The sequence below is a fragment of the Oncorhynchus mykiss genome, chromosome 16 (assembly GCF_013265735.2).
Source record: "Oncorhynchus mykiss isolate Arlee chromosome 16, USDA_OmykA_1.1, whole genome shotgun sequence".
Classification (NCBI taxonomy): Eukaryota; Metazoa; Chordata; class Actinopteri; order Salmoniformes; family Salmonidae; genus Oncorhynchus; species Oncorhynchus mykiss.
The window spans coordinates 16,337,866-16,482,044 of NC_048580.1; the positions used below are offsets into that span (position 1 = coordinate 16,337,866).

At 42.7% G+C, this 144,179-nt stretch overlaps 2 protein-coding genes, 1 long non-coding RNA gene and 1 pseudogene across 9 annotated transcripts; 1 reads left to right on the plus strand and 3 right to left on the minus strand.

Moving 5' to 3' along the window:
• Window positions 1-4,290: 4,290 nt before the first annotated feature.
• Window positions 4,291-6,441, minus strand: rasd1 (RAS, dexamethasone-induced 1). Its single transcript, XM_021564919.2, has 2 exons — window positions 5,567-6,441; window positions 4,291-5,340 (listed from the first exon to the last, which is right to left on the minus strand). The coding sequence occupies exons 1-2, from the start codon at window positions 5,838-5,840 to the stop codon at window positions 4,814-4,816; spliced, it is 801 nt and encodes a 266-aa protein (XP_021420594.1). The 5' UTR covers window positions 5,841-6,441; the 3' UTR covers window positions 4,291-4,813.
• A 10,057-nt stretch (window positions 6,442-16,498) lies between these two features.
• On the minus strand, window positions 16,499-97,839 carry pemt (phosphatidylethanolamine N-methyltransferase). 6 transcript variants are annotated; one of them, XM_036946305.1, is made up of 8 exons: window positions 97,578-97,839; window positions 81,560-81,667; window positions 59,574-59,689; window positions 47,858-48,003; window positions 41,328-41,439; window positions 23,873-23,966; window positions 21,988-22,062; window positions 16,505-17,012 (listed from the first exon to the last, which is right to left on the minus strand). In XM_036946305.1, the coding sequence occupies exons 2-7, from the start codon at window positions 81,659-81,661 to the stop codon at window positions 21,991-21,993; spliced, it is 642 nt and encodes a 213-aa protein (XP_036802200.1). In that variant the 5' UTR covers window positions 81,662-81,667; window positions 97,578-97,839; the 3' UTR covers window positions 16,505-17,012; window positions 21,988-21,990. The 6 variants fall into 6 exon arrangements, with proteins under 6 accessions (XP_036802198.1, XP_036802202.1, XP_036802200.1 ...); XM_036946302.1 differs by having other exon boundaries at window positions 97,573-97,832; XM_036946304.1 differs by having other exon boundaries at window positions 97,565-97,818.
• On the plus strand, window positions 97,772-108,741 carry LOC118939513. 2 transcript variants are annotated; one of them, XR_005036453.1, is made up of 4 exons: window positions 97,773-97,890; window positions 102,466-102,517; window positions 108,047-108,079; window positions 108,684-108,729. It is a non-coding gene; the product is annotated as an uncharacterized LOC118939513 (long non-coding RNA). The 2 variants fall into 2 exon arrangements; XR_005036454.1 differs by lacking the exon at window positions 102,466-102,517 and having other exon boundaries at window positions 97,772-97,890; window positions 108,684-108,741.
• Window positions 108,742-123,970: 15,229 nt separating this feature from the next.
• On the minus strand, window positions 123,971-137,467 carry LOC118939490 (annotated as a pseudogene).
• Window positions 137,468-144,179: the final 6,712 nt, after the last annotated feature.

The window sequence follows — 144,179 nt, forward strand, 5'->3', positions numbered from 1 at the left end:
CCCCCAACAGTACACATTCATATTGTAACCCTGGTCCTCCAGTACCCCCAACGGTACACATTTATATTGTAACCCTGATCCTCCAGTACCCCAACAGTACACATTTAGATTGTAACCCTGGTCCTCCAGTACCCCCAACAGTACACATTTATATTGTAACCTTGGTCCTCCAGTACCCCCAACAGTACACATTTATATTGTAACCCTGGTCCTCCAGTACCCCCAACGGTACACATTTAGATTGTAACCCTGGTCCTCCAGTACCCCAACAGTACACATTTATATTGTAACCCTGGTCCTCCAGTACCCCCAACAGTACACATTTATATTGTAACCCTGATCCTCCAGTAACCCCAACAGTACACATTTATATTGTAACCCTGGTCCTCCACTACCCCCAACAGTACACATTTATATTGTAACCCTGGTCCTCCAGTACCCCCAACAGTACACATTTAGATTGTAACCCTGGTCCTCCAGTACCCCAACAGTACACATTTATATTGTAACCCTGGTCCTCCAGTACCCCCAACAGTACACATTTATATTGTAACCCTGGTCCTCCAGTACCCCCAACAGTACACATTTATATTGTAACCCTGATCCTCCAGTACCCCAACAGTACACATTTATATTGTAACCCTGGTCCTCCAGTACCCCCAACAGTACACATTTTTATTGTAACCCTGATGTCTCCACTACCCCCAACAGTACACATTTATATTGTAACCCTGGTCCTCCAGTACCCCAACGGTACACATTTAGATTGTAACCCTGATCCTCCAGTACCCCCAACAGTACACATTTATATTGTAACCCTGGTCCTCCAGTACCCCAACGGTACACATTTATATTGTAACCCTGATCCTCCAGTACCCCCAACAGTACACATTTATATTGTAACCCTGGTCCTCCAGTACCCCCAACAGTACACATTTATATTGTAACCCTGGTCCTCCAGTACCCCAACAGTACACATTTATATTGTATCCCTGGTCCTCCAGTACCCCCAACAGTACACATTTAGATTGTAACCCTGGTCCTCCAGTACCCCAACAGTACACATTTATATTGTAACCCTGGTCCTCCAGTACCCCCAACAGTACACATTTATATTGTAACCCTGATCCTCCAGTACCCCAACAGTACACATTTAGATTGTAACCCTGGTCCTCCAGTACCCCCAACAGTACACATTTTTATTGTAACCCTGATGTCTCCACTACCCCCAACAGTACACATTTATATTGTAACCCTGGTCCTCCAGTACCCCAACAGTACACATTTAGATTGTAACCCTGATCCTCCAGTACCCCCAACAGTACACATTTATATTGTAACCCTGGTCCTCCAGTACCCCAACGGTACACATTTATATTGTAACCCTGGTCCTCCAGTACCCCCAACAGTACACATTTATATTGTAACCCTGGTCCTCCAGTACCCCAACAGTACACATTTATATTGTATCCCTGGTCCTCCAGTACCCCCAACAGTACACATTTAGATTGTAACTCCAGTCCTCCAGTACCCCCAACGGTACACATTTTTGTTGCAGCCCCGGACAAGCACACCTGATTCAACTTGTCAAATAATCATCAAGCCCTCAATGAGTTGATTCAGGTGTTTTTATCTGAGGCTATAACAAAAATGTGTGCTGTTGGGGAACTAGAGGAGTCGGGAACCACTGTAATATAGGGCAGTTAGAGAACAGAATTGTCATGAATAACAGCTGATAAGAGGTGTTAAATACTATATATTTTACAGATTGTATGGTTGTATTTATGACATATTGTAGAAATAAACATTCTCATTGTAGGAATATTTTTTTTCTCCTCAGTCATGTATGCTATCTGAAGTATTCGCTGATAACAATGATTGATAGACACACCAAAGCAAATTCCTAGACAGGCCTAGCCCATTGAAGTATCTTTATTGTCCAAGTGCTGTACTGTATGCGCAATGCCTGGAATTCACACCCATCCACATTTACAATGTGACACTGGTGCCTTCTGTCATTTCTGTACAAATGGGGGTGGGGGCTGTGAATTTCATCCCAGAATTGTTCATATTGTAATGTTACATTTTGGGACACTGTGGTCTTTGGAAAATTTCAGTAAGATCTATTTAATACAGGATGGTACATGGCCTATATTGGTTCTAGGCAGTTGGCCAATAGTACAACCTGCTTGTGTCCTATGATAAGGCGTCATAGAGCACTAAATAATATTGGCAAACACAAAGCAGTCACCTGCCAAGAGAGAACTGTGCATATTAATCAGCGTCGTAATAATGCATTTCAGCGATTAAACCAGAGGGACAAACAGAATGTTACAGAAAGCAGGGGGATTCTTTTGTTGGAACGGTTCTAGAAGATCTTGTCCCAGTCTTCGTAGGATAATCAAGACATGTCACCGTTCTTGTGTATGAATTTACAGGATATACATATAGGCCTAGGCCCCTAAAATTCAACTCTGGACCTTGAAGCCAGTTCCACTCTTTTTAAAAACGTGTTCCCCTCTAATAAGGGACTTATTTAGAGCTGGGACACCAGGTGGGTGCTGCTCAGGTAGAACAAGGCCAGCAGGATCCAGACCTCGTTGGGTAAGAGTTGAATAACCCTGTTCCAGGCTATACATTATTTACATGCTTTATTGTGTGACGTTTCACACGTTTGTGTCTGGCACCAAGGAGAGAGACATCTGCACACTGCAAAGTTTGAACTCAGAAGTCTTTAAAAAAGATTTATTTATTGTAGTATGTAGGCCAAGAAAAAACAATAGTGCAAAAGGTGAAAAGGCTGAGATTGTGCATGTCCCTTTAAATACACAAAAACAGGTGTGGACACCCATTCAAATTAGTGGATTTGACTATTTCAGCCACACCTGTTGCTGACAAGTGTATAAAATCGAGCACACTGCCATGCAATCTCCAAAGACAAACATTGGCAGTAGAATGATCCGTACTGAAGAGCTCAGTGACTTTCAACGTAGCACCACCTTTCCAAAAAGTCAGTTCGTCAAATTTCTGCCCTGCTAGAGCTTCCTCGGTCAACTGTCAGTGCTGTTATTGTGAGGTGGAAATGTCTAGGAGCAACAACGGCTCAGAGCGAAGTGGTAGGCCACACAAGCTCACAGAATGAGACCATTGAGTGCTGAAGCACGTACCATGTAAAAATCGTCTGTCCTTGGTTGCAATGTTCACTAGCAAGTTTCAAACTGCCTCTGGAAGAAACATCAACACAAGAACTGCTTGCCGGGAACTTCATGAAATTAGTTTCCATGGCCGAGCAGTCACACACAAGCCTAAGAACACCATGTGCAATGCCAAGTGTCGGCTGCAGTGGTGTAAAGCTCACAACCATTGGACGGTGGAGCAGAGTAAAACACATTCTCTGGAGTGATGAATCACACTTCACCATCTGACAGTCCAACGGACAAATCTAGGTTTAGTGGATGCCAGGAGAACACTACCTGCCCGAATGCATAAAGACAACTGCAAAGTTTGGTGCAGGAGGAATAATGGTCTGGGGCTGTTTTCATGGTTCGGGCTAGGCCCCTTAGTTCCATTGAAGGGATATCTTAATGCTACGGCATTTAATGACATTCTAGACAATTCTGTGCTTTCAACTTTTTGGCAACAGTTTTGGGAATGCCCTTTCCTGTTTCAGCATAAAAATACCCCTGTGCACAAAGCGAGGTCTGTACATTAATGGTGTGTCCAGATCAGTGTGGAAGAACTTGACTGGCCTGAACAGAGCCCTGATCTCAACCCCACCGAACACCTTCGGAATGAATTGGAACACTGACTGCGAGCCAGGCCAAATCGCTGAACATTAGTGCCTGACCTCATTAATGCTCTTGTGGCTGAATGGAAGCAAGTCCTAGCAGCAATGTTCCAACATCTAGTGGAAAGCCTTCCCAGAAGAACGGAGGCTGTTATAGCAACAAAGGGGGGGACCAACTCCATATTAATGCCCATGATTTTGGGATGAGATGCTCGACTTTTGGCCATGTAGTGTATGTTCCATCACTGGGTAGTTATAGTTCTGACATCAATTAGGCTGCATTCTTTATCAATCACTAAACATGTGGTGTGGTAGGGGGACATTTGGCTAGCAATTGTCTTACTGCAGCTACATCATTAATTCATGCTTTGATGTTTAGCCTAAGTAGTTTCCCTGGATCTCTAGGCCTACTGCTAGGTAGGTGTATGGAGTGATGAGTGAAGTGTGGGCCATTTCAAAACACTTGTAAGAGAAGAAAAACATGAAGAAACAGAAGATTCAGATTATGTGTATTTATTTTTTTCAGTTTTTTTTTTTTTTTTGCAAAAGTTGACTGACACAAAATATACATTCACAATATTAAATGTTTCAGGTTGCAACAATCAAGTATTAATTATCTGTTATAAAATGTGTTACAAAATGTAAAACTATTCTCAACATTGCACAAGCCAGAAGTCTCTTTTCTCGCCTGTCTGTAAAAGCTGATGTCAAAACAATACATTTTACGCATTTGTGAAGAATATCACAATATTTTAAGCCACATCACAAAAGGCTCTTAACAGAACAAAGTAACATTCTTAAAAGTCTCGTGGACATGCGCTTCCACGTGTGCGGAGTGTCTGAAACTAGTCAGTGTCATTGCGCCCGGAGCACATCCGCTTTCGGCATCGCTGTCTCAAGTGTCCTCACTACGGAGCGACGGTAAGCGGCATGGGCAGCTTTTCGCGCCCAAGCCCCGTCTGTCAGGTGCATCACAAATGAAGCACACCCTTTTTGGTTTCAAGATCTATAAGATTAATCTCAGTCTTAACTGATAGTACATCTCTCTTTATCCTTTCCCTGTCCGCCGATCGCCTTCTCCTTTATGTACATCAAATCACTGTGGACGCTCGGGCGCCGGGCGAATGGTGCCACGATGCCGTAGGCGTCTCCATTGTCCTTCTTGTTCTTGTTTTTCAGGGACTTACTGCGAAGCATGTCGCAGTACTGCACCGAGACCTTACGGTGGAGGTCCGGGCTCATCTCATTGGGCAGCTTGGCCATGGTGAATAGGGTCTGGAACATTTGATCCACGTTGGTGTTGCGCTTGGCTGAGATCTCAAAGTATGCGCACTGCTCGTCTCCCGCCACCAACTGCTCAATCTCTTCCTTCTGCACCTCCCGGTAAAACTCCCGGTCGCCCTTGTTTCCGCAGATAACAAGAGGAACGTCAATGTTCTCCTTTGTCTTGTTTTTCAGGCACGACTTGGTCTCAATTATCTGTTGCTTGAGCCTCTGCACCTCCTGGAAAGAGTCTCTGTTGTCTAAGCTGAAGACCAGGATAAAGACATCACCTGAAGGGAAACAAGAGGAGCAACGCATTTAGTGTCTTAGCTTCTACGAAACACATTGACATAGGCTACAGTATTTACATGCGTAATGGCACCAGTGGCGCGTTGTGCAGCCAATGCAAAATGCGCGCACAGTACATACACCCTTGAGCCTACAAAAATGCACGACTACAGATTTCTATTGGACATGTACTCTTTGAGTCGCATTAACTAGAGATGGAATATTTACCTGTCAGTATGGATAGTCTCCTCATTGCAGGGAACGGGTGGTTGCCTGAGGTATCCAATATGTCCAGTTGGTATACATCTCCCTTAATGCTATACAGTTTCCTGTGAAAGTCCTCGATGGTCGGCGTGTACTGCTCCTCATCGAATCTTCCGTTCAGAAACCGGGACACGATGGCTGTTTTGCCCACCTTGGTGGATCCCAAAATCACCATCCTGCAGCAATTCTTTGCCGGGATATCGAAATCGTTCTCTGAAGGAGACATTTTCTTGATCATGATTCTAAAGTAGCCTAAATAGTTGCCTAGAGTGAGTCAAATGTGTTCGGACACTTCGTTTCGTTTGATAGATTCAGCCAAAGTTGGATTTAACAGTAGGCTACCGTTCAATAGTTCTTAGTGTGCTCTGTTGCGTCTGTCTGAACTACAGTGAGCGCCTGATATTTAAGGTGAAAGCGGAGCCCTCCCTCTCCCGACGTCACGGGTTTCAGTGCTCCATTGAGCAGAATGTAAAATAGGTGCCCACTGATGCATCAGTCAGTTCCAGTCTGAGACTGAGAACGGCTGACCAACTAACTACCCTGGGGACTGGGACAGCAAAGCATTGTAGCTTAAAGCACATGAGAAGACGGAGATAAACAAAGCATTGACTCGACTTTGACAGTTGGGCATCCGCATATTTATCTTCATCTATTGTTAGTAATATTGTGCGTAATGCCTGCTTTCTGCAATATTACATTGTTAATAAATTACACCATTTCCGTCATTTAGACTACTCTGGGACATTCTGTTTGGAATGATGATGGACCTTGGACAACTTTAGTAATAGTAAATCTACAGAACGGAAGTGAGGACTTGTGACTCAAAATAACACTCTCCATACCAGCCAATTCCTATGCGTCAGAGCAGTGGGCCTACACAATCTGTCCTTTTACTATTTAACTGTGTCAGATCGTTTGTTTGATTAAAAGGAAAACTGCCCATGCACATTCAGACAGGTGGAAATGAAATTGTCATTCTAGACATGAACTAATTTAATTCAAGTGTAACAAAATGTAGCCTTGTATTATTCAACAGTGCACTTAGTTGATTCCTATTAAGCTAACACGAATATGTTTTGTTAAAGGGACATATTGGTTTCCTACCCTGTAAGCAGTCTATGGATAAGGTATGACAGCAATCCATGCTTTGGTTTTGTTTACCTGGGCACTGTTTCAATTGCTAACTGCTTATTGGCATTTATGGCACAAATCCAATGCAAGTCAATGGTACCTATATTAGTATTTTTGCGCTTCATGCCCAATCAATTCTAAAGTATCTAGAAATTAGTAGTTCTTAATTCAAGGCCTGTCAAAAAAGTGTTGTTGTGCACGAAGAACATGTGTATTTACAAAGCCTACCACAAGGGGGCACTCATGTTATGACCCATACATGTGCCTTAGCAAACATGCTTTGTGTGATTATTAGCCATAGACACAGTATTTAGAGATGGTTCCCTCAGTGTGTGGCTGCATAATGCATAGCCATTGTGTGTACACATATCTGCACTTACATGTGTTCCGGTACGCGTATTTGTCCTGTTTCACTGCATGTACAAGTATGAGGTGTGAAATGGAAATGTGTTTTTTTGCATATCCCAAAACCTGTGAGACTAGGGTCACAGCCAATGGTTGCGTGCCATGTCATCAAGTATGTCATCGACTGACAGATTGCTATAACATATAATGTGGTTAGCTGCTACATGAGATAGCTATCCAGGCATTGTAAGATCAAGCACACGTCAGCTACGCCTGGGCAGAGGAATGCACCCAAAGCATGGGCCAAATGTCCCCTCTCTGTTCCGAAATTCAAAATATGCGAACAAAGTTCTTCGATAGTCGTCGTATCCAGATACCTTCCTTTTACGTGCGCCTGTCCACGAGAGACTAGGTATAGGCTAGAGGCAAGGCCCCCCACATTTTGTAGATAGCCCTATCCAAGGTAGAACAAAACACAACTGTGTTTTTTCACATGCCTAATAACCATATATGAAATGGATGGTTGTGTAGAAATATTTGACTGCAAAAGTGGTTAAATTGATATTGTGACACACAGTCAAAAAGTACAGAATATGCCTGGCTGGAGGGGGGATTAGCAACATACATTCATGTAACCCATTAGTGCTGATATTGCTACATTTGGACTAGTGGAGTGGGCCTATCGAGGAAGGTGTTTTTGATGATTGGCCACTAGCCTAGTAATCAGTATGTAACTTCAACCCTCCCTGAGGTGGAGGGTGGCAGAGGCATCCCCGCTGGCTGACTCACTGAAGTGGACTTCCAAGTGGGACGTGTGCCGGCCTCTCAGCGAAACCACTGGTGGGTTATGAAAGAGAGAATCCAGAGGTACTGTGACCCAATTTACCCACAACCTGTTTATGATGACTTACCCAGGGTCTCTCTGACCCGGAGCCTGGTGCACAGGTAATATTAGAAACAGGTCAATAATATACCATGATGAGTTTGATTGATTGGAGAAAAAAAATCACCACTGTAAAGCGTCAAGCAGCTACTGGCTTTGTGTGGTTTCGCACCACAGGGCTCCTCAGTGTCCCCCGCTGCTAAATAGCTTTTGATTTTGCCTGGTCCCCAGAGGCAGCCGGCCAGCCTCGTGGTAAACAGGAAAAAGAGTTGAGCACAGCTTGTAAGAAGAACGGGGAAAAAGGAATTGAACCTCTCTTTCCCTGCAATTTATCCTCTTGTTCCCTTTTCATCGGTCGGTAATGTATTACTCTGGTCTGCAGTAACAGCTCACTAACTGCTCTCTCTCTTTTTCTTTGCGGTGTTTGCTGAGGAGAGGTAGCTTCTGTACAATGCATTCAGAAAGTATTCAGACCCCTTCCCTTTTTCCCACATAGTTTGTTACTGCCTTATTATAAAATCGATAAAATATAGATTTTTCCTCACTTTACCCCATAATGACAAAGCGAAAACAGGTTATACATTTTTGCAAATGCATTAAAAACAAAAAACTGAAATATCACATGGACATACACCGCCGTTCAAAAGTTTGGGGTCACTTAGAAATGTCCTTGTTTTCCATGAAAATGTGCATGAAATGAGTTGCAAAATGAATAGGAAATATAATCAAGACGTTGACAAGATTATAAATAATGATTTTTAATTGAAATAATAATTGTGACCTTCAAACTTTGCTTCGTCAAATAATCCTCCATTTGCAGCAATTACAGCCTTTGCAGACCTTTGGCAGTCTAGTTGGCAATTTGTTGAGGTAATCTGAAGAGATTTCACTCCATGCTTCCTGAAGCACGTTCCACAAATTGGATTGATGGGCATTTCTTACGTATCATACGGTCAAACTGCTCCCACAACAGCTCAATAGTGTTGAGATCCGGTGACTGTGCTGGCCACGCCATTATAGACAGAATACCAGCTGACTGCTTCTTCCCTAAATAGTTCTTGCATAGTTTGGGTCATTGTTCTGTTGTAGGAAGAAATTGGCTCCAATTAAGGACCGTCCACAGGGTTTGGCATGGCGTTGCAAAATGGAGTGATAGCCTTCCTTCTTCAAGATCCCTTTTACCCTGTACAAATCTCCCACTTTACCACCACCAAAGCACCCCCAGACCATCACATTGCCTCCACCATGCTTGACAGATGGCGTCAAGCACTTCTCCAGCGTCTTTTCATTTTTTCTGCGTCTCACAAATGTTCTTCTTTGTGATCCGAACTCCTCAAACTTAGATTTGTCTGTCCATAAAACTTTGTTCCAATCTTCCTCTGTCCAGTGTCTGTGTTCTTTTGCCCATCTTAATCTTTTATTTTTATTGGCCGGTCTGAGATATGTATTTTTCTTTGTAACTCTGCCCAGATGGCCAGCATCCCGGAGTCGCCTCTTCACTGTTGACGTTGATACTATTTAATGAAGCTGCCAGTTGAGGACTTGTGAGGCGTCTGTTTCTCAAACTAGACACTCTAATGTACTTGTCCTCTTGCTCAATTGTGCACCGGGGCCTGCCACTCTTCTTTGAGCTGTTCTGTGAAGGGAGTAGTACACAATGTTGTACGAGATCTTCCGTTTCCTGTCAATTTCTCGCATGGAATAGCCTTCATTTACGTTTCTTATTTTTAATACATTTGCAAAAATGTCTAAAAACCTGTTTTTGCTTTGTCATTATGGGGTATTGTGTAGATTGTGTAGATTGTAGATTGATGAGGGGGAAAAACAATTTAATCAATTTTAGAATAATGCTGTAACATAACAACATGTGGAAAGTCAAGGGGTCTGAATACTTTCCGAATGCACCGTATATTCACGAGCGCTCCAATGTATACATGCTTTGAAAGCTTAAAACAAGCATTTCATAAATGTAAATGTTCCTATGTTGTATTCCTATGACTAGCGAAATATTGGTGATGAGATAATATTTTGTAAAAAGGTTGCCTATTTTAGCACGCACATTATCTGGATCTTCCCTTTTTCTACTGCAGCTTCATTTTAGTTGAGTCATTTAGCAGTTACTCTCATCCATCACTCTTATAAAGAGTGACTTATAGGAGGATTTAGCGTAAAGTTCCAGATTTTTTCAAGTAGTCTGCTTGGGATTTGAACCAGTAGCCTCGGTTATTGGCCCAACGCTTTTAACTGCTAGGCTACCTGCTGCTCTGTAATAGACTGGTAGTATGCAGTCAGCTAGCTAGCTATACATATTGCCAGCCATACATATTGCCAGCCAGCAAATAAATAATTTAGCTAATAAAAGCAGAATCTAATTTGTGTTAATAAGCTAACCCCATCCATTTTTTGTCATATGATAATGGTATTTGGTCCTATTATTATGGCAGGGGTCAAAGACAGGCAGTAGTGAGAGTGAGAGAGCGTCACCCATGCTGAGGCAGGGAGAGGACGAACAGATCGTCAGGTGAGAATTTCAATTATAAGGCACTATCAGTTCAACTCCTCATCTTTGCTGACTAAGTGCTATAACAAATGTTGCCTACATTCGGATTTAATTTGGTTGTCATGGTAGGGGCCAGAGTGAGAGGGAAGCGTGGTGAAGGGTACACAAAGAATAATTGTTTTTGACATTAAAGGGCTCAAATCAATCAGATCCGCTTTAGCCAACATCTGCATAGAGCTGGAACTGGGTTAGAGGTGTCAAATCCACAAGTGGCTCCTGGCATTACACCTAAAGCAGACATTGCCAGAAATCCCATGCAGCCTGGTTTACGAACACTTGATTAGGATGACACAAATCCTAATTATTATTATTATAATAATGATTTCCTTTATGATTTTTCAATTTGAGCTGAATTATTTCTATATAGCCTACACTTTCTCGTTCTAATAACAGTGGGTGGGGTGGATGTAGCTTCGTGACAATGATCGCGAGAGCAGCTGCTCACCGATTGGACGGCTCCAACTTCTGACAATGCCAAAACATCCGACACTGCCAAAATATCTGGGTGTCTGCTATTACTGGTTAACGCTTGACCTGATTGAATCTAGGCCTAAATGTATAAAGATGGGGTGTGGTGGTGACTTTCTGAAATGTTAAAGAGATTCTCCAGAACTTTTTAGCCAGTAGTTCTGCAAGTAGCTCTCATGAGCCAAAACTGGTCCCTGAAAATTGCGTACTGAGTCACATTTGTTCAGATATGTGCACCAAGTCACTGCTCGCTCTCTCACTCTTCTATGTGTGCATCTTGCTAGCTGTCACTCAAATGGCGAGGGGCTGAAGCTCATTGGCTGAAACTCGAATTGCTAGGAGGCTGGCCTACATGGGGGAAAATATAGGGAAAATGGCGCAGCACAGCTTCCAGAAAACAGTCGCTTTACAACTAGGGATTTTGTGGCTATTTGAGGTAAAACAGTAATTCTGCTCATATATTATGCATGTACTGTATGAACTTAACATTGACACATCCAACCCAAAGTCTCATATTTAAAAAATATTTACTCGTTGACAAAGTTCCGGAGCATGTCTTTAAAGACTCAATGCAGCCGTTTTTATATCAGTGTTACAATTAAGTACCTTAATGTAATACTTTTCTAATAAAATTGACTAAATTTAACACAAATTTTTTAATAAAAAACTTTCTCAAGCAAGAATTTTGCTAGGACTGTCTGGGAGTGGTCGATACTGGTGATGTCACCAGGCAAGCCAAAAGTACAAATGACAAAAAAAAATGTCTCTATTCAATCTGTAAAGCTAAAACGTTGCAGAGTTCAAAATATACATTTTAAGTTAATTTGTGATGGAACCGACATATGCAGCGTTTATCGTGAATACCGTCTCTGCTAAAGCAGGAACATTGCCTTCAAATTTAAATCACGCCGTAAAGCTGAACTTCTGCAATGCAGATTTTATAGAGCCCTTAGTTGCACCAGCTGTTGTATAACATTATACAAAATAAAGGAAAACATAATTTGGGCCTTTTAAGAGTAAGGGGAAAGAGGGATACCTAGTCAGTTGTACAACAATGCCTTCAACTGAAATGTGTCTTCCACATTTAACCCAACCCCTTTGAATCAGAGAGGTGTGGGGGAGGGGGGGGGGGCTGCCTTTAATCGACATCCACGTCTTCGGTGCCTGGCGAACAGTGGGTTAACTGCCTTGCTCAGGTGTAGGACGACAGATTTTTACCTTGTCAGATCTGGGATTCGATCCAGCAACCTTTTGGTTACTGGCCGAACGCTATAACCACTAGGCTACCTGCCACCTAAGAACACAGTAATAGTAATATAGAAAAAAAATTGGTATTTCAGTTGTGATTGGGGTATATTCTTGGATGTCAACCCCCCAATATGCAATCAAAAGTTACGCCCTTGTCTCTAAAGCAATACAGGCACATAGCAATGGAACACACTCAGGCCAATGGCTCCACGGAAACAGCAGAAGAAACTGAACCTTTTAATCATGATGCATTATGCATGTTTTTTCACGCAATAGACTAGAACAAACAATCGACTGTATAGATATGACATTGTGTGCGAGAGAGGCTGCAGAAGAGACAGTCAAGCAGAGCTAAATAAAAAGAGCCCTTTCCGATAGCATGGCGAAGGATTTCTAAGAAATGACAGTGAATGCAGACAAGATATGACACATTAAAAAGGAGTTAAAATAAAAAAAAATTAAAAAACGTATAACCGGTTAGGTAGCGGTGGACACAAAGGGCCTTTATTACAGAGCTTAAGGGATGAGACAGAACATTGACACAGAGAGAAGGAGAGGTGATCTCTCTTTAACACTGTAGGAGGGAACCAGGGAAGGAGACAGGACCCTGACATGAAAGACAGGGTTCAATTTCCCACTGTTGTATCCACCCATCCTTCACCTCCCTCGTTCCACATTACCAATGAGAGGAAGAAATGACATTCACTTTCCCTGTGAATGTGAAAAAAAACCCTGCAGGGAGCGAGACCACAAAACACACATAGGAAAAAAAGATGACCATTGGGCCATTTTAATGTCAGATAACGATCTGTGATAGGAGAAGACAAGGATGCAGGTAACTGGTTACGGGTCCAGAGGCGATGGAGGAGAATAATGTGGAACACAAAATGTACAAAGCAAATAGAGGACATCAAACAGCCGGGTTACAAAGGACTCTGGATGTGTGGGACAGAGAGAAGCAGAGGCAGGCAGGGGACACACAGCTTGGTGCATCAGCAGCCATGCTGGGGGATTGCTACACAGACGGTGATGGGAATACAACACTCATACTGGGAAGTTGCCCTGTACAAACACGGTTCCCACAAGCTGCAAAACATGGGGTGTCCAGAGTTCACTTAACACTTAACACTGGCCAGCTGCTGGATGCAGGAGGTGTGTTGATCTGGTGTTTGAGACAGTTTTTTGTAAGCAGATGTAATTCTGTAAGTCACAGGGCTCTCCAACCCTTTTCCTGGAGAGCTACCCTCCTCTTATACGTTTTCACTTCAACCCCAGTTGTAACTAACCTGATTCAGCTGATCAACCAGCTAATTATTAGAATCAGGTGTGCTAGATTAGGGTTGGAGTGAAAAAGGTTGGAGAGCCCTGGTGTAAGACAAGTTACACAATCAGTTTTGTAATGTTCAGTAGATGCCACTAGTTTCTAATATACCTTCTCTGCATTCACCTCTTCCAGACATGTTCAAACACCGTATGGCCATTGGTGAAGTGAACGTTCATGTATCTGGTAGTTTCTAGTGTGTGTTTATACCTTTTTGGTCATTTTTTTTGGTCATTTTTAATGGTCTAGTTAAACATTCCTTGCAACCACCCATCCCTTCCAGTCAAAACCCCAAACAACGACTGAAGGCATACTAGTATATATCTGGTAGTTTCTAGTGTGTAGTTATACCAAGTTTGGTAGTTTTTAGGGTCTAGTTATACCTTCCCTGCACCCACCCATCCCTTCCAGACAGAACCCCAGACCATGACTCATGGCAGAGCTGCTGTTCCATCAATGTTTATTAAGGGTTTGCATAGCAACAAGTCTGACTGTGTGTGACTACCTGGTCCCATCATAACCCAGTTAACTAAATAACAAGCAGACTTAATAACTACATACTATTATTCAAATAATAGCATCAGTCAAGCAATCAATCTGGCAAGTGTGCTTAAGAGCGTCTGGGAGAGTCTTCATTGGTCAGATTTCCTGGTCTGATTGTAAACAGACTGGGTAATAAATGGTCTGGTATACTTGTTTTCGGCAGCGTAACTGTGTTGGAGCAAATCAGTGAGCAGCTGCTGTTACGGTCATTGTCACTGAAACCACACCAGTCCGTCCGTATATCCCACCCACGTCAGAAGTTCAGAACGACTCAGTGAATACAATGGCAATGTCAACTCCCCCCGGGGACACAGTGCTGCACCGCAGGGGAACTTACAGCTCTGTAAATGGTCCATGTACATTTTCTCCTCCCTTTCTCTCCCTCCCCATCTTTCACTCTCTCTCCCAGAGTGAGCCTGATTTGGCCACAGTAAAAGTTTCTGCATCCATAACATGAGAAGAAAAAAGCAAAAGTGTCTGTCTGACCAATAGACCACACATCTATTGATGTGACTTTCCCCAAGCCTTTAATCAGTGGCTGCTTCACACAGGTCCATTTAAAACCCCAATGAGTAAGTGTGCTTCTCATCTGAACCTAGGATAGTTATGCTAAATACAGTGGCTTGCAAAAGTATTCACCCCCCCCCCCCTTGGTATTTTTCCTACTTTGGTGCCTTACAACCTGGAATTAAAATAATTTGTGTGTGTGGGGGGGGGGGGGGGGGGGGGGGGGGGGGGGGGTGTATCATTTGATTTACACATCATGCCTACCACTTTGAAGATGCAAAATATTTTTTTATTGTGAAACAAACAAGAAATAAGAGAAAAAAACAACACTTGAGCATGCATAACTATTCATCCCCCCAAAGTCAATACTTTGTAGAGCCACACCTTTTGCAGCAATTACAGCTGCAAGCCTCTCGGGGGTATGTCTCTATAAGCTTGGCACATCTACCCACTGGGATTTTTGCCCATTCTTCAAGGCAAAACTGCTCCACCTCGTTCAAGTTAGATGGGTTCCGCTGGTGTACAGCAATCTTTAATACCACAGATTCTCAATTGGATTGAGGTCTGGGCTTTGACTAGGCCATTCCAAGACATTTAAATGTTTCCACTTCAACCATTCGAGTGTTGCTTTAGCAGTATGCTTAGGGTCATTGTCCTGCTGGAAGGTGAACCTCCGTCCCAGTCTCAAATCACTGGAAGACTGAAACAGGTTTCCCCCAAGAATATCCACGTATTTAGCGCTATCCATCATTCCTTCAATTCTGACCAGTTTCCCAGTCCCTGCCGATGAAAAACATCCCCACAACATGCTGCCACCACCATGCTTCACTGTGGGGATGGTGTTCTCGACGTGATGAGAGGTGTTGGGTTTGCGCCAGACATAGCATTTTCCTTGATGGCAAAAAAGATCAAATTTAGTCTCATCTGACCAGAGTACCTTCTTCCATATGTTTGAGGAGTCTCCCACGTGCCTTTTGACGAACACAAAACGTGTATGCTTATTTTTTTCTTTAAGCAGTGGCTTTTTTTCTGGACACTCTTCTGTAAAGCCGAGTGGTCCTATGGACAGATACTCCAATCTCCACTGTGGAGCTTTGCAGCTCCTTCAGGGTTATCTTTGGTCTTTTTTTGCCTCTCTGATTAATGCCCTCCTTGCCTGGTCTGTGAGTTTTGGTGTGCGGCCCTCTCTTGGCAGGTTTGTTGTGGTGCCATATTCTTTCTATTTTTAAATAACAGATTTAAATGGTGCTCCTTGGGATGTTCAAAGTTTCTGATATATTTTTAGAACCCAACCCTGATCTGTACTTCTCCACAACTTTATCGCTGACCTGTTTGGAGAGCTCCTTGGTCTTCATGGTGCCGCTTGCTTGGTGGTGTCCCTCGCTTAGTGATGTTGCAGACTCTGGAGCCATTCAGAACAGGTGTAAATATATTGAGATCATGTAACATATCATGTGACACTTAGATTGCACACAGATGGACTTCATTTAACTAATTATGTGACTTCTGAAGGTTATTGGTTGCATTGGTTGCTTCATAGCAAAGGGGGTGAATACATATGGACACACCACTTTCCTGTTTATATTTTAGAATTTTTTTAAACAAGTAATTTTTTTTTCATTTCTCTTCACCAATGTGGACTATTTTGTGTATGTCCATTTCATGAAATGCAAATAAAAATCAATTTAAATTACAGGTTGTAATGCAACAAAATAGGATTTTTTTTTTTGCAAGGCACTGTATAAGCAACAAAGGTCTCTGGTCAAAAGTAGTGCACTTAATAGGGGATGTGGTGCTATTTAGAACATATACTTCAGTTATAATGTTGATGGTGTGTTAATCAACAACACAGAACACAAGACAGACAGACTGGTAATGAAACAACAGTTCAGGTAGTTATGGGATCAGATCTGTATTTACAGTTTCATTAAGATACATGGGACTCTGCAAACATAGCCATGCAGAAGATATTATGGAATGATTGTCATTGGCTTTTGAGATAAAAACTACACGACTAAATAGTGTGAAATATGAAAACTACAGAGCATTCAATTTAAAAGCTGAAAACGATTGATCCAGCCCTTGCATTGTTAAGACTTGCTATTAAAATACTGCAAGCAGGGATCAAAGTTTTTATAAAGAGAAGTAGAATATCTTGGAATTGGGCCAGGATGAAGACTGTGTACTTGATCTTTGCCAGAATACAAAAACACCCTCCATCCCTTCTCTCTCTAGCCCACCTCTCGTGCTCTGTGTAGCAGGCTGACGTGGTGTGTGGCCTGGTAGTCAGTCTGGTAGTCTCTGATCTGTAGGTATGATCCTCGGACAAACACAGTCCATCCTTCCTCTTTATTTGTGCTTGCAGCACTGTGCTCTCTGTCGATAGATATCCTCGGTGAAAGGTCTGTAAAAACCAGAGAAAAAACCCCACATAAACAGGAGAAGAGAGTATTACTGTTCCTCCACTGTACCAACCCGTGCCTGGAGCCCCGTGTGTGTCTGTAAAAGGTGTCCCTCATCCTGCATGTTATCCATTGATGTACACTTTTCTGCACCATTGAGCCTCCTTCTAAGGCCACGTCCTATACAGAAATTTGACTGCAGGGCCACTCTCCCTCCCTACCGATGGACTGGCAATAGGTAGGTGGAGACTGGGGAGGGATATGTTTTGAGTGGGAAGGACAGGGACAGGTACAGTAAACAGAGCTACCTATTATTTTACTAGTCTGTAAAGGAGTGGGAGGTAGGACATCAAATATTGAGGGATGTTTGGGATGAGAATTGAGCTTACAAATGTATGTTAACAATAACGCTTATTTAAATTCAATGTGAATCAACAATATCTGTGAACGCCTTGAGAGGGAATACAATGGCATAGAAATGTAATCTCATCCTAGTTCTGCAGTGCACTGGCACCCGACTGAAATAGAACACGGACTTGATTGACACACACTTAGTTTCATGTAGAGTGATTGTGAATGCAGTATCAGGGAAATGCAATCTCAGCATCTTCTGATGCATATCTTCTTCCCTGAGTCTCCTTGATGTTTATTTTGATAGGTGAGTAAATGAGTATGTCTTTATGTGTCCCTGTGTTGATGACCGGTCTGGTGTGTCATCCAAAGACAGGCAGCTAACAATCACCTTTCTGTTGTCCATCACTGGGGGTGGTGATGTCTCTTGCTCACACACCCACATGCTCCATCGACAGCACGCACGCACATACCACACCCACAAGCTCCCCCAACCATACGCGCACACACACGCTCCCCCGACCGCACACACACACGCTCTCATGAGGACTGCCACTGCAAAGGAAGACCCAGAGTTACCTCTGCTGCAGAGGATAAGTTCATTAGAGTTGCCAGCCTCATAAATTGCATTCAAAATAAATAAATGGTTAACAGAATTCAAATAACAGACATCTCAACATCAACTGTTCAGAGGAGACTGGGTGAATAAGGCCTTCATGGTCAAATTCCTGAAAAGGAACCACTGCTAAAGGACACCAATAAGAAGAAGAGATTTGTTTGCGCCAAGAAACACGAGCAATGGACATTAGACCGGTGGAAATCTGTCCTTTGGCTCCAACCGCTGTGTCTTTGTGAGACGCAGAGTAGGTGAACGGATGATCTCTGCATGTGTGGTTCCCACCGTGAAGCATGGAGGAGGAGCAGTGAAGGTGCATTGCTGGTGACACTGTCTGTGATTTTTCTAGAATTCAAGGCACACTTAATGAGCATGGCTACCACAGAATTCTGCAGAGATACGCCATCCCATCTAGTTTGCGCTTAGTGGAACTATAATTTGTCTTTCAACAGGACAATGACCCAACACACATCCAGGCAGCGTAAGGGCTATTTGACCAAGAAGGAGAGTGATGGAGTGCTGAAATCAGATGACCTGGCCTCCACAATCCCCCAACCTCAACCCAATTGAGATGGTTTGGGATGAGTTGGACAGCAGAGTGAAGGAAAAGCAGCCAACAAGTGCGCAGCATATGTGGGAACTCCTTCAAGGATATTGGAAAAGCATTCCAGGTGAAGCTGGTTGAGAGAATGCCAAGAGTGTGCAAAGCAGTCATCAAGGTAAAGGGAGCTGCTTTGAAGAATATAAAATATATTTTGATTAACACTTTTTTGGTTACAACATGTGTTATTTCATAGTTTTGATGTCTTCACTATTATTTCACAATGTAGAAAATAGTCAAAATAAAGAAAAACCCTTGAATGAGTAGGTGTGTCCAAACTTTTGACTGGTATTGTACTAAACTAAAAATATAAACGCAACATATAAAGTGTTGGTCCCATGTTTCATGAGCTGAAATAAAACATACCAAAAATGTTCCACACAACCCCAGGACCTCCACATCCGTCTTTTTATTTATTTAGCCTTTATTTAACTAGGCAAGTCAGTTAAGAACAAAATCTTATTTACAATGACGGCCTACCCCGGCCAAACCCTCCCCTAACCCGGACGACGCTGGGCCAATTGTGCGCCGCCCTATGGGACTCCCGGTAACGGCCGGTTGTGATACAGTAGTAGTGATGCCTCTAGCACTGAGATGCAGTGCCTTAGACCGCTTACACACTCGGGAGCCCTGCCGGATCAGAGACTTGTCCCAAAGCCATTCCTGCATCGTCTTTGCTGTTTGCTTAGGGTTGTTGCAAACTCCTAGTCTGCTGTCATGTGCCTTTTACTGAGGAGTGGCTTCCGTCTGGCCACTCCACCAGAAAAGGCCAGAATGGTGCAGTGCTGCAGAGACGGTTGCCCTTCCCCAGATTTGTGCCTCGACACAATCCTGTCCCAGAGTGCTGACATGCTCTATAAACTATTGGACCTTATTTAGGCAGGTGCCTTCTGGAACGTTCCTCCATCTCTGACACTCTCCATCCAAGCTTGTAGTGTCATACCCAAGAAGACTCAAGGCTGTAATTGCTGCCAAAGTACTGAGTAAACGGTCTGAATACTTGTGATATTTTTGCTTTGTCATTAGGTTATTGTGTGTAGATTGATGTGGGAAAAAAATAACTTCATCCATTTTGGAATAAGGCTGTAACGTAACAAAATGTGGAAAGGGTCAAGTGGTTTGAATACTTTCCGAAAGCACATAAATACAGTGTATGTATGTGGACCCCCATTCAAATGAGTGGATTGGTCTATTTCAGCCACAACCGTTGCTGACAGGTGTATGAATGAAATCGAATACACAGCCATGCAATCACCATAGACAAAACATTGGCAGTAGAATGGCCTTACTGAAGAGCTCAGTGACTTTCGATGAGGCACCGTCATAGGATGCCACCTTTTCAACAAGTCAGTTTGTCAAATTTCTGCCTTGCTAGAGCTGCCCTGGTCAACTGTAAGTGCTGTTATTGGGAAGTGGAAACATCTAGGAGCAACAACGGCTCAGCCGCGATGATGTATGCCACACAAGCTCAAAGAACGGGACCGGCAAGTGCTGAAGCATGTAGCCCATCCTCTTTCTATTCTGGTTAGAGCCCGTTTGCTCTGTTCTGTGAAGGGAGTAGTACACAGCATTGTACGAAATCTTCAGTTTCTTGGCAATTTCTCGCATGGAATAGCCTTCATTTCTCAGTAGAAAGTTCTTTGTTTCTGGCCATAGTCTAAAAGCCAGTTTTATTGCTTCTTTAATCAGTACAACATAAATGCAAAAGGGTTTTCTAATGATCAATTAGCCTTCTAAAATGATAAACTTGGATTAGCTAACACAACGTGCCATTGGAACACAGAAGTGATGGTTGCTGATAATGGGCCTCTGTACGCCTTTGTAGATACTCCATAAAGTAAAAAAAAAAGTTAAAAAAAATAATAATCTTCCGTTTCCTGCTACAATAGTCAATTACAACATTAACAATGTCTACACTGTACTTTTTATCAATTTCGTGTAATTTTAATGGACAAAAAAAAATAGCTTTCTAAGTAAGCCCAAACTTTTGAACGGTAGTGTGTGTATATATATAAAAATGACCCATCCACCTCTTTGGAGGATAAAAATAAACATTTTGAAACATTTATTTTTATGTCTCATCGCATATTACCTACAGATACTGAACCTGTCTGCTCACTCCATCTCTCACTAATATAACGTTTAAGAACGCTTGCTGGGGAGTTTGATCAGGGACAAGAAGACAAAACCTTTCTCTTTATCCTCACTCAACCCTTTCATGTGTGCAGCACGAGGGAGTGTGGATTTGTATGGGCTTGATGTGACTCAGCATTGAGACAGATGTTGGTCTGCTAACAGTAACAACTGTTATAGAAACACTTCTGTCACTCGGAACTAAACTGTGACTGTAAAGTTAAACTTCTGTCATTGTAAAAACCGAGGGAAAAACCCATAGGGAGGCTGGATTGTGATCAGCCTATTGGGCTTTTTTTTTTTTTATTCAACTTAGTCATCCCACATCATCATGATTAAAATCACATTGATCTGATGCAACACATGCTAAGAAACAACCAAACTTAACAAGGCCAAGGCCAATCAAGGAGATCAACATGTAACATTATTTATGTTAATTTTAGTCATTTAGCACAGTGGTTCTCAACTGGTTTTGCCTCGGGACCCAAATTGAACCAGTTTGTTTCATTCGCGACCCAATATTTGAATCGCAAAAACAAATTGACAAAATACATGGACATTTTTGTTTATGCTATATTGATAGTAAATGTAGCAATTATATGACAAGAGAACAACATCCCCACCTCTTTCATTGTCAATAATACAATTTTGCTCATATTTTTGATGAATAATGTTAAACTCACTGGCTTGAGACCATAAAATCAACCAAAATAGTGCTGCTAATAGCTCTATATTGAAAATGCTGTGATTGAAGAAACATTTTTCAGATATTAAAGTATAAAAAAATGTAAGTTCATTATCATTTCTACTCACTTTCTACCTGGTTTAAGTTGTTAACGTTCAGACTGGAGTATTTTTTTCACCATATTTTTTATAATCATTTGTAACTCAAGATACCGGCGACCCATAAAAAAAATGTGGGTTGTGACTCACCACTTGAGAATAGCTGATTTAGCAGACGCTCTTATCCGGAGCGACATATAGGAGCAAACAGTGTTAAGTGCCTTGCCCAAGGGTACATTGACAGATTTTTCAACTAGTCAGCTCGGGAATTTGAACCAGAGACCTTTTGGTTAATGGCCCGACACTCTTACCTAGGCTACCTCCTGCCCTGTACGTGTCAGTCCATTTAACTGGATGTGATCTGATAGTGTCTGCATTGACGGAGCCAACTTGTTCAGCGCCTCACAAGGCTACGAACCCTGTTCACCGCTGAGACAGAAGAGTGTGATAAGATAGCCACAGTGAACAGACAGAAAACAAGAGAGATGCTTACCCCTCAAAGATGATGGCCACTTGGTATGATATGGCTACCACTGCTGTCAGCACCAACCCCACCGGACTGGCATTCCTGGAGGAGGGAGAGGAGCATTATAATATGTTCACAATATGTACATTTATTCATAAAGTAAATATGTTATTCCACTGGCAAATGATACAATCTGATTATGTAGGTCAGGGGTGGGGAACGTCCGGCCTCCGGGCCGTATACGGCCTACGAGACCGTTTGATCAGGCCCCCGAGCCAATTCATAAATAAAAAATAATTTAATAAAAAAATCTGTTTTACCACAAAAATAAAACGTAAAAAGAAAATCCACCCACACACCTCCCCCAAAGCTTTGGCGGTACCAGACAGCTCGTCATCATCGAGCACCTGTAGATCATAAAAATGACTACAGTAAAGAAAAGAAAAGTAGATGAGGAGTGTCACGCTTTCCAAGACAAATTCATATTTTTTTGTCGAAGTGAAAGGCAAACCTGTATGCCTAGTTTGTGTGGATGCACTTGCAGTAGTGAAAAAGGTGAATTTGGAGCGTCAAACATGCTAAACTGAATGAGTTGCAAGAACAACTTCGCGTGGATAAAGTCATTGCTCTTCAGTGGGGCGTGGGTGCCCACCAAGCCGCCTTTACGAAACCTCATTTGGATGAGGAAAATGTTATGCAAGTTTTGTGGTGAGCGAGCTTATCGCAAAGAAACTGAAGCCTCATCTGGAAGGAAAAAACATTGAAGGACTCCGCAAGACATTTCTTTGGCATGTGAAGAAACGACTGACAACAAAAAACGCCCACTTTGCAGTTTTTGTGCGTGGGATTACCGCTGAGTTTGACACAGGGGAGGAATTGCTGTCTTTGGAAGCCATGCATGGCACCACCAGAGGTGCGGACTTGTTTGAGAGACTTGGCTTAAGCAAATTTGAGCTACGGTTTGAAAAATTGTGTGGCCTTACTACAGATGGAGTGCCAGCCATGGTTGGCTCGAAAAAGGGGTTAACCTCATTAGTGAAAAAAGACATGAGTCGTCTCAATCTGGATCCAAGTGTATGCAACTGCATCATACATCAGAAAGTCTGTGTGTACAGTCCCTAAAGCCGACCAATGTAATGGCAACTGTAGTGTCGACCATTCATTTTATCAAAAGCAAAGGGCTGAACAGCCGGCAGTTTAAGGAGCTATTGAGTGATCTTGAATCGGAGTATGGTGATCTGATTTACCACTGTGAGGTGCGATGGTTGAGCCGTGGAAACATACCCGTGCGGTTTTACGGACTGAAGGAGGAAGTAAAACAATTCATGGAGAGGAAGGGGAAACCTGTAGTGGAACTGAGTGATGACAAGTGGATGTGTGATTTGGCCTTCATGGTGGACATGACTTGAACGTCAAGATTCAAGGGCCGAACCAGCTTCTCAGCGATCTGCTGTCAAATGTGAAATTGTTCGAAGCGAAATTAAAGCTGTGGCAAGTCCAACTAGAAAGGGGTAACACAGTTCATTTTCCTACTCTGCAAGGACAAGAGCCTGAGATTATGTTGGAATATGCCGGTGAGTGTGGAAAGCTCGCAAAGGCATTTTGCTTAAGGATTTTGTTTAAGGATGTGAAAAGTAAACAACTGGAGTTGAATATATTTGCAACCCCGTTTAACGTCGAACCAGCGGATGTGCCGGATGGCCTACGACACAAAGTCATTCAGCTGCAAAGCAATAACGAGCTCAAAGCCAGGTACAACAACCTTCTTCTCCTTGAGCTCTACAAAATGTATGTTAGCGCTGAGCATTTTCCTGTTCTGAGGAGACATGCACTTAAATTTGCATCTGTGTTCGGGACGACCAAACTGACTCTTGCAAAGACTCGATTCTGCTCAAGACTAACTGACACAAACCTGGAAAACCAGCTGCGAGTAGCGTCGTCTTCTCTGCCAGCTGACATCAAACGCCTCAAAGATAAGCAGTTTCAGCCATCGCATTAGAGGTGAGCTTGAACAAGTAATCATAATAACAACAACATTATTTACAATACTAATATTTATTTAAATAGGATTTGCACTTTTCTAAATACTCAAGGACACAAGAAATGTCATAAAAGTCATATTTAAACTATAAAACCAATGTCAGTGATTAAAGTCACATTAAAACATGAATAAAGCAGAAAATAGCACATTTTAATATGGCCGCTGAATTAATTTATAAATATCCAAATGGCCCTTGATAGAAAAAAGGTTCCCCACTACTGATGTAGATGATACTTTCATGATACTAGTTGATTATATACAGTGTTTTTAAAGGGGGAGTGTGAATGAATGATGTTGTGGGATCATTGGGATGACAAACAACAGGAGATGATCAGGCTGGATTCAAGCCATGTGTTTTGTAATCGGATGTCAATTTCAGGCGCCTGTGTTATCGGCAATTATAGTAATTATAGAGGATATGGACAAAGCTGAAAGAAGTTGTACCGAGCTGGACAACAAGAGAAGGAGAGAGAGAAAGTTACTAGGGCTTACATATCCTCTATGTAAGGGGAACAACTGAAGACTATTTCTTTTCTGCACCAGCGATTACTAAGGGAGCAAATGACCACTCTGCTTTCAGATGGAGTCTGGCCACGCTTCACGTGGACTCAATTAGGCACTAATCACATACATATTGAGCAGCAGTAGCATTTACAGTGAGGGATGAGATATGGAAGGCTTTTGGGAACGAAATGGAAGGCGCGCACACACACACGCACACGCACACGCACACACACACACACACACACACACACACACACACACACACACACACACACACACACACACACACACACTTGCTGCCTAAGGTCTGCTGGGGGGTAAATGAAACATGGGCATTGCTGGTCAAAGTGCCCTTTTCCATTGCATTTCATTCAGAGACAACTGAATGTTAATTGTAAGAAAGCGTCACCTTGAGTAATCGAGCCTAACCAAAACAGCTGTCACCATTTATCAAGTGTTATGCTTCTGTGCAAAGTCTGTACTCATTATTTTGCAGTGGGTTTCAAACATAGCGAGAAGTTGGAACAAAGGTGAAATAAAGGTGAAGTTAAAGGGATACTTTTTTCAACGAGGCCCTTAACCTACTTCCCCAGTGTCAGATGAACTAGTGGATACCATTAGCACATCTCTGTGGATACCCATAGACTTCCAGTCATCGCGCTAATGCTAGTTAGCATTGGCTCGAGAAACTACCTCGTCAAGGAAAGTGCAAACAAGGACTTGTTGTTGGACTTTTCTGTTACCATCTGGTGCAAACATATAATAAGTAAATACCTTATTCAGCACCAGATCCCGAAGTGAGCCACATTCATTATACAGATCAAATAAATATCTATTCTATGCAGCTGACAAACCCACTCGATAATATGGGTCACTAGCTATATTTTGACATCCCCATTGCCCTACATCCCTACATCCCACACTGTCCTATGTTATATGAGCCGTGAATTGGCCGTGCAGAGCCAGACATGTAAAGTACTGTAACTAGAGCTTTTCACTGACTCAGAACAGCAGCATGTGTCAGACTCACCCAGTCTGGACGTGACTAAATGCCACACAACATGGCCTGCATATTAGTATGAGCTGTTTGTAGGGCCTCTACTACAGACCGTGGCTACATGTCAGATGACATTCCTTATGGTGTACTACTTTTAGGCTATAGCCTTATGTGACTTTGGTCAATTTTATAGAGAGTAATGTGTAGTGGTTTGGTGCTCTAAGATCTGTATAAAATCTTTAGAAACCTTTTGCCTATTGTTGTCATACCATACCGTCAGAGTTATGGTCAAAGTTGGCTAAAACACATATATATATCTGGGGTGCATAGATTACCAAAGTATGAGTCATAATACCCATAAAACCTAGTAGTCAAACAAGGAAATGTTTCCAATTGTTTTCCCACCATTCATTTATCCCATATGGGATTTTAGAAACACTTAAAATAAGGGCTGTGTTTCATGTAGGCTTACGTTTGTGTGACGTTTTGATAAACGTGAAAATTCTCTATAGGAAAAGGTGACTTATCAATCAACCTGTATTTAACCCCCAAACATGAAATGCTAATTAGCTATCATAAAGAACTACAAATGCCATGATGATCTGGACGAGACTGCCAAATTGAGGCAAAGGTGAGAATCTCTAGATTAACTAATGTTAGCTAAATTTTGAAATTAATAAATTGGCAAAATGTAATTAAATTGACAATTCTGTGAACTGTCTTGTACAAGTTTTAACTTAACATAGTACCTGTTAGCAAAGGTGTCAGCAAGAGATGATGTGCAGATGCTTGCAGGGATTTGTAGTCTTGCATGATGTCTACTTTGATGCTAATGATCATTTTCTGATCTGAGAGTAAATAGTGCCAAATATATTGATAGACCTGTCACCTTGTCCGAGAGAGATTTACACGGTTATCAAAACATCGCCAGGGTAAGCCTTATATTAAGTGTTTCTAAAATTCCCCATGGGAAAAATGAACAGTGGAAAAATTATTGAAACCATTTCCCTGTTTGACTGCTAGGTTTTATGGGTATTATGACACTGTGGGGCTCTATTCAAATAAAAAAAAAGTTTAATGACTTCATTATTAAAGTGACCAGTGTGTGTGTGTGTGTGTGTGTGTGTGTGTGTGTGTATGTATGTATGTATGTACAGTGGGGCAAAAAAGTATTTAGTCAGCCACCAATTGTGCAAGTTCTCCCACTTAAAAAGATGAGAGAGGCCTGTAATTTTCATCATAGGTACACTTCAACTATGACAGACAATGAGAAAAAAATTCCAGAAAATCACATTGTAGGATTTTTTATGAATATATTTGCAAATTATGGTGGAAAAATAAGTATTTGGTCACCTACAAACAAGCAAGATTTCTAGCTCTCACAGACCTGTAACTTCTTCTTTAAGAGGCTCCTCTGTCCTCCACTCGTTACCTTTATTAATGGCACCTGTTTGAACTTGTTATCAGTATAAAAGACACCTGTCCACAACCTCAAACAGTCACACTCCAAACTCCACTATGGCCAAGACCAAAGAGCTGTCAAAGGACACCAGAAACAAAATTGTAGACCTGCACCAGGCTGGGAAGACTGAATCTGCAATAGGTAAGCAGCTTGGTTTGAAGAAATCAACTGTGGGAGCAATTATTAGGAAATGGAAGACATACAAGACCACTGATAATCTCCCTCGTTCTGGGGCTCCATGCAAGATCTCACCCCGTGGGGTCAAAATGATCACAAGAACGGTGAGCAAAAATCCCAGAACCACACGGGGGGACCTAGTGAATGACCTGCAGAGAGCTGGGACCAAAGTAACAAAGCCTACCATCAGTAACACACTACGCCGTCAGGGACTCAAATCCTGCAGTGCCAGACGTGTCCCCCTGCTTAAGCCAGTACATGTCCAGGCCAGTCTGAAGTTTGCTAGAGAGCATTTGGATGATCCAGAGGAAGATTGGGAGAATGTCATATGAAACCAAAATATAACTTTTTTGGAGGACAAAGAACACCATACCTACTGTGAAGCATGGGGGTGGAAACATCATGCTTTGGGGCTGTTTTTCTGCAAAGGGACCAGGATGACTGATCCTTGTAAAGGAAAGAATGAATGGGGCCATGTATCGTGAGATTTTGAGTGAAAACCTCCTTCCATCAGCAAGGGCATTGAAGATGAAACGTGGCTGGGTCTTTCAGCATGACAATGATCCCAAACACACCGCCCGGGCAACGAAGGAGTGGCTTCCTAAGAAGCATTTCAAGGTCCTGGAGTGGCCTAGCCAGTCTCCATATCTCAACCCCATAAAAAATATTTGGAGGGAGTTGAAAGTCCATGTTGCCCAGCAACAGCCCCAAAACATCACTGCTCTAGAGGAGATCTGCATGGAGGAATGGGCCAAAATATCAGCAACAGTGTGTGAAAACCTTGTGAAGACTTACAGAAAACGTTTGACCTCTGTCATTGCCAACAAAGGGTATATAACAAAGTATTGAGATAAACTTTTGTTATTGACCAAATGCTTATTTTCCACCATAATTTGCAAATAAATTCATTAAAAATCCTACAATGTGATTTTCTGGATTTTATTTTCTCATTTTATCTGTCATAGTTGACGGGTACCTATGATGAAATTACAGGCCTCTCTCATCTTTTTAAGTGGGAGAACTTGCACAATTGGTGGCTGACTAAATACTTTTTTGCCCCACTGTATGTATGTATACACACACAGGTCACTTTAATAATGTTTATGTACAGTTGAAGTTGGAAGTTTCCATACACTTAAGTTGGAGTCATTAAAACTTGTTTTTCAACCATTCCACAAATTTCGTGTTAAACTATAGTTTTGGCAAGTCAGTTAGGACATCTACTTTGTGCATGACACAAGTCATTTTTCCAACAATTGTTTACAGACAGATTATTTCACTTATAATTCACTGTATCACAATTCCAGTGGGTCAGAAGTTTACATACCCTAAGTTGACTGTACCTTTAAACAGCTTGGAAAATCCCAGAAAATGATGTCATGGCTTTAGAAGCTTCTGATAGGCTAATTGACATGATTTGAGTCAATCGAAGACCTCAGATAAAAAACTGTAGACCTCCACAAGTCTGGTTCATCCTTGGGAGCAATTTCCAAACGCCTGAAGGCACCACGTTCATCTGTACAAACAATAGTATGCAAGTATAAACACCATGGGACCACGCAGCCGTCTGACCGCTCAGGAAGGAGACGCGTTCTGTCTCCTAGAGATGAACGTACTTTGGTGCGAAAGGTGCAACTCAATCCCAGAACAACAGCAAAGGACCTTGTGAAGATACTGGAGGAAACAGGTACAAAAGTATCTATATCCACAGTAAAACGAGTCCTATATCGACAGAACCTGAATGGTCGCTCAGCAAGGAAGAAGCCACTGCTCCAAAACCACCATAAAAAAACAGACTACGGTTTGGAACTGCACATGGGGACAAAGATCATACTTTTTGGATAAATGTCCCCTGGCCTGATAAAACAAAAATAGAACTGTTTGGCCATAATGGCCATCGTTATGTTTGGAGGAAAAAGGGGGAGGCTTGCAAGCCAAAGAACACCATCCCAACCGTGAAGCACAGGGGTGGCAGCATCATGATGTGGTGGTGTTTTGCTCCAGGAGGGACTGGTGCACTTCACAAAATAGATGCCATCATGAGGTAGGAAAATTATGTGGATATATTGAAGCAACATCTCAAGACATCAGTCAGGTTAAAGCTTGGTCGCAAACGGGTCTTCCAAATGGACAATGACCCCAAGCATACTTCCAAAGTTGTAGCAGGAGGTATTGGAGTGGCCATCACAAAGCCCTCAATCCCATAGAACATTTGTGGGCAGAACTGAAAAAGCGTGTGCAAGCAAGGAGGCCTACAAACCTGATTCAGTTACACCAGCTCTGTCAGGAGGAATGGGCCAAAATTCACACAACTTATTGTGGGAAGCTTGTAGAAGGCTACCTGAAACATTTGACCCAAGTTAAACAATTTAAAGGCAATGCTACCAAATACTAATTGAGTGTATGTAAACTTCGGACCCACTGGGAATGTGATGAAGGAAATAAAAGCTGAAATAAATAATTCTCTCTACTATTATTCTGACATTTCACATTCTTAAAATAAATTATCCAAACTGACCTAAGACAGGGAATTTTTTATAGGATTAAGGTGTATGTAAACTTCCAACTTCAACTGTATATACTGTATTCTAGTCAAGGTCATCCTATTCAACTATTGTTGTATATATACTATTCTATCCACGTATTCTTCAGATAAACTATATAGTATATGCACAGAAATAGTTGAAAAGGATGGCCTTCACTAGAATACAGTATATACCCATTTTCATATGCAAAACAGTATTTAACATTATTAAAGTGACCAGTGTTCCATGTCTCTGTACATAGGGCAGCAGCCTCTAAGGTGCAGGAATCAGTAACCAGGTGGTAGCCGGATAGTGACAGTGACCAAGTTCAGGGCAGCGTACTGGGTGGAGGCCGGCTAGTGGCAGTGTGGACTGCCTTGAGAAGAAAGCTGTTTTTCAGTCTCTCAGTCCCTGCTTTAAAGCACCTGTACTGACCTCGCCTTCTGGATGACAGCGGGGTAAACAGGCTGTGGCTCAGGTGGTTGAGGTCCTTGATGATCTTCTTGGCCTTCCTGTGACACCGGGTGCTGTAGATGTCCTGAAGGACAGGTAGTGTGCTCCCGGTAATGTGTTGGGCTGACCGCACCACCCTCTCAAAGGTGCATCTGTAAAAGTTTGTGAGGGTCTTCGGGGCCAAGACAATTTCTTCAGCCTCCCGAGGTTGAAGAGGCATTGTTGTGCCTTCTTTGCCACACTGTCTGTGTGGGTGGACCCTTTCAGATTGTCAGTGATGTGTACGCAGAGGAACTTGAAGCTTTTCACCTTCTCTACTGCGGTCCCATCGATGTGGATAGGGGCATGCTCCCTCTGCCGTCTCCTGAAGTCCACAATCAGCCTCTTCATTTTGTTGAGGGAGAGTATTTTCCTGGCACCACTCCGCCAGGGCTCTCACCTCCTCCCTGTAGGCTGTCTCGTCATTGTTGGTAATCAGGCCTACCACTGTTGTGTCATCTGCAAACTTGATGATTGAGTTGGAGGCGTGCATGGCCACGCAGTCATGGGTAAACAGGGAGTACAGTAGGGGGCTGAGCACGCACTCTTGACGGCCCCTGTGTTGAGAAACAGCGTAGTGGAAGTGTTATTGCCTACCTTCACCACTTGGGGCGGCCAGTTCAAGACCCAGTTGCACGGGGCGGCCAGTCAGGAAGTTCAGGACCCAGCTGCACGGGGCGGGATTCAGACCCAGGTCCCCGAGCTTAATGATGAGCTTGGAGGGTACTATGGTGTTGAAGGCTGAGCTGTCGTCAAATTGCAGTGGGTCTAGGGTGTCGGGTAAGGTGGAGGTGATATGGTCCTTAACTAGCCTCTCAAAGCCCTCCATGATAACAGTGAGTTCTACTGGGCGATAGACATTACGTTCAGTTACCTTCGCTTTCTTGGGTGCAGGAGCAATGGTGGATATCGTGAAGCAAATCAATTCACCTCAATGTTTTGCTACGTTGCGTGTTGGTTTGTACTGAACAACACATTTCCCCGAAATGGTGTGCACCCTTCTTCAACAGCCTTTGGGGGTCACCATTTGAAATCGATCTTCCTATTGCTTTTCGACCCTTTTCCCCAATCTCCGCCCAGAGAAATATGACATTTGTGATGTCAGGTAAAAAAAAGGTAATCCTTTATCTCTGGTGTAACTTTGGGGTTATCGCTGGGAGGACATGACAATAGACATTCTCATTCCCACCTATAGGAAAAGGGGATTACTTTTTGTCCTTCTCCATTTTCAAAGTTGTATCTCAGGGCAATGTGTTACATATACTGTACATATACAGTGTGTGGGTCGGATAACAAACAACGTACAGTATTCTTTCCATTATGAAAGGATACATTATCATTGCTTTAGACGGTAAAGGAGGACCTGGCCTGGTATGGCTGCCACTGTAGCAGACGCAACCAGGCCGGTAGATGTAACCAGGCTGGCTCTCACCCAAGGGAGGATCCCTCCTCTGCATTTCATTGAGGACCATTCATCTTTATATCTCCTGTTATCTGATTACCTTTCTTAATTGGAGCAGTGGGATCAATGTTAATTTGATTCCCGCTGTCCTGTTCTGGGCCAGGAGAGAGGTGGATGACAGACCGAAGGAGACTAAATAAGAGGGAGAGAAGATGAGAGTGAATGAAAGTCAGTGGGTAAATGAGGAGGAGGTTTGGATACTTGGGTCAAGGTGACCACGACACACCTGAAGGACACTCTTTGTCTGATGACGTGACCAAGCCACCCACCTCTGGAATACAACAAACGTGTATACATATCCCCACATGCTCAAAGACGGCGAATTCATGAGAACACCCACAGACACTCACACAGAGGTAAATTCAGAATAACTGTATGAGAACAGTGACTACCTGGGAATTGCTTTGGTCCTCTGTTTTGCTTCACAACCTACTGAAGTTATCCATTGTGTAAAAACATCCTGAACTTATTGTGCCAAAATGACAAAGATTATAGATTCAGAATTCAGCACAAGAGCTAATCTAACAAACGCCTTTGCACATGTATTATCACTACTGAAAGGCGAGTGCAAACACTGAACCCCCCCCCCACACACACACACAACTCCCCCACACACACACATAATGGCCGTCACCTAGGGAAAGTGTCATCTCAAATTGAACAGCAGAAAGTGGGTCAATGAGATTCCGTCGAAGGGAACAGGGCGACAGGTTGTCGGTGTTGTCGCTGCAGACCAGATCGCTGGGTGGGTGACTCTTCCTAACGCTCTGCTCAATACGGAAATGTTTTCCATTCTGTTCAATACGTGTCCATCCGCCATGCATGCAGGGTGGAAGGCCTCAACGTCATGGCCCTAGGATGACCACAGGAGAGAGGAGCGGATAGGAAGGAGGAGAAGGTAACAGAGGGATTGAGACTTGAATAGAAGGGCAAACCTGGGGGAATTGAGACCAACATAAAACCTAGATGATATGCTACGGGGTTTGAGACCAAAATAAAACCTAGATGACTTGCTGGGGGATTTGAGACCAAAATAAAACATAGATGACATGCTGGGGGATTTGAAACCAAAATAAAACCTAGATGACTTGCTGGGGGATTTGAGACCAAAATAAAACCTAGATGACATGCTGGGGGATTTGAAACCAAAATAAAACCTAGATGACTTGCTGGGGGATTTGAGACCAAAATAAAACATAGATGACATGCTGGGGGATTTGAAACCAAAATAAAACCTAGATGACTTGCTGGGGGATTTGAGACCAAAATAAAACCTAGATGACATGCTGGGGGATTTGAAACCAAAATAAAACCTAGATGACTTGCTGGGGGATTTGAGACCAAAATAAAACATAGATGACATGCTGGGGGATTTGAGACCAAAATAAAACCTAGATGACATGCTGGGGGATTTGAAACCAAAATAAAACGATATGCTGGGGGATTTAAGACCAAACAAAATCATTTACATTTGTATTTGTCATACGCTACATAAACAACAGGTGTCGTAAACTAATAGTGAAATGCTTAGTTACGGGTCTTCCCAACAATGCAGAGACAAAAAAAGAGAAATAATTTAAAAAATAACAGCAAGGAAGAAATACACAATGAGTCGATGTCCAGGGGTACAAGGGTATTTGTGTTTAGATATGTATGTATACTGTAGGTAGGGGTAAAGTGACTAGGCAACATGAGAGATAAACAGTAGCAGCAGCGTACGTGATGAGTCAAAAGAGTTAGTGCAAAAAAGGTCAATGCAGATAGTCCGGGTAGCTGTTGGTTAACAATTTAACTTACTATTTAGCAGTCTTATGTCTTGGGGGTAGAAGCTGTTCATGGTCCTGTGTGCAATAATAGTGCAATAGCAATGCTTAACATGATTTTTGAATGACTACCTATCTCTGTACCACACACATACCGATAATTGTAAGGTCCCTCAGTCGAGCAGTGAATTTCAAACACAGATTCAACCACAAAGACCAGGGAGGTTTTCCAATGCTTTGCAAAGAAGGGCACCTATTGGGACATGGGTAAAACAAAAAGCAGACATTTAATATCCCATGAAAAATGATTATTACCTTTTGGATGGTGTATCAACACACCCAGTCACTACAAAATAAAGGCGTCCTTCCTAACACAGTTGTCAGAGAGGAAGGAAATCGCTCAGGGATTTAACCATGAGGCCAACGGTGACTTTAAAACAGTTATAGAGTTGAATGGCTGCGATAGGAGAAAACTGAGGATAGATCAACAACAACAACATTGTAGTTACTCCACAATACTAACCTAATTGACAGAGTGAAAAGAAGGAAGCCTGTACAGAATACAAATATTCCAAAACATACGTCCTGTTTTTAACAAGGTACTAAAGTAATACTGCAAAAAATGTGGCAAAGCAATTCACTTTTTGTCCTGAATACTGAAAGTCCTGAAAGTGTTGTATTGATTTTATCCCAAACAACACAATACTGAGTACCACTCCATATGTTCAAGCATAGTGCTGGCTGCATCATGTTATGGATATGCTTGTAATCATTAAGGACTTTGGAATTTTTCAGGATAAAAAAGAAACGAACTATGCACAGGCAAAATCCTAGAGGAAGACCTGGTTCAGTCTGCTTTCCACCAGACACTGGCAGGGGAATTCATCTTTCAGCAGGACAATAACCTAAAACACAAGTCCACATCTACACTGGAGTTGCTTACCACGTAGACAGTAAATGTTCCTGAGTGGCCGAGCTACAGTATTGACTTAAATCTACTTGAAAATCTATGGCAAGACGTGAAGATGGTTGCCTATCAATGATCAAGGACCATTTGACAGAGCTCGAAACACAATCCAGGTGTGGAAAGCGCTTAAGAGACTTATCCAGAAAGACTCACAGCTGAAATCACTGCCAAAGGTGCTTCTACAAAGTATTGAGAGTTGCTTCTACAAAGATGTGTCACTTTTCATTATGGGGTGTTGTGCGTAAATTCAATTGATTGGACATGATTTGGAAAGGCACACACCTATCTATATAAGGTTCCACAGTTGACAGTGCATGTCAGAGCAAAAACCAAGTCATGTGGTGGAAGGAATTGTCCGTAGAGCTCCGAGACCAGATTGTGTCGAGGCACAGATCTGGGGAAGGGTACCAAAACATGTCTGCAGCATTGAAGGTCCCAAAGAACAGCGGCCTTCATCGTTCTTAAATGGAAGTTTGGAAATACCAGGATTCCTAGAGCTGGCTGCCCAGCCATACTGAGCAATCAGGGAAGAAGGGCCTTGGTCAAGGAGGTGACCAAGAACCCGATGGTCACTCTGACAGAGCTCCAGAGTTACTCTGTGGAGATGGGAGAATCTTCCAGAAGAACAACCATCTCTGCAGCACTCCACCAATCAGGCCTTTATGGTAGAGTGGCCAGACAGAAGCCAGTCATCCTCAGTAAAAGGTACATGACAGCCCGCTTGGAGTTTGCCAAAGGCACCTAAAGACTCTAAGACCATGAGAAACAAGATTCTCTGGTCGGATGAAAACAAGATTCAACTCTTTGGCCTGAATACCAAGCGTCACGTCTGGTGGAAACCTGGCACCATCCCTACAGTGAAGCATGGTGGTGGCAGTATGGGCAGCAGGGACTGGGAGACTAGTCAGGATCCAGGCAAAGATGAACGTAGCAAAGTACAGAGAAATCATTGATGAAAACCTTCTCCAGAGTGCTCAGGCTGAGGCAAAGGTTCACCTTCAAACAGGACAATGACCCTAAGCACACTGCTAAGACAAAGCAAGAGTGGCTTAGGGACAAGTCTCTGAATGTCCTTGAGTGGCTCAGCCAGAGCCCGGACTTGAACCCGTCTCTGGAGAGACCTGAAAACAGCAACGCTTCCTATTCAACCTGACGGAGCTTGAGAGGATCTGCAGAGAAGAATGGAAAAACTCCCCAAATACAGGTGTGCCAAGCTTGTTGCTTCATACCCAAGAAGACTTGATGCTGTAATCGCTGCCAAAAGTGCTTCAACAAATTACTGAGTAAAGGGTCTGAATACTTATGTGAATGTCATATTTCAGTTTACATTTTATTTATAAATCAGCAAAAATGTTTAAAAAAAAAAGAAGTTTTTGCTATGTCATTATGTGACATTGATGAGAAAAAAAAAACGATTTAATCAAATTTTACAATATGGCTGTAACGTAACAAAATGTGGAAAAAGTGGGTGAGTGTGTGGAGGTGCTTTGCCTGGATGAGCTAAGGAGAGCAAGGGAAGCAGAAATTGTAGCCTACGTGAAAATCTATTTTGTGGCAATGGAGACAGAGAAGTGGTTAAATCCCTAAAAAAAACTAGGCACCAGGCACCTGTTAAGAATGATCCCAGGAGATGAAGCCTCATAACTGTTGAACAGTCATGTGACGTTAAGAAATTAATGAACATGCAGTAATGCAACATCTCCAGTACTGTATCAGTCTGCATCATTGATACAATGGTGCAGTGCTATAGTTTGTGTGACTAAACAGCCTTTCGAAACCAATATCTGACCACTGAGCCACACGTGGGGGTCACACATGTGGGGGTCACCAGTTCACATATGAGTGGCCGGCGCACCTCATGGTCCGACTGTAGCCCTTTCATCCCTGGGGTTACTGACGCTCGAGCACGGGGGGATGCTGGAACGGCACAGGGGCGATACCGCTGCCTAGCAACTCAAACGATTTGAAAATGGAGGGAAAGAAGGAGTGCAGGGAGAAAAGTAGGGAAAAAAGGGAGCTGCAGGAAAGAAGGATAATAGGCTGCAGTAATAGGCTGCTCTCTCCTGCTGTGTCTGCCTAGCAACAGTACCAAGCCACTCACCAGTGGTTTGGTCACTGTTGTCATGGAGACCACACACACATACAGTTTTCCGCTCCTGAAGGAGAAGTGATTCGAAACTCATAAACAGCAATACACAGAGTGACGTTTGACATTTGTAGTGCTCGTCATTGTTCCCCAGCTCCAAAATTATAATCTAAATGAGTCTTTATTTATACAGATTAGACGCAATTCCCTCAAGGTTTTGCATCCCTATGTTTTATCATGTACCGAAATGCAATTGTTTCTTTGCTGCAGGTAGAGTTTTTTTGTGTCCTGCATGAACACTCTGAAATAAATCAAATCAAAGTTTATTTGTCACGTGCGCTGAATACAACAGGTGTAGACCGTACAGTGAAATGCTTACTTACAGGCGCCATCCAATAGTGAAAAAAAGGTATTAGGTGAGCAATAGGTACAGAAATAAAATAAATAAAACAACAGTAAAAAGACTATAAAAAGACTATAAAAAGTAGCAAGGCTACATACAGACACCGGTTAGTCAGGCTGATTGAGGTAGTATGTACATGTAGATATGGTTAAAGTGACTATGCATATATGATGAACAGAGAGTAGCAGTAGCGTAAAAGAGGGGTTGGCGGGTGGTGGGTGGGACACAATGCAGATAGCCCGGTTAGCCACTGTGCGGGAGCACTGCTTGGTCAGCCCAATTGAGGTAGTATGTACATGAATGTATAGTTAAAGTGACTATGCATATATGATAAACAGAGAGTAGCAACAGCGTAAAAAGAGGGGTGGGGGGGGGGCACAGAATGCAAATAGTCCGGTTAGCCATTTGATTACCTGTTCAGGAGTCTTATGGCTTGGGGGTAAAAACTGTTGAGAAGCCTTTTTGTCCTAGACTTGGCACTTCGGTACAGCTTGCCATGCGTTAGTAGAGAGAACAGTCTATGACTGGGGTGGCTGGAGTCTTTGACAGTTTTTAGGGTCTTCCTCCGATTCTGCCTGGTACAGAGGACCTGGATGGCAGACAGCTTTGCCCCAGTGATGTACTGGGCCGTACGCACTACCCTCTGTAGTGCCTTGCGGTCGGAGGTCTAGCAGTTGCCGTACTAGGCAGTGATGCAACCAGTCAGGATGCTCTCGCTGTTGCAGCTGTAGAACCTTTGGAGGATCTCAGGACCCATGCCAAAACTTTTTAGTTTCCTGAGGGGGAATTGGCTTTGTTGTGCCCTCTTCACGACTGTCTTGGTGTGTTTGTACCATCCTAGTTTGTTGTTGATGTGGACACCAAGGAACTTGAAGCTCTCAACCTGCTCCACTACAGCCCCGTCGATGAGAATGGGGGCGTGCTCGGTCCTCCTTTTCCTGTAGTCCACAATGATCTCCTTAGTCTTGGTTACGTTGAGGGAGAGGTTGTTATTCTGGCACCACCCGGCCAGGTCTTTGACTTCCTCCCTATAGGCTGTCTCGTTGTTGTCGGTGATCAGGCCTACCACTGTTGTGTCGTCTGCAAACTTAATGATGGTGTTGGAGTCGTGCCTGGCCACTCAATCGTGGGTGAACAGGGAGTACAGGAGGGGACTGAGCATGCACCACTGGGGAGCTCCAGTGTTGAGGATAAACGTGGCAGATGTGTTGCTGCCTATTCTTACCACCTGGGGGCGGCCAGTCAGGAAGTCCAGGATCCAGTTGCAGAGGGAGGTGTTTAGTCCCAGGATCCTTAGCTTAGTGATGAGATTTGATGGTACTATGGTGTTGAACGCTGAGCTGTAGTCAATGAATAGCATTCTCATGTAAGTGTTCCTTTTGTCCAGGTGGGAAAGGGCAGTGTGGAGTGCAATAGAGATCGCATCATCTGTGGATCTTTTCAGACGGTAAGCAAATTGGTGTGGGTCTAGGGTTTCTGGGATAATGGTGTTGATGTGTGCAATTACCAACCTTTCAAAGCACTTCATGGCTACAGACGTGAGTGCTACGGGTCTGTAGTCATTTAGGCAGGTTGCATTTGCGTTCTTGTGCACAAGGACTATGGTGGTCTACTTGAAACATGTTGGTATCACAGACTTAAATCAGGGACATGTTGAAAATGTCAGTGAAGACACCTGCTAGTTGGTCAGCACATGCCCGGAGCACATGTCCTGGTAATCCATCTGGCCCCGCAGTCTTGTGTATGTTGACCTGTTTAAAGGTCTTACTCACGTCGGCTATGGAGAGCGTGACCACACAGTCGCCTGGAACAGCTGATGCTCTCACGCATGCCCCAGTGTTGCTTGCCTCGAAGCGAGCATAGGAGTGATTTAGCTCGTCTGGTAGGCTTGGGTCACTGGGCAGCTCGCGGCTGCTTCCCTTTGTAGTCTGTAATAGTTTGCAAGCCCTGCCACATAAGACGACCATCGGAGCCGGTGTAGTATGATTCAATCTTAGCCCTGTACTGACGCTTTGCCTGTTTGATGGTTCGTCACAGGGCATTGTAGGATTTCTTGTAAGCTTCAGGGTTAGAGTCCCGAATCTTGAAGCGGCAGCTCTACCCTTAAGCCCAGTGCGAATGTTGCCTGTAATCCATGGCTTCTGGTTGGGGTATGTACGTACAGTCACTATGGGGATGACGTCCTCGATGCACTATTTGATAAAGCCAGTGACTGATGTGGTGTACTCCTCAATGCCACAGGAAGAATTCCGGAACATGTTCCAGTCTGTGATAGCAAAACGGTCCTGTCGTTTAGCATCTGCTTCACCTGACAACTTTTTTATAGACTGAGTCACTGTTGCTTCCTGCTTTAATTTTAGCTTGTAAGCAAGAATCAGGAGGATAGAGTTGTGGTCGGATTATCCAAATGGAGGGCGAGGGAGAGCTTTGTACGCATCTCTGTGTGTGGAGTACAGGTGATCTTGAATTATTTTCCCTCTGGTTGCACATTTAACATGTTGATGGAATAGTTAACATCCTAATGACAAGAGAATGAACCGTTTATACCATCATCAAACTAATTCCATATAATGAGAGTACAAGACAGTGTGCAGGAAGGAACAACAGCGGAAAGAGCAACAGCAGACAATATGTTGTATTTTACACTGTGAGTACAGGCTGATTTGGAGTTGCAGTCTAGGCTACCAACTGAGCCCTAGTGCACACTGAGACCTCCATTAGGGGTAATTCTGGCCTTCCTGTTCTGTCTGATGAGTGGAGAATATGTAGCCCCCACCATCTCATGTGCTGTCTGTACAATTGTCATGCATTTACATTTTAGTCATTTAGCAGACGCTTAAGAACATACATTTACATACTTTTTTCATACTAGTGGAACCCGCAACCCTGGCGTTGGAAGTGCCATGCTCTACAAATTATGCTACATGGGACTACACCTGGGGCCGCATGGCAAATGGCCCAGGAACACAAGAACAATACTTGAGGGCCAGTCAGTCCTCCCCCTGTCAAGACGAAAGAAATCTCTCAAGGAAAGACGCAAGCAGGTTTATCAAATCAAGCACATAGCCATGTAATCTCCATAGAGAAACATTGGCAGTAGAATGGCCTTACTGAAGAGCTCAATGACTTTCAAAGTGGCACCATCATAGGATGCCACCTTTCAACAAGTCAGTTTGTCAAATTTCTGCCCTGCTAGAGCTGCCACGGTCAACTGTAAGTGTTATTATTGTGAAGTGGAAACGTCTAGGAGAAATAACGTCTCAGTTGCGAAGTGGTAGGCCACACAAGCTCACAGAACGGGACCGCTGAGTGCTGAAGCACGTACTACCAAGTTCCAAACTGCCTCTGGAAACAACGTCATCGGAAGCTTTATGAAATGGGTTTCCATGACTGAGCAGTCACACAAAAGTCGAAGATCACCATGCGTGATACCAAGCATCAGATGTAGGTGTGTAAACCTCGCCGCCATTGGACTCAGAAGCAATGGAAATGCGTTCTCTGGAGTACTGAATCACACTTCTCCATCTAACAGTCTGACGGAAGAATTTGGGTTTGCCGGACACCAGGAGAACGTTACCTGCCCCAATGCATAGTGCCAACTGTAAAGTTTGGTAGAGGAGGAATAATGGTCTGGGGCTGTTTTTCATGGTTTGGGCTAGGCCCCTTAGTTCCAGTGAAGGGAAATCTTAACGCTACAGCATACAATGACATTCCAGACGATTCGGTGCTTCCAACTTTGTGGCAACAGTTTGGGGAAGGCCCTTTCCTGTTTCAGAATGCCAAAGCGAGGTCCATACAGAAACGGTTTGTCGAGATTGGTGTGGAAGAACTTGACTGGCTTGCACAGAGCGCTGACCTCAACCCTATTGAACACCTTTGGGATGAAATGGAACGGCGACTGCGAGCCGGGCCTAATCACCAAACATCAGCCCGACCTCACTAACGCTTGTGGCTGGATGGAAGCAAGTCCCTGCAGCAATGTTCCAACATCTAGTGGAAAGCCTTCCCAGAAGAGTGCTTCTACACCTGCATTACTTGCTGTTTGGGGTTTTAGGCTGGGTTTCTGTACAGCACTTTGAGATATCAGCTGATGTACGAAGGGCTATATAAATAAATTTGATTTGAGTAGAGGCTGTTATAGCAGCGAAGGGGGTACCAACTCCATATTAATGCCCATGATTTTGGAATGAGATGTTCGATGAGCAGGTGTTCACATACTTTTGGTCATGTAATGTATGTCCTACGGAGCCATTGTACCGACTTCCTGTTATGATGAATATTACTTCACTACAAAGTGAAGTGCTGTCATTATGTCTGGCCAATCAGACAGTGTGAGTGGGTCTGGGACCGGAGAATTATGGGTTTTCAGCTAGCCAAACAAACAAACCAATGCACACACACCTAGCACAAACATACACTCAAACACGCTCTCTCTCGCACCCACAAGCTCTCTCTCTCACACACACAGACACGGACACACAGACTTACATGAATGCGAGTCCCAGATAGTTGGCAGTGCTGCCCCAGTACATAGGGTTCTCAGTTACATTGAAGGGGAAACCTTTCACTTTCTCTTCCATCAGGATCCCAAAATAGTCACCTGGAAGAAACACACGGACATAAGATATTCAATACATCACACTACAGGTGACCAGATACACTACCCTCACAAGGCACACTGATAAGCTTTAGTATTGCAGATAGATTGTGGCTCTATTAATGTTGTTGTCTGCATCATTTCCAATCACCAATATACACTGAAAAAAATATAAACGCAACATGTAATGTGTTGGTCCATGTTTCATGAGCTGAAGTGAAAGATCCCAGAAATGTTCCTTATGCACAAAAATCTTATTTCATAAAAATAAAAAAGTGGCACAAATTTGTTTACATTCCTGTTAGTGAGCATTTCTCCTTTGCCAAGATAATCCCTCCACCTGACAGGTGTGGCATATCAAGAAGCTGTTTAAACAGCATGATCATTACACAGATGCACCTTGTGCTGGGGACAATAAAAAGCCACTATAAAATGTGCCGTTTTGTCACACAATACAATGCCCCAGATGTCTCACTTTTTGAAGGAATGTGCAATTAGCATGCTGACTGAAGGAATATCCACCAGAGCAGTTGCCAGAGAATTGAATGTTAGTTTCTCTAACATAAGCCGACTCCAACGTCATTTTAGAGAACTTGTCAGTATGTCCAACTGGCCTCACAACCGCAGACCACGTGTAACCACACCAGCCAAGGACCTCCACATCCAGCTTCTTCACCTGTGGGATCGTCTGAGACGAGCAACCTGAACAGCTGATGAAACTAAGGAGTATTTCTGTCTGTAATATAGCCCTTTTGTGGGGAAAAAAACGAATTCCAATTGGCTGGGCCTGGCTCCCAAGTGGGTGGGCCTATCCCCTCCCAGGCCCACCCTAGGCTGCGCCCCTGCCCAGTCATGTGAAATCCATAGATTAGGGCCCAATTAATTTATATCAATTGACTGATTTCCTTTTATGAACTGTAACTAAGTAAAACATTTAAATTGTTGCATGTTGCGTTGATATATTTGTTTCAGTATATTTCTTTGTAAATATATAGTAAATATATTATTTTAAATACTGTACATATATTTTTAAACAACCCCCTCCCCTAATTGGAGTAAACTAATGGACAACAATACTTCGCCCAGCTTATAAATACTATATACATTTTGCAGACAGTATATTTTACATCAGTTTTATTATGTTTGTTTTTAGTCTGAGCCGTCAGCTACCCTTAACCCCTCCCATCTATCTCTTAAGACCATCCGGTTTTGATTTCTAACTGCCATATATGTATTTTCCACTCTGTGATGTTTTACAAAGGTTCTGAACCTTTATATGCTCATCGTTTCTACAGATTGCAAATTAAATCAATATTTTTGCTAAGAGTTGTATTATATTACTGATTGATTGACTATGACTTTTCAAATCACCCAGAAGCGCTCTTTTCAGAGTTAGCTCCTAATAAATGTTGCTATTTTTTTTGACCATTCCTGAACCTTCGACCAAAAACAAGCTACATATGGGCAGTATCAAAACAAGTGATCTAATGATTCTGTCTCTTCGCAGCAAAATCTGCAGAGCTGGGATGGTTGTATCCCCCATGTATATAAATAAAATTTTATTGATTGCAAGAATTTGATATAATAATTTAAATTAAGTTTTGAATCCAGCGTCGTTCTATGCATCAATTCATGAACCATATGCCATGGAATCGGTACATCGAAAATCTCCTCCCAACTATTTTGCAACCTGTATGGCACAGCTGTACATTTTTTGGTCCTTAAATAAAAAAGTATACCAGTTTTATTTATCACAATCTTTAACCAATTTTGGTCTTTAATGCAGGACAGACAAGTTCCTTATCTTCTCCCCCTTCCACTTGCCTCCTCCATTTTTGTGGTAATGCTGCAATCAGTTGGTTGTAACTTCGGATAGAGCAGAAATGTCCATATATTTTGTTAACTGCATGTGACATACATGAACTCCACCAGTTCGATTTATGATAAAAAACGTATCTTTGTCAATTTATTTTTAAATTCTCAAAAAATCATGTTTTTTAAAATCAATTTGTGTGTTTGAGATTAACCATAATATTTGTTCTGTCTTTTCGGGTGGAATAAAACCAAAAAAATGGTTTTAAAAATAGCAATATTTTGGAGATTCATTCATTTTCAAAAGGCCATTCTTGAACACTGGGTGTGCCATTCTTGCTAATCTGCTAGAGAACCAGTTTGGATTTAAGTATAGTTTCGTATGACTGAAGCCTTTAGCGAGAGGTCTAATGCATGAATATTTAATCATTTCTGCCCTCCGAATTCATATTAATTATATAAATAGGCCCATTGAATTTTGTCTGGCTTGCCATTCCAAATAAAGTGGATTTTTTTTTGCTCGTGTAATTGAAGTGATCATTCATACAAGTACGAATGATTATATGAATATAAAAGTACAGAATATGTTCACTTTCGTATCAGGGTGCTAATGGCTAAATATTTTGGCTTGGTGGATGGTTATAAAATGGAGGAAGGTGGAGGGAATGCATGAGTGAGGCTGGTGGCAGGAGTCTCTGATCTGGGGCATAATTCAGTGAGCACCTGGCTGCCGACTGCATAACCTGCCAGTGGGAGCTCTCCCACCATACACAGACGACACAAAAATGCACTATTATGGTTGGTTTGGCAACATCTCTGGATTTTTGCATTAGGGTGAGGAGGGGTATACTATGGAGTTACAGTTGAAGTCGGAAGTTTACATACACTTAGGTTGGAGTCATTAAAACTTGTTTTTCCACCACACCACACATTTCTTGTTAACAAACTATAGTTTTGGCAAGTCGGTTAGGACATCTACTTTGTGCATGACACAAGTCATTTTTCCAACAATTGTTTACAGACAGATTATTTCACTTATAATTCGAGGGGTATACTTCGAAGCAGGATAGAGGAGCTAAACTAAATTCAGAGTTAAACCCTTGGTTAACATAGAGATTCTGGGAACATCAGAAGGTGGGGGAAAATGAACTATATTCTGGTAATCTGACCAATTGAACATATGCGGTGGTACTTAATGAATATGATGTCACTTCGGTTGTCATCTGAGACCTTCTCATCAATGATAAGATGACATAAACTCTACAGTGGAAAGTCTACACATCAGAGTTATCGGATTCACATGGAATTGTTGTTCAATTTAAATGTTTGAATATGAAATTATTCGTGAAGGGATGAAATGTGATTTTAGCTTCTAAAATGTGAGATTTGGGTTTTCATAAAGTAGGGCTCTGCTTAATCAGTGGCCCGCCCCTGTGACCCCACATGGGCTATAAAACTTTTCAAACACGCCCTCCTCTCCCTTCCTATATAAAGCCTTGACGACAATATAACCTCCTGTTCCGAGGATGTGGGGACAACGGTCCGATGTCAGAATGGTTCAGATAATAACTACAGAACGAAGTCAACATCAGCGTGAGCTTTGGCTGCGAATGGTATGAACTTTGAACTCTTATTCACTACAGAAGTGATACCTCCTAGCTGTTGAGTTAGCAACAGCCGCTGCAAACGAAGGTTAGGAAGGAACAGACAGAGTATCCCGTCTACCACACAACGGCGTTACTACAACGTATCCAATTGACAACCAGAGACATTCTTCAAAGGACAAAGGACTCGGTTGGACAACACGGCCTTCCATATACCACCAACCTACCGAAGCGCAGCTCAGAGTAAATATTTATTGCATTTTCCTTTTCCAAATGGGCGGTAATTTAGAATGTATAAGACACTGTATTTACGATAGCACAGCTTTGCCCTTTGTTCTTCAGTCTTCCCACTCTTTCACTCAAACCCAGCCCTTTTCTTTTGTGTAGCAAGCTGTCATATCTGTTCCGCCCACTAGGTACGTTTTCCTTTATGACGTAATTTGTAATCAAGTTATGATTTAATTATGTGTAATTCTGTGTGATTAGTTAGGTATTTAGTAAATAAACAATTAAACCCAATTTTGTATTGCTGATTCAACTTGTTAGCCAGGGTTCGTGCAGATAACCAAGAATGTACAACTTTCAGATGAGACTGAATTAAGATGACGATTAATGTTGACTGCGATTGATGTAAAATCTTATTAGGTCTTTTAAGAGTTTATTCGGAAGATAACAGCTCTATAAATATTATTTAGTGGTGGCCGACTCTCTAGTTAATTACTTAATTAACAGAGGTTACACTAAAGTAAGGTGTAGGCTGAGGCATTGCTCAGTGTAACTGGAGAACCCGCATGGCTTCGACTGCAGTGTGAATTATTTTCCATACAAACAGTACCTCTCTCTCTAAGTAAAACAGACAAGTTGATATTTTCTAATTCACACAGATGGCCATTTTCATTTTCTCTTTAAAATGCCAAATGTAAGAGGCAGGTAAATACATGTTTTTATATATAATGGGTTACATTATGTAGTCTGTGTGATAGACTTACATCAACAAATCTTTGCTGAATAGAAACCTGGCTTTTAGGGGGTCATAACAAAACCATGGTAAGCTAAATTGACTTTCTCTGCGTCACTTTAGAAGATAACTATATTTTTCAATTTGGTTACGAGACTTCAAACCCAGATTTGTTGACAAATGACCAAAGTCACTGAAGGAGGGTTTCTTTACAGTACACTACATTATCTAGAGACTCCAAGCCCCCCCACCAAACTGATGTGGCTCTGCTTTATGTATTCTTTGAGTATTAGAAATACCGGTCTCTTGACGTAAAAAAAAAACTAATGACACTCAGCATTCACATGATGGCTTAAAGGTGAAAAATAGAAGTGGTAAGCTCATGTTCTCTGTCTACATGATAAAGAAAGTTTCAGAGAAAAACATGAATGCAAGAGCTGTGGTATATGGACAAAAACCCATTAGAATGATACGTTTATAACAATAATGTGCACCTCCGTTACTTTTTTACATTACCCTTAAAACTACTACTAATTTGAATGGCATTGCTATCAACGTACCCATTAGCAATTGGCCATATTAGCAGACTTAATTCATTTCAAACATCACATTTCCGTATAGGTAACTATTTATATTTACTGACATCCTCGGTAAGTGGTCAGTTCGGTCGTCACGATAATTTTCTGTTTATCATCCCCGCTCTTATGAACACAATTTCGAAAAAGGTGTAGCTGCACGCACCCAACATTATCTTTTTAGAGGTTTGGAGGCCCCACAAACACTTACTCTCTTCGGAATCACCTCAAAACACACTAGTCAGTTTACCTCCCCTCATGTCAACTGGTTTGTTATTCGTCCTAGTCTACCCACCTAAACCTCCAACTTCACCCGTTATGAGGATAAACACTAACTTCATAAACAGCCATCATTGTTCACTTAGCTGCTCCACAGCCAATGGGCTTGGTATCACTTTAGGAGCTATGGCACTGTAGCTCATTCTAAATCACAGTTACCCACTCACACCTTATGGCAGTAAACACAAGTAACCGCTGCATGATTTGATTATTCCAAGCGTAATGTTGACACCTTTATCTTCCTTCAGGGCCTATTGACCTCCGCAGTAGAAGACATAAAAAGAAACATAGAAACTGACAGAAGAATTGGACCCAGGAGCTTCAAAACATTGTGGGATTCAGAGTGAGTCAACATTGAGTTATAGTTATTTTTAAACAAGCTCTGAGGCAGGGAGAAAAAGGGACCTGAGCAATACAAAAACATTGAAACAACAACAAGAGGCCTTAGGAGGACAACAGACGGAGCGTGAACAGAGGCTGAGTAAGCAGCTGAGCCCTATGGGTGTTTGATACCAAATCATAGAGCGGCGTAAAACCACAGGGCAGCATGTAGCATAGCGGGCCAGTAACCGAAAAGTCGCTGTGTTATATTGAAAGTGGCTAATATTGCGTTGATTCGATCACAATTCCAACAGTAGAGCGAAACATTGATGTTGTTAACTAAAGGGGGAAACTCTAGAAAGTTGAGTGAAGTTTTAATTTCTTCTGTGCGGCAGTCTGAGGGGAGCTGCAGGCCCGCAGTCTAGAGGTAACATTGGTAGTAGTTGCCAGGCGCACCAGTTTGAGTGTGTCAAGAACTGCAATGCTGCTGGGTATCAAGAATGGTCCACTACCCAAAGGACAGCATTGAAGTTGAGATGGGGCCCTGTGGAATGCTTTCAACACCTTACAGAGTTCATGCCCTGATTAATTGAAGCAGTTTTGAGGGCAAAAGGGGCGAAACTCAATATTAGGAAGGTGTTCCTAATTCTTTGGACTCTCAGTGTACATGTATTAAAAGAAACTCCCCACACACTGCACTTTTTAAGTCTTATGTATTTACTGTGCTAACGCCAAGTCTCACAACCTTTCTGCGAGAGCACAGCATTTGCACATATGTCACCACAATAAAAACAAATGAAACACAAATTTAAGAAAAATAATAGGTCTATAATATATTCTGAAAAGCAGTGGAGAGAAACTTTAAGACCCACCCAGGAAGGTCCCGGTGAATCCGAGAGCCAGGAAGCTGGTGACCACCAAGACAGAGCCCAGGGCCATGAGAGCTGCCCCCGCGTAGAACACCTCTGGGCTGGCCATCACCTCCCACCTCGCCTGGGCCTTCATCGCCACTGTCATACTGGAGAGAGGGAAAGGGCGTGGGGGAGAAGGGGAGGATTAAGGGATAGGAAGAGGTAAAGATGCAGATGGAGAGGAGGAAAAGAGGAGATGAAAGAACAGAGAGAAGCGAAGGGAGATGAGAGAGAAGTGGAGAGAGAAGAGAGAACAGAAAATAAGGGGGGAAGGGGAGATAAGGCTAGAAATTAGCAGGCAGCCTGGTTTTTGTTAACATAATCATACATATGAAACAGGAGAGATGATTCAATGTATGTCAATGAAGTACGCAAAGCTGGCCTAGTTTCTTAAGGTCAACACATCACTGAAATTAAACTTGGGTTAATGTTTTGCTGAGAAGAGCAAGCACAAACAATTTAAGCAATGTATCTGATAATGATGGCCAAATGTAAACTTTCCCAGGGGTTTGGATTGAAAAACACAGATACTGTGTATACTCTGAGCCCTCTACGCACAGTACCCATAACATGTTTAGAGTTTCATGATAAATGATCAGGGAACACCAGCGATATAACGCAGAATGATCTTGATTACATTTAATATCAAAGTACACAGTAAAACTTTGAAGGACTCCCAACTTAACCCATGATCTGATAAGAAAACGTTTCCCATGACTTTATTTGGTTGTGATTTATTTGCTGTTGTCATGGAAACTATGCAACAGGCTCTCACAGTCTCTTTCATCTACTTTGTCCAAACATTACATTTCGAAGTTGGTTGTTGCTCCCACTGTTCTGTATCATTCCATTTCTCCAAATGTAAACATTTTTAAAAGTTAAGGCACTCATTCTGAATGGGTAAGGTAAGGGTTAAGGTTTTGGATAGGGTTTAAACAAAAAAATTAAAAGCAGTTTCCACGACTGGGATCATGTACCACCCCCATTCACAACGCCCTAATAAAACCAGAGCCTACTTGATGGAAATAGCTCACTGTTGCCTCTAGTGGCCGGTTTTGAAAGCATTTCCCGACATCCTCAGGACATGGATAGACATCCAACTTCGACGTCAATCTTGAACTATCTCCCTGAGTTGATGTTAACTAGACAGAGTTTAAAGGTGACATTCATTTTTCTTGTTATTTTCACACACAAAAAGCTGGTGACAAATGACAGACAGAAACCTACCTTCAACTGAAGCAAAAATAATGAACAATGACCAATGAAAATGACAGTAACAGAGAATTACAAAAACAGTGAGTTACTCCTCCCCTTCCATCTCAAATCACAGCTGCCACAGTGAGTCTTCGGCAGCAGGTTTTCCTACCAGGATCCCAGCACCCACACACAATTCCTGGTAGTCTGCCTTTGAAGTTGAATGCAATGCAACAGAAATGTGCACATCACAACAACACAGACCCTCCTGCCAGCTTTGCTAACCTAGTTTTCTTCTGATACCAACCTAGTTTCCCCTTATGGTCTGGAAAATAGTTTTCCATACATAATGTACGCATGCACAAACAAAAGCTATGCGCGCACACACATGCAGGCCAGGGATCTACGGTAACCTATTTGATTTATTTATTATTTCTATATTTTATTTTTTTACAAAGAGCACGTTTGCAGCTAAGATGAAAAATGTAAGTGCACACAAAGACATGTAGGAGCACAATGAAAACATAAAAAATATGTCAGCGTTACCCACCACCATCAACAAAACACCAAATGATGGAATTCCTTATGGAAGAATGGTGTCGCATCCCTCCAAGAGGTCCAGACACTTATAGAGTCTATGTCAAGGCGCATTCGAGCTGTTCTGGCGGCTTGTGGTGGCCCAACGCCTTATTAAGGACCTTTATGTTGGTGTTTCCTTTAAGAACAGAAGGAATGACGAATCTCCAGATTCGTAGAGAAGAGTCAGCCGGGGTGTAGCTTCAATCTCATATTTTCTAGGTCTCTGGGTCACTATGTCAGCTAGGAGTCATTATGAATAAAAAAGTGAACTAAACCCACTCCAAACCCTCTTAGAACACAGGCAGAGACAAGATGTCCGACAACACATACTGTATGAGTTTTCATCGACATGTAGCATGTTTTCACTCTTACTAATACACAGCTATAGAACACAACAGACATGATGAATAACCAGACAACCGAAGCAAATTCTTTAATTGAAAAGGGACCTGTTTTCGTGCAGTGCATTGATTTTCATCGCAACTGTTTTTGTCCTTGAAGAAAATATCAGAGCTGGAAAAATTTACTACTACTAATAATAATAATAATAATAATAATACTAGTGGGCCATTTTCCCTACACACTGAGTGTACAAAACATTAGGAACACCTTCCTAATATTGAGTTGCACCCCCTTTAGCCTTCAGAAAAGCCTCAAATCGTCAGAGCATGACTCTACAAGGTGTAGAAAGCGTTCCACAGGGATGCTGGCCCATGTTGACTCAAATGCTTTCCACAGTTGTGTCAAGTTGTCTGGGTCATGAAAATTGAAGGTTTTGGCTCATTCATTCATATTGCTCTCTCCTCTGCTGTCCCACTTTGGGTGGTGGAGCATTCTTGATACACACAGGTAACTGTTGAGCATGAAAAACCCAGCAGCATTGCGCTTGGCACCAACTACCATACCCCTTTCAAAAGGCACTTCAAATCTCCTGTCTTGTCCATTCATCCTCTGAATGGCACACACACACAGTGCATATGGAATGTATTCAGACCCCTTCACTTTTCCACATTTTGTTACGTGGATGAAATTGTCCCCCCCCCCCCCCCCCCCCCCATCAATCTACACACAATACCCCATTATGACAAAGCAAAAACAAGATTTCAGACAAGTATTTAAAAAAGGAAATATCACATTTATTTAAGTATTCAAACCTTTTACTCAGTACTTTGTTGAAGCACCTTTGGAAGCAATTACAGCCTTGAGTCTTCTTGGGTGTGACGCTACAAGCTTGGCACACCTGTATTTGGGGAGTTTCTCTCATTCTTCTCCACAGATCCTCTCAAGCTCTGTCAGATTGGATGGGGAGCGTCGCCGCAATGCTATTTTCAGATTTCTCCAGAGATGTTCAATTGGGTTCAAGTCCGGGGTCTGGCTGGGCTACTCGAGGACATTCAGAGACCTGTCCCAAAGCCACTCCTGCATTGTCTTGGCTGTGTTGGAAGAACCTTTGCCCCAGTCTGAGGTCCTGGGCGCTCTGGAGAAGGTTTTCATCAAGGATGTCTCTGTACTTTGCTTTGCTCTGTTCATCTTTCCCTCGATCCTAACTAGTCTCCCAGTCCCTGCCGCTTAAAAACATCCCCACAGCATGATGCTGCCACCACCATGATTCACCGTAGGGATGGTGCCAGGTTTCCTCCAGATGTGACACTTGGCATTTAGGCCAAAGAGTTCAATCTTGGATTCATCAGATCAGAGAATCTTGTTTCTCATGGTCTAAGAGTCTGTAGGTGCCTTTTGGAAAACTCTAAACGGGCTGTCATCACATAGTTTTTTTTGGGTATCTGTACTTTACTTTTACTTCACTACCATCCTTGAGAAAATAATGTACATTTTACTTCATACATTTTCCTTGACACCCAAAAGTATTCATTGTGAATGCTTAGCAAGACAAGAAAATGGTTCAGTTCATGCACTTAAGAGAACATCACTGGTCATCCCTACTGCCTCGGATCTGGCGGACTCACTAAACACATATGCTTTGTTTGTAAATTACAGTACCAGTCAAAAGATTGGACACACCTACTCATTCAACGTTTTTTCTTTATTATGACTATTTTCTAAATTGTAGAATAATAGTGAAGACATCAAAAACAATGAAATAACACATGGAATCATGTATTAAGCAAAAAACTATATTTTATATAAGAGAGTCTTCAAAGTAACCACCCTTTGCCTTGACAGCTTTGCATACTCTTGGCATTCTCTCAACCAGCTTCATGCTTCAAATAAACCACTATTAAAGGACACCAATAAGAAGAAGAAACTAGCTTGGGCCAAGAAACATGAGCAATGGACATTGGACCATTGGAAATCTGTCTATTGGTCCGATGAACTCAAATTTGGGATTTTTGGTTCCAACCGCCCTGTCTTTGTGAGACGCAGAGTAGGTGAACAGATGATCTCTACATGTGTGGTTCCCACCGTGAAGCACTGAGGTGGTGTGATGGTCCTTTGCTGGTGACTGTCTGTTACTTAGAATTCAAGGCACATTTTACAAGCATGGCTACCACAGCATTCTGCAGCGATAAGCCATCCCATCTGGTTTGCACTTAGTGGGACTATCATTTGTTTTCAAAAGGACAATGACCCAACACACCTCCAGGCTGTGTAAGAGCTATTTGACCAAGGAGAGTGATGGAGTGCTGCATCAGATGACCTGGCCTCCACAATCACCTGACCTCAACCCAATTGATATGGTTTGAGAGGAGTTGGACCACAGAGTGAAGGAAAAGCAGCCAACAAGTGCTCAGCATATGTGGGAACTCCTTTAATACTGTTGGCATTCCAGGTGAAGCTCGTTGAGAGAATGCCAAGAGTGTGCAAAGCTGTCATCAAGGCAAAGGGTGGCTACTTTAAGAATCTCAAATTATTTGTTTAACACTTTTTTGGTTACTACATGATTCCATGTGTTATTTCATAGTTTATGTCTTCACTATTATTCTACAATGCAGAAAATAGTAAAAATAAAGAAAAATGGAATGAGTAGGTGTGTCCAAACCTTTGACAGGTACAGTATATTTAATTTTTCTTCCACTTTGACATAAGAGTAGATTGTTAATAAAAAATGACAATTAAATCAATTTTAATCCCACTTTGTAAAACAAAATGTGAAGAAATCCAAGGGGTCTGAATACTATTGTAAGGCACTCGATACTTTTACAAGGCACTCTCACAGCTTGAGACTCCTGTCACTTGGTTGACTGAATAGGGTCTCCTGAGGCACAGAAAGTTGTCATGGTACCTTAGGTGTTAAACATAACAGATTTGATAAACATACGCCCCACTCAAGAGAGTGAGTAATCATACTGCAACAATTTGTGACAGTTAAAGAGTTAGACCTGATTATAACAGCATCTTGAAGCAGCATCTGAAGGAAACTGGGATGTCGAGAAGGTGAGTAGTGAACATTTTTTCTCTGACATTGAGATACATACAGTACTTTCAACAGTTCAAAAGAACCTTAAATTCTTCGGTCCCATCATGAGAGACTGAGAGCGAGCATAGCATAGAGCATAGATGTGAATGAACAGAGGAGATCAAAATAAACGTTATCCTATGAAGGAAGGGATTTATTGATTACTTTATTGATTTATCATTTCTCGTCAAACGTTTCCTGTGAGTGGGAGAAATACAGAAGCCGTAATAGCCAGGAGAGGCTGAGTCTGGGGAGTTTGGGGGGGAATACCTTCTATTGAGGACAGCAGGGTTTTCATATAGACACAGAATGCTGTGGACGGTTCATAATAATGTCCAGAACAGAGCGAATGGAATGGCATCAAACACTACCGCGAGCTCGTCCTACCCAGGTTAAGGTGCCAGCAACCTCCTGTAGTAGGATGTGATTATTGAACCTCATATGATGTTAAGGGCCACAGAAGAAAAATACAAAAAACACTGTCAAACACTGAAGCATCTACAAACACTATTACAACCCGAAGCCAAGCCTCTATGCAACTACTACAACTATTGCTTCTTATAACCAGACCCTTGAATAACTTCATTTAAGACAGCTATACCTGTATACACTATTGAGAGAGGTGGATGGGGGACTAGTATACTTAATGGAGGCACAAAGACCACTCGGAGGTGTTATGTGACGTAGTGTTGTATCCTTGCACATGCACAAATAGACGCACACGCGAACATGCGTTGCATTACACGGTGCCTTCGGAAAGTATTCAGACCCCTTCCCCCATCTAGATTAAATCATTTTTTAAACCTCAATTTACACACAATACCCCATAACGACAAAGCAAAAACTGTTTTTTTAGACATTATTGCAAAACTTTTAAAAATAGAAAACAGAAACACCTTACCACGCCGGACGAGATGTCTGCCTTTTTACGGTCCTCTAACAAATTGTGCTATTGTATGCGTTTTTTTCGTGTTATTGGTAACTTATTTTGTACATAATGTTCCGCCACCGTATCTTATGACCGAAAAGAGCTTCTAGATATCAAGGACAGCGTTGGTGTCTAGTGGCCTCCTTGTTCGAACACGCCTTTTCAGTTCTGCCAACAAATTTTCTATAGGATTGAGGTCAGGGCTTTGTGATGGCCATAAGCTATTTTGCCACAACTTTGGATGTATGCTTGGGGTCATTGTCCATTTGGAAGACCCATTTGCGACCAAGCTTTAACTTCCTGACTGGTGTCTTGAGCTGTTGCTTTAATATATCAACATAAATTTCTTTCCTCATGGTGCCATCTATTTTGTGAAGTGCACGAGTCCCTCCTGCAGCAAAGCACCCCCACAACATGATGTTGCCACCTCCATGCTTCACGGTTGGGATGGTGTTCTTCGGCTTGCAAGCTTCCCCCCTTTTCCTCCAAACATAAATGGTCATTATGGCCAAACAGTTGGAGTGGTCTTTGTGCCTCCATTAAGTATACTAGTCCCCCATCCAACTCTCTCAATAGTGTATATTTTTGTTTCACCAGACCAGAGGACATTTCTCCAAAAGTACGATCTTTATCCTCATGTGCAGTTGCAAGCCGTAGTCTGTCTTTTTTATGGCGGTTTTGGAGCAGTGGCTTCTTCCTTGCTGAGCGGACTTTCAGGTAATGTCGATATAGGATTAGTTTTACTGTGGAGACAGATACTCTTGTACCGGTTTCCTCAAATTCACTCAAATGATGTCAATTAGCCTATCAGAAGCTTCTAAAGCCATGACATCATTTTCTGGAATTTTCCAAGCTGTTTAAAGGCACAGTTAACTTAGCATATGTAAACTTCTGACCCACTAGAATTGTGAGACAGTGAATTATGTGAATATAATCTGTCTGTAAACAATTGTTGGAAAAATTACTTGTCATGCACAAAGTAGATGTCCTAACCAACTTGCCAAAACTATAGTTTGTGAACAAGAAATTTGTGGAGTGGTTGAAAAACACGTTTTAATGACTCCAACCTAAGTGTATGTAAACTTCCGACTTCCACTGTATATCCTACCAACGGGACATTAAAAACTGTAATATCTTATGTTTCACCGAGTCATGGCTGAACGATGACATGAACAACATACAGCTGGCGGGTTTTACAAGTTTTCGGCAGGATAGAACAGCAGCCTCTGGAAAGCCGCCTACGTATATTTGTAAACAACAGCTGGTGCACAAAAAGTCTCAAGGTTTTGCACGCCTGAGGTAGAGTATCTCATGATAAGCTGTAGACCACACTATTTACTAGAGGCTGATTAATCAGAATGGCCGATTAATTAGGGCCTATTTCAAGTTTTCATAAACAATCGGAAATCGGTATTTTTGGGCGCCGATTTCCGATTAATTTTTTAAATATATTTTTTAATACCTTTATTTAACTAGGCAAGTCAGTTAAGAACACATTCTTATTTTCAATTGACGGCCTAGGAACGGTGGGTTAACTGCCTTGCTCAGGGGCAGAACGACAGATTTTCACCATGTCAGCTCAGGGGATCCAATCTTGCAACCTTACAGTTAACTGGTCCAACGCTCTAACCACATGTACTCCACGAGGAGCCCGCCTGTTACGCGAATGCAGTAAAAGCCAAGGTAAGTTGCTAGCTAGCATTAAACTTATCTTATAAAAAACAATCAATCATAATCACTAGTTATAACTACTAATCCAAACAAGTTTCTTTGGTCTGATGATACCAAGATTGAACTGTTCAGCCTGAATGACAAAGGTCACGCCTGGAGGAAACCTGGCACCATCCATACAGTGAAGCATGGTGGTGGCAGTATCATGCTGTGGGAAGGTTTTTCAGCGGCAGGGACTGGGACACCAGTCAGGATCGAGGGCAAGACTAACAGAGCAAAGTACAGAGAGATGCTTGATGAAAACCTGCTCCAGACTGGGGCGAAGGTTCACCTTCCAACAGGACAATGACCCTAAGCACACAGCCATGAAAACGCAGGAGTGGCTTCGGGACAAGTCTCAATGTCCTTGAGTGGCCCAACCAGAGCCCAGACTTGAACCCAATCGAACATCTCTGGAGAGATGATAAAAATAGCTTTGCAGCGACGCTCCCCGTCCAACCTGACAGAGCTAGAGAAGCTCTGCAGAGAAGAATGGGAGAAACTCCAAACACAGCTGTGCCAAGCTTGTAGCGTCATACCTAAGAGGACTTGAGGATTACTGAGTAAAGGGTTTGAATACTTATTTAATTGTGATATTTCAGTAGTTTTTATACATTTGCAAACATTTCTAAAAACCTGTTTTTACTTTGTCATTATGGGGTATTGTGTGTAGATTGATGTGGGGGAAAAACGATGTTATCCATTTTAGAATAAGGCTGTAATGTAACATGTGGTAAAGGTCAAGGGGTCTGAATTATTTCCGTATGCACTGTAAATGTTTATAAAAACTTGAGAGCACTCTGGTGCCAGTACAGCACAAAGGGTCCCTCATCCTCGTTTGAGCTTTTAGGGCTCATAAACTGGTAAAGTCCTAATAATCTAGACACTTCAATTGAGTCATCATCAAGGGAGTCTAAATCAAGAGCTCTTAGAGAATTATAGTGCTGTTCAAAGGCATTGATTCATTTTTTATACACTACTGTTCAAAAGTTTGGGGTGACATAGAAATGTCCTTGTTTTTGAAAGAAAAATGACATTTTTTGTCCATTAAAATAACATCAAGTTGATCAGAAATACAGTGTAGACATTGCTAATGTTGTAAATTACTATTATAGGGGTAAACTGCAGATTATTTTTGGATTATCAACAAAGGCATACAGAGGCCCATTATCAGCAACCATCACTCCTGTGATCCAATGGTACGTTGTGTTAGCTGATCCAAGTTTATAATTTTAGAAGGCTAATTGAGCATTAGAAAACCCTTTTGCAATTATGTTAGCACAGCTGAAAGTTGTTGTTCTGATTAAAGAAGCAATATAAAACTGGCCTTCTTTAGACTAGATGAGTATCTGGAGCATCAGCCTTTGTGGGTTCGATTACAGGCTCAAAATGGCCAGAAACAAAGACATTTCTTCTGAAACTCTTCAGTCTATTCTTGTTATGAGAATCTCATCCCTAAAGGTCAGAGGGAAAAATCATTCACAAACGTCTTCATTAAAAATGCTAATTTATGAAGTTCTCCATGGCTCGGTTAGTGTTATTGTTGTTGACTGGTGCCCACAGGGAGGTGGTGACAAAATAGCTGTGGCGTTGCGGGCAAGAGGGACTGGCATAGCTTTTAGAAGATTAGCATGGCATTCATGCAAATATTCACAATCTTGTTGCGTGCGTGTGTGTGTGTGTGTGCATGAGTGCGAGCGCATGAGTGTTTATCTTCATATAAGCTGTGCATGTCCGTGGTGCTTGTGTGTGTACACAGACTAACTTTCTAACTCTAGGATACTCAGAGCTCAGACGCACCATGCTGGGACGGACTAAGCCACGAGGTGAGCTAGCGAGAGTGTGTGTGTTGTGCAATTGAAGAGGTCAGGTCACACTACTCTAACTTAAGGGTTTAACACACTGCTCCATCTGTCAATCTCTGTTCATTCAGTACGTCAGAGGTTAAGGCAGGTTATAAATACAAGCACAAAAGCTGTGTTCCACATCCCTTCTACTCCCCACACCTCTGAGAGCTGTCATTATGTCTAAATGGGCTACCAGACAGGGAGAGATGGGAGGGTGGAGGCTGGAAATTGAAACTGTCAGATAAATTGGTGTTGGGTACTTTCGGAATACGTCTTTCAAAACCAGCTCTGCCTACCAGGAAAAGGGGCACACCCTCCACCCCTACTCACCCCTCACGACCAGGTTAGTGCAAGGACAGTCTTGGGGTGGGAAAGCCATCCATTCCAGGAAACTAGAAGTAACTTGTGCAACATTTAGTTTCACTAAGTAAAAGTGGGTCTGTCTGTCTAAACTGATGGAGTAAGTCAGACAAGTAGCTCTCTATGAATGGATAGTTACTCCTCACAAACACAAACAGGAAAATACCAGAAGCAGTAAACTGTTGGTCATTCTGTCCAAATATGGAGAGGAGCTGAGAGGTCCATTCATTTCAATGAAAGTTGTATATTTTCCAAAGAGCATTTTCCACTTCAATCATAATGGCCAACTATGCGAATGATTTGGAAAAAGAGAATAGACAGTCACTTCTTGGGGAAACCCCTAAAGGTCTCTCCAGTTTGTGCTAATACTATGTTTTATGTGATACTTGACAAAGATAGATATGGTATTAGCTATAACTTAAGATCACTTTGTCTTGGGAGCCACAGCCTTGAGCTACACTTGTACTCCAACATACTGCAGAAACATACAGCGATTTAGAACTCAAATGTGCATCGCCACGATGGACATTCTGCAGCAGTTACAGGTCACCAGTACAAAAAGTTACCGTTGTACAGCCTTCAGCCATAAGACTGACCATAGTGTGGATTCGACATGACTGGTCACAGCGGAAATTGAAGTGTGAAGAGTGTAACGAAGGAGAAGGCTGTTTTTCCCTTCACTATCAGAGATAAATACAACATAACCTTGATCTACTACCACTCACACAAACGCAAGTAACCACCCCCCCCCTCCCTGTCTTTAAAGTAAACAAGGAGGATAACAATCACCTGGAGGGAGGGAGAGAGAAAGCGAGCGAGTGAGAGCGCAGAGAGAGAGAGCGAGTGAGCGCAGAGAGAGAGAGGCAGAGAGAGAGCTAGAGAGAGAGAGAGCGCAGAGAGAGAGTTAGAGAGAGAGAGCGCAGAGAGAGCGAGAGACCGCAGAGAGAGAGCGGCAGAGAGAGAGCTAGAGAGAGAGCGCAGAGAGAGAGCGCAGAGAGAGAGAGCGCAGAGAGAGAGAGTGCAGAGAGAAAGAGTGCAGAGAGTGCAGAGAGAGAGCGGCAGAGAGAGAGCTAGAGAGAGAGCGCAGAGAGAGAGCGCAGAGAGAGAGCGCAGAGAGAGAGAGCGCAGAGAGAGAGAGTGCAGAGAGAAAGAGTGCAGAGAGAAAGAGTGCAGAGAGCGCAGAGAGAGAGCGGCAGAGAGAGAGCTAGAGAGAGAGCTAGAGAGAGAGAGCTAGAGAGAGAGTGAGAGAGTGCGGCAGAGAGAGAGCTAGAGAGAGAGTGCGCAGAGAGAGAGAGAGAGTGCGGCAGAGAGAGAGTGAGCGAGAGAGAGTGCGGCAGAGAGAGAGTGAGCGAGAGAGTACGGCAGAGAGAGAGTGAGCGAGAGAGTGCGGCAGAGAGAGAGTGAGCGAGAGAGTGTGGCAGAGAGAGCGAGAGAGTGTGGCAGAGAGAGCGAGAGAGTGCGGCAGAGAGAGCGAGAGAGTGCGGCAGAGAGAGCGAGCGAGAGCTAGAGAGAGAGCGCAGAGAGAGAGCGCAGAGAGAGACCTAGAGAGAGCGCAGAGAGAGAGCTAGAGAAAGCGAGCAAGAGAGAGCGCAGAAAGAGCAAGTGCAGAGAGGCAGAGAGCGCAGAGAGATGGACACCAACCTGTGACTGCGGTAGACATTGAGGAGGATGATGAGGGTGCCTAGGCAGTAGCAGGCCAGATAGGGACCCCCAAACAGTCTGGTCAAACCTCTCGTACGATGCTCCCAACGCGCCACCTGCAACACAAGTTTTACTTCATGAATAAAGTGCCTTTTTGGTCATAGAATATAACTAAATATGTAATATAACTAAAATAACTATTTATTTCAACATTGTTATAAAAAGTATAGGTTCAACTTCATAACAAACATGTTTTCCCATCTCCAGAGATTAAATTTAAAAAATGATAATAAAAAGGTGACAATTAAAGTGACTGGGTTGACCGTAAGAGGGTGGACAATGTCACCTTAATAAATCTGCCATGAATCCCCAAGTGACAGGGGGAATCGAAGATTGTTGTGTACAACAGGAAGTGGCAATTGAATGCAAGCTTAAAACATGTCTAGCACATCTATGGGCAACAGGGTTGACGTGTCATGCTCGACAGTCAGTTTTCCACCACAAAACAGAAAATAAATAAATATATCTTCAGAAATGACTTTGTCAAAGCAAAACAACAACTTGGGCTTAACAATTACAGTGCCTTCAGAAAGTATTGATACCGCTTGATTTACTCCGCATTTTGTTGTGTTACAGCCTGAATTCAAAAAGGATCAGCAAATTCTCACCCATCTGCACACAATGCCCCATAATGACAAAGTGAATGTTTAGACATTTTTGCTAATTTATTTAAATGAAACACAGAAATAATCCATTTACATAACTATTCCCACCACTGAGTCAATACATGTTAGAACATATTTTAAGTATATTTAAAATTACCTAAATTGGAACAATTTTAAATAAATGTAATGCATTTAATGTTCATTTTATTAGCATTTAAGTATATTAAATACATATAAAATCTAAATTGAGACACTTTTTTGTACTTAAGTTTATTGTTATTATATTAGATACAGAGCAAAAAAGATATAATATGAAATACCATTTTAGTATATTTCTATATTTATAAGTTGTATTTGAATCAGAATTCCTGTATTTTCTTTACAAAAAAAGTGCATTTATAATGTGTTTCATGTATACTTCTACTCATTAACGACATTAGTTACTGTATTGAGCCATGTAAAGGTTACCTTTACAATTAACACTTATGAGATATATGCACCATTGGGATTTCAAACTTTAGTTGTTCACATACATTTTTGGTAATAAATGATAATTTAAAAAAAATGTGGAATGTATATGTAATTAAAAGTACTACATTATTCAGTTATAAAATGAATATCAAAATATTTGAATAAGCTAAATATGAGAAACAATATCATATTATAAATCAAAACATCAACTGCAGAAAATTATGCTGGGGAATAAGCCAATGTTTGTGCACATGCATTTCTTTGAGTATGCTTCAAATATATGTATGTATATATGTAAGTTAAATATACGTTTTTGAAAGTATACTTAAGTATATTTTCTTGCAATATGAAAAAGTATACTCTCAGGAAGCATGTTCCTCAGCTGTGTAATATCATTGTCACCTTTCTCTGCACTCTTCTGAACAGGAATTCAGAAGGTACTTCAAAACTCATTGGCACTGAAACTACAGTGCCTTGCAAAAGTATTCATACCCCTTGGATTTATTCACACTTTGTTGTCCTACTGAAAGGGAAATTTGTATCCCGGTGTCTGTTGGAAAGCAGACTGAAATAGGTTTTCCTCTAGGAGTTAAACTATTCTGTTTCTTTTTATCATAAAAAACTCCCTAGTTGCAGTCTAAGGCACTGCATCGCAGTGTTTGGGCGTTCGGGAGTCCCATAGGGCTCACAATTGGTCCAGGGTCGTCCGGGTTAGGGGAGGGCCATTATTTGGTTCATCGCACTCTAGCGACTCCTTGTGACAGTCTTCAGTTGAACGGTGTTTCCTCCAACACATTGGTGCAGCTGGCTTCATGTTTTGGAGGACGCATGACTCGACCTTCTCCTCTCCCGAGCCCATTGGGGAGTTGCAGCGATGAGACACAAATGTAACCACCAAAAAGGGAGTAAAAATGTGCAAACCCATAACAGGATGCAGCCACCATCATGCTGGAAAATATGAAGTGGTTCTTAGTGATGTGTTCTGGATTTGGATTTGTCTCAAAATAACACTTTCTATTCAGGACTTTAAAAAAACAAAATGGCCACATTATTTGCAGTTTTACTTTAGTGTCTTATTGCAAATAGGATTTGTTTTATTCTGTACAGGCTTCCTTCTTTTCACGCTGTCAATTAGGTTCATATTGTAGAGTAACTACAATATTGTAGAACATAAGTCCACTTTGACAATATGGGATATTGGTTGTAATAGTGATAAAAAAATATCTCGATGTAATTCATTTTAAATTCAGGCTCTATCACAACAAAATGTGGGAAAAAGTAAATGGGTAAATACTTTCTGAAGGCACTGTATTTTTGCAATAAGGCACTAAAGTAATACTGAACATTTTTTAACAATAATAATAATTATACACTTTTAGGCCTAAGTGCAAAGCCTTATGTTAGCGGCAAATCCAACAACACATCACTGAGTAACTACCTCCTTATTTTCAAGCATGGTAGTAGTGGCTGCATCATGGTATGGGTATGCTTGACATCGGCAAAGACTGGGGAGTTTTTCAGGATGAAAAGACATTGGATGGAGCTTAGCACAGGCAAAATCCCAGAGGAAAACATGCGTCAGTCTGCTTTACAACTGACACTGGGAGAGGAATTCACCTTTCAGCAGGACAACAACCTACAACACAAGGTCAAATCTACACTGGAGTTGCTTACCAAGAAGACAATGAATGTTCCAGAGTGGCCAAGTCACAGTTTTGACCTAAATCTGTCTGAAAATCTATGGCAAGATTTTAAAACGTCTGTTTAACCATGATCCCCAACACCTTGACAGAGCTTGAAGAATTATGAAAATAATCAAATGGGAAAATATTGCACAACACAGGTAGCTTATGAGACTTACTTACCCAAGACGACTGTTGTTGGTATTTCTAACATGTATTGACTCAGGGGGTGAATACTTATCTAACCAAGGTACATTAGCATTTAATTTTTCATCCATCTTTAGTCAATGTTAGAATTTACTTTCACTTTGATATTACAGAATATTTGCACCTTGTGTCTGGAACTCTATCGGAGGGATGCGACACCATACTTCCACAAGAAATTTCACCATGTAGTGTTCGGTCTCAGGCAGCGCTCCAGAATATCCCATAAGTGATCAAATGGGTTTACATCCTCATCAAACCATTCAGTGACCACTCGTGCTCTGTGGATGGGGGCATTGTCATCCTATGGGGGCATAGCCATGGTATCCAAAATAATGCCCTGCCCAGCAATTTTATACATGCCCCTAAGCATAATGGGATATGAATTGCTTAATTAACTCAGGAACCACATATGTATGGAAGTACCTGCCTTTAATTCCTTTTGTATCCCTCAATTACTAAGTGTTTCCATTATTTTGGCAGTTAACTGTACCTTATATGCTTTATGACAGAAGATACTATAAATACACAGGTAGATCAAAACTTTACCACACTGTGTGAATGCATTCTGTGCCAGCACCATTCACAGATTCAATCAAGGCTTAGGTAACAGCCTGGACAGGCCACTCCATTCAGTTACTTACCACGGGTGTATTTCAGACAACAAGGTCCTGGCTCGTCTCTGATATGATGCATTAGGAGCTCTTAAATGTGTTTGTGTAGGCTCTATTACAGAGGTACTGAGTGTCTTAGTGGGTGCAGGCTCAGTCCCCCGGGGCCCGGTTCTCTGACAGGGCCTTAGAACCAGCCTAATCACCACATGAGATTCATGCCCCGTATTAATGCACGGCCGCGCTCCGTCCCTGTCCCCAGCCCAGGGAAACAGAGGGAACAGAACATGCCCTAATCACATGCATAACTGGCTACACATTAGAACTCCTCCTCCCCTCCTACAGCTATGCTATTTACTGTTTAACCATTTCAGAAAATGAAATTAGAGCATCTGTCTTAGATCTTCGATTAGATCCTATTTCTATCTCATCTGATCACACAGACTATACCAGAAATGTCAGCCTTCAACAGTTAGCCTAGATGCACAGTTGATATATAACTAAACAACCAAAAGACAAAACCATTACGGTCTTGTCTAAAAAGCGATACTAATACCTTCTCCCATGTCAAGGTGAACCTCTTCTATAGCACACCGTGGCCGTTGTTCCACTAGACATTTATATTTCAGTCATTTAGCAGATGCTCTTATCCAGAGCAACTTACAGGAAGCCCTGACTAGTCAAAGCCTTGGGGAAAATAATACATGCAGGGTGCAGAGAAAAGCCAGAGTTTAGAATTCTAGACAAAATGGTTATGAAACACACACACACACACAGAGAGCGAGACAGAGACAGAGAGAGCGAGAGAGTGACCTTATTCCCACTCGACGAGACAGAAGGGCTGAATCCTATATTGAAATTCAACGCTACAAAACCAGCAGCAATGGTTTCCATGCAAACCGTTGTTTGTGCTCCTACAGTCTGACTCCACTGGCTATCGTGAGGACGAATCAGCTATGGAGACAAACAAACATTGCCTTATTTGAGCAGGAGATCGAGACTATCAAATCGGTTATCCATCCATAATCATTTTAAATCAAGAGTGAAATCATGAATCTAAAGCACTTTAATTCTAAATATACACCACCGGTCAAAAGTATGGACACACCTACTGATTCCAGGGTTTTTCTTTATTTGTACTATTTTCTACATTGTAGAATATAGTGAAGACATCAAAACTATGAAATAACACACGGAATCATGCAGCAGTAACCAAAAAAAAAAAGTGTTAAACAAGTCCAAATATATTTTATATTTGAGATTCTACAAATAGCCACCCTTTGCCTTGATGACAGCTTTGCACACTCTTGGCATTCTCTCAACCATCTTCATGAGGTCAATTAACAGGTGTGCCTTGTTAAAAGGTCATTTTTGGAATTTCTTAACTTCTTAAAGCGTTTGAGCCAATCAGTTGTGCTGTGACAAAGTAGGGGTGGTATACAGAAGATAGCCCTATTTGGTAAAAGAACCAAGTCCATTTTATGGCAAGAACAGCTCAACCAAGCAAAGAGAAACGACAGTCCATCATTACTTTAAGACATGAAAGTCAATCAATGCGGAACATTTCAAGAACTTTGAAGGTTTCTTCAAGTGCAGTTGCAAAAACCATCAAGCGCAATGATGAAACTGGCTCTGACGAAGACCACCACATGAAAAGAAGACCCAGAGTATCTTCTGCTGCAGAGGATAAGTTCATTAGAGTTACCAGCCTCAGAAATTGCAGCCCAAAAAAATGATTCAGAGTTCAAGTAACAGACGCATCTTAACATCAACTGTTCATGGTTGAATTGCTGAAAAGAAACCAATACTAAAGGACACCAATAAGAAGAGACTTGGTTGGGCCAAGAAACACAAGCATTGGACATTACACCGGTGGAAATGTGTCATTTGGTCTGGAGTACAAATTGGAGATTTTTGGTTCCAACCGCCATGTCTTTGTGAGACGCGGTGTGGGTTAGCGGATGATCTCTGCATGTGTACTTTCGACCGTAAAGCATGGAGGAGATGTTATAGTGTAGGGGTGCTTTGCTAGTGACAATGTCTGTGATTTATTTAGAATTCAACACACTTAACCAGCATGGCAACCACAGATTTCTGCAGCAATACGCCATACCATCTGGTTTAGGCTTAGTGTGACAATCATTTGTTTTTCAACAGGACAATAACCCAACACACCTTAAGGCTGTGGAAGGGCTATTTGACCAAGAAGGAGAGTGATGGAGTGCGGCATCAGATGACCTGGCCTCCACAATCCCCTGACCTCAACCCAATGGAGATGGTTTGGGATGAGTTGGACCGCAGAGTGGTCCAAGGACAAGCAGCCAACAAAAGCTCAGCATATGTGGGAACTTCTTCAAGACTTGTTGGAAAAGCATTCCAGGGGAAGCTGGTTTTTTATTTCACCTTTATATAACCAGATAGGCCAGTTGAGAACAAGTTCTCATTTACAACTGTGACCTGGCCAAGATAAAGCAATGCAATGCGACAAAAACAAAGACACCGAGTTACATATGGTATAAACAAACGTACAGTCAATAACACAATTGAAAAATCTGTATCCAGTGTGTGCAAATGAAGTAAGGAGGTAAGGCAATACATAGGCCAAGAGTGGCAAAGTAATTACAATTTAGTAATTGTGAGTGATAGATGTGCAGATGAGAATGTGCAAGTAGAAATACTGGTGTGCAAAAGAGCAGAAAAACAAAAAGAACACAAATATGGGGATGAGGTAGGTAGTTGGTTGGATGGGCTATTTACAAATTGGCTGTGCACAGCTGCAGCAATCGGTAAGCTGCATTGACAGCTGATGCTTAAAGTTAGTGAGGGAGATATAAATCTCCAACTTCAGTGATTTTTGCAATTCGTTCATTGGCAGCAGAGAACTGGAAGGAAAGGCAGCCAAAGGAGGTGTTGGCTTTGCGGATGACCAGTGAAATATACCTGCCTGAGCGCATGCTACGGGTAGGTGTTGCTATGGTGATTAGTGAGCTGAGCTGAGATAAGGCGGAGACTTAGCAAAGACTTATAGATGACCTGGAGCCAATGGGTTTGGCGACGAATATTTAGCGAGGGCCAGCCAACGAGAGCATACAGGTCGCAGTGGTGGCTGGAATATGGGGCTTTAGTGACAAAACGGATGGCACCGTGATAGACTGCATCGAATTTGTTGAGTGTTGGAGGCAAATTTGTAAATGACATCGCCGAAAGTCAAGAATCAGTAGGATAGTTAGTCAGTTTTACGAGGGTAAGTTTGGCAGCATGAGTGAAGGAGGCTTTGTTGCGAAATAGGAAGCCAAATCTAGATTTATGCTGCAGTAGTTTATGTGTTGGGGGGCTAGGGTCAGTTTGTTATATCTGGAGTACTTCTCCTGTCTTATCCGGTGTCCTCTGTGAATTTAAGTATGCTCTCTCTAATTCTCTCTCTCTCTCTTTCTCTCTCTCGGAGGAGGACCTGAACCCTAGGACCATGCCTCAGGACTACCTAGCATGATGACTCCTTGCTGTCCCCAGTCCACCTGGCCGTGCTGCTGCTCCAGTTTCAACTGTTCTGCCTGCGGCTATGGAATCCTGACCTGTTCACCGGACGTGCTACCTGTCCCAGACCTGCTGTTCTCAACTCTCTAGAGACAGCAGGAGTGGTAGAGATACTCTTAATGGCTATGAAAAGCCAACTGACATTTACTCCCGAGGTGCTGACTTGCTGCACCCTCGACAACTACTGTGATTATTATTATTTGACCATGCTGGACATTTATGAACATTTGAACATCTTGGCCATGTTCTGTTATAATATCCTAGCCACCACACTTCTACACCTGCATTGCTTGCTGTTTGGGGTTTTAGGCTGGGTTTCTGTACAGCACTTTGAGAAATCAGCTGTTGTACAAAGGGCTATATAAATACATCTGATTTGATTTAACTTTGGATTGGAGATGCTTACTGTGAGTCTGGAAGGAGAGTTTACAGTCTAGCCAGACAGCTAGGTATTTATAGTTGTCCACATATTCTAAGTCAGAACCGTCCAAAGTAGTGATGCTAGTCGAGCGAGCGGGTGCAGGCAGTGATTGGTTGAAGAGCATGCATTTCATTTTACTAGCATTTCACCCTTTTCACCCCGTTCCAAATATTTCTAACGGTCGCCCCAGAGTGAGTTATTTTATGCACGTGATGTTAGAACATTCTCTCCATTCCAGAATGTGATTGTTACGCAACAGTACATTTAATCCGCTCTGCCCTCAAACCAAGGCACGCAGCCTGTTTTTATTTATAGGCTGTTTCAACAACTTCAATTTAAAATGATTTTCAAACAAGTTTTTATTTTCTAAGAACAGTTTGAATTGGGGTGTGTTCCGCCTCCTCATTCATTCACAGAAAAATTGTCATTTTTACTTCTGCGGACAATTCATTTTTGGGACATTTCTGACCCGGACAAAATTCCCCTACACACTTCCCAATTGTTTGCATGCATTCCAATTACTGCATTTTTTTGTAGGTTGTACTGATTATGATGAGCTAAGATAATTCCAGCTGTGTGTATCCATGTTTGTTGACATACAATGCATTCTGGGTTTCGTCTGTTGGACCAAAGATGTTATAACAAAATGAGGTGAGTAAGGGTTCACTCATTTTTTGAGGACTTTTGGAAATGAATGATGGGATGTCGACAATATTGGACGACACCCCCCACCTCCCTTGAACATGCATACTATAAACAGACCAAACTCATCTTGTCTCCTCTTATAATCTATGGTTTCTGTGAGGGAAACAAAAAGCATGGCAGTGCGCAAAAACTACCCATTGTCCGGATTTCTAGAGAGTGTTTTACTCAATTATTTCGATCCATGGTGAGCTCACCCGTGATGTGATTAATTATAGTCATTGCTTTCGGCTAATTCATATTGTACTTTGTCAGCGAGAGTTATACAAATATGACCGCTTGTGTTACGTCAATTTTTCCTCAGTTAGCGCTAGGACAAATGTAGACTACATTTTTTGTGGTTTGGATGATTGTGTTATGCTGTAGATACTTTTGTGAATGTCTGAAAATTGCATCCAAAAATAAACCTCACATTCTGGACATAACTTTGTAAGGACTGTGTTTGTGCAAAATGTTTCTGAAAAAAGTGTGGGCAACTCAAATGCTGATTGTTGCATCATTCGAAACTGGCCGTTCTAAATAAGCGTTCTAATCACACCGGTTTGATCGTACGCTACAGGGACCATTGTAGGATGATCACACCCGTGTGTTGGTACGTGTGAAAAGGTTAACCTTTTTGGGATAGGGGGCAGCATTTTTACTTTTGGATGAATAGCGTGCCCAGAGTGAACTGCCTCCTACTCTGTCCCAGATGCTAATATATGCATATTATTATTAGTATTGGATAGAAAACACTGACGTTTCTAAAACTGTTTGAATTATGTCTGTGAGTATAACATAACTCATATGGCAGGCAAAAACCTGAGAAAAATCCAACCAGGAAGTGGGAAATCTGAGGTTTGTAGATTTTCAAAGCTTGCCCTACCGAATACACAGTGTCTATTGAGTCAAGTTGCACTTCCTACGGCTTCCACTAGATGTCAACTGTCTTTAGAAACTTGTTTGAGGATTCTACTATAAAGGAGGGGCTCATGAGACCTGTTTGAGTCAGTGGTCTGGCAGAGTGGTTTCATGACGAGCGGTCACGAGAGAGTGGGCTCTCGTTCCAGTGCTTTTCTTCAGACATAGGAATTCTCCAGTTGCAACCTTATTGATGATTTATGTTTAAAAACATTTTAAAGATTGATTCCATACATCGTTTGACTTTCTATGACCTGTAACGGAACCTTTCGAGTTTGTCTGGACAAAGTGCTCGCGCCTCATGAAGATGGATTACTGGGCTGAACACACTAACAACAAGGGGCTATTTGGACATAAATGATGGAGTTTATGGAACTTTATTGAACAAATCAGTCATTTATTGTCGAACTGGGATTCCTGGGAGTGCCTTCTGATGAAGATTCTAACTTCTAACTTCTGACTCCAACATGGCGGATATTTCTCTGGCTGGATTAGTCTCTGAGCGCTGTTCTCAGATTATGCTTTTTCCGTAAAGTTTTTTTGAAATCTGATACAGCGGTTGCATTAAGGAGAAGTCTATCTTTAAATTCTGTGAATAATACTTGTATCTTTTATCAATGTTTATTATGAGTATTTCTGCAAAAATCACTGGATGTTTTGGAATCAAAACATTACTGCACGTTACGCGCCAATATAAACTGAGATTTTTGGATATAAATATGCACATTATCGAACAAAACATACATGTATTGTGTAACATGAAGTCCTATGAGTGTGATCTGATGAAGATCATCAAAGGTTAGTGATTCATTTGATCTATTTTTCTGCTTTTTGTGACTCCCATCTTTGGCTGGAAAAATGGCTGTGTGTAGCTGGGACCCTTGGTTCTGCAAACAGTGGAAGATTTTCAAAAAGTAAGTGATTATTTAAATCGCCATTTGTGATTTTATGAAGCCTGTGCTGGTTGAAAAATATGTTGATGTGGGGCACCGTCCTCAACATTTGCATGGTATGCTTTCACTGTAAAGCCTATTGTAAATCGGACAATGCAGGTAGATTACAATAATTTAAGATTTTAAACGATATAAGATACTTGTATGTTCAGAAATGTTTATTATTACAATTATTTATTTGAATTGCGCGCCCTCCAATTTCACCGGATGTTGTCAACAGGTGTCCAGTTGACAGGACGCCTAGCCCTAAGAATTAACCTCTACATCACCAGAGGAACAGAGGAGGAGTAGGATGAGGGTACAGCTAAAGGATTTAAGAACTGGTCATCTAGTGCTTTGGGAACAGAGAATAAAAGGAGCAGATTTCTGGGCTTGGAGGGATAGATTCAGGGAACAGTGTACAGACAAGGGAAAGGTAGGGTGCGAGTACAGTGGGGGTAAACCTAGGCATTGAGTGACAATGAGAGAGGTTGCATCTCTGGAGGTGTTAGTTAAGCTAGGTGCAGTCTCTGCATGTGTGGGGGTGGGACACGGGGGCTATCTGAGGCATGTTGAGCAGGACTAGGGGCTCCACAGTAAATTAAAACAATGAGCTGCCCTAAACAACAGTATACAAGGCATACGGACAGAGAGAGGCATAAAGCTATCACAGGTGTTGATTGGAAGAGCTAAGACCACGGGTGAGACAACAATGGGTAAACAGCTAAGACAACGACGGGTAAATGGTGATAAATGGGCAGTGAGGGTCAGTTAGCTACATACAGGGCCTGAATTCCAGGCTGGGGCCGACAGATAAAAAAATGAAGTACCGTGTTAATGAACAGTCCAGCAGGCATCAGCTGTGTAGCCGTGTGATTATAGGGTCCAATGAGCAGCAATAGATGAAACAGGGAGCCGTTCCGTAGTGAATTGCTACGCTAGGTGAGAGGGAGACAGTTTTCATGAAGCTAGCGGGCCGGGGCTAGCAGATGGATCTTCACCACATCCACGATGCTTAGGCCGGTTGAGAGCACGTCGGCCGAATTACGTCAGCAGATCAGCAGACCAGTAATGATGGATCGGCGGGAGGATTGGCAAGCGAGGCATTGTAGTTGGTGTACTTCGCTTGCTAGCCGGGAGATGGGCCTAACTCGAGGCTAACTGGTGCATGCTTCTGGACAAGGGTGTTAGCCACAATAGCCACATGGTAGCAGCTAGCTAGCTGCGAAGATCCGGTGCAATGGTCCAGAGCTTGCGGCAGGAATCCGGTGATGTAGTGGAAAAAAGTAGCTGTCCGATATGCTCAGGGCTGATATCGCACTGTGCAGACTGGCAGGTATTATCCGGGCTAAAGTGGCTGGTGTCCGTGCTAAAGGTAAAGACCACTAGCAGTGGCTAACAATGACTAAATAGCTAGTAGCTAATTAGCTGGCTAGCTTCTGATGGAGGTTCCAGTTATTAGGTCTAAAAAATATCAGATTCGTACCACATTGTGCGAGGCAGGTTGCAGGAAGGTATATTTACTTCGAAAATGGTAAAAATGAGATTGAAATATAATGAAATGTATACCAGAAAAACGAAAAAAGACTGAATATTTACATGGGACAAAAACAAATACGTCTTACTGATGCGAGAGAATGCCAAAGGTGTGCAAAGCTGTCATCAAAGCAAAGGATGACTATTTGAAGAATCGAAAATCTATTGTGATTTGTTTATTGATTTTGTTACTACATGATTCCATGTGTTATTTCATAGTTTAGATGTCTTCACTATTTTTCTACAATGTATAACATTTTAAAAAGAAAAGAAAAACTCTTGAATGAGTAGGTGTTCTCAAACTTTTGACCAGTAGTGTAAGTAATGCAGATTCTCAAAATCTCCGAACACTTATTTATTTCACCTTTATTTAACCAGGTAGGCAAGTTGAGAACAAGTTCTCATTTGCAACTTCGACCTGGCCAAGATAAAGCAGAGCAGTTTGACACATACAACAACACAGAGTTACACAAGGAATTAACAAAACATAGTCAATAATACAGTAGAAGTCTATATACAGTGAGTGCAAATTAGGTTTTGAATTAATGAACACCTGAGTTGGGCATTGAGGCTACCATATTGAATCTGGCCTTTAACATTGTCTTGTTTATCCAGGTGAATTTCAAATTCATAGGAAACCCTGAAAAAACAAACAGTCTAGCTCTAAACCCACTGCAGCTGGTTGTAGGACATATGAATGTTAAGTAAAAATGCATACAGTGGTTCGTCCTTTGTGGCGTACCTCGGCGCAACTTACATGGTGCCACAAAATTCTGTGCAAATTAATTACTTAAAAATCATACAATGTGATTCTCTGGATTTTTGTTTTAGATTCCGTCTCTCACAGTTGAAGTGTACCTATGATAAATATTACAGACATGCTTTGTAAGTAGGAAAACCTGCAAAATCAGCAGTGTATCAAATACTTGTTCTCCCCACTGTATATATTTTTTATTGCAGGAAATTGGCTGTAAAACACAAGATGGGGGCCTGAAAAATGTTCTTGCCCGGGACCGAATTCAGCCACGCCAACGGGCTGACCATGGTCATTGCCACGACGCCGCTACGCTCACCACTTAAGCCCCTTTTTGAGCCAGGAAAAAAACCTGTGGGTGTGCATGCATGTGTGGCTGGGTTCGGAGCTAACTGCAAAAAATGTGAGTGTACACACACACGCGCTCCATAGTTGTCATATCCAAAGGAACGCTAAACATCCAAGCTAATAAATTAGGCTAAATATAACTAATTACGATTAAACGTAAGATAAGATCATGGTGGCCCAATTATATGCAAAGGGCTGTATGGTGCAGCAGCTCATAAGAATATAATTTTGTGATTTTATTTATGGACTTTAAAATTAATGGTATATTAAATGGTATTGATGCTGCAGATTATAATTTCTAAATGCCTTGTGAGATCAATTATTGTATCCCATAAAAACCCAAAATATAAGCTTGTTTACCCCATAACTATAACCTAAAATAATAACTCAAATCTAAATAAAACACCGTATAGTCTCAAAACATGGTTAAAACTATAATTTTGATCTCATGGATAGTCAGACAGCGGTGTGAATGCAAGGACTATGAATTTGAGAGTGATTACATTTCTCCAGCCCCATCCCTCAGCCTCACGTCCCTGGTCCACTTGACAGTCTGAAGTAGTAACAAAGTAACCTTGGCAATAATAACATTAATAGATTGTTATGTCGGCAGCCAATGGAAAGACATGGAGTAGCTACCATCTAAGATGAAGAGTTGCCCAATGTTGCTTTATAGTGAAAATTCTGAATTCAAACTATTCATTCAGATGAGCAAAGGTGGAACCTTGAATACCAGACTACTACACGTGAGGCTTCATGCAGAATCCCCATCACGTTTCTCTTCACTTTGTTTCACATTTTTTGCTTCCCTTTCATGATGTGCTCCCTCACCCTTATCTCCCCTCCATTTCAATTTTCAATTGAAATGAAAAGTAATCTTACTTCCTTTCTATTCCACCCTGTAAAACATATTTTTATGAATTATTTTTTACCTGCCCAAATGGTCAGTACATCTCCCTGCTAGACTTTTATTATATTGTGCTTCTCCTCTCATCCCTTCACCCCTCTTTTCTTATCCTTTGTCAGCTAGTTCTGCTAAGCTCCTTTCATTCTTGCTGACTCATGGTCTGGTTGATTGTTCTGGGCTGGGCTCAATAAAACACCCGAGGGGTGAAAAGGGGTCCTTCGGCCCTGCTGGCTAATGGGCTGGCACCCATTCTACATCAGTTGCATTTTCCACCTCTTGGCCTGAGAGGCTGCTTATTAAAACGGGCATAGGAGTGAGGCACCTGTAGTGTTGGTGAGTGTGAAAGGTGGATGGGAGCGAGGTTTGATTGCAGTTTTTCCTTCAACACCGATTGATAACTCCAATGGAACCACCGCCGCCCACCAACTTACATCAAGCCTCCTCATTCACCTCGGAGAATGAGTGAAAAATGTCATGTCAAAAACTCAACAATGCTATTGTGTTAGGGAGGTGTTGGGCACTGTGTGGGTGAAAAGGCATGCTGTACCAGAGTGTATGTTGCCATTTCAGAATCCACTGTATAAATGAAGAGGGTCTTTTAGGGTGATGTATTGTTTAAATATTTTGCATTACTCATCTCATATGTACAGCTGAAGTCAGAAGTTTACATACACCTTGGCCAAATACATTTAAAACTTTGTTTTCCACAATTCCTGACATGTAATCAAGGTAAACATTTCCTGTCTTAGGTCAGTTAGGATCACAACTTTACTTTAAGAATGTGAAATGTCAGAACAATAGTAAATGAATTATATATTTCAGCTTTTATTTCTCTCATCACATTCCCAGTGGGTCAGAAGTTTACATACACTCAATTATTATTTGGTAGCATTGCTTTTAAATTGTTGAACTTGGGTCAAATGTTTTGGGTAGCCTTCCACAAGCTTCCCACAATAAGTTGGGGGAATTTTGGCCCATTCCTCCTGACAGAGCTGGTGTAACTGAGTCAGGTTTTGTAGGCCTCCTTGCTCGCACATGCTTATCAGTTCTACCAACAAATTTTCTGTGGGATTGAGGTCAGGGCTTTGTGATGGCCACTCCAATACCTTGACTTTGTTGTCCTTAAGCCATTTTGCCACAACTTCGGAAGTATGCTTGTGGTCATTGTCCATTTGGAAGATCCATTTGTAACCAAGCTTTAACTTCCTGACTGATGTCTTGAGATGTTGCTTCAATAGAGCCACATAAATTTTCTATCCTCATGATGCCATTTATTTTGTGAAGTGCACGAGTCCCTCCTGCAGTAAAGCACCCACACAACATGATGCTGCCACCCACGTGCTTAACGGTTGGGATGGTGTTCTTCAGCTTGCAAGCCTCCCCTTTTTCCTCCAAACATAACGGTGGTCATTATGGCTAAACAGTTCTATTTTTGTTTCATCAGACATGAGGACATTTCTCCAAAAAGTACAATCTTTGTCCCCATGTGCATTTGCAAACTGTAGTCTGGCTTTCTGATGGTGGTTTTGGAGCAGAGGCTTCTTCCTTGCTGAGCGGCCTTTCAGGTTATGTCGATATAGCACTAGTTTTACTGTGGATATAGATACTTTTGTACCAGTTTCCTCCAGCTTTGCTGTTGTTCTGGGATTGATTTGCACTTGTTGCACCAAAGTATGTTTATCTCTAGGAGACAGAACGCATCTCCTTCCTGAGCGGTGTGATGGCTGCTTGGTCCCATGGTGATTATACTTGCATACTACAGTTTGTACAAATGAACGTGGTACCTTCAGGCGTTTGGAAATTGCTCCCAAGGATGAACCAGACATGTGGAGGTCTACAATTGTTTTCTGAGGTCTTGGCTGATATACTAACTGTATATACTATATTCTATCCTACTGTGTCTTAGTCTATGCCACTCTGACATTGCTAGTCCAAATATTTATATATTCTTAATTCCATTCCTTTAACTTTAGATTGTGTGTATTGTTAGATATTACTGCACTGTTGGAGCAAGAAACAGAAGCATTTCGCTACACCCGCAATAACATCTGCTAAACCCGTGTATGCAGCCAATAAAATTTGATTTGAATTTGATATCTTTTATTGTCTGTACAGGAGCCGTGTGCAGCATGTGCAGGAGCAGTTCGAGCTTCAACTTGGTGGGAGAAGCTGTGCTGTTACTGTGTGGCAGCGTTTCACAAACTCGGTCCTATAATAAAGGTGAAAAAAATAATATTACACTCAGGTTATAATGTCAACCAAGCTAGATTCACGACCTAGCATTAGACGATGTTGCCCTTTGCACCAAAATTACTTTCTACACTGAAATGCAACAGGGTTTTTCCAAACTCTGTCCCCGGGACCCCAAGTGCACGTTTTGGTTTTTGCCCTAGCACTACACAGCTGATTCAAATAATCAAATCATGATGATTAGTTGAATCAGCTGGGTAGTGCTCAGGGAAAAAACAAAAATGTGCACTTGGGGTCCCGGGGACAGAGTTTGGGAAAACCCTGTTGGCCAAAGGAAGAATTGGTTTTGGGGGTGACCAGTGAGATATACCTGCTGGAGTGCGTGCTACGGGTGGGTGCTGCTAAGGTGACCAGTGAGCTGAGATAAGGCGGGGCTTTACCTAGCAGAGACTTGTAGATGACCTGGAGCCAGTGGGTTTGGCGACGAGTATGAAGCGAGGGCCAGCCAATGAGAGCGTACAGGTTGCAGTGGTGGGTAGTATATGGGGCTTTGGTGACAAAATGAATGGCACTGTGATAGACTGCATCCAATTTGTTGAGTAGAGAGTTGGGAGGCTATTTTGTAAATGACATCGCCAAAGTCGAGGATCGGTAGGATGGTCAGTTTTACGAGGGTGTGTTTGGCAGCATGAGTGAAGGATGCTTTGTTGCGAATTCTAGATTTAATTTGGATTGGAGATGCTTAATATGAGTCTGGAAGGATAATTTACAGTCTAACCAGACACCTAGGTATTTGTAGTTGTCCACACATTCTAAGTCAGAACCATCCAGAGTAGTGATGCTGGACGGGCGGGCGGGTAGCGATCGGTTGAAGAGCATGCATTTAGTTTAACTTGCATTTAAGAGCAGTTGGAGGCCACGGAAGGAGAGTTGTATGGCATTGAAGCTCGTCTGGAGGTTAGTTAACACAATGTCCAAAGAAGTGCCAGAGGTATGCAGAATGGTGTCGTCTGCATAGAGGTGGATCAGAGAATCACCAGCAGCAAGAGCGACATCATTGATGTATACAGAGAAGAGAGTCGGCCTGAGAATTGAACCCTGTGGCACCCCCATAGAGACTGCCAGAGGTCCGGACAACAGGCCCTCCGATTTGACACACTGACTCTGTCTGAAAAGTAGTTGGTGAACCAGGCGAAGCAATTATTTTGAGAAACCAAGGCTGTTGAGTCTGCCAATAAGAATGTTGTGATTGACAGCGTCGAAAGCCTTGGCCAGGTCGATGAATACGGCTGCACAGTACTGCCTTTTATCGGTGGCGGTTATGATATCATTTAGGACCTTGAGCGTGGCTGAGGTGCACCCATGACCAGCTCTGAAACCAGATTGCATAGCGGAGTAGTTACGCTGGGATTCGAACTGGTCGGTAATCTGTTTGTTAACGTGGCTTTTGAAGACCTTAGAAAGGCAGGGTAGGATAGATATAGGTCTGTAGCAGTTTGAAGAAGGGGATGACCGTGGCAACTTTCCAATCTATGGGAATCTCAGACGATACAAAATAGAGGTTGTGAGAGAGTGTAATCAGAATTATGTAATCTGGTTGACGTTAGCGCCACCAGCTAGCCATAGAGTTAGAGAGATAAGAAGAAAGAAGAGGGACAGGCTGACCCTGCCATTACCTCAATGTCAACATGGCTGAATGAGCCCGCTGCAGAGGAACGTAAGGGGTAGGGCGGGCACAGTCCTGTCCAGACCTTGAGGCTGAGCTGCTACACAACTCAAATCTCATGAACCACCGACCTGCTAACTATCATTTCTACTCTGCAATGATCAATTATGGTCACAGTGATTGCCTTGAGTGCACACACCTAGTTACTCAGGTCATTATCAAATCACTGATTAAAAAGAACGAAAACCAAGAGTAAATGGACACAGCCAATGAGGACCAGCGCTGAAATATCTCACTGAGCTCATTTCCCTTCTCTGCACAGCTAGAACACACAAACTTGTCTCAAGTCTATGGGTGCAACCCATGACTGGGGCACAAATAAATATTGGACGGAGCTATGGTGGGACTAGCTAACTCATGTCTGACTACAACAATGTACTAACTGTGAAACACTTTCGACACCTTGTAGAGTCCATGCCTCGACGAATTGAGGTGGTTCGTAGGGCAAAAGGGGGTGCAACTCAATATTAGGAAGGTGTTCCTAATATTTTGTGCACTCAGCAAATTATATACACTAAGGCAACAACCAAAGGGTATTCAAACAAACCCTATACAGGTGTCAAATCCTCCATGTACATTCACAATTTTTACAAGTGCTCAGAATATTTCGCTTTCAATTAAAGGCCAGTAGACATTTACAGGCTAAAGAAAAGTTGGGTAAGATGTTTGTGAAAAGAAGCTCTACCCTTTCCTCTGAAATTATATAAAAAGATCTATTGAATAGCCTCTATTGAATAGAGTTTTTATTCTCCCCTTTCCCGCAGACCCACTTGAATGCTTTTAGGTTATTCTCACAGAGAGAGAGAGAGAGGACATGCTGTACCGATTCAATAGAATTATATACTGGTCTCTCACAGTCAGAACATCTCAAGTTGGTTTATATTTCTCTACCTCTGTCTCCCTTAGTTTCTACTTATGGTGAGAGTTTTGCTGACTTTGTTTCATGTGTTAAGATTTTCTGAACAACAGATATGAATGACTGGCAAAAAAAGATCTGAGTAACCCACACAGAAAAAAGACCTGAAGAACTGGCTGTAAACTTCAGAGACCACTCGGGCTTGGTGCTGCTAGCCCAAAACTCTCCACTCTACTATTAGAAGAATACCACTAGTTGCTACAAAACAAATGCCGACAAACTATGACCTCTTTCATGACGTTTAGTGTGCCAAGTGTTATTGTTATCAACCAGTTGACGGGGGAAATCAATATTGTTTTGGTGTTTCAATATTACATCTGAGTCTAAAAGATAAAAGTGTTATATAACCAGCTGATAATGCATGTTACGGGCGTGCATTTGCATAACCAGCCCAGATAAACGTGTCATGTTGTCCTCCTAAACCCGGGGCAGATCCTCGGTCTCTGCAAATGTGTTGAAGGCATGGCCTTAAAAACAGATGACTTCTTTCAGCATGTTAACCAATAGACAACTAACAATTTGTTCAGTTTCATTGAATTAACTTCCAACACTGATTGCTTTGATATGTAAACTGAGGAACTGTGAAAGAAATGGGTTGGGAGAAATAGAGGGAGAAGAACAGAGCAAAGAGAGGAGGGGCAGGAAAAACAGGCGAGTAACAGAGAGAAGTTGGGAGAGGCTTTTAACTATATGGTATACAGCTATGGACAGAATCAGTGTTGAAGTACTAGGGAGCGGTCTCCAGACTACATCCTTGTCTCGGATACCTTTGACTCGGTCTCGATAGTGAAGACTCAATTTCTTCTAGTCAGAATTATCAGCTTCCATTCAGTCAGAGCATAAAACCGCTTCGCCAGGCCAAATATATACACTCCTTTCTTGAAACAATCTCTTAACAGTCTTTATATGTATTATAGACATGTTTGCACAGTGGCAAACCTATAGGCCTTCAGTGTGCGACAGGTTTGTGATTCTGAAAGGATAGTAAGCATAATACTAGCTCACTCATGTAGGGAAGTGCACTTTTTGCAAAACACAAAGGGCCAGTGGTGCAGTGGAAGGTATACGCAGGTATAAGCCGTATACCCACTTTTTTGATGCGAATCAAAGTAGTTTAGTGGAGGTATACGACTTAGCAGCTCACAGAAAAATTACATGGGTAGCAGGTAGGGTAGAAAATACATTTTAGCATATGATATCTACCAGTAAATGCTAACTGAGGCAACAATGGATACGCAAACCAGGTATTGCATTTTTTTGTTGTCAGAGGTGTTGGTTAAATTATTTTTTTGAACTAAGAATCTTGAAAGTGAAAATCTGAAAAAAATGAATGTTTCACACAGGGTGCCCTTCCTTCACTGGGAGGGCAGTTAGGGAACTCTTTTGCAAAATTAGAGTACTCCCATTTTTCCAGGCACCATAAGGCTGATGATGGAAATTGTTATCTTTATTTAGCCATCTTACATATAAAACCTTATTTGTTCATCAGAAACGGCGAAAAACTCACCACAGGTTAATGAGAAGGGTGTGCTTGAAAGGATGTTGGGTTGTATTGGAGAGAGTCTCAGTCTTAAATTATTTTCGTTGGCATGCTAGTGAGGTCCGAGAATCCATTCGCACATACAGTTGAAGTCGGAAGTTCACATACACTTAGGTTAGAGTCATTAAAACTCGTTTTTCAACAACTCCACAAATTTCTTATTAGCAAACTACAGTTTTGGCAAGTTGGTTGCATGATAAGACATTTTTCCAACAATTGTTTACAGATTATTTCACTTAATCACAATTCCAGTGGGTCAGAAGTTTACATACACTAAGTTGACTGTGCCTTTAAACAGCTTGGAAAATTCCAGAAAATGATGTCATGGCTTTAGAAGCTTCTGATAGGCTAATTGACATAATTTGAGTCAATTGGAGGTGTACCTGTGGATGTATTTCAAGGCCTACCATCAAACTCAGTGCCTCTTTGCTTGACATCATGGGAAAATGAAAAGAAATCAGCCAAGAACTCAGAAAAACAATTGTAGACCTCCACAAGTCTGGTTCATCCTTGGGAGCAATTTCCTAACGCCTGAAGGTACCACGTTCATCTGTACAAACAATAGTATGCAAGTATAAAGACCATGGGACCACACAGCCGTAATATCGCTCAGGAAGGAGACGCATTCTGTCTCCTAGAGACGGATGAACTTGTGTGAAAAGTGCAAATCAATACCAGAAGAAGCAAAGGACCTTGTGAAGATGCTAGAGGAAACAGGTACAAAAGTATCTATATCCACAGTAAAACAAGTCCCATATCGACATATCCTGTAAGGCTGCTCAGCAAGGAAGAAGTCACTGCTCCAAAACCTCCATAAAAAAAGCCAGACTATGGTTTGCAACTGCACATGGGGACAAAGTTTGTACTTTTTGGAGAAATGTCCTCATGTCTGATGAAACAAAAATAGAACTGTTTGGCCATAATGACCACCGTTATGTTTGGAGGAAAAAGGGGGAGGCTTGCAAGCTGAAGAACCCCATCCCAACCGTGAAGCACAGGGGTGGCAGCATCATGTTGTGTGGGTGCTTTGCTGCAGGAGGGACTGGTGCACTTCACAAAATAGATGGCATCATGAGGATGGAAAATTATGTGGATATATTGAAGCAACTTCTCAAGACATCAGTTAGGAAGTTAAAGCTTGGTCGTAAATGGATCTTCCAAATGGACAATGACCCCAAGCATACTTTCAAAGTTGTGGCAAAATGGCTTAAGGACAACAAAGTTAAAGTATTGGCGTGGCCATCACAAAGCCCTGACCTCAATCCTATAGAACATTTGTTGGAAGAACTAAAAAGGCGTGTGCGAGCAAGGAGGCCTACAAAACCTGGTGTACAGCTCTGTCAGGAGGAATGGGCCCAAATTCACCCAACTTATTGTGGGAAGCTTGTGGAAGGCTACCCGAAACGTTTGACCAAAGTTAAACCATTTAAAGGCAATGCTACCAAATACTAATTGAGTGTATGTAAACTTCTGACCACTGGGAACTAGATGAAAGAAATAAAAACTGAAAGAAATAATTCTCTCTACTATTATTCTGACATTTCACATTCTTAAAATAAAGTGGTGATCCTAACTGACCCAAGACAGGGGATTTACTAGGATTAAATGTAAAGAATTGTGAAAAACTGAGTTTAAATGTATTTGGCTAAGGTGTATGTAAACTTCCGACTTCAACTGTAATACATCTGTTAAAGTGTGTATGCGACGAATAAACTTTAATTGGATTTTCAATATGTACTGTTTGATGTACTCGAGGACCAGAGTTGGGAAACACTGCTCTCTAGTTATATGATAAATAGAATTGCGCTAGAACAGCCACTAAACATTTGAATGTGAAGATCCATTCTATTAATTTGATTTCTATGCATTGGCTACTCATTAGTCATCAATATTAATTTGAATGGAAATCATGTCTATGAATTTTACATATATGCTTTGATTACTCACCACATTCCAGAAGAAAGGGTTGAAGATGATGGCGATGACAGCAACACAGAACCTGGGGTCAGAGACATCTATATGCTTCAGAACATCCTCCATTACTGACATGTCCACCTGACAGACATAGAAACAGAGAAATATCAGAAGCACAGAAATAGAATTCTATGTCAAAGTTCAAAAGACAGTTTAACTTTGACATTTGGAGTTGTTTTACTGATGAGTGCCTAGAGGTTTTCTTTGAGTATATGAACAGAGTTGTAGGCCTTTTCTAGATGGGAAAATGAACTGTAGGTATTTTAATTCGGTCAGTAGTATTTAAATATTCAAATAGTATTTCAGTATGACTGATGACTAATGTGATCAATTTTGGATATCCTTCACGGCTTTATGCATAATATTTATAGGGCAGCAGGTAACCTAGCGGTTAGAGCATTGGGCCAGTACCTAAGGGTACATCTGTCAATGTGCCATTGAGCAAGGCACTTAACCCTAATTTGCTCCAGGGGCACCGTCCTACTATGGCTGACCCTGTAAAACACATTTCACTGCACCTATCCGGTGTATGTGACAATAATATACAGTACCAGTCAAAGGTTTGGACACACCTAATCATTCAAGAGTTTTTCTTTATTTTTACTATTTTCTACATTGTAGAATAATAGTGAAGACATAACAACTATGAAATAACACAATTGGAATCATGTAGTAACCAAAAAAGTGTTAATAAAAACATATTTCATATTTGAGATTCTTCAAAATAGCCACCCTTTGCCTTGATGACAGCATTGCACACTCTTGGCATTCTCTCAAACAGCTTCATGAAGTAGTCACCTGGAAAACATTTCAATTAACAGGTGTGCCTTGTTGAAAGTTAATTTGAGGAATTTCTTTACACTTAATGCATTTGAGACAATCATATGTGTTGTGATAAGGTAGGGGTGGTATACCCAATTTGTTAAAAGACCAAGTCCATATTATGGCAAGAACAGGCCCAGTGATGACAACTTAGCCATTTTTCAAAATGTATTTGGAACTTTTGAAAAGTTACTCAAATGCTAAAATGCACGCAATTTCCCTCCAAATGACACAAAAAACGATTTTCTCTGTCAAACACTCACAACACAACTGCCTGGCTGCAAAAGTGCATTGAGAGTAACATCAGCAGCAGGCGCTCAGCTCGTGCACAGGCAGAAGCAGGCCAGCAGCAATTTCAGCAAATTGCAAATCATTGTTGACTGACGGCAGCAGCAAGATTGTAGGCGTTCAACCAGACAAACCCAATGAATATAAACTCAGAAGAAAAAGGAATGTCCCCTTTTCAGGACCCTGTCTTTCAATGGTAATTGGTAAAAATCTAAATAACTTCACAGATCTTCATTGTAAAGGGTTTAAACACTGTTTCCCATGCTTGTTCAATGAACCATAAACAATTAATGAACATGCACCCGTGGAACGGTCGTTAAGACACTCACAGCTTAAGGTCAGTTAAGGTCACAGTTAGGACACTAACAAGAGGCCTTTCTACTGAGTCTGAAAAACACCAAAAGAAAGATGCCCAGGGTCCCTGCTCATCTGTATGAACGTGCCTTAGGCATGCTGCAAGGAGGCATAAGGACTGCAGATATGGCCAGGGCAATATATATATTGCAATATATTGCCTAAGACAGAGCTACAGGGAGACAGGATGGACAGCTGATCGTCCTCGCAGTGGCAGACTACATGTAACAACACCTGTACATGATTGGTACATACGAACATCACAGCTGCAGGAGAGGTACAGGATGGCAACAACTGCCAGAGTTAGACCAGGAACGCACAATACTTCCATCAGTCCTCAGACTTTCCGCAATAGGCAGAGAGAGGCTGGACTGAGGGCGTGTAGGCCTGTTGTAAGGCAGGTCCTCACCAGACATCACCGGCAACAACTTCACCTCTGGGCACAAACCCACCATTGCTGGACCAGACAGAACTGGCAAAAAGTGCTCGTCACTGACGGGTCGCGGTTGTGTCTCACCAGGGGTGATTGTCGGATCCGCGTTTATTGTCGAAGGAACGTGCGTTACACCGAGGCCTGTATTTTGGAGTGGGATCGATTTGGAGGTGGAGGGTCAATCATGGTCTGGGGTGGTGTGTCACAGCATCATCGAACTGAGCTTGTCGTCATTGCAGGCAATCTCAATACTGTGCGTTACAGGGAAGACATCCTACTCCCTCATGTGGTACCCTTCCTGCTGGCTCATCCTGACATTACCCTCCAGTATGACAATGCCACCAGCCATACTGCTCATTCTGTGCATGATTTCCTGCAAGACAGGCATGTCAGTATTCTGCCATGGCCAGCGAAGAGCCCGGATCTCAATCCCATTGAGCACGTCTGGGACCTGTTGGATCAGAGGGTGAGGTTTAGGGCCATTCCCCCCAGAAATGTCCGGGAATTTGCAGGTTCCTTGGTGGAAGACTGGTGTAACATCTCACAGCAATAACTGGCAAATCTGGTGCAGTTCATGAGGAGGAGATGCACTGCAGTTAGTTAACTTCTCTAGGATAGGGGGCAGCATTCAGAATTTTGGATAAAAGCGTGCCCAGATTAAACTGCCTGCTACTCATCCCCAGAAGATAAGATAGATTAGTAGATTTGGATAGAAAACACTGACATTTCTAAAGTTTTTTGAATAATGGTCTGTGAGTATAACAGAACTTATTTGGCAGGCGAAACCCCTAGGATTTTTATTTTTTGAGGTCACTCTTTTCAATGGCTTCTCATTGGGAATCCAGATTTCTTGCAGTTCCTATCACTTCCACTGTATGTCAACAGTCTTTAGAAATTGGTTGACGTTTTTCCTTTGTGTAATGAAGAAGTGTCACTGTTCAGAATGAGGCTAGAGTGAAGAGGACTCTTTATTTCTGCCTTTTGTGTCGAGCCTGCAGGGTTGAAATATGCTTTTCTGTCTTTGTTTACTGGGTTGCTATCCTCAGATAATAGCATCGTTTGCTTTCGCCGAAAAGCCTTTTTGAAACCTGACATGTTGGCTGGAATCACAACAAGTGTAGCTTTAATTTGATATCTTGCATGTGTGATTTCATGAAAGTTAGATTTTTATAGTAATTTATTTTGAATTTGGCGCTCTTCATTATCACTGGCTTTTGGCCAGGTGAGACGCTAGCATCCCACATATCCCAGAGAGGTTAATGCAGCTGGTGGCCACACCAGATACTGACTGTTACTTTTTATTTTGACCCCGCCCCTTTGTTCAGGGACACATTCTTCCGTTTCTGTTAGTCACATGTCTGTGGAACTTGTTCAGTTTATGTCTCAGTTGTTGAATCTTATGTTCATACATATATTTACACATGTTAAGTTTGCTGAAAATAAACAGTTGACAGTGAGTGAGATGTTTCTTTTTTTGCGTTTAGTTGGTCACAAATGTTTGATCTTGAACAGAACTTACATCAACCAACATGTCTCAATCAAAAGAGTCTGTACTGTACCTGAATTTAAAGGGTGGCTGAAGCCAGTAATTGGGGATGATTGTCGGGCATACCGTGCGTACTGCAAATCAGATGTACTTGCAAAAATGTATGACATCAAAAAACATTGTGCTACAGCAAAGCATATAACTAAATCAAAACCGTACAACCCCGCAACGCAGTCTACATTACCAGTTGGTTAAGAAAGTGGATAACTGCAAAAGCACAGAAGCTACTATGGCAATGGCCATTGCGGAGCATTGTTCGCTGCTAGCATGTGACCATTTAGGTATGGCTTGCAAATCTGCCTTTTCAGATTCTGTGGCAGCAACAAACTTCCAAATGCACAGAAATTATTAGGGGAGTACTGGCTCTTTATTTTCTCAGACGTGGGGGATGAGAAGTTCAGTCTCCTTTTGGATGAGTCCACTGAAGTCAGTGTCTCGAAATACCTGGGTGTGGGGATTTGGTATTTCAGTGCTAAAAAAAATAACCGTTGTGTCTACATTTCTCAGGCTGGTTGAATTGGAGGGGGAGGGGGGCTGCCAGATCAATAGCAAAAGCGGTAGTTGAGTTTCTTGAGAAGTGTAACCTTAAAAAAGAGGATCTTGGGGGCCTCCCGGGTGACGCAGTGGTCTAGGGCCACCCGAGAATCTGGGTTCGCGCCCAGGCTCTGTCGCAGCCGGCCGCGACCGGGAGGTCCGTGGGGCAGCGCACAATTGGCTTAGCGTCGTCCGGGTTAGGGAGGGTTTGGCCGGTAGGGATATCCTTGCCTCATCGCACACTATCGACTCCTGTTGCAGGCCGGGCGCAATGCATGCTAACCAGGTCGCCAGGTGCACTGTGTTTCCTCCGACACATTGGTGCAGATGGCTTCCGGTTTGGATGCACAATGTGTTAAGAAGCAATGCGGCTTGGTTGGGTTGTGTTTCGGAGGACGCATGGCTTTCGACCTTCGTCTCTCCCGAGCCCGTACAGGAGTTGTAGCGAGTGTTGAGAACTTAATCATGAACACCGACAACTGGTTTTCGATTTCCCCAAAACGACGTGAGGTGTACAAAGCAGTGTATGCCACCATTAATTGTGGCCAGAAACCCCTGCAGATCACCAAAGTGTGTGCCACACGTTGGCTATCGATTGAGCCTGCGGTAACTCGTATATTGAGCCAGTGGGAAGATGTGAACTCCACTCTGAGTTGACAAAGGCCAGTGAGCATTGCTCTACATGGCGGATGTGCTCCATGCCATGTACAAGACCAAATATGTCTACCTGACATTTAAATCAATCTGGTCTGACATACAAGTTGCAGTAAAGTCATTTGAGGGAGAGCAAACAGATCCTGTCAAGCTTTTGGACAATCTGGAACACCTCTTAACATTTAGGCAAGGAGCTGCAAGCAAGGCTCCCAGACATCCTAGAAGCCTTGCAAGACATGGCCTTGTTCAGTGTTAAGGAAACCCTAAAGCACAATAAAGGCACCACTGAAATTATTAAAGTAGTTGAGTTACTGGGGTACCAGCCCCAAACAATTGATACAATTGTTTCCCAATGAAATGTTTAGGTGGGACTCAGTCGAGTTTTGGAGTGAAGTGAATAACTACACAGACTCTTCCGGGTCAAATCCATTTGAATAACTGTGCAAAGCTGCACTCGCTGCCCTCTCCTTGCCAAACCCAAATACGAAGGTTGAATGGCTGTTCAACCAAATGAGTGTGGTCAAGTCAAAGTTAAGAAATAGAATGTCACTGCACACTCAACTCCATACTCCCGGTGCGGTATGGACTGAAGCTGGCTGGTGATACCTGTTACCAGCATAAACTACCAAGTGAAGTTCTGCAGCAGTTTGGCACCACAGCAGCATACAGTTTAAAGGGCACTCCATCCTCTTCTGCTGGTTCTAGCTCCGTGACAATGCAGTTGGACAGTGAAGATGATTTCATTGCCAATCTATGATCATGATCATCATACTTACTCATCATATGCAAGGAGTGGACTTTCGGAACTGGCGGAGACACAGCTGATGTGGCAGTGTGCACTGCAGTGTAAGCGAGAACAGTGGAAATATTTGGAGGAAACCATCGAGCAGCTAGCCAGCCAGAAAGCACAACAACTGGGAGAGAGATGCCTAGCGCACACATCATTATTTGAGTTAAGTTGCTTGTTCAATACCATAGCATACCTTGTTATTAGCTTGTACCTCTAATTGTTGATCAGTTAGGTACCATGTTAACAAACTACCAATACACTGTTAACATGTTAGGGATAGAGGGCAGCATTTTCACTTTGGACACTAGTAATGGACATTATCGAACAAAACAACGATTTATTGCAGAACTAGGATTCCTGGCACTGCATTCTGATGAAACATCAATGGGAATATTCATGATGTAATTTCGTATTTCTGTTGACTCCAACATGGCGGAGAAATATTGTGTACCTCTGAGCGCCGTCTCAGATTATTGCATGGTATGCCTTTTCCGTAAAGTTTTTATAAAATCTGACACAGTGGTTGCATTAAGAACAAGTGTATCTTTAATCATATGTAAAACATGTATCTTTCGTCAAAGGTTATGATGAGTATTTCTGTTATATGACGTGGCTCTCTGTAATCACTGGATATTTTGGAGGCATTACTGAACATGGCGCCAATGTAAACCGAGATTTGTGGATGTAAATATGCACATTATCGAACAAAACAAAAATGTATTGTGTAACATGATGTCCTATGAGTGTCATCTGATGAAGATTTTTAAAGGTTAGTGATTAATTTTATCTCTATTTCTGCTTTTGTAACTATCTTTGGCTGGGAAAAATGGCTTTGGATTTGGTGGGGATCTAACATAAATATATGTTGTGTTTTCGCTGTAAAACATTTTTTTTAAATCGGACACGATGGGTAGATTAACAAGATGTTTATCTTCCATTTGCTCTATTGGACTTGTTAATGTGTGAAAGTTGAATATTTAAAAAAATAATTTTTGAATATCCCGCGCTGCCTTTTCAGCGGAATGTAGGGCGGGTTTCCGCTAGCGGAATGTGTGACTTGCCTCTAGCCTCTGTGTGACTTGCCTCTAGCAACTTCCCCTGAAAATGAGTTGTCAACACTGAGAACAGCTCAAATAAGCAAAGGTTAACAACAGTCCATAATTTAAAACCTTTCTGGCGCAGGCGTTCTGCTAGCGACCCACCTCAACAACATCCGGTGAAATTGCAGAGTGCCAAATTCAAAATACAAAACACGCAATATTAAACATTCATGATAACACAAGTGTCATACATGATTCTTCCGGCGCCGACAGAGATGGCTGCCTCGCTTCGCGTTCCTAGGAAACTATGCAGTGTTTTGTTTTTTTACGTGTTATTTCTTACATTAGTACACCAGGTCATCTTAGGTTTCATTACATACAGTCGAGAAGAACTACTGAAGATCAGCGTCAACTCACCATCAGTACGACCAAGAATATGTTTTTCGCGACGCGGATCCTGTGTTCTGCCTTTCACCCAGGACAACGGAATGGATCCCATGCAGCGACCCAAAAAAACGACTCCGAAAAAGAGGGAAACGAGGCGGTCTTCTGGACAGACTCCGGAGACGGGCACATCGTGCACCATTCCCTAGCATTCTTCTCGCCAATGTCCAGTCTCTTGACAACAAGGTTGATGAAATCCGAGCAAGGGTAGCATTCCAGAGGGACATCAGAGACTGTAACGTTCTTTGCTTCACGGAAACATGGCTCACTGGAGAGACGCTATCGGAGGCGGTGCAGCCAGCGGGTTTCTCCACGCATCGCGCCGACAGAAACAAACATCTTTCTGGTAAGAAGAGGGGCGGGGGCGTATGCCTTATGGCTAACGAGACATGGTGTGATGAAAGAAACATACAGGAACTCAAATCCTTCTGTTCACCTGATTTAGAATTCCTCACAATCAAATGTAGACCGCATTATCTACCAAGATAATTTTCTTCGATTATAATCACAGCCGTATATATCCCCCCCCCCCAAGCAGACACATCGATGGCTCTGAACGAACTTTATTTGACTCTTTGCAAACTGGAATCCATTCATCCGGAGGCTGCATTCATTGTAGCTGGGGATTTTAACAAAGCTAATCTGAAAACAAGACTCCCTAAATTTTATCAGCATATCGATTGCGGAACCAGGGGTGGAAAAACCTTGGATCATTGTTACTCTAACTTCCGCGACGCATATAAGGCCCTGCCCCGCCCTCCTTTCGGAAAAGCTGACCACGACTCCATTTTGTTGATCCCTGCCTACAGACAGAAACTAAAACAAGAGGCTCCCACGCTGAGGTCTGTCCAACGCTGGTCCGACCAAGCTGACTCCACACTCCAAGACTGCTTCCATCACGTGGACTGGGACATGTTTCGTATTGCGTCAGATAACAATATTGACGAATACGCTGATTCGGTGTGCGAGTTCATTAGAACGTGCGTTGAATATGTCGTTCCCATAGCAACGATTAAAACATTCCCTAACCAGAAACCGTGGATTGATGGCAGCATTCGCGTGAAACTGAAAGCGCGAACCACTGCTTTTAATCAGGGCAAGGTGACTGGTAACATGACCGAATACAAACAGTGCAGCTATTCCCTCCGCAAGGCTATCAAACAAGCTAAGCGTCAGTACAGAGACAAAGTAGAATCTCAATTCAACGGCTCAGACACAAGAGGCATGTGGCAGGGTCTACAGTCAATCACGGACTACAAGAAGAAATCCAGCCCAGTCACGGACCAGGATGTCCTGCTCCCAGGCAGACTAAATAACTTTTTTTCCCGCTTTGAGGACAATACAGTGCCACTGACACGGCCTGCAACGAAAACATGCGGACTCTCCTTCACAGCAGCCGAGGTGAGTAAGACATTTAAACATGTTAACCCTCGCAAGGCTGCAGGCCCAGACGGCATCCCCAGCCGCGCCCTCAGAGCATGCGCAGACTAGCTGGCCGGTGTGCTTACGGACATATTCAATCAATCCCTATACCAGTCTGCTGTTCCCACATGCTTCAAGAGGGCCACCATTGTTCCTGTTCCCAAGAAAGCTAAGGTAACTGAGCTAAACGACTACCGCCCCGTAGCACTCACTTCCGTCATCATGAAGTGCTTTGAGAGACTAGTCAAGGACCATATCACCTCCACCCTACCCGACACCCTAGACCCACTCCAATTTGCTTACCGCCCAAATAGGCCCACAGACGATACAATCTCAACCACACTGCACACTGCCCTAACGCATCTGGACAAGAGGAATACCTATGTGAGAATGCTGTTCATCGACCACAGCTCGGCATTCAACACCATAGTACCCTCCAAGCTCGTCATCAAGCTCGAGGCCCTGGGTCTCGACCCCGCCCTGTGCAACTGGGTACTGGACTTCCTGACGGGCCGCCCCCAGGTGGTGAGGGTAGGCAACAACATCTCCACCCCGCTGATCCTCAACACTGGGGCCCCACAAGGGTGCGTTCTGAGCCCTCTCCTGTACTCCCTGTTCACCCACGACTGCGTGGCCACGCACGCCTCCAACTCAATCATCAAGTTTGCGGACGACACAACAGTGGTAGGCTTGATTACCAACAACGACGAGACGGCCTACAGGGAGGAGGTGAGGGCCCTCGGAGTGTGGTGTCAGGAAAATAACCTCACACTCAACGTCAACAAAACTAAGGAGATGATTGTGGACTTCAGGAAACAGCAGAGGGAACACCCCCCTATCCACATCGATGGAACAGTAGTGGAGAGGGTAGCAAGTTTTAAGTTCCTCGGCATACACATCACAGACAAACTGAATTGGTCCACTCACACAAGACAGCATCGTGAAGAAGGCGCAGCAGCGCCTCTTCAACCTCAGGAGGCTGAATAAATTTGGTTTGTCACCAAAAGCACACAAACTTCTACAGATGCACAATCGAGAGCATCCTGGTGGGCTGTATCACCGCCTGGTACGGCAACTGCTCCGCCCACAACCGTAAGGCTCTCCAGAGGGTAGTGCGGTCTGCACAACGCATCACCGGGGGCAAACTACCTGCCCTCCAGGACACCTACACCACCCGATGTTACAGGAAGGCCATAAAGATCATCAAGGACATCAACCACCCGAGCCACTGCCTGTTCACCCCGCTATCATCCAGAAGGCGAGGTCAGTACAGGTGCATCAAAGTTGGGACCGAGAGACTGAAAAACAGCTTCTATCTCAAGGCCATCAGACTGTTAAACAGCCACCACTAACATTGAGTGGCTGCTGCCAACACACTGACACTGACTCAACTCCAGCCACTTTAATAATGGGAATTGATGGGAAATGATGTAAATATATCACTAGCCACTTTAAACAATGCTACCTTATATAATGTTACTTACCCTACATTATTCATCTCATATGCATACGTATATACTGTACTCTATATCATCGACTGCATCCTTATGTAATACATGTATCACTAGCCACTTTAACTATGCCACTTTGTTTACATACTCATCTCATGTATATACTGTACTCGATACCATCTACTGTATCCTGCCTATGCTGCTCTGTACCATCACTCATTCATATATCCTTATGTACATATTCTTTATCCCCTTACACTGTGTATAAGACAGTAGTTTTGGAATTGTTAGTTAGATTACTTGTTGGTTATTACTGCATTGTCGGAACTAGAAGCACAAGCATTTCGCTACACTCGCATTAACATCTGCTAACCATGTGTATGTGACAAATAAAATTTCATTTGATTTGATTTTGATTCCTTAGCTTAGAATCTTGGCAATCTAACCGCATCGGCGGATTTAAAAAAGGCTTTACGGTGACAGCACAGCAATTGATTATCTGAGGTCAGCGCCTCACAACAGCATAATATCCAAACAAGCACAGGTGTCACAAAATCCCATATAGCGACAAAATAAGTCACTTACCTTTTGAAGATCTTCCTCTGATCGCATTCACAAGAGTCCCAGGAACACAATGAATGGTCGTTTTGGTCGATAAATTCCTTCTTTATATCCCACATTGTGTTCAGTAATCCACCCGTTCAGAATGCAGACATAGGAGTTCCAAAAGTTACCAGTGAAATTTGTCCAAACAAATCAAATGACGTTTCTAATCCATTATTAGCTACTCTAATATCTAAATAAACGATAATATTTCATACGGAGCTAACTACTTTCAATAGGAAAGGAAAAGAACGAAGCTCGCACGCAAGGAGAGGACTCCGTGAGGATAAACAACTATTCCTCGTTGTTTTTTCAGAATACAAGCCTGAAACCATGTATAACTGTTGACATCTTGTAGAAGACATAGGAACTGCAATTTGGGAGGTGGAAGTCTTTGTTTTCAATAGCTTAACCTTTGAATTGGCTGGCAGGTCAACAGAAAGTGTCCTTGGGTTTTCGCCTGCCAAATCAGTTCTGTTATACTCAGAGACATAACTTTAACAGTTTTAGAAACTGCAGAGTGTTTTATATCCAATACTGCAATGCATATGCATATCCTAGCTTCTGGGCCTGAGTAGCAGGTAGTTTACTTTGGGCACCTCAGTCATCCAAACTTCCAAATACTGCCCCATATCCCGAACAAGTTTGAAAGTATCTTCAAGTGCAGTCGCAAAAACCATCAAGCGCTATGATGAAGCTGGCTCTCATGAGGACCGCAACAGGAAAGGAAGACCCAGAGTTACCTCTGCTGCAGATGATCAGTTCCTTAGAGTTACCAGGCACAGAAATTGCAGCCCAAATAAATGCTTCAGTTCAAGTAACAGACATCTCAACATCAACTGTTCAGAGGAGACTGTGTCAATCAGGCCTTCATGGTTGAAATTGCTGCAAAGAAACCACTACTAAAGGACACTAATAAGAAGTAGACTTGCTTGAGCCCTGAAACACGAGCAATGGACATTAGACCGATGAAAATGTGGTCTGAGGAGTCCAAATTAGAGATTTTTGGTTCCAACATCCGTATCTTTGTGAGATACAGAGTTGGTGAACGGATGATCTCTGCATGTGTGGTTCCCACCGTGAAGCATGGAAGAGGTGCAATTCTGGTGACACTGTGATTTTTTTAGAATTCAAGACTCACTTAACCAGCATGGCTACCACAGCATTCTGCAGCAATATGCCATCCCATCTGGTTTGAGCTTAGTGGGACTATCATTTGTTTTTCAACAGGACAATAACCCAACACACCTCCAGGCTGTCTAAGGGCTATTGAACCAAGAAAGAGAGTGATGGAGTGCTGCATCTGATGACCTGACATCCACAATCACCCGACCTCAACCCAATTGAGATGGTTTGGGATGAGTTGGACTGCAAAGTGACGAAAAAGCAGCCAACCCAGATGGGATGGCGTATCGTTGCAGAATGCTGGTTAAGTGTGTCTTGAGATCTAAATAAATCACTGACAGTGTCACCAGCAAAGCACCCCATCACACCTCCATGCATCTCAGTGGAAACCACACATGCAGAGATCATCCATTCACCTACTCTGCGTCTCAAAAATATATGGCGATTAGAAGCAAAAATCTAAAATTTGAACTCATCAGACTAAAGGACAGATTATCACCGCTCTAACGTCCATTGATCGTGTTTCTTGGCCAAAGCAAGTCTCTTCTTATTGGTGTCCTTTAGTAGTGGCGTGCTAGGTTTATTTGAACAGTGAGAGACAGAATAACAACAAAAAAATCCAGAAAAATGCATGTCAAAAATGTTATAAATTCATTTGCATTTTAATGAGGGAAATAAGTATTTGACCCCTCTGCAAAACATGACTTAGTACTTGGTTGCAATCGCAGAGGTCAGACGTTTCTTGTAGTTGGCCACCAGGTTTGCACACATCTCAGGAGGGATTTTGTCCCACTCCTCTTTGCAGATCTTCTCCAAGTCATTGAGGTTTCGAGGCTGACGTTTGGCAACTCGAACCTTCAGCTCCCTCCACAGATTTTCTATGGGATTAAGGTCTGGAGACTGGCTAGGCCACTCCAGGACCTTAATGTGCATATTCTTGAGCCACTCCTTTGTTGCCTTGGCCGTGTGTTTTGGGTCATTGTCATGCTGGAATACCCATCCACAACCCATTTTCAATGCCCTGGCTGAGGGAAGGAGGTTCTCACCCAAGAATTGATGGTACATGGCCCCGTCCATCGTCCCTTTGATGCGGTGAAGTTGTCCTGTCCCCTTAGCAGAAAAACACCCCCAAAGCATAAAGTTTCCACCTCCATGTTTGACAGTGGGGATGATATTCTTGGGGTCATAGGCAGCATTCCTCCTCCTCCAAACACGGTGAGTTGAGTTGATGCCAAAGAGCTCCATTTTGGTCTCATCTGACCACAACACTTTCACCCAGTTGTCCTCTGAATCATTGTTCATTGGCAAACTTCAAATGGGCATGTATATTGGCTTTCTTGAGCACATATACGGGTACTGCATGATTTCAGTCCTTCAAGGCGTAGTGTGTTAGCAATTGTTTTCTTGGTGACTATGGTCCCAGCTGCCTTGAGATCATTGACAAGATCCCCCCGTGTAGTTCTGGGCTGATTCGTCACCGTTCTCATGATCATTGCAACTCCACGAGGTGAGATCTTGCATGGAGCCCCAGGCCAAGGGAGATTGATAGTTATTTTGTGTTTCTTCCATTTGCGAATAATCACACCAACTGTTGTCACCTTCTCACTAAGCTGCTTGGCGATGGTCTTGTAGCCCATTCCAGCCTTGTGTAGATCTACAATCTTGTCCCTGACATCGTTGGAGAGCTCTTTGGTCTTGGCCATGGTGGAGAGTTTGGAATCTGATTAATTGCTTCTGTGGACAGGTGTCTTTTATACAGGTAACAAACTGAGATTAGGAGCACTTCCTTTAAGAGTGTGCTCCTAATCTCAGCTCGTTACCTGTATGAAAGACACCTGGGAGCCAGAAATCTTTCTGACTGATAGGGCGTCAAATACTTATTTCCCTCATAAAAATGCAAATCAATTTATAACATTTTTGACATGCGTTTTTCTGGATTTTTTTGTTGTTATTCTGTCTCTCACTGTTCAAATAAACTTACCATCAAAATTATAGACTGATCATTTGTTTGTCAGTGGGCAAACGTACAGAATCAGCAGGGGATCAAATACCTTTTCCCCCTCACTGTAACTCTGGGTCTCCCTTTCCTGTGTCGGTCCTCATGAGAGCCAGTTTCATCATAGTACTTGATGGTTGTTGCGACTGCACTTGAAGACACTTTCAAAGTTCTTGAGATTTTCTGGATTGACTGACCTTCATGTATTAAAGTAATGATGGACTGTCTCTTCTCTTTGCTTATTTGATCTGTTCTTACCATAATATGGACTTGATCTTTTACAAAACAGGGCTCTCGACTGTATACCACCCCTACCTTGTCACAACTGATTGGTTCAAATGCACTAAGGAAAGAAATTCCTCAAATTAACTTTTAACAAGGCACACCAGTTGATATACACACTTTGTTTGTTTTTTTTACGTTGAATGAGTAGGTGTCCACATTTTTGACTGGTACTGTATATATATATGTTTTATTGCAAACCCAAGACCCTTGCACGACTGAGTAGTGACACCATGTTCCCCTCCAATTCAAACATGAACATACGTCGCTGCTTGTTTGGGTTTCCCCACACTGAGGCATAGTGCCTTCTTCACCTGATACTTGTTGTTTTTAGACATACCCGACTTTGAACTGGGCTTTGAATGGGGGAGGAGAGGGGTCAGGGTTCAGTCAATTTTAGAGTTCCATTACCACAAGGCAAACACTTTATTTTTCATTTTGAAAAGAGCTTTTGACGCCCCCACATAGACACAATGACCTAGCCTGCAAAGGCCAGCAAACCACTTGAACTGGTCATGTCCAAGCCTACTCTGTGGTGATACTGAATTAAGTAGCCTACAGTACATCAGTTGACCATGTGTACCCACCTGCACGTGTTACTGGTTTGACTCTGTTAAACACCCGCTATAATTTGCACTAGTAAATGTAGCCTACATTTCCAGCATGTTGTAGGAAACGATGGTTTAATCAGGTGGGCTAATACTTCAGTTCAAGGTCTGCTTATAACCAAACCATCATCAGATATTTCTTATCCACTGGTTGTTTGTAAAGCATTAGTCTAGATATCACTTGTTAGTCATTAACAAGATTCAAAACCATTGTAATATGAAGGACAGTAGGCTAATCCTTTGTTAATCATGTAAGAGGCTAGTGGTTAAATGATTAAATAGGTAGCCAGTTTATAAGTAGACATTAAACCTACCTCATCCCCATATGTGTTTATTCCTGCTCTTTCGCACACCAGTATTTATACTTGCACATCCTCATCTGCACATCTATCACTCCAGTGTTAATTGCTAAATTGTAATACCTTCACCACTATGGCCTATTTATTGCCTTACCTCATTTGAACACACTGTATATAGATTTTCGATTGTGTTATTGACTGTACATTTGTTTATCCCATGTGTAACTCTGTGTTGTTTTTGTTGCACTGCTTTGTTTTATCTTGCCCAGGTCGCAGTTGTAAATGAGAACTTGTTCTCAACTGGACTACCTGGTTAAATAAAGGTGGTAAATAAATAAATAAATAAATAAATAAAGGCTTACGTGCAGGCTGGTCTCATAGGCAAGACGTAACATCGTAAACAAAAATCCATGACCTCAAATTAGTATGACATGTTACATTTGATATGGTTACATTAGACAGAAGGTCGGGGTGGGAGTATAACGCAAACGTCAGGAGGATGGTTGAGGGTATAACGCGAACGTCTAGCAACCCAAAGGTTGGATGTTCAAATCTCATCACGGACAACTTTAGCATTTTAGTAACTACTTAATACTTTTTAGCTACTTTGCAACTACTTAGTATGTTAGTTAACCCTTCCCCTACCCAGCTAATATTAGCCACCTAGCCACAACAAATTGGAATTTGTAACATATCATACGTATTGAAAATGTGTAACATATTGTACAAATTGTAATTTAGAAAATATCAAGGTACCTTTAATACATACCTTACAAAATGTAACATTTCATTCTAATTTGAGTGTCCCTGATTTACTATGTTACGTCTAACCCCGGAGTCCAGGTTGCAAAGTGATACCCAGAGACGGTCCAGCCATGCAGGCTCGAGCAATATTCAGAAGCAGTAGGCTATAATATTATTTGTATAAGCTGTCAGACCCACAACTCTCCAGCAGCTTGACTCTACACCATGACGACACTGTAGCCTACTACCTAAAACGTGTTATGCACTGCGTTGTAGCTAAACCAACTCAGTCACATCTCACATACACTCACGGAATGCAACGCTCTGCGCAGTGCACATTATTATCTATGACAATGGTCGATGTCACGTTATGGCGGTTGTGTGGCAATTCATTCGTTTCGATACATTCTTTGTCTAAAACGGGTTACTGTGTGGCGAATGACAACAAATCAACGATAGTTAGTTGTTGAGTAGACCATCCCAATTTTTTCCCTCTCTGAATGTCATGCGCACACACTAGTACCATATGTATCACCCACTCACTCGTGTACCTTACTGTAATCCACGTTATTCAGCCCTCCGCAACAATCCAGCACGGGATTTCTCCTGTCGGCAACGCCGCTCATACACACACCACGGTAGAAAGAACGACTGACTGAGAACTTGAATGCTTTATATGTGCTGATAGCAACGCATTTCAGAATAACTGAGCTAAATGTATGACAACATCTTAACCAAGACTAGTAGTAGAACAGATACAACAGCCAACTCTAACCCACTGAAGCCGACAGCGCGGTGTTTTCTGGGTAACGCGGTTCAAAGGTCATCGTCATTGAGCAACGACAGACAGAACCGCGAGACACAACCAGGTAGGCCATATATTTACCAGAATCACTGTTGCGATGACCAACATTTGAGTATGAAACGCATTGTATACCGCGTATTCAACTGAAATGTTATGCAGGCAGACACAGTCTAACAAGGTTGCTGTATAACATGCATTGATATTACTCAAAAACATTATCTGGATCTCACTACTGCCATCTAGCCTACTGCCATTAGTGCTTGCAGGCTAAATTAACAGGCGTTTGACACTAAATGCATTTAAAGTAGAGGATGAATGAGACCACAATGGAAATTAGTCTTACTTTATTGTGCTATCCTGGTCACGTTTTTAAAATGTATGTACTGTATATGTACTTTTTTCACTGGCAAATGAAAATCAATCAATGATTGATACATTAATACATTTATTTGCTGTGGATGATTACATTAAGGAATAAACAGAGGCATGATCCCATATCTTAGCATGACAACACTAAATTCTTCCACTGCTCTGCCGTTCGCTACATATTTTATTTTATTTCACCTTTATTTAACCAGGTAGGCTAGTTGAGAACAAGTTCTCATTTGCAACTGCGACCTGGCCAAGATAAGTCTGGAAGGTGAGTTTACAGTCTAACCAGACACCTAGGTATTTGTAGTTGTCCACATATTCTAAATCAGAACCGTCCAGAGTAGTGATGCTGGACGGGCGGGCAGGTGCGAGCAGCGATCGGTTGAAGTGCATGCATTTAGTTTACATGCATTTAAGAGCAGTTGGAGGCCACGGAAGGAGAGTTGTATGGCATTGAAGCTCACCTGGAGGTTGTCCAACGAAGGGCCAGAGGTATACAGAATGGTGTCGTCTGCGTAGAGGTGGATCAAATAATCGCCAGCAGTGAGAGCGACATCATTGATGTATACAGAGAAGAGAGTCGGCCTGAGAACTTAACCCTGTGGCACCCCCATAGAGACTGCCAGAGGTCCGGACAACAGGCCCTCCGATTTGACATACTGAACTCTATCAGAGAAGTAGTTGGTGAACCAAGCGAGGCAATCATTTGAGAAACTAAGGCTGTTGAGTCTACCAATAAGAATGTTGTGATTGACAGAGTCGAAAGCCTTGGCCAGGTCGATGAATACGGCTGCACAGTAATGTATTTTATCAATAGCGGTTATGATATCGTTTAGGACCTTGAGCATGGCTGAGGTGCACCCATGACCAAATCTGAAACCAGATTGCATAGCGGAGAAGGTACGGTGAGATTCGAAATGGTCGGTAATCTGTTTGTTAACTTGTCTTTTAAAGACCTTAGAAAGGCAGGGTAGAATAGATATAGATCTGTAGCAGTTTGGGTCTAGAATGTCTCCCCCTTTGAAGAGGGGGATGACCGTGGCAGCTTTCCAATCTAAGGCTATAAGAACTGTCTGTCTTACATGTTTGGAACAGAGAGTAAAGGGAGCAGGTTTCTGGACACGATAGCATAGATTCAAGGCATAATGTACAGACAAAGGTATGGTAGGAAGAGAGTACATTGAAGGTAAACCTAGGCATTGAGTAATGATGAGAGAGATATAGTCTCTAGAGTCGTTTAAACCAGGAGATGTCATCGCATATGTGGGAGGTGGAACAACATGGTTGGTTAAGGCATATTGAGCAGGGCTAGAGGCTCTACAGTGAAATAAGACAGTAATCACTAACCAGGACAGTAATGGACAAGGCATATTGATATTAGGTAGAGGCATGCATAGCCAAGTGATTGTATGGGTCCAGTGAGTGGTTGGGCAGGCTGGGGACACAGCGATTCAGACAGTTAGCAGGCCGGGGCTAGCAAGATAGCCGTTAGCAGGCCGGGGCTTGCATAAGGGCCTTAGAGGGACGTTGCGATGGGGGAAAGTATGTTTTTGCCTCCTTGTGCAGGGATGTCGATAGACCAGTCGTGGGATTAGTAGGGTTCCAAGTACCAGAGGGGTCCAAGTCCAATTGGTAAAGTGGTCCAAGAAACTGGCCGATGGATCAGCTAACAGTCCAATATGCTCTATATAGCTAGCAGGCCGCGGTTAGTAGAACTGGCCTTCAGGGGACGTCGCGCCTGAGGGGCCTGTTGGGATCCTCAGGCAGATTATGTCGGTATTCCAGTCGTGAAGGATCGGCGGGGTTCCATGCCCCGTACCGGCATTAGAAGGGGTCCGGATATTGTAGCCGAGGAGTGGGCATTGTACAAAATAAAGTCATCAGCGATAGGATCGTCTTTAACCAACCAAAGCCAATGGTGAATTTGTTTGCATTCGGTGAAGGGTCAGGGAGGTACTCCGAAACCAGACTCATTACAAAGAAGAAACTTGACTTCTGTGTGTGTGGTGTAGCCAGGCAACATATCACTGATTGTCTCACCATCCCCCATCTGACCCCCTGATACTGAAGTCTCAGTTAACCATTCATGGTATGATCGGGACATAGAAGCACATCATGGCATTGAGGGACTCAACATGACACAACGACATGGAGGGAATGGGATCGAAACATGTGGAGACAAGAAGTTTCAAGTTTTAATGTCACGTGCACAAGTATAGTGAAATCCCTTTATTGCAAGCTCCAAAGAATATGATATTCAGCAGCATAGCAACAGTATATTTATCACTCTGGTAAATGAATCTTTATTTTATTCTTATTGGCCCAGTACAAGCAGATAAATCCATCTCTCAGAGAACAATGGGTAAACATGCTGGATGAAACCTTATCTGATACCTTTGATTGGTTCCTGTGAACTCCTCTCTCGCTGCTTATCTCCATGGTTAAGCGTGCGTAAGAGTTAGGCGTGCGTAAATGGAATGTATTTCCTTTTTTATGCTATTTTCTCTATGCGTATTCTGACCTTAAACTTGAGCATGAAAATAGCATGCTATTCACCCGCTATTCGTTTAAGATGGAGCTCGAATAAATGAATGTGTGGCGGAGGTGTGTCTAGAGATGTGCCGTATTCTGACCTTGACTTAATTCCACTACCTTTACGCGCAAGGAAATCATGAATAAAGTCGAGCGAACCTGTCGGTTCCAAGTGGAAACGCATCTACTTATAAATAACAGCAATCTCCATGCACTGTCATTTATAAATTGATAAGATCTATTGATAAGAGCTAGGTAAATAAGTAATCTGATTGGAGAAGGGGATTGTAAATACACATAGCAATCGTTTTAGATTATTTTTCCTCATGATCCCTGGAGATAAATATGAAACCAGCCATATGGAAGTAAACTGAAAATCATATCAACATGATATGTATTGCAGCCCCCTTTCCACAGTTAAATAAGATATAAATAGACACCGTCAGTAATGACCACATACAGTGCATTCAGAAAGTATTCAGACCCCTTCACTTTTTACAAATGTTGTTACGTTACAGCCTTATTCTAAAATGTAGTTAAAAAGTTAAAATCATCAATATATACTCAATATCCCATGAAGACAAAGCAAAAACAGATTTTTATAAATGTTTGCAAATCTCTCTAAAAAAAATAAAAAATTAATGAAATATTTATTTTACATTAGTATTCAGACCCTTTACTTTGTCGAAGAACCTTTGGCAGCGATTACAGCCTCAAGTCTTCATGGGTATGATGCTACAAGCTTGACACACCAGTATTTGGGGAGTTTCTCTCATTCTTCTCTGCAGATCCTCTCAAGCTCTTTCAGGTTGGATGGGGAGTGTCGCTGCACAGCTATTTTCAGGTCTCTCCAGATATGTTCAATCAGGTTCAAGTCCGGGCTCTGGATGGGCCACTCAAGGACATTCAGAGACTTCTCCCGAAGCCCCTCCTTCGTTGTCTTGGCTGTGTGCTTATGGTCATTGTCCTGTTGGAAGGTGAACCTTCACCCCAGTCTGAAGTCCTGAGCGCTCTGGAGCAGGTTTTAATCAACTGTGGGACCTTATATAGACAGGTGTGTGCCTTTCCAAATCATGTCCAATCAATTGAATTTACCACAGGTGGACTCCAATCAAGTTGTAGAAACATTTCAAGGATAATAAATGGAAACAGGATACACCTGAGCTCAATTTCGAGTCTCATAGCAAAAGGTCTGAATACTTATGTAAATAAGGTATTTCTGGTTTTTATTTTTTATAAATTTGCTAAAATGTCTGAAAACCACTTTGTCATTATGGGGTATTGTGTGTAGCTTGATGAGGGAAAAAAGTAATTTAATCCATTTTAGAATAAGACTGTACTTTCCAAATGCACTGTAGGTAAGTCACAGAGGCTAAGAAATACAGTATATAATCATATACAGCAAGCCATTTACCAAACATTTTTATCCAGAGCAACTTAGTCATTTGTGCATATATTTTTACATATGGGTGGCCCCAGCTGAAATCAAACCCACAACCATTGGCGTTGCAAGTGCCATGCTCTACTGACAGAGCCACACAGGACCACAAAGTCAACAGCCTTTGACACTAAATGCTTTGACAGTAGGTGTAGACAGGATGAGATATGGATAGGCACAGAGGATGATGATAAAATAATGAACTGATTTTCCCTGGATGATTACGTTAAGGAAGCAACAGAGCCGTCATCCCATATCTCTAGCCATTTACGGTATGCTCTTCTGAATCATCTTCAGGGATCATCTGGCCAGAGCTCAATGACTAACCATAGGGGATCTCATTAGGACGGTAAGTGTCGGAAGCCTTCCTCCTCCTCTCCCTCCGTTTACCTCAACTCACCTTTCCAGCATTACTGACTGAGCGCATGGTGTTCACTCATCAACATCTTCAAGGTTTTCTGAGGTAGCTGCCTCTTACGTGTTGATTCTTTTCACCTGAGAAAGTACACAATATCCTATAGCATATCCTGTTTGATGAGTGATGTTTCTCAGGGCACACTTCTATCAACACCTCTCATCATTACATCCGTTTACCTATAGGCATCCATGTGTGGTGATGTGAAGTGCGAGGACCTTTTCATTCGAATTTTGTATTTATTCATTGTTATTCTTTTTATTTTTGTATCTTGCTCTTTGAACTGGAGATCAGTCACAGTATATAACATGTGCACCAAGAGGGAAACGCAACAGGTGTAATCGTAAGAAAATGTTGTGAACACGAAAAGACATGCCTGTACACTGCATGTGTTTGGTAAGATGCTAGGCTTATAGGCAGGGGCGGAGCCAGAGGGGTGTCCAGGGTGGCAAAATTTCATTCACTACTGGCAGTTTGATGCTGATTGACATCTAATTTCACCTCTTATTGAAATAAACATTTATTTTGACGTTCGGCTGCGCATTTTTGAAATCGAGGATGAGGAAGAGAGAATATTAACGTTGGTTGCGAGATACATATAAACAAGAAGAACATACAGAAGAAGAAGAGAGAATATGTCCACAGCTCCACAAGCTCTTTTCGCGATTGGCGAAAGCATTATATTTGAAGTAAGTTTTAAGGTTTAGCATCGGGTTTACAACTTTTACGAACAACTTTTACGAAAGTTGAGTCGCTGTGTAAGTTAACGTTAGACCTTTGGCTCTGTTAACAGACAGTTAATCAGATAAGAGAGATCGGTTCCCAATTTAACCTAACATTATGTTTACATCTGTGCTAGTAATACAGTGCTACAGAAAGCTACAGATGTCAGTGTTCAGCAAGTTAACATTCAGCAATTTAAAATCCATTAACTCAGTTAGATTTTCATACTTGAACTCGAAACAAACAATTGTTATTATCAATCTGTTAACGTTACTCAAAAAATTACCACAATATAGCACATTATAGCTAGCTAAGTTACTTACTGCAGAGTAGGGCTAGCCATGATCTAACTAGTAACTTAGGCTGGTAGTTGATTTTATGGTAGGACAGAAAAATAGTGACCAATGTGATGGTGAGAGCTTCCAAAGAGCTATCTTTTATCAGGTTCTTGACAGTCTCACAGCTGAGCTGCAGAGGCGTTTTTCAAAGAAGAAGAGTGCAGCATTCTTGAATGAGGAGCCTCTGTTTGACTTTGCTTAGACCTTTGAGTCAGATTTAGAGGACCTCAAACATGAGGTTCATCAAACCAAGGGGCTTCTTGATAGGAGAGAGAAAAGTGGAAGGGACAGACCGTCTACTCTCCTTGACTTTGTTGTGTTTCTAGAACCTTATAAAGAGGTCTTCCATCTTCCATGAGCTATTTCGACATTGTAAGAGTTCTGTTGTTACACCAGTCAGCAGTGCTTCTTGCGAGAGAAGCTTTAAAACTGATTAAAACCCACCTTAGGACAACAATGGTTGATGACAGGTTAAGTCACCTCGGAATTCTCAGTGTTGAGTCAAGGAGGGCACGCTCACTCAACATGGATTAGTTTGTGAAACATTTAGCTAGTTCTCACCAGAACCGCATAATTATGCAGATTTAGTCCCTTTTGGACCACACTATCTGCCATGCTGAATTCTAGTGAAGTAACCCTTTTGGACCACACTATCTGCCATGTTGAATTCTAGTGAAGTAACCCTTTTGGACCACACTATCTGCCATGTTGAATTCTAGTGAAGTGTGGTCCATAAGGGTTACTTCACTAGAATTCAACATGGCAGATAGTGTGGTCCAAAAGGGTTACTTCACTAGAATTCAACATGGCAGATAGTGTGGTCCATAAGGGTTACTTCACTAGAATTCAACATGGCAGATAGTGTGGTCCAAAAGGGTTACTTCACTAGAATTCAACATGGCAGATAGTAACCCTTATGGACCACACTATCTGCCATGTTGAATTCTAGTGAAGTAACCCTTATGGACCACACTTCACTAGAATTCAACATGGCAGATAGTGTGGTCCAAAAGGGACCCTTTGGACCTCACTATCTGCCATGCTGAATTCTAGTGAAGTAACCCTTTTGGACCACACTATCTGCCATGTTGAATTCTAGTGAAGTAACCCTTTTGGACCACACTGTCTGCCATGTTGAATTCTAGTGAAGTAACCCTTTTGGACCACACTATCTGCCATGCTGAATTCTAGTGAAGTAACCCTTATGGACCACACTATCTGCCATGTTGAATTCTAGTGAAGTAACCCTTTTGGACCTCACTATCTGCCATGCTGAATTCTAGTGAAGTAACCCTTATGGACCTCACATTGAATTCTAGTGAAGTAACCCTTATGGACCTCACATTGAATTCTAGTGAAGTAACCCTTATGGACCTCACATTGAATTCTAGTGAAGTAACCCTTTTGGACCACACTATCTGCCACATTGAAGAACTCCGGGTTAAGTGAATTATCACTTCTACCTCTAATCAGCAATCATAGGATTCATTCACGCTCCTTAGATGCCAGGTTAGGGTTACACACACATTTTATGTCATGGTCTATGGCCCCCTGAAGTAGGGGCCACCCCATGTATAAAACTCTACTTCCGTCGCTGCTTATAAGACGGATGTGCTACAATGTTGTTTAGGCTTTATGGAAGAGCGTCATGGTATTGAGGAACTCAACACGAAACGACGACATGGAGTGACATGGGACGAGTCACAGAGGGTTGTAAAGCAAAGTTCCTTCTCATTTTTTGAGGCACTGAGCAAATTTCAGCTCTGCTGAGTGCAAACTTGAACGTTGTGAAATTTCTGTGCAACTTCCAGTGTGCTTTTCCTGTGAACACTGAGGATGTACCCGCTTTAAGTTACAGTTTTATCAGTGGCCAAGTGGCTATTTGATCATAATGTAGGTCTACCAGAGTGGTCCTACCATCAAAAACAATAGAGAAAATGCGTCCCATAACATTTTAACATGGAAATAGATGTTCTATCATTCAGCCTACAGTAGCAGCCAATCTGTGGTGTTCAATGTAGGCCTACATTCCATGAGACTTTTTTTTTTAAACATGCAGGGCTTGACATGAACCTCTTTATCCACTTGTCCTTCAGGAAAGGAGGTGACTGAAACTGTTGTTTAATGCAAAAAAAACACTGTACAAAATAAAATGTATTATTATTCCCCTACCATTATTACAATGAATCATACAACATATGCTACCCTCTGCCTATTGGCTACTTAGCTTATTCAAGTCTGTCTTAAAATACAACACTACCCCTTTAAGACAAAAAAAAAAGCTAATTTACCTGACTCACTTGTGCTCTTGTCGGAAGCAATCACTCCCCTATTGCTGACATCAACATGTATTGATCACATCTTTAACTAATGCTGCAGAAATTTGCTTGAAAGCAGTATCCAGTATCCGTAGTGATCACAATATAGTAGCCATATCTAGGAAAACCAAAGTTCAAAAGGCTGGGCCTAATGTTAAGAATATATGTTGGTTTGTGGTGTGTAATGAGTAGCAAACAGACACTGCACTTGACACATTTATGAAATTGCTTATTCGAGTTGCTAATAAGCATGCACCCATTAAGAAAATTACTGTGAAAACTATTAAATCCCTGTGGATTGATGAGGAATTGAAAAATGGTATGGTTGAGAGGGATGAGGCAAAAGGAATGGCAAATAAGTCTGGCTGCACAACCGATTGGCAAATTGAGAAATCATGTGACTAAACTGAATAAAAATAAACTATACTAATGGAACAAAGTTAAATGAAATAAAGAATGATAGTAAAAAGCTTTGGAGCACCTTAAATTAATTTCTGGGGAAAAAGGCAAACTCAGCTCCATCATTCATTGAATCCGATTTCTCATTCATCACAACAACAAGTTGCTACAGTAAAGGGAAACGTTGATACTGTTAACTTACAGGGGAAACTCTAGAAAGTTGAGTGAAGTTCAATCTCGTGCTTTTCTCCTTGGGCTGATATTTCTTCTCATGCACTCTGTGCAGCAGTCCTGGGGAGCTGCACAGCAGTCTCAAGGCTACTGCGTGGCACACACGCACACAGTTTAGAGGGAACATTGGTTGTAATAGAGGTTGGTGCCTGGGTGGATGTTTACAAATGGCAGACCTTGAGATATAGAAAAGAGAACAAAGCAAATACTATTTCTTAGAGACATTTTAATTTGTCTTTAAGCATATGATCTGTATGCAGTACCTCATCTTTCCATTTAAAAGACTGAATGCACAGCAATGAATGATAGTTACAATACTGTGTATCCTAAAACTAGTAATTGAAGAAGCCTATACACAACAATTAAGTCTGATAATTTCCTTAAAGTTTTCTCATGATGTACAGTACCAGTCAAAAGTTTGGACACACCTACTCATTTCAGGGTTTTTCATTATTTTTTCAAACTAGTTTCTACATTGTTGAATAATAGGGAAGACATCAAAACTATGAAATAACACATATGGAATCATGTCGTAACCAGTGTTAAACAAGTCAAAATATATTTTAGATTTTAGATTCTTCAAAGTAGCCACCTTTTGCCTTGATAACAGCTTTGCACACTTTTGACTGGTACTGCATTCCCAAGCACCTTTTTCAGACATCAAGCAGACTAACATCCTGCCATGCAAGATGGTCGGTTTCACTTTAAGAAGGTCAGTTTGTTTGTGAATGTGCTTTATCACAACAAGAAGACCAGTAGAGATTGGGCAAAAGGAGATTATACATTTGTACTTCTGATCTGATCAGTCGGACAGAGGAAGAGGATAAAGGAGAGTTATGCTCAAAAAGAGATAGAAACAGAGTGATAGATAAAGGGAGAAGTAGAAGACAGAAGGAGATGAAGAGAACAGAGATTGACTGAGAGCCATGAGCAATGTTCTGTATTTCTAATACTCCAAGCGTACTGATACCCACGGACTCACTCCCTCCTGCCTCCCACCCGGCAACAGTGTGATGTCCGTGGCCTGCCACCTCTTCCCTATACGCACACAAACACGTGCAGACTGAACGGCACTGCACTCAACCCCCTCCCTACCAACTAATCCCTTTCCCCCTTCGATATGGCACTGGTTAAAGACAGTGCAGAGTACATTAGCGACTACACTACAGGGGTCATAGAGAAAGCAAGAGAGAATGGGAAATAAAAGAGAGGTCAGGTGCTTCTACAGTTAATACCTATCTCACAGCAACCAGATTATCCAGCTGTAAATGGGAATTTTCAGCCGGGGCCACTGCCTGGGACTCTTTACCGAGCCCTGGCCACCTGCAGGTCCCGCAGAACCACATTGACGTAACACAGAGGTGTGATTATAGGGACGATAGTGACCCATCCCTATCTTGTTGCACACGTATGATAGCTATTGATTAGGATTCTTTTTTTGTCTTTTGTCACAGATCGGGAAGCTATGACATGATTCTGTTGGAGACGTAAGTAGTGAGAGGTTTTGGATGTGGGTAGAAGTACGTTTACATTTTAGTCATTTAGCAGATGCTCTTATCCATACCCAGTGGGGAAAAACTGGTTAAATCAACGTGATGACGTTGAATCAATGTGGAAAACGTATTGGATTTGCAAAAAGTCATCAACTTAATGGCATTTCGGATATTTTTCACTTAACTTTTAACCTACACTGAACAAAAATATAAACACAACATGTAAAGTGTTGGTCCCATATGAGCTGAAATGAAAGATCCCAGAAATATTCCATACACACACAAAGTTTATTTCTCTCAAATGTTGTGCATAAATGTTTTTACATCGCTGTTAGTGAGCATTTCTCCTTTGCCAAGATAATCCATTCACCTGGCAGGGGTGGCATATCAAGAAGCTGATTAAACAGCATGATCATTACAGGTGCACCTTGTGCTGGGGACAATAAAAGGCCACTCTAAAATGTGCAGTTTTGTCACACAACACAATGCCACAGATGTCTCAAGTTTTAAGGGAGTGTGCAATTGACATACTGACTGCAGGAATGTCTACCAGAGCTGTTAATTTCTCTACCATAAGCCGCCTCCAATGTTGTTTTAGAGAATATGGCAGTACGTCCAACCTGTCACAATCTTCACCTGCGGGATCGTCTGAGACCAGCGACTGGACAGCTGATGAAACTGAGGAGCATTTCTGTCTCTAATAAAACTATTTTGTGGGGAAAAACTAATTCTGATTGGCTGGGCCTGGCTCTCCAGTGGGTGGACCTGGCTCCCAAATGGACGGGCCTATGCCCTCCCAGGCCCATCCATGGCTGCGGCCCTGCCCAGTCATGTGATATCTATACATTAGAGCCTAATGAATTCATTTAAATTGACAGATTTCCTTATATGAACTGTAACTCAGTAAAATCATTGAAATTGTTGCATGTTGTGTTTTATATGTTTGTTCATTAAAAATCCAATGACATGGTGCTATTTTTTGTTGATTTCACATTAAATTCACAATAGTTGACAACTCAACAAAATGTAAATCAAAACTAGACGTTTTACTGACATCTGTGCCCAGTGGGGAGTGACTTATAGTTAAGGTAGCTAGGAGAGCCTCCCGAGTGGCACAGTGGTCTAAGGCACTGCATTGTAGTGCTAGCTGTGCCACTAGAGTATCTGGGTTCGAGACCAGGTTCTGTCTGGGAGACACAGCGTCGTCCGGGTTAGGGGAGAGCTTGGCCGGCAGCGATGTCTTTGTCCCATCGCGCACAAGCAACTCCTGTGTCAGGCCGGGCACAGTGCACGCTGACACGGTGGCCAGGTGTATGGTGTTTCCTCCGACACATTGGTGCGGCTGGCTTCCGGGTTAAGTGGGCATTGTGTCAAGCAGTGTGATGCGTGGCTCTCGACCTTCGCCTCTCCCGAGTCCATACGGGAGTTGCAGCAATGAGGCAAGAGTCACGAGCCACGAAATTGGGGAGCTACCTTTTTTTTTAAGTAGCTAGGAGATCCAACCTTGTATCACAGTTATAGTATCAGAAAAGTTAGTGCTATTAAGAAAAGACAAGTACGAGTGTTAGTGAAAGAAAGGTTATAAATATATTTTTTTAATTGTGCAATTAGCAATGAATATTAGTAATTTAGTCACCTGTTTTCGCAGCTATAAACTGAAATAAAGGCGGTTTTGCCTAGTTGTTCTGCAGAATTATTTGAGGAAAGAAAGAGAGGAAGACTCCACACCACTCTCACTTGAGTATCTTACCTAGTTATTTTCAGATCTCATTCTGCTCTTTTGTAGCTTTGGCAACTACAGTATGTGTGTGTTTTTAAAATCCCAATTCACTCCTCTCCCTCTAGGCTTTATAGACGCTCCCCACTCCGTGGCTGCAATTCTTCTAATTCACTGTACCCTGCTCGCCCGACCCATGTGAAATTCCTGGTCTCTGGCAGCGTTTGGAACTGCCGATCTGCAGTCAAGAACGCAGAGTTCATCTCAATTGAAATACATTCTAACAGTATATCTGTCTTCTCAACTCACTATCATATACTTTTAATGTGGGGCTATGACAGTCAATTGCAAATGAGCCTGACATAATGTATCGTATCTCACCACCACTAATGAGATGTGCTGGATGCATGTTGCGTCAGAGTTTCTCAAAGTTAGGGAGCGTGGTCGACATTGCGCATCTCATCTCTGCTGTCACATTCAACCTGGATCGATATTTGGTTGTAATGCAGAGGAGAGCACTGAATTGAACTTCACACAGATATGAGCTGGTGAAGTGTACCATGAGTTGTATGGTGCTTTCAAGACAACTGGGAATTCAGAAAAATACGAAATCATGACGTCAGTGATCTTGAGGTTGAAAAGTCAGAGCTCTAGAAAGAGGCCTGAGTTCCTGAGTTGGAATATCGAGTTGGATAACTGTTCAAAAAAGAAAATATTTTTTTCCCAGTTGTCTTGAACTTACTGTAGTTGGAAGTCTGAGATTTCCGAGTTCCCAGTTGTCTTGATTGCAGCATTAATGCTCAGAGGGAGAAGGCAGGGTATTCCATTTGAAGTCAGGAACCAAAACTCCTCCGTAGTGACGTGAATGCGTTGTCTGCAGCATTCGGTCACATGACAGCTTGATCATCTGTTCGATTTCGCTTATCGGCACGTCAACTGAGCCAGGATCACTGTCAAACGGATTGGAAAGTAGGTCCCAAAGTTCTCTTCCATTCATTGGGGCGGCAGGGAAGCCTAGTGGTTAGAGCGTTGGACTAGTAACCGGAAGGTTACTAGTCTGTAGAGTACAACATCTGTAGAGTACGACCCTACCTCACAGAGGAAGCGGTGCAGGGCCCAATCCAGGAAATTGTTATCTCACATCTGGACTACTGGAACTCGCAGTTGGCTAGGCTCCACGCTTGTGCCATAAAACCCTTGAAACTTATCCAGAATGCTGGTGTTCAACCTTCCCAAGTTCTCCCATGTCACCCCGCTCCTCCTCACACTCCACTGGTTTCCAGTCGAAGCTCGCATCCACTGCAAGACCATGGTACTTGCCTACGTAGCAGCAAGAGAAACTTACCTACCTTCAGGCTATGCTCAAACCCTTCACCCCAGCCCTAGCCCTCTGTTCTGCCACCTCTGGTCTCTTGACCCACGGGAGGGCAGTTCCCACTCAGCCCAGTCCAAACTCTTCTCTGTCCTGGCACCCCAATGGTGGAACCAGCTTCCTGATCTAGGAAAGCAGAGTCTCGCCAATCTTGCAAAACCATCTGAAAAAAAAAATAATGAACTAACACTCGTACTTTACTCTTTTTTCCCCCCTTACTAGCTCTGCCTTTGCAGATAGCTACTTTTGATAGCTACTTTATTGAGGAAAAATGTACTTACTATGCCTGTGAAATGTGGTTGTCCCACCTAGCTCTCTTAAGATGACTGCACTAACTGTTTGTCAATCTGGATAAGAGCGTCTGCTAAATGACTGAAATGTATCAACATTTGTTTTCCAAAAAATATCCCTTAAATGTCTAAATATACCTTTACTGTAACATATTTTAGACATCAGCAAACAGGACCTCATGAGTATCCAAAAGAAGTAGACTGCAGAAGAGGAAGCTTGTCACCTTTAGTGCACTACGGTAGAACTGTAGAAGACATAAAGAAATGTGACTGACAGTGAACAGAACAGTGAGTCAAGATGAGAATCTCTTCTCTGAGTGTCTGGAAAGTTATTTTAAGTCTAGACATTCATGTAAGATGGCCTATGACTGCATGCAACAGGCCTGAGCTTGCAGCTCCTGGTTTATATCTGGTTCTACAGAGACTGAGGGAAAACCAGAATAAAACAAGCTGTTTTGGTCCACCTTTCTTTGAACACGAAGGCAATTTACATTTTGTGGCTTGGTAGTGTATTTATTTTTAGACAATCTCTTATCTGCCAAGCAGCCTAATACTTGGTCATAGCTTTGATGATGAAGTAGAGACGAAGAGACTATGGCTTATGTCCATACTTCCCAACACCCTCAGGAGAAATGTTTGGTAAGACGGTCATAGGTCAACATTCCAGACTGTCAATTCAAATTGTTACACACAGTTATGACTGTACCTCAGAACCCCAGGGCAGTCTGAACCACAAGGTTGACCCATCCGAAGGAGCTTAAAGCTTCTCTTTTTTTTTTGTTACAACCAAATCTCTTATTTTCCCCCCTTAATGGCATGTTATAGAAGGGCCCTGACACTTTTTGTTTTTCAGTTTCACTTCTTTTTGAAATGTAACATCATTTTGCGGATAAAGTTCGGAATGACTTGTGTACAACATCTAAAGACGTGCATCACTATACTTCTGTTTCTAAAAAGGACGTACAGTATTTTGGTGTTTTTGGAGCATCTGTTTATGTTTTTTCAGAGTCCTGCTTGTTTCTCACAAACAAGTGTTAAATAAAGTTTTATTTAAAAAAAAGTGTCTGGACCCTTCTATAACATGCCATTTACATCAAAAATAGAGATTTGGTCATACAAAAGCTAAATTCTCCTTTAAGTTAGAGAAAGAGATAAAGTTCTTATGTGAATTATTTTTGTGTATGTCTGCTCGGAGTGAACCAGAATGACAGTAAACTGGTTCATTCTTGCCTGGATGCAAAGAGCAGATACATATTGAGGAATCCATGGCAATGGCTTTAGGCGAGGGCAGACCTGTCTGCTTTCAAAACAGACTGACAGACAAACGAACGGGCAGAGACAGAAAGACAGGTGGGAGTTACTCATGTCTACCCAAACAGACAGACTGACAGAAATATAGCCAGTATAATGTATTTTGCATCATATGATGCAAAATGCAGCATTGTGTGATGCAATAGCCATTATACCGGCTGTATTTATGTATTTTGAAAGTTATATATCTTGAAAACTTTATCTGACATGCAAAACATTTTGGGACTATATCAACAATGGACTAATGAAACAAATACCCAAAGAGTTTTCCTTTAACAAAACAGAGCTTTTGTGTCAAACATTTTCTTCCACCTTTGTTTGCTACTTTTCAGTTATTTTCAGTTCTCTGTGGCTACATGTGTATATTCCTCAGGTTGACTTACTCATCTGTTCAGCGACCCCAGATCCTGGATTAGGGTTGTTAGAACAGACAAACTCCACAACCTTCAGAGCAGAAAACATACGGTATCATATGTCCTACACTAATATGCATATTGGAGTTGTATGTTTTCCACATTGCATCAGAACAGAGTGGTCAGCTAAGTGATCAGTCAGAAAATAACTTTTGTGCGTGTGTATGTGGGGGGGGGGTTCATGTGTTTTACATGTGTCTCTGCTGGAGCATCCAGCCCCAGCCTTGCCCCAGGCTCCACTGTGTGAATATTTTGATGCAATCGCTCCCGTGTGTGTCACCCTCCTCAGCTCTTACAATGCTGAATGTGCTCAGGAGACCTGGTGTCACACGGTGCTGGTGGGTCTCACAGTGTCTCGACCTCAGCACGGTAAGGAAAGTCCCTATTAATTAACTATGACTCAATGGAACAGTTCAACCCACTCTGTAAATGGGAGTAGATTCACTCACAAGTTCTTTCAATAAATCAACGGGATGTCAATGTGAGAACCAGCAAAAGCTCATACATTTCAGTTGGTTTGCTGGGATTGAAAAGAAAAACAACGTGCTCTGTATACATCACAGCTCTTTCTGGGAAAGCAGACCGTATGAATCAAGACTGCTATTGTTTGTACAGTAGAATGTCAAGAGCGTGCTCGTAACAGACGAACGAGGGGAGGAAACATCCACCAGATAAGGTAGGCCTATTCCACATTGGTTTCATCTCTCCCTCTCTTTGTTGACTGTGTCAAACCTACTACTGATAAAACTGAGATTGGTAGGAAAAAAACTATCACATTTCCTCTCAAATGTTTTTCTGTCAAAGCTCAAAACCAATGTCACCAAGGAAATCATCGCTAAGATCACCACTACAATGGTTACGGGTATACGAGCACAGGACAATGTGATTTAGACCTAGTATACGTATGGGTGGAGATGGGCAGCTCGGTGTGTTTCAGAGGAGGTGTGCTTTCCACTAAATACACATTCCATGTCTTCAAACCATTTACATGGGACTCTGTCCTATTGTAACATGATACAGAGGGCGGAAGTTTGGTGAAAGCTAAAGGAAAGACAAGGAGCAGACATAAAAATCGAATCGTAAAATAGGTTGAATTCTAATCGGAATGTTTTGATGGATCATCTCCAATTGTGTTATTTTGGGACTGGTTGATAGTGACACACCACATGTGTCACACACTCTCATGTCCAGCTTATTATATGGTTGTTCCGACAAAATAGCAAAGCTCTTAGCAGAACACACAATTACACCTTCTTTAATGGTAGGCAACAACACGTCTGCTAAGCTGATCCTCAACACTGGGGCCCCTCAGTGGTGTGTGCTTAGTCCCCTCCTGTACTCCCTGTTCACCCACGACTGCTTGGCCAAACACGACTCCAACACCATCTTTAAGTTTGCTGACCACACAACAGTGGTAGGCCTGATCACCGACAACGATGAGACAGCCTATTGGGAGGAGGTCAGAGACAATAACCTCTCCCTTAACGTCAGCAAGACAAAGGAGCTGATCGTGGACTACAGGAAAAGACAGGCCAAACAGGCCCCCATTAACATTGACAGGGCTGTAGTGGAGCAGGTATAGAGTTTCAAGTTCCTTGGTGTCCACATCACCAACAAATTATCATGGTCCAAACACACCAAGACAGTTGTGAAGAGGGCACATCAACACATTTTCCCCCTCAGGAGACTGAAAAGATTTGGCATGGGTCCCCAGATCCTCAAAAAGTTTTACAGCTGCCCCATTGAGAGCATCCTGACCAGTTGCATCACCATCTGATATGGCAACTGCTCAGCATCTGACTGTAAGGTGCTACAGAGGGTAATGCGTATGGCCTAGTACATCACTGGGGCCAAGCTTCCTGCCATCCAGTACCTATATACTAGGCCGTGTCAGAGGAAAGCCCCAAAAATTGACTCTAGTCACCCAAGTCATAGACTGTTCTCTCTGATGACCTTTGACCCCCCCCCCCCCCCCCTCCATTTGTATTTTACACTGCTGCTACTTGCTGTTTATTATCTATGCATCGTCACTTCACCCCTAAATACATGTACAAACTACCTCGACTAACCTGTACCCCCGCACATTGACTCAGTACCAGTACTCCCTGTATATAGCCTCGTTATTGTATTGTGTTACTTTTTTATTCTTTTTTGGTAAATATTTTCATAACTCTTTCTTGAACTGCACTGTTGGTTAAGGGCTTGTAAGTAAGCATTTCACGGTAAGGTCTACCTACACCTGTTGTATTCGGCGCATGTGAGAAAGTCTGATTGGATTTGTCTCTTACCTCAGCTCTATCACACACACACACACCGCGACTGCACAAACACCAACAAAACATGTGACCACCCACACAAATGAACACCTTTAGATGTTTGAGTGATTGACCTCTGACCCCTGCATGTTAGTAATGAAGCAGAGAGAAGAACAAAACACACTCTTCCTCTATGGTTTCAGCCATTAATGTGGCCCACTTACAGAGAGGGGAAACTAGGGCAGTCTGACAGCGATGAAGGCACCAAAAACAAGAGTGAGTTGAATTGCCATGTTGCTATAGTAACACAAATAAATACAAAATGGATCGTGAATTAGAGAGAATGAAATGGAGAGACTACAATAGAAGAAGGATAGAGAGCACTAGATGTGGGGGGAAAAAACGAGACAAAGGCGATATAAGATCAAATCAAATCAAATTTTATTTGTCACATACAAATGGTTAGCAGATGTTAATGCGAGTGTTGCGAAATGCTTGTGCCTCTAGTTCTGACAATGCAGTAATAACCAACGAGTAATCTAACCTAACAATTCCACAACAACTACCTTATACACACAAGTGTAAAGGGATGAAGAATATGTACATAAGAATATATGAATGAGTGATGGTACAGAACGGCATAGGCAAGATGTAGTAGATGGTATAGAGTACAGTATATACATATGAGATGAGTAATGTAGGGTATGTAAACATAAAAGTGGCATTGTTTAAAGTGGCTAGTGATACATGTATTACATATAGATGGCAAGATGCAGTAGATGGTTTGGAGTACAGTATATACATATGAGATGAGTAATGTAGGGTATGTTAGCATTATATTAAGTGGCATTGTTTAAAGTGGCTAGTGATACATTTTTACATACATTTTTCCATTATTAAAGTGGCTGGAGTTGAGTCAGTATGTTGGCAGCAGCCACTCAATGTTAGTGATGGCTGTTTAACAGTCTGATGGCCTTGAGATAGAAGCTGTTTTTCAGTCTCTCGGTCCCTGCTTTGATGCACCTGTACTGACCAACGCCTTCTGGATGATAGCGGGGTGAACAGGCAGTGGCTCGGGTGGTTGTTGTCCTTGATGATCTTTATGGCTTTCCTGTGACATCGGGTGGTGTAGGTGTCCTGGAGGGCAGGTAGTTTTCCCCCGTTGATGCGTTGTGCAGACCTCACTACCCTCTGGAAAGCCTTACGGTTGTGGGTGGAGCAGTTGCCGTACCAGGCGGTGATACAGCCCGACAGGATGCTCTCGATTGTGCATCTGTAAAAGTTAGTGAGTGCTTTTGGTGACAAGCCGAATTTCTTCAGCCTCCTGAGGTTGAAGAGGCGCTGATTGCTCCTTCTTCGCCACGCTGTCTGTGTGGGTGTACCAGTTCAGTTTGTCCGTGATGTGTACGCCGAGGAACTTAAAACTTACTACCCTCTCCACTACTGTCCCGTCGATGTGGATAGGGCGGTGCTCCCTCTGCTGTTTCCTGAAGTCCACGATCATCTCCTTTATTTTGTTGACGTTGAGTGTGAGGTTATTTTCCTGACACCACACTCCAAGGGCCTTCACCTCCTCCCTGTAGGCCGTCTCGTCGTTGTTGGTAACCAAGCCTACCACTGTAGTGTTGTCTGCAAACTTGATGATTGAGTTGGAGGCGTGCATGGCCACGCAGTCGTGGGTGAACAGGGAATACAGGAGAGGGCTCAGAACGCACCCTTGTGGGGCCTCAGTGTTGAGGATCAGCGGGGTGGAGATGCTATTACCTTACCCTCACCACCTGGGGGCAGCCCATCAGGAAGTTCAGTACCCAGTTGCACAGGGTGGGGTTGAGACCCAGGGTCTCGAGCTTGATGACGGGTTTGGAGGGTGCTATGGTGTTAAATGCTGAGCTGTAGTCAATGAACAGCATTCTCACATAGGTATTCCTCTTGTCCAGATGGGTTAGGGCAGTGTGCAGTGTGGTTGCGATTGCGTCGTCTGTGGACTTGTTGGGGCTGTAAGCAAATTGGAGTGGGTCTAGGGTGTCAGGTAGGGTGGAGGTGATATGGTCCTTGACTAGTCTCTCAAAGCACTTCATGATGACGGAAGTGAGTGCTACGGAGCGGTAGTCGTTTAGCTCAGTTACCTTATCTTTCTTGGGAACAGGAACAATGGTGGCCCTCTTGAAGCATGTGGGAACAGCAGTCTGCGATAAGGATTGATTGAATATGTCCGTAAACACACCAGCCAGCTGGTTTGCACATGCTCTGAGGACGCGGCTGGGGATGCCGTCTGGGCCTGCAGCCCTGCGAGGGTTAGCACGTTTAAATGTTTTACTCACTTCGGCTGCAGTGAAGGAGAGTCCACAGGTTTTGGTAGCGGGCCATGTCAGTGGCACTGTATTGTCCTCAAAGCGAGCAAAGAAGTTGCTTAGTTTGTCTGGGAGCAAGACATCCTGGTCCGTGACGGGGCTGGTTTTCTTTTTGTAATCCATGATTGACTGTAGACTCTGCCACATACCTCTTGTGTCTGAGCCGTTGAATTACGACTCTACTTTGTCTCTATACTGACGCTTATCTTGTTTGATTGCCTTGCGCAGGGAATACACTGTTTGTATTCGGTCATGTTTCCGGTCACCTTGCCCTGGTTAAAAGCAGTGGTTCGCGCTTTCAGTTTCACGCGAATGCTGCCATCCACAGTTTCTGGTTTGGGAATGTTTTAATAGTTGCTGTGGGTACAACATCGCTGATGTACTTGCTAATAAACTCGCACACCGAATCAGCGTATACATCAATGTTGTTGTTTGACGCAGTGCGGAACATATATTGAAGCGTGGAATCAGATTGGCCGGACCAGCGTTGAACAGACCTGAGCGCGGGAGATTCCTGTTTTAGTCTCTGTCTATAAGCTGGGAAAAACAAAATGGAGTCGTGGTCAGCTTTTCCAAAAGGAGGGCGGGGGAGGCCTTATATGCGTCGTGGAAGTTAGAATAACAATGATCCAGGGTTTTACCAGCCCTGGTAGCACAATCGATATGCGGATAGAATTTAGGGAGTCTTGTTTTCAGATTAGCCTTGTTAAAATCCCCAGCTACAATGAATGCAGCCTCATGATATGTGGTTTCCAGTTTAAATAGAGTCAAATAAAGTTTGAATATATATGCGTGTCTGATTATAATCTAAGAGAATTCTCTTGGTAGATAATGCGGTCAACATTTGATTGTGAGGAATTCTAAGTCAGGTGAACAAAAGGACTTGAGTTCCTGTATGTTGTTATTATCACACCACGCCCTTCTTCTTACCAGAAAGATGCTTGTTTCTGTCAGCGCGATGCGTGAAGAAACCAGGTGGCTGTACCGACTCCGATAGCGTGTCTCGAGTGAGCCATGTTTCCGTGAAGCAATGAATTAGTCTCCTATGTCTCTCTGGAATGCTACCCTTGCTCGGATTTCATCAACTTTGTTGTCAAGAGACTGGACATTGGCGAGTAGTATGCTCGGGAGTGGTGCGCGATGTGCCCATCTCCGTAGCCTGACCAGAAGACCGCTTCGTCTGCCCCTTTTACGGCGACGTTGTTTTGGTTCGCTGGCTGGGATCCGATCCATTGTCCTGGGTGGTGGGCAAAACAGAGGATCCGCTTCGGAAAGTCGTATTCCTGTTCGTAATGATGGTGAGTTGACGTTGCTCTTATATCCAGTAGTACCTCCCAACTGTATGTAATAAAGCCTAAGATTACCTGGGGTACCAATGTAAGAAATAGCACGTAAAAAAAATAAAAATACTGCACAGGATCAGGTAACAGAAGATGACGCTCGCCTTTGTCTTTCATTCTTGATATGCCAAGCTTTTTTTCTGCATTTATCTCTGCTCCGATGTGAAAGAGAGGATGCGGAGTGGAAAGAAAAACATGGTCTGTTATTGACTGTAAACATCTAATTGTCTTTTAAATTTACCACCGTTCAGTGCACTGCGCCCGGCCCGCCACAGGAGTCGCTGGTGCGCAATGAGACAAGGATGAGACAAGGATATATATATAATGATATAATGATTTCATTATATGAACTGTAACTCGTTACAATCTTTGAAATTGTTTCATGTTGCGTTTATATTTTTGTTCAGTGTAGCATCATGGAATATTTAAAGTTTTAATTACATGCCCACATCACAAGATATTTTTGAACTCAGGAAATCTGAGGAGAAGAGCAAGGAAACTGATAAGGAGGAACTATAATTAGAGAAACCCAGTTATATCCAGTTTTGATCACTGCATCCCAGCAGTGGAACCGAATGTATGCGTCAGAGTGTAACAGATAGATCTATTAGGAAAAATTAAGAATGGGATAATGCCTGGATATATCAAGCCTTCAGGTCCAAACAAACACTCAGCAGCCTTTTACCCTTGTTCTATCTTGACAAATCAGTGACGAGAAAAGGGGAAATAAACAAACCATTTAGTTCTCTTTTCGGTGCAGGAGATTGGTCAATGGATAGCAACAAATTGATTCTCAACAAACAGATTTCATTTGATGAATTTCCACAGTTTGCAATGCTCAAATGGTATCCCAAATGTTGGGCAATCAAAGCAATTTAAGAAGTTACACTTGTTCGTTAACATTAAATCCAGCAATGGATGTTTGTTGTATCATTGGAAATAAGTACACTTTATGACCAAAAGTGCTTGTCGAACATCTCATTCCAAAATCATGGACATTAATATGGAGTTGGTCCCCCCTGAGCTGCTATAACAGCCTCTACTCTTTTGTGATGGCTTTCCACTAGGTGTTGGAACATTGCTGCGGGGACTCTGCAGCCACTAGAGCATTAGTGAGGTCAGTGTTCAATGAGGTTGAGGTCAGGACTCTGTGCAGGCCAGTCAAGTTCTTCCACACCGATCTCGACAAACCATTTCTGTATGGACCTCGCTTTGTGCATGGGGGCATTGTCATACTGAAACAGGAAAGGGCCTTCCCCAAACTGTTGCCGCAAAGTTTGAAGCACACAATTGTCTAGAATGTCATTGTATGATGTAGCGTTAAGATTTCCCTTCACTGGAACTAAGGGGCCTAGCCCGAACTATGAAAAACAGCCCCAGACCATTATTCCTCCTCCACCAAACTTTACAGTTGGCACTATGCATTTGGGCAGGTAGCGTTCTCCTGGCATCCGCCAAACCCAGATTTGTCCGTTGGACTGCCAGATGGTGAAGCGTGATTCATCTCTCCAGAGAACTCGTTTCCACTGCTCCAGTCCAGTTTTACACCCCTCCAGCCAATGCTTGACATTGCACATGGGTGATTTTAGGCTTGTGTGCATGCGGCTGCTCAGCCAAGAGAACCTATTTCATGAAGCTCCCGGACTAACAGTTGTGCTGACATTGCTTCCAGATGCAGTTTGGAAGTCAGTATTGAGTGTTGCCAACGACTTCGTGGCTGAGCCGTTGTTTCTCCTAGATGTTTCCACTTCACAATAACAGCACGTACAGTTGACCAGGGCAGCTCAATCAGGGCAGAGATTTGACAAACTGACATTCAACGACGGTGCCACGTTGAAAGTCACAGAACTCTTCAATAAGGCCATTCCACTGCCAATGTCTACTGCCAGGCTATTTATACAGAACATGTGTATAAAACCTGTGTAAACTGTATACATGATTTATATGACAACATTTTACTTTGACAATAATTCTATTACACAATTTCTGATAAATCACATGCCTTTGTTTTATTTTCCTACATAAGTAAAATCTGTATTATGCCTCAATTGCCATTCATTCCAATTAGACTGGTTTGGATTTCTCCCTGACCGATATGGCTGCCATGTTCAACCCATTCTGGAACTTCAAGGACTTATGACAGCGCCCCTCTAGTAATTTAATAGGATTTATATGGTGCACCCCCCCCCCTCCTCGAATTACAGGAAATTAGCTGTAAAACTGCTCCAAAAAACTGTGGTACGCAGCTGACAAGAGATGCTTTCTGCCCAGAGCCAAGACTTAATGTTGATTGCGGGGGCGAAATCTGGTTTACTTGCATAATGCACTCTGCCCATCTCTTGGACAGGTATTGAATTACCAACATTTTAAAGTAGTCCTGACAAAGTAATGTAACCAGCGGTAATCATTGGGGCTTCTTTAGCATAGAGCCAGAAGAGGAGAGAGATGGTAGTTTTGCAACCTCAGTCTGGTGCCAATTAAGATACAACAATAGCTTCAAAAAGAGTAGCATTTAAGATCACAAGATTTTAAAAACAATAACTTTTTGTAACCTTGGTTAAATGCACTATACACTAGTGGCTCATAGACGTGTTCCCACAGTGTTTAACTAATGTTTCACTGTAAAACACAGCTGGCTTTTTGGAGTTTTGTAAGTCACACACAACAGCCATGGCTTCAAATATTGCATGGTTGAGCTTTCATTGGAAGATGGGATGAAGGTCAAGAGGAAATGAGAGGTCTGTTTATTGGGGGTGGGAGGCTATAAAAAAAATATTGACAAAGAAAAGGATGAAGTTAGCTAGTCAGACACATCAGATGGTTGCCATGACGATATGAAGAGGACGGTTATCTCTGTAGAAAGTAGAGACATTATTTATTTTTGTCGTAGCCATATAGCGGACATTAGACAACATTCTAGGAATTTCTAAGAAATAAGGCCTGGATGCTCTAAAATTAAACTGTTGCTCTTAACCTGAAAATGAGTTAACAGGTAAACATGGAGCATGACTTCATGAATTCTGACTGACTTAAAACCAATGTCATGGAATAAAGAATGATCCAGGTCTGTGTTAGAAACTTCAGCTGTACAATTGAGCTAGGCACGGTGATGCACTTATTGTATTTTTCTATTCAATACAATTCTTTGTATTTTTTCCATTTTCTCTGACGTTTTCACATATTGCACACTGAATTTCTAAAATAAGTGTCTCAACAACACACTAACCATATGAATATTTCCACAGCATTTGGTGGCACTACTTTTAATAAACCTCTTTCAGTTGATTGAAAAGACCAACTCCCACTCAGTAAAATGGATGTTTGTACAGTACATCATGACTCATACCCAGTATATAAGAAAAAAATATACAGTAACAAAAGGCACAATCTGTTTTTCACTCTCCCAGTCTTGCTGGTCAAGGTCCTTTCTGATATGCCAATGTTTGTCAGCTCCATTACAATATATAATGATATATGGACATTATGTCATTACATATTTGACATTTCATTTCCTGTTTTGGCCTGGGAGTATTGTATGCAACAGAGAGCCTCAGTCCACAGAAGCCAGAGGAATGTACTAATTTGATGATTATGTAACAACAGTAGCTAACCTCCGCTCTTCTCTATTCAGCCCCTAGTCACTCCTCCACACTAACACAATGTCTTCACAGGAGGGAGAGCGAGCGAGAGAGGGCTACCATATGAGAGAACAGGTGCAGAACAGCAATGCCTTCAAATAAATACCTTTAAATCAATGCATTTGCAGCAATGCCTTTTAACCAAAACCTTAACATCAAAGCCTTCTGTGAGGGTCACTTTATAATTCAAGCTTACGTTTACATTTTAGTCGTTTAGCAGAAGCTCTTATCCAGAGCGACTTACAGTTAGTGCATTCATTTTATGACAGCTAGGTGGGACAACCACATGTCATAGTAAGAATACTGAACAAAAATATAAATGCAAGTGTTGTTCCCATGTTTCATGAGCTGAAGTAAAATATGCCAGAAATGTAACATTAGTACAAAAAGCTTATTTCTCTCAACTTTTGTGCACAAATTTGTTTACATCTGTGCAATGCTACCTTATATAATGTTACTTACCCTACATTATTCATCTCATATGCATACGTATATACTGTACTCTATATCATCGACTGTATTCTTATGTAATACATGTATCACTAGCCACTTTAACTATGCCACTTTGTTTACATACTCATCTCATATGTATATACTGTACTCGATACCATCTACTGTATCTTGCCTATGCTGCTCTGTACCATCACTCATTCATATATCCTTATGTACATATTCTTTATCCCCTTACACTGTGTACAAGACAGTAGTTTTGGAATTGTTAGTTAGATTACTTGTTGGTTATTACTGCATTGTCGGGAACTAGAAGCACAAGCATTTCGCTACACTCGCATTAACATCTGCTAACCATGTGTATGTGACAAATAAAATTTGATTTGATTTGATTTGTTAGTGAGCATTTTTCCTTTGCCATAACTGATTCTAATTGGCCGGGACTGGCTCCCCAGTGGGTAGGCCTTGCTACCAAGTGGATGGGCCTATGCCCTCTCAGGCCCACCCATGCCTGCGCCCATGCTTAGTCATATGATAGCCATAGATTAGGGCCTAATTTATTTATTTCAACTGTCTGACTTTATGAACTGTAACTCAGTAGAATCGTTGAAATTGTTGAGTTTATTTTTGTTCAGTGTATATATACATTTTTCCTCAATAGTGTAGCTATCAGCAAGGTCAGAGCTAGTAAGGGGGTACAAAAAGTTAATGTTAATTCACAAAAGTATTTTTTGGGGTGTAGGGGGGATTATTTAAGATACTCTTTGAAGAGGTAGGGTTTCAGATGTTTTCAGAAGCTGGGCAATGACTATGTTGTCCTAGCTTCAGGGGTAAGCTGGATCCGCAGTTTTGGTGCCAGGACAGAAAATAGATTGGACTGGGCTGAGGGGGAGCTGGCCTTCCTTAGGGGTGGGAGGGCCAAGAGAACAGAGGTGACAGAATGGAGTGCTCAGGTTGGGGTGTAGAGTTTGAGCATAGCCTGAAGGTAGGGAGGGGAAGTTACACTTACGTCTCCGTTTGCTCCACAGGAGTTTGTTGGCACAAGCAGGGAGCTCGGCCAGTAGTCCAGACAGGAGATGACAAGCGTCTGGATTAGGACCTGTGCCTTGTTCTGTCTGAGGTAGAGTCATACTCTATGGATGTTGTTGAGAATGAACCTGCAGGAGCGAGTCATTGCTTTGATGTTTGCAGAGAACAATAGGGTGTTGTCTAGAGTCACGCCAAGGTTCTTTACGCTCTGGGAGGGGGACACCGTGGAGTTCTCAATCTTGATGGAGAGGTCTTGGAGCAGGCAGGCCTTCCCCAGGAAGAAAAGCAGCTCCGTCTAGTTGAGGGTAAGGTGTTGGGCCGACGTCCAAATGGAGATTTCTGCCAGGCACACAGAGATGCGTGTCGCCACCTAGGTGGGAAGGAAAAAAGTAGTTGAGTGTCATCCCCATAGCAATGATAGGAGAGACCATGTGAGGATATGACAGAAGCCTGGGGGATACCAGTAGTGAGAGTATGTGGTGCAGTTCATCTCCACGTCACCTGGTAGGAGCGGCCTGCCAGGTAGAATGCAATCCAAGAGTCTGCAGAGCCTGAGAACCCCCTGGGGGGGGGGGGTGATTGTTGAACAGAGGAGAGAGAGTCAGGCTTTGGCAGTTTGGAGAGCATCCGTGACACAGACCAGAGCAGTTTCGGGTGAGTGACCCAACTTGGTTACAGTCAAGAAGATCATTCTGAGAGAGATAGCACGAGAGTTGATCAGGGACACATAGTTGCCACAAGTGTTTTGGAAAGAAAATAAAGGGATTCAGGTCTGTAGTTTTTGACGTCAGATGAGTCTGTTGTTTTCTTGATGAGTGTCTCGGGCCATTTTGAAATCAGATGGGACGCCACCAAGGGTCAATGATGTGCTGATGGAGGAATGGGAGATGGTCTCTGGAGATGGTATGGAGACGGGAGGAGGGGTTGGGGTCGAGTGAGCAGGTTGTCAGGCGGGCGTACCTCACTCGTCAATAGGCTGAGGAAATGAGGAGCGGATGTAATCAACCTTCTTTTCAAAGTGGTTGACAAAGTCATCCTCAGAGAGGGAGGAGGTGGAGGATTAAGGGAAGAGAAGGTGGAAAAGAGTTTCCTAGGGTTAAAAAATGTAGAATGATAAAAACGTGGATTTAGCAGTAGATACAGGTAGAGAGGAGGTAATGAAATGATGATAGGTCCTCCAGAAGTTTAGTTTTCCTTCATTGTCGCTCAGCTGCCCGCAGCCTTGTTCTGTAAGCTCAAAATGAGTCACTTAGCCCCGGAGCGGGAGGGGAGGGCCGAGCCATGGAGACAGGAAGGAGAAGAATTTAGCAGAAGGGAGAGGTGATAGAATAGAAGAAGAGATAGTAGTGGGCTATAGAGAGCATGGCCATCTGAGTAGGGGCTGAGTGGCTGGGGTTGGAGGAAAGGGAGACAGAAAAGGAAACAAAGTAGTGATCAGAGACCTGGAGGGGGGTTGCAGTGAGATTAGTAGGCAAACAGCCTCTAGTAAAGATGAGGTCAAGAATATTGCCTGCCTTGTGAGTTTGAGGGGACTGGGAAATGGTGAGGTCAAAAGAGGCAAGGAGGGGAAACAGAGAGTTGGAAAGAAATGAATCGAAAGCAGACGTCGGGAGGTTGAAGTCACCAAGAGCATTGAGTGACAGTGACAGCATGGAATTCAAATGAACAGATGGGCACGTGAGAGAGGGAGAGAAGAGAAAATCTCAGAGAAATGAGTAGACCTGTGCCACCACTACCACGACCAGATGCTCTCGGACTAGGAGCAAAAACATAGTCAGATGAAGAGAGAGCAGCTGGAGTAACAGTGTTCTCTGGGGTGATACGTCTCGGTCAGGGCCAAAAAGTCAAGGGACTGAAGGGCAGCATAGGCTAAGATGAACTCTGCGTTCTTGACCGCAAATCGGCTGTTTCAAACGCTGCCAGAGACCAGGAATTCCACATGGGTTTTGCGTGCAGGGTACACTAAATTATAAGGGTTACAGCCAAGGCGTGTGGAGCGTCTGTAAAGCCTACATGGAGAGGAGCGAACAGGTATAGAAAACACACATAGTTGCCAAAAGCTACAAAAGAGCAACATTTGATTGGAAAATAACTAGGTAATGAAAATAGTCTGGGTAGCCATTTGACTAGATGTTCAGGAGTCTTATGGCTTGGGGGTAGAAGCTGTTTAGAAGCCGTGTGCCGTGCGGTAGCAGAGAGAACAGTCTATGACTAGGGTGGCTGGAGTCTTTGACAATTTTTAGGGCCTTCCTCTGACACCGCCTAGTATAGAGGTCCTTGGTGATGTACTGGGCCGTTCACACAACCCTCTGTAGTCCCTTGCGGTCGGAGGCCGAGCAGTTGCCATGCCAGTGATGCAGCCAGTCAGGATGATCTCGATGGTGCAGCTGTAGAACGTTTTGTGGATCTGAGGACCCATGCCAAATCTTTTCAGTCTCCTGAGGGAGAATAAGTTTTGTTGTGTCCGTGTCCGCTTCACAACTGTCTTGGTGTGCTTGGACCATGTTCTTTTGTTGGTGACCAAGGAACTTAAAGCTCTCAACCTGCTCCACTGCAGCCCCGTCGATGAGAATGGGGGTGTGCCCAGTCCTCTATTTCCTGTAGTCCACAATCATCTCCTTTATCTTGATCACATTGAGGGAGAGGTTGTTGTCCTGGCATCACATGGCCAGGTGTCTGTCTCATTGTTGTCGGTGATCAGGCCTACCACTGTTGTGTCATCATCAAATGTAATGATGCTGTTGGAGTCATGCCTGGCCGTCCAGTCATGAGCGAACAGGGAGTACAGGAGGAGACTGAGCACGCACCCCAGAGGGGCCTCTGTGTTGAGGATCAGCGTGGTGGATGTGTTGTTACCTACCCTTACCACCTTGGGGCGGCCCGTCAGGAAGTCCAGGATCTAGTTACAGAGGGAGGTGTTTAGTCCCAGGATCCTTAGCTTATTGATGAGCTTTGAGGGCACTACGGTGTTGAACACTGAGCTGTAGTCAATGAATTGCATTCTCACATAGGTGTTCCTTTTGTCCAGGTAGGAAAGGGCAGTGTGGAGTGCAATAGCGATTGCATCATCTGTGGATCTGTTGGGGTGGTATGCAAATTGGAGTGGGTCTAGGGTTAATGGGATGATGGTGTTGATGTGAGCAATGACCAGTCTTTCAAAGCACTTCATGGCTACAGACGTGAGTGCTACGGGTCGGTAGTCATTTAGGCATGTGGAATTTTGGTCAGATTTGCCAAATGGAGGGCGAGGGAGAGCTTTGTATGTGTCTCTGTGTGTGGAGTAAAGGTTGTCCAGAGTTCTTTTCCCTCTGGTTGCACATTTATCATGTTGATAGAAATTAGGTAAAACTGATTTAAGTTTCCCTGCATTAAAGTCCCCGGCTACTAGGAGCGCCACCTCCTCTAGGTGAGCGTTTTCTTCTTTGCTTACGACGGAATACAGCTCATTCAATGCTGTCTTAGTGCCAGCCTCTGACTGAGGTGGTATGTAAACAGCTACAGTTTTGCAACGAGACCGCCACTTACAGCTTCTGCTGAGAAACGAGGGGAGACGGAAGTACTAATACTAGTTGCTAATTGCCTTGCAGAGAGAGGAAACCAATCCCCTTCCAATACAGCTACTGATTACCAAAACAACAACAGTCACAAATTGTCCTGCCCCTTTAATCCCGGTTGATGTGTCAAATAATCATCTGCAATTGAATAGCAGTCAGCAGTTCACATGCCTCGTGGACTACAGGAAGACAGGCAGCACTTGGCCCCAGTAGATGGCCCCAGCTAGCAAAAACACAGTAGTAGACAACAGATAAAGACAAAAAGTCTACTTTTCACTCCTGGAGATATCAGGAGTCCTCTAGCTATAGAATGAAGCACATTGAAGACCATATAAGTACAGAAGAGGTTGTTATGTTAAAGCACTGACAGACTTATGTAGACTTATTACTATGAAATGAATGAAACGGGGCACCCATCCAGTATTGGACAAAAACTGTATTCTAAGAAGACCTGACTTATGAGTTATTTTAGCAATAACTCTATAAGACAAAGGAAAATGGAACAATAGTAATAATTGATCAACATTTAATTACACAAATTAATACACTGCTCAAAAAAATAAAGGGAACACTTAAACAACACAATGTAACTCCAAGTCAATCACACTTCTGTGAAATCAAACTGTCCACTTAGGAAGCAACACTGATTGACAATAAATTTCACATGCTGTTGTGCAAATGGAATAGACAACAGGTGGAAATTATAGGCAATTAGCAAGACACCCCCAATAAAGGAGTGGTTCTGCAGGTGGTGACCACAGACCACTTCTCAGTTCCTATGCTTCCTGGCTGATGTTTCGGTCACTTTGAATGCTGGCGGTGCTTTCACTCTAGTGGTAGCATGAGACGGAGTCTACAACCTACACAAGTGGCTCAGGTAGTGCAGCTCATCCAGGATGGCACATCAATGCGAGCTGTGGCAAGAAGGTTTGCTGTGTCTGTCAGCGTAGTGTCCAGAGCATGGAGGTGCTACCAGGAGACAGGCCAGTACATCAGGAGACGTGGAGGAGGCCGTAGGAGGGTAACAACCCAGCAGCAGGACCGCTACCTCCGCCTTTGTGCAAGGAGGAGCAGGAGGAGCACTGCCAGAGCCCTGCAAAATGACCTCCAGCAGGCCACAAATGTTCATGTGTCTGCTCAAACGGTCAGAAACAGACTCCATGAGGGTGGTATCAGGGTCCGACGTCCACAGGTGGGGGTTGTGCTTACAGCCCAACACCGTGCAGGACATTTGGCATTTGCCAGAGAACACCAAGATTGGCAAATTCGCCACTGACGCCCTGTGCTCTTCACAGATGAAAGCAGGTTCACACTGAGCACATCTGACAGACGTGACAGAGTCTGGAGACGCCGTGGAGAACGTTCTGCTGCCTGCAACATCCTCCAGCATGACCGGTTTGGCGGTGGCAATTCTTTGGGGGGCTGCACAGCCCTTCATGTGGTCGCCAGAGGTAGCCTGACTGCCATTAGGTACCGAGATGAGATACTCAGACCCCTTGTGAGACCATATGCTGGTGCGGTTGGCCCTGGGTTCCTCCTAATGCAAGACAATGCTAGACCTCATGTGGCTGGAGTGTGTCAGCAGTTCCTGCAAGAGGAAGGCATTGATGCTATGGACTGGCCCGCCCGTTCCCCAGACCTGAATCCAATTGAGCACATCTGGGACATCATGTCTCGCTCCATCCACCAACGCCACATTGCACCACAGACTGTACAGGAGTTGACGGATGCTTTATTCCAGGTCTGGGAGGAGATCCCTCAGGAGACCATCCGCCACCTCATCAGGAGCATGCCCAGGCGTTGTAGGGAGGTCATACAGGCACGTGGAGGCCACACACACTACTGAGCCTCATTTTGACTTGTTTTAAGGACAGTACATCAAAGTCGGATCAGCCTGTAGTGTGGTTTTCCACTTTAATTTTGAGTGTTACTCCAAATCCAGACCTCCATGGGTTGATAAATCTGATTTCCATTGATAATTTTTGTGTGATTTTGTTGTCAGCACATTCAACTATGTCAAGAAAAAATTATAAGAATATTTCATTCATTCAGATCTAGGATGTGTTATTTTAGTGTTCCCTTTATTTTTTTGAGCAGTGTATATTTACAAACATTATGAGAATGATCATGGGAAAAGGCAGTTAATAGAGTGAAAGACATGAAGTATTGGCCTGGAGAATATCTGAATATTGAAGGAACGTTATACTCCGTCTGAGCAAGGTCTTTGTTGTTGATACATGGCTCTGCTAGGCTGACTGGAGGATACTGTCACGTTCTGACCTTAGTTATTTTGTTATGTCTTTGTTTAGTATGGTCAGGGCGTGAGTTGGGTGGGTTGTCTGTTCCTTTTTCTATGATTTGGGATTTCTGTGTTTGGCCTGGTATGGTTCTCAATCAGAGGCAGCTGTCAATCGTTGTCCTTGATTGAGAACCATACTTAGGTAGCCTGGTGTCACTTTTGAGTGGTGGGTGATTATTTTCCGTGTTAGTGCCACACGGGACTGTTTCGTTTGTTTCGGTTATTCACGTTGTTATTTTGTAGTTTAGTGTTCATGTAAATAAAGTATCGTTATGGACATTTACCTCACTGATATCTCTTACTCCTCGTCAGAAGAAGAAGACGAGCGTTACAGACACCAAAAGGGAAGATGGCTGTTTGTCCTTTGGTCCTGAGTTGAGCTTCCTCTGTGCTCTTTTCCTCTCCTCAGAGTTGGGGGCTCCTTTCGGTGGTCCTTCTTTGGATTGTGTTCCTCGTTGCTTTCTCTTTTGTCTCTTCCTTGAGTTGTGGAGATTGCACTCTGATTGTCTTCTCCTTCTTTCCTTGAGGAAAGTTAGCTTAAATCTACCGTTCAGGCTACACTAGCTCTTTAAAGTCTTATGTCTTCTTCTGAGACTGTTTAATGCATGAGCTCTTCTATCCCAATTTCTGTACTGGATTACAGGTGCCATTCCCTAAAAGGCACTTTTCCTAATTTATCAGTTTACCTAGTTCTTGACATTAAAAGTGAAGGTCCAGAACCTGTGGTCAGCCTGCTGAAGATGAAGGTTCTTCTCCCTTGAGGAGCTGTTGAGCACAGAGCAGGGCATAGAGTACAAGGATAAGAGAGAGAGAGAGAGAGAGAAGCAGTGCTTTTCTAGTCCTGTGTGGTCACATGGTATCGCACCTACTGTAAGTGTGAAGTGCCACTTTTATGACCCTTTGTCTTAAAGTTACTACAAGCTCCACTCCGTTGAGCTATGTGTGAGGTCTGTGCGTGTACATGAGTGGAGTGGGATTTTTGGAGTAGCGGAATCCTTTTGGTAACATGATATCCTCACTGGTCCCACTCCCATTCACAAGGAGGCGATAGCAAAGTGTTATTTTTGTCTTAATTTTATGAAAACAAGGAAGAGTTGCATTCCCTTGCTAACAGTGTTGCCAACTTAGCAACTTTGTAGCTAGATTTAGAGAGTTTTCAGACCCCTCCAGTGACTTTTATTAGTAAAAGTGTTTAGTGACAAATGTAGCTACTTTTTAATATTGCTCTAGCCACTTTTGGTTGATTTAGCTACTTCTCTGTTTGAGTGTGCTCACTCGGCTGTGCTCGCTGTGCTGCTTGTGGTTCCGCCGGCTGCTGCTTGTGTGTGCACCTGCCCCCTGATCCTCTCCAGTCTGCTGCAGCAGCGAATGAATCCAATTTATTAAGTTGGTACCTTGTTGTTAAAAAGTTCAAACATATATTTAATCAGTTCTTTTTTGTTCTCCTTCAAACATTCTATTTAGTTTTACTTTGGAGAACTGATCATTGCATGAGAGACTGTGGGACAGCATACATTTAAAAAAATGTCACAAAAAAATATGTGCATACACAAATCAATACTATGCCATGATGTCATCTAGAGACTTCGAGCTAAAAATTGAGCAACCAACAGCTACTTTCCTTGAAAAATAGTTGGAAACACTGTCTACTAGTATAATCTATCTGGCAACCTGGCTAGCTGGCTTTAGCCTGGCTAAAAACATAGCAATCTAGCAATTGAAAAAATATGCCCAGCAAATATTCTTATAATTGCCGGAGTAACCGAAAAGATTATCCCAGTTTGATATGCTGCTTGTGTATTCATTCCCATATCAGTAAAAAATGTACCGTCAAGTTTTGGTCACAGATAAAATAAATCACATGGCTAGCTACTTGGCTACAGCAGATTATACCATTTCACAATAGCCTGTAACTAGATATTACTTCTAAACAAAATACCTTTTCGGGTGAACTCTTGGTTTTTCTTATCTTATTTGTAGTGAAAGCAAAATAAGAGTCTCTTGTCTTGTTGTCTTCCCTTGCTAGCAAGTTGGCTAAACACTGCAAGCTAGCTAGCCTTTTAGCTTCCCACGTGAAATAATCTGATTTCTAATGAAATTGTCACGCCTGCTCCCGCTCTCCCTCGAGCGCCAGGCTGCCCTTCATTAAGCACACCTGTCACCATCAGTACGCACAACAGCGCTCATTGGACTCACCTGGACTCGTTCCCTTTGTTGATAGTCCCCGCCTATAATTATCTGCTCCCCCGTTTGTTTCCGGTGTCTGCATTAATGTTGTAATGTGTTCATGTCCAGACGCTGTCCTGTCCTATGTCCTTTGATAATTAAATGTTCACTCCCTGTACCTGCTTCTCGACTCTACCAGCGTCGAGCCTTACAGAATGCTGACACCACTATAAGAAGCATCAGGGAGGTTTGGGTTTTTGTGTTTTGGTTGGTGGCGTCGGGTCCGGGTGCCGTCGCCGAGGTAGCCTCAGCTAGCTTGTCGGTCTTCCACGCCATAGCTGGCTCCGAGGTCTTCTTGTCTCGGTGGGCTTGTCAGGGACCCACGCCACGTCATGCTTCAGTCGGCCCATCAGGCTCCCACGCCTCAGCCGGTTCGTCGGGCTCCCACACCTCTACCCGGCCCAGGTGGGACGCCGGGTGGTGCCCCTAGAGGAGGGGTACTGTCACGCCTGCTCCCGCTCTGCCTCTCTGGCATTCGAGGGCACCAGGCTGCCCATCATTACGCACACCTGTCACCATCATTATGCGCAGCAGCGCTCATTGGACTCACCTGGACTCCTTCCCTTTGTTGATTGCTCCGTCTATAACTGTCTGCTCCCCCGTTTGTTTCCGGTGTCTGCATTAATGTCGTTAAGTGTTTATGTCCAGATGCTGTCCTGTCCTGTTCCATGTCCGTTGATAATTAAATGTTCACTCCCTGTACCTGCTTCGCGTCTCTACCAGCATCGATCCGTACAGACATAATATGCCCTGGCAAGTATTATTATACTTGCCAGTGTAACCTACAGTACAACAAGCATTTGCTCTCATATCAGCAAAAAATATATCATCATTTTTAGTGACATATTTTTTTTAAAAGCACGACTATCCGTTTTAGCCTAGAATAAAGTTATCACATCTAGGGGGGGGTTCATTAAGGCTACAATGTTGGTTTATTTGAACAGTCGCTGAGATTATATTTGGTTATCATTGCAAAATAGAAGACTCATCTCTTCAGTAGGTCCTATGATTGAGTGTAGTCTGGCCTAGGGGTGTGAAGGTGAATGGAAAGGCATTGGAGCAATAAACCGTCCTTGCTGTCTCTGCCTGGCTGGTTCCCTTCTCTCCACTGGGATTCTCTGCCTCTAACCCTATTACGGGGGCTGAGTCACTGGCTTTACTGGTGCTCTTCCATCCCGTCCCTAGGAGGGGTGCGTCACTTGAGTGGGTTGAGCTACTGACGTGATCTTCCTGTCTGGGGTTTGGCGCCCCCCTCGGGTTCGCGCTGTGGGGGAGATCTTCCTGGGCTATACTCAGCCTTGTCTCAGGGTAGTAAGTTGGTGGTTTGAAGATATCCATCTAGTGGTGTGGGGGCTGTGCTTTGGCAAAGTGGGTGGGGTTATATCCTGCCTGGTTGGCTCTGTCTGGGGGTATCAACGGACGGGGCCATGGTGTCTCCCAACCCCTCCTGTCTTAGCCTCCTGTATTTATGCTGCAATAGTTTATGTGTCGGGGGGTTAGGGTCAGTCTGTTATGTCAGGACTATTTCTCCTGTCTTATCCGGTGTCCTGTGTGAATTTAAGTATGCTCCCTCTAAATCTCTCTCTCTCTCTCCCTCCCCTCTCGGAGGACCTATCCCTAGGACCATGCCTCAGGACTACCTGGCCTGATGACTCCTTGCTGTCCCCAGTCCACCTGGTCATACTGCGACTGCAGTTTCAACTGTTCTGCCAGTGGCTATGGAGCACTGACCTGTTCACCGGACGTGCTACCTTGTCCCGGACCTGCTGTTTTCGACTCTCTCTACCGCACCTGCTATCTCTAACTCTGAATGCTCACCTATGAAAAGCCAACTGTCATTTACTCCTGAGGTGCTGTTGCACCCTCTACAACCACTGTGATTATTATTATTTGACCCTGCTGGTCATCTATGAACGTTTGAAAGTATTGGCCATGTACTGTCATAATCTCAACCCGGCACAGCAAGAAGAGGACTGGCCACCCCTCAGAGCCTGGTTCCTCTCCAGGTTTCTTCCTAGGTTCCAGCCTTTCTAGGGAGTTTTTGCAAGCCACCGTGCTTCTACATCTGAGTTTCTTGCTGTTTGGGGTTTTAGCCTGGGTTTCTGTATCCTCTCTAGGGTATGTGGGACGCTAGCGACATCCAGTGAGATTGCAGAGCGCCAAATTCAAATACAGAAATACTCATTATAAAAATTCAGAAAACAAAACATATTTTACAAAGGTTTAAAGATGAACTTCTTGTGAATCCAACCACGGTGTCAGATTTTTTAAATGCTTTACGGCGAAAGCATACCGTACGATTATTTGAGAACATAGCCCAGTTGACAAATTATTACAAACAGTAACCAGCCAAGCAGAAGCGTTACAAAACTCAGAAATAGAGATCAAATTAATCCCTTACCTTTGATGATCTTCATATGGTTGCACTCAGAAGACATTAAATTACTCAAATGTTCCTTTTGTTCGATAAAGTCTCTTTATATCCAAGAACCTCAGTTTTGTTCGCGCATTTTCTTCAGTAATCCACAGGCTCAAACGCAGTCAAAACAGGCAGACAAAAAAAAACTAAATTGTATCCGTAAAGTTCATAGAAACATGTCAAACACAATGTTTATATTCAATCCTCAGATTGTTTTTAGCCTAAAGGATCTATAATATTTCAACCGGACAATAACGTTGTCAATATAAAAGGTAAACAAGAAATGCACTCTCTCGGGATTGCGCATGAAAAAGCTCTGTGACACGTCAGGGTCCACACATTCAGACTGGTCTTACTCCCTCATTTATAAGAATACAAGCCTGAAACAATTTCTAAAAAATGTTGACATCTAGTGGAAGGCATAGGAACTGCAAATTGAGTCCTAAGTCAATGGATACTGTAATGGAATTGAATAGAAAACTACAAAAAAATTATAATAATACTTCCTGAATGGATTTGTCTTAGGTTTTCGCCTGCCAAATCATTTCTGTTATACTCACAGACACTATTTTAACAGTTTTGGAAACGTTACAGTGTTTTCTATCCAAATATACCAGTTATATGCATATCATATCTTCTGGGCCCGAGTAGCAGGCCGTTTAATTTGGGCATGCTTTTCATCCAAAATTCCGAATGCTGCCCCCAACCCTAGAGAAGGTATAGCACTTTGTGACTTCGGCTGAGGTAAAAAGGGATTAAAAAATACATTTGATTGATTGATTGATTGAAGGAACCAAGCAAGCTTCAAGCTTCATAAATAAGAATTTGTTCTTAACTGACCTGCCTAGTTAAATAAAGGTTCAATAAAAAATAAAAACATGTAATTGCCTACACAACACTGCCCCCACGGCTATGGAAGGGATGACACGAAGCGTAAAATGCTCATGCGGCACGAGAGTACGTTGATCACAGTTGATAACCATGGCAATATATGCTAAGAAGCAAACCTTACTGAAGCACAAATTCGTATCACTCTGTATTGGCCTATCTATCTCAATTCCGTTAAATTTCTTTCTTTCTATACATTGTTCCATAAATATAATTTTCTCTTACTTCATGCTAGTTACAATCGCACAAAAACATACCGACACATCAAAGAAAACAAAAGGGGCATAGAAAGTGGTGCAGACCAGGAGGCAGGCATCAATTTCCTCAAGTTCTCATTTAAGCTTAAACTCCATTAGCTATGTGCTCTCACCAGGCATAGAGCCACCATGCCTCTGGACTGCATCACTTCCTGTGGGCGCCTGCCTGGAACACAAAAACATGGGGGGTTTACACAGAGTTAAAGATAGCGTTCCCCTAATCATACGTTGCATGCATTAACCAATGGTTGCGTGCCACATCATAGACTGTGCCGTTGGGCACCAGATTGCTATAACATATTATGTGGTTAGCTGATACGTAAAATACCTATCCAGGCATTGTGAGATCTGGCATGCGTCAGCATTGCCTGGGCAAAGGAATGTGCCCAATATCACAGAGTTAAAATCACATGATCTATAACCAATAAAAATGCTTTACTTAGTCCATGCAAATCTGTGACACATACAGTACACTTATACACACACAAGTGTGTATGTGTTTATGCATGCATGTGTATGCAAGTGTACCTGTATATCCTGTGCTTTCTGTGCCCTTACTTTATCCTTCTTGATGGAGAGTGAATATAAGACATCAGCTTCATATTGACCCGGGATAAACAGGGTCTATATAAAGCTGATGTCAGACAGACGTTTGAGTCCATGGTGATCCGTTGTGAAAGACCTGTCATGTTGTGATGTGTGATGTGATGATAATCTGTTCTCCTCAATCTCTTGACAAGAAGCTTCATGCTGGAAGAACACAACAGCAGCCCAATGTGGTTTTGCATGAGGAAATAGAACATGGTCAATCACAGGTCCCTGTTTCAGTATTATATGTTGGATAAAAGAATCAAGACCGACACCAATGTCAAGTTCAATAACCGTGTTCAAGCATTGTTTAAGTCCCTACACACAGAGTCAGGGGAACAGCCCTTCTAGTCGATTACCTATCAACTAGACTCTGTAACATCATCCTTTTCAATAGACAGTGCAAACATAACGGCAGAACATTCAAGTCATAACAATTGAAAAAGCATTACATGTTCCTTTTACTTCAGTTGTCATCTTCCTCTTTTTGTTGTTGTATCATAAACAGAGGACAAGTTAACACAGTCCCTTGCTTACAGAGTAAGCCTGTCCGGTGGCTTGCAAAGCCGACTCACCCATCAGTAAGTATGGGGTCTGATGGGTAGGATTAGGGCCACGAGCTGGAAAGCTTGGTGGGGTAGATGCCTCGCCTTCAGTTGGCTCATGTCTCAATTCTGCGCCCCTTGACCTTAGGCCTGGACTGTGATCCAGCTCATCTAGGTGAGTGTATGGTGTGTTCTGGTTTGTCTGCTCTGCTACGCGCAGATCCACCCAATTGAGATGATAGAGGGAGCCACCAACATCCACCCGGTTAGAATGTGGTGCAACTCTCTGTAGGCACGTGCCCAGCCTCCAAAGTCCTGTGTGGTCTCCCAGCAGCGGTTTCATCCTTCATCTTTTCACCCACGTCCAGCTCTGGTAGGTCTCGAGCAGTGCAGTCGTAGAAGCACTTAGCGAGCTGCTTTCTGTGTCGCAATTTGTCCATGACGCCCACCATGACACAGGGCTCAAGTAGCTTGTTAGCTACCGGGATGGTAGTCTTCAGATGTCCGGACAGAAGGTGTTGCGCTGGGCTGTTAATGTTTTCGGTGGGTGTGTTCCTCCACTGTAAGATGGCTTTCCATGGGCCGTTGCTGTCACGCAAGGCCCTGCTTCACAGTTTTTTTGCAATCTTGACAGCTGACTCTGCCTTGCCATTTGCCTTTGGGTGTCTTGGAGAGGAGGTCACGTGGACAAACTCCCATTCTGAGGCGAAACGCTTGAACTGTGCAGCGAATTGTGGGCCATTGTCCGTGATGACCTTGTCAGGCTGGCCTTGCCTTGCAAACTGAGCCTTGCAACGCTTTATGACCCTCTCTGCAGACAAGTCAATTACCCCAACACCAGAGTAATGATCAACAATGAGAAGATATTTTGTCTGTCAATTTGTCTGTGGCTGAATAAGTCCATGCTGACGATTTGCCAGGCCCTTGTGGCCAGTTTGTGGTTTCCTTTTGCTGTTCATGAGCATACTCGTTGCATGTGGTACAGCTGCTGACATAGTCTTTAATTTCTGCTTGCATGTTTGACCAGTATAATGTTTCACGAGTAAAAGCATCTCTGGACATAGTGATTTGGGGAAAATGACCCTCTGACCTCTGAACAAGATGCAATTTTGCATCTCATCTCGAAAGGTCCAGTATTCTCTCACTGTGAAAGGTGTCTTATGTCATGCAATAAAATGCAAATGAATTACTTAAAAATCATACAATGTGATTTTCTGGATTTTTGAAGTGTGCCTATGATAAAAATTACAGACCTCTACATGCTTTGTAAGTAGGGAAAACCTGCAAAATCGGCAGTGTATCAAATGCTTGTTCTCCCCACTGTAAATGTCACGTTCACTGTTCTGCTCTGAACACTGAGTGACATCATCAACACAGTGAATCTTGTTCTCACTCTTCTTTTGCTTTTGACACACATTTTTGCAAGTGATTATTAGTTCCACAAGCTCTGCATGGTTTTCCGTAGGCAGGGTAGTGCTCTTTGCCCCGTGCATGTGCATTTCCACAGTATTTGCATGCTATGGGGCTCTCTGTGTTCACCATTTGCAGTGAATTACTCTGCCTCGATTGGTTTTGTCTGAATGTCTGCCTGGCAACAGCGTGAACAGTATCAGCATCTGAGCGTCGGGTTTCCATTTCCCTTGCTCTCATTCTCATGTCAGTGACTTCGGCAGTGCTGCACATTTCAATGTCAGTTAGTAATGTTAAGCCTCTCTCTCTTAGTAGATGCCGGCATGTATCCTCTTTGCAATTCCCAGTACTATTTTGTCACGAATCAGTTCATCTTTCAATCCCCCATATTCACAAGTAGCAGATATTTTTCTCAAATGGGGTAAAAAGTTGTGTACTGACTCACCCTCTTCCTGTTTGCAGCTTCCAAAGGACAAACCGCTCGTAAATGACGTTCCTCGTGGGTTTGAAGTGATTCTCCAATGCATCCAGTATAGCCTTTAGATCACTCTGTTGTTGTGCTGTGAGGGTGAGATTGTGCCGGTAGATATGCCTGTATTCGCTGCCCATTAAGCTCCTCAGAGTTGCCCCTTGGACCTCGTTGGGTTTCTCATGTAGACCAGTGGCCAGCGCATAGTCCTCAATTTTATCCCTGAAGTTCTCCCAATTAGTATTTCAGTCCCCTATGAGAACCATGGAATTTGGTGGCAGAATGTTCGCTGCCATAACGATGAAATAGGAGATCTCTTTGCCATCAGCCTTTGAGGTAGGTAGAGATGCTAGCTAGCCAGCTAACAACGAGTTGATCAGTGATGTAACTAATGCTAGCAGTAGGAAACAGTGTGTGTTTGCATATTGGGCATAACGGCGCCCATACCGTACTGCTATAAAAATAACAAACGTGTGGTTTTCGAGCAACTTCTGACACCATGTTTCAGTATCATATGTTGGATAAAAGAATAACGACCGACACCAATGTCAAGTTCAATAATCTTGTTGAAGCATTGTACAAGTCCCTACACACAGAGTCCAGATAACAGCCCAGCTAGTCGATTACCTATCAACTAGACTCCATAATGGTCCCCTCAGACATACAATGTTTCTGCCTCTGTGGTTTAACCACAGATGAAGTAGGTTTGGTCAAATACCCATTCTGCTTGGTGGTTATATGTTTCAAAGATGATTGACAATAGAGTGGCCTACTTGATCGCATTGTTTTTATAACCCTCGTTAAGGTGTTTGTTGGCGGGCCTGACTCGAGACGTCCTATGTAAAGATGTGTGCTGAGAGTCAGGAAGCAAGTACAGGGAGTGAATATTTAATAAATAAACTAAACATAATACCAAACGTGAAAAACTACCAGCACACAGACATGAAACAGAAACAATAACACCTTGAGAAGGAACCAAAGGGAGTGACATAAATAGGGCAGGTAATTGAGGAGGTGATGGAGTCCAGGGGAGTGTCAATAAGTGCAGCGTGCGTGACGATGGTGACAGGCGTGCGTAATAATCAGCAGTCTGGTGACCTAGAGGCAAGAGAGGGAGTATACGTGACATCCTGTTACAAAACTCTAAAAAAAAATATATATATATTTTATATTTGAGATTCTTCAAAGTAGCCACCCTTTGCCTTGATGACAGCTTTGCACACTCTTGACATTCTCTCAACCAGCTTCATGAGGTAGTCACCTGGAATGCATTTCAATTAACAGATGTGCCTTGTTAAAAGTTAATTGTGGAATTTCTTTCCTTCTTAATGCTTTTAAGCCAATCAGTTGTGTTGTGACAAGGTACGCGTGGTATACAGCAGATATCCCTATTTGGTAAAAGACCAAGTCCATATTATGGCAAGAACAGCTCAAATAAGCAAAGAGAAACGACAGTCCATCATTACTTTAAGACATGAAGGTCAGTCAATGCAAAATATTTCAAGAACATTGAAAGTTCCTTGTACAGTCGCAAAAACCATCAAACGCTATGATGAAACTGGCTCTCATGACGAATGCAACAGGAAAGGAAGACACAGAGTTACCTCTGCTGCAGAGGATAAATTCAATAGAGTTAACTACACCTCAGATTGCAGCCCAAATAAATGCTTCAGAGAGTTCAAGTAATAAACACATCTCAACATCAACTGTTCAGAGGAGACTGCATGAATTAGGCTTCATGGTCGAATTGCTGCAAATAAATCACTAAAGGACACCTATAAGAAGAAGAGACTTGCTTGGGCCAAGAAACACGAGCAATGGACATTACAACGGTGGAAATCTGTCCTTTTGTCTGATGAATCCAAATTTGAGATTGTTTGTTCCAACCTCCGTGTCGTTGTGAGATGCAGAGTAGGATGAACAGATGATCTCTGCATGTCTGGTTCCCACTGGGAAGCATGGAGGAGGAGGTGTTATGGCGTGGGGGGGCTTTGCTGGTGACACTGTCAGGGATTTATTTAGAATTCAAGGCACACTTAACCAGTATGGCTACCACAGCATTTTTCAGCGATACGCCATCCCATTTGGTTTTCATTTTTCAGCAGGACACTGACCAAAGCACACCTCCAGACTGTGTAAGGCCTATTTGACCAAGAAGGAGAGTGGTGAAGTGCTGCATCAGATGACCTTGCTTCCACAATCACTGACCTCAACCCAATTGAGATGGTTTGGGATGAGTTGGACTGCAGAGTGAAGGAAAAGCAGCCAAAAAGTGCTCAGGATATGTGGGAACCCAGTCAAGACTGTTGGAAAAGCATTCCTCACAAAGCTGGTTGAGAGAATACCAAGAGTCTGCAAAGCTGTCAAGGCAAAGGGTGGCTACTTTGAAGAATCTAAAATCTAAAATATATTTTGAATTGTTTAACACTTTTTTGGTTACTACATGATTCCATGTTTTATGTCATAGTTTTGATGTCTTCACTATTATTCAACAATGTAGAAAATAGTAAAAATAAAGAAAAAACCTTGAATGAGTAGGTGTGTCCAAAATTTTAACTGGTACTGTACCTGATGCCTGTCAGTCAAGATGAGTGCACTAAATTGAGCCTCCTCTTCCTCGGTGAGAGTGGAAAAGATCATGGAAGTTGGTTTAATTAATTGGTGTACTTACGTGACTCACCAACTCTTTCTATGACTGAGATAGTAACCACAAGACAGTCAGAAATATCTCTTTAATCTTAGAAATCACAGTCTGATTGCGTTACATCGAGGATATTACACATATAATGATACAATTTGAATTAATTAACTGATCTAATTCTATGAGTAGAATTGCAGATATACCGCCCACGGAGAGATGACACATACATCTCCGAATGTACTCAAGGAAGCAATCAAAGCTTGAATCAACTTCGCTTACTTTCAGCCTTATACCCACAAATGGACCCATAACCCATGTAATAATTTTCCATCGGTCTGCTGCTGTGTCCACAGAGAGCCTATCAGCCGTATCAATCGGGTAAATAGGAGCACTCACCATCACTGTTTACTCATACCTGTTCCACAGCATATCTCAGCCAATCAAACAGGACTGTTGAGTATTGACTGGAAGTATTGACTGGAAGAAGGAGGGAGAGGGAGAAGGGGGAGTAGAGCGAGGGAAAGGGAGAAAGAAGAGCGAGCGAGGGAAAGGGAGAAAGAAGAGCGAGAGATGGAAGGAGAGGGAGTGAAAGAGAAGAGGAGAGGGAAAGAGGCAGCGAGAGAGAAGAGCGAGAGGGAGGGAAAGAGAAAGAGAGGGAGCGAGGGAGAGAGAGAAGAGCGAGAGGGAGAGAACAGAGTGAGGGAAGGAGCGAGACAGAGTGAGAGAACCTTGACCATATCCCCACTCGACGAGACAGAAGGACAGAGGACTGCATGCCATTTTGAAATTCAAACCTACAAAAACAACAGCAGTGCTTTCCATTCAAACTGTTGTCAGTGCTGCTACAGTATGCCTCCACGAATCGGCTATGGAGACAAACACTGTATAATCTGTGCAGGGGATCGAAACTATCAATCCGTAATCATGAGAGAACCTGTGGCCCCGAGTTACTGTTCAAACACCCTTTTTTGTCTTTGTTTTATTTGCCAACATGTAGGAGGAAGGAAAAACCTCCCAACAAAACAAGAAGGGAGCTCTGTAAGACAAACAAAATAGATGAATACTTGACATGAACGGTTCACTGGCTCATCCGCTGGATGAACATCTACTGTATCCAATCAAATCAATTCAGGAAATATGTTTCCGGTGATATAGCCTTCTCCACTGAGAGCCCAAGACAATGTATTATCTGTCAATAGGCAATGTGCTACCTGCCTGGAAGAGAAGCACTCCAACCCAGAAGACATTTATATCGTAATCGGACTATGGTCTCTCCCAGCACTAGTCATAACCCAATAGAGAGTCTGTGATGAGGTTTCCTCCTCAAGATGATTGGGACTGCCTCTACTGTGGAAATATGTACACACACACGCGCACGCACGCACGCACGCACTTGCGTGCATGTAAGTACGCACATGCATGCATTTAGACACTAATGTGTACACACACACACACACACACAGGGTAAATGGATCTGCAGAGCATGTATCTCTATGTAATACATTGTATTCCATAACCCTATCAGCTGATGACACAATCAAGCAAGTGACCAGATGCTTCCAAGGCATGTGTTCCACTCATTAAACTCTCATCTTTCTCTCTGTCCTTTCATTCTCTCATTCTCTCCATCTCTGTCCAGGGTCAATTGGTCCACCATCTGCCCTGTCAACATGTTGCCAATTTCTTTTTCCCAATTTGTTTCGAGTGAATTGAAGTGAACTTCCAATAGCTTTTTTCCCAATTTGATGCCTCTCCTTGCTAGTCCCTATTGAGCATGTGCATTCACTCTAACACTCACAATGTCATCTCTAGTATCTTATTTTAGAAAGAACACAGAGGACACAAATTAGAATTGGTCAGAGACGATGGAAACTGTGGTGTAATAACGATGGGCACACGCACACAAAGAAAGACAGAGAGAGAGAGAGAGAGAGAGAGACAGACATCAATAGGGTGAGAGAGAGGTAAAAATAGGACAAGACAGAGTGTCAGAGAGAAAGAGTGACTCTCCAGTCACAAGGTGTTACAATCCCCAGTCTTCTTCATATAGGGTGTTGTTCATCAGGGGACTCCTTAAGTCCAGGTTGCCTCACCCTGTTTCAGTCCATTGTCTTCTGTTTTCTGCCAAATTAACACAACCCTGCTCTGGGCTACTCTAATGCTGTTACTGGCTGGAGATGGGAAGGGAAGTATGGCTAAATTACTAAATTACTTTGACCTTTGACTTCGTAGCGGATGAGACCTGAGGCTCCCCACAAATCAGAAAAAAACGACTTCTGTTTCCATTACATAACAAAGGTCAGCAAATATACATAAATAAAATAGACACAGAATATAAATTATACCTAGAGGAGATGAAATGTGTGTACGGTAAACGTGTGTAGATGTGTGGAGAGCACTTATTAGTTCTGTGGATGATTCAATGCTCTCTATGGGAATATGGCGATTAGGCTTCGGCAGTAAATCCAACAGTGACTTCTGTTTGTCATTTTTCCCTTTCTCTCCTTTTCCATTGAAAAAGGCATATAGAGGAAATTATGTGAAGGAAACTCTGCTTGGATAGGGTGTGTTTAGCTGTGTACAGTACAGTATGTGTGTGTGTGTGTGTGTGTGTGTGTGTGTTCGTCTGTAA

What these genes read in the sequence shown, in the direction of transcription:
- rasd1 (XM_021564919.2), bottom strand. Translation starts at nt 5,840, where the DNA reads ATGATCAAGAAAATGTCTCCTTCAGAGAACGATTTCGATATCCCGGCA. An exon ending in GAGACTATCCATACTGACAG is followed by an intron (nt 5,341 to 5,566) that starts GTAAATATTCCA and finishes GTTTCCCTTCAG; the next exon opens with GTGATGTCTTTATCCTGGTC.
- pemt (XM_036946302.1), bottom strand. Translation starts at nt 97,647, where the DNA reads ATGAGCGGCGTTGCCGACAGGAGAAATCCCGTGCTGGATTGTTGCGGA. An exon ending in ATAACGTGGATTACAGTAAG is followed by an intron (nt 81,668 to 97,572) that starts GTACACGAGTGA and finishes TATGTCTGTCAG; the next exon opens with GTGGACATGTCAGTAATGGA. An exon ending in TATCTGGGACTCGCATTCAT is followed by an intron (nt 23,967 to 41,327) that starts GTAAGTCTGTGT and finishes TACTTGTTCAAG; the next exon opens with CTCACCTCTAATGCGATGGC.